Source organism: Carassius carassius, chromosome 13 (assembly GCF_963082965.1).
Source record: "Carassius carassius chromosome 13, fCarCar2.1, whole genome shotgun sequence".
NCBI classification, from domain to species: Eukaryota; Metazoa; Chordata; class Actinopteri; order Cypriniformes; family Cyprinidae; genus Carassius; species Carassius carassius.
The window spans coordinates 26,897,428-27,041,606 of NC_081767.1; the positions used below are offsets into that span (position 1 = coordinate 26,897,428).

The window sequence follows — 144,179 nt, forward strand, 5'->3', positions numbered from 1 at the left end:
ATATATATATATATATAATGACAAAAACACAACAGAATTACTAAAGAATTAACTGAAATTAAAAATGAAATCAGAAATTTTTTTAAATAATATCAAATTCAAAATGTTAAAAAAAACTAGAATAGTATATCAATGATACTAAAATAACACTGGTTTGAATAACTCAAAAATCTCCAAATCTTTGTACTTTACTCATATTTGAAGAACTGACATGCCTCTTTGCAATGAACTCTTATGTAGGAGGCTGTTTGTTTTGAATGTTTTCAGTAGCTGTGTGTGTATGTGTGTTGTTGTGTGTATTTGTGTGGTTATAGGAGGGCAGGTTATTGCCGGCCTCTCCCATTCTCTCCTGTAATAATGGTGTTTAGGAAACATGAGCAGACAGGAAAGGCAGATACAGAGTGGAAGAATGGAGGGATATCCCTTTACCGGGTTCCCTCCTTTTCCCTTTGGACCTGGCTGGATGAAGATCTACTCCTGTCTTATTGCACACACACACAAATGTATATTTGTTGTACAAAAACAGTCTTTGACTACTGCAGAAGTAAATAAGACATACAGTTTGAAACAATATGAAGGTCAATAAATGATGTCAACATTTTCACTTTGACTTTGATCTTGGAGACATCATCTGAGAATGAAAATCATTTGGGAGGTTGAGCAACTCGTTGCATAACTATAACATGCATGGAATAATTGTTCACAATAACATTGAATATGCATTAAGATCTGTGCAATCACATCTTTTGTAAGATTTTAAAAAAAATATTAATATTCAGAATCTTCTTATTATTTGCCAATAAAAATGCATTTCTTTTATCCACATATTAAACAAATCATTGGAGGATCATAACCAAAACCAGAATCATTTAGTTCTTTATGTTTCCAATTCCTATTTATCATAATCAATCAGATGTCCCCTTATTTCCACTGGCCCCTTGAACTCTGTAAGTGGAGACTTTGTCCCATCTAGCCTGTGTAACCTACTGGCCCTCATACTAACAGAGTTCAGTCTCATCAGATCTGGCTGTGAGATTGGGGGAAATCTTGGCTGAGCTGGTTGTGTTGAGGCCCGGGCAGGCAAGGCTTTATAGCTTAAGACCCCACTTTAATTACACTTGGCAGGAGAGGAAAGTTAACACCACTAAGTAATTGTGTTCAAGGTCACCAAGCAAGTGAGCACTTCTTGATGGATCAGAACCATTCCCTTTGGCAAATGTTCAATTTGTCCTATTTGAAGTTTTGTCTCTTGGGAATATGGTGCAATTGTCTTGCATTTATTACTAAGCACATACTTTTTCCCTTTTATGGGCCTGCTTTTGTGTTCCTGATTAGGTTGCCTGCATTTTTATATGTTCGATTTAAATCTATATGTGGACAAGTTTGTCTACTGTTTTCAAAAATATTGTCTCATGCTGTCAATGCTCAAGTTACACTCGGGTTACAAAATGTTCTTTTTTGATATCCACCTCCTCTTTTAACATTGATTTGTCTTGTTGTTAGGTGCCACCAGAGATATCGGCTCAGCTTTGACCCGGATGTGCATGCGACACCGCAGCATCGAGGCCAAACTGCGGTACTTCTCCAAGTGAGTGATCGACCTATCCATGGCATGATTACTTCATGCTTTGCTCCCTGCCAGTCAGACGGCACAGACTGGATTTTATATTGATTTTCCACTGTGGAGATAAGCAAACATTCATAGCTCAATCAGCCTGCTCTAAGGCTTTAATGTTTTGTCTTCAGAGAGACCAAATTATCTCACAGCTCATAGATTTCAAATGCTGACCTTAAAGGAATAGTTTACCAAAAAGTGAATATTTTCTTATATCAAACTCACCCTTATTTCATTCCAAACGACTTTATTTTGTGGAACAAGAAAAGGAGATATCAAGCAAAATCTTCACACTGCTCCTTTTTCTATATTTTTAATTCATACAGGAACCATATAGTTATATAACCATATACTGTTTTTATAGCCATATACTGTTTTTGTTGTACATACTGTATGTGTGTGTGTGTGTGTGTCTGTACACTACTGGTCAAAATTTTAAGTAATTTAAGTTTTTGAAAAAAGTATTTTATGCTAATTAAGTCTGCATTTATTTGATAAACAGTAATACTGCAAAATATTACAATTTAAAAGACCAGCTTTCTATTTTAATATATTTTAAAATGTAATCTGTTTCTGTGATGGCAGAGCTGAATTTTCAGCAGCCATTACTCCAGTCTTCAATGTCATTCATCATTCGAATATGTTGATTTGATGCTTGAGAGATATTTATTTTTATCAGTGTTGAAAACAGTTTTTGCTTCTTACTCTTTTTGTGTAAACCATGATGCACTACCATTTAAATGTTGGGTTAAGTTATGTTTTCAAATAAATTCTGTTCTTTTGATCTTTCAGTCCATCAAAGAATCCAGAAACAAAACGTTTAATGGTTTCTGTTTTCAACATTGATAATAATAAATAACTAAAATTTTTCACCACTGAAAATAAATATGAACCATCATTCTAAATTGTGATATATATATATATATATATATATATATATATATATATATATGTATGTATATAAATATATATACAGTACAGACCAAAAGTTTGGAAACATTACTATTTTTAATGTTTTTGAAAGAAGTTTCTTCTGCTCATCAAGCCTGCATTTATTTGATCAAAAATACAGAAAAAATAATAATATTGTGATATATTATTACAATTTAAAATAATTGTTTTTTAAATGTATTATACTTTAAATTATCATTTATTTCTGTGATGCAAAGCTGAATTTCACTGAATTATCACATGATCCTTTAGAAATCATTCTAATATGATGATTCATTATCAAAGTTGGAAACAGTTCTGCTGCTTAATATTTTTTCAGAACATGTGATACTTTTTTAGGATACTTTGATGAATAAAAAGTAAAATATATATATATATATGTTATTAAAATATAAATATTTTGTAATAACAATATACACTACTGGTCAGTAATTTGGGGTCAGTAATTTTTTTTTCTTTCTTTTCTTTTAAATAAAATCAATACTTTTATTCAGCAAGGATGTGTTAAATTGATAAAAAGTGATAGTAAAGAAAATATATTATTAGAATATATATTATTAGAAAAAAATTTTTTTGAATAAATGCAGTTCTTTTTAACCTTTTATTCATTAAATATATTAGACAGCAGAACTGTTTCCAACACTCATAATAAATCAGAATATTAGAATGATTTCTAAATGATCATGTGATAGACTGGATGTTGCATGTGACACTGAAGGCTGGAGTACTGTATATATATATATATGTGTGTGTGTGTGTGTGTGTGTGTGTGTGTGTGTGTGTACAGGTGCTGGTCATATAACTATAATATCATCAAAAAGTTGATTTATTTCACTAATTCCATTCAAAAAGTGAAACTTGTATATTATATTCATTCATTACACACAGACTGATATGTTTCAAATGTTTATTTCTTTTAATTTTGATGATTATAACTGACAACTAAGGAAAATCCCAAATTCAGTATCTCAGAAAATTAGAATGTTGTGAAAAGGTTCAATATTGAAGACACCTGGTGCCACACTCTAATCAGTTAATTAACTCAAAACACCTGCAAAGACCTTTAAATGGTCTCTCAGTCTAGTTCTGTAGACTACACAATCATGGGGAAGACTGCTGAATTGACAGTTGTCCAAAAGACGACCATTGACACCTTGCACAAGGAGGGCAAGACACAAAAGGTCACAGCAAAAGAAACTGGCTGTTAACAGAGCTCTGTGCCCAAGCACATTAATGCTTGAGGTCCAGTGTAAAGTTTCCACATCAGTGATGGTTTGGGGTGCCATGTCATCTGCTGGTGTTGGTCCACTGTGTTTTCTGAGGTCCAAGGTCAACACAGCCGTATACCAGGAAGTTTTAGAGCACTTCATGCTTCCTGCTGCTGACCAACTTTATGGAGATGCAGATTTAATTTTCCAACAGGACTTGGCCCCAGCACACAGTGACAAAGCTTCCAGTACCTGGTTTAAGGACCATGGTATCCCTGTTCGTAATTGGCCAGCAAACACGCCTGACCTTAACCCCATAGAAAATCTATGGGGTATTGGGAAGAGGAAGATGTGATATGCCAGACCCAACAATGCAGAAGAGCTGAAGTCCACTATCAGAGCAACCTGGGCTCTCATAACACCTGAGCAGAGCCACAGACTGATCGACTCCATGCCACGCCGCATTGCTGCAGTAATTCAGGCAAACGGAGCCCCAACTAAGTATTGAGTGCTGTACATGCTCATACTTTTCATGTTCATACTTTTCAGTTGGCCAATATTTCTAAAAATCCTTTCTTTATATTGGTCTTAAGTTATATTCTAATTTTCTAAGATACTGAATTTGTGATTTTCCTTAATTGTCAGTTATAATCATCAAAATTAAAATAAACATTTGAAATATATCAGTCTGTGTGTAATGAATGAATATAATATACAAGTTACACTTTTTGAATGGAATTAGTGAAATAAATCAACTTTTTGATGATATTCTAATGATATGACCAGCACCTGTATGTATTTATATATGTGTAAATATATGTAATATCACAATATTATGGTTTTTCCTGTATTGTTTTATAAAAAAAATGCTGCCTTGAGCATGAGATTTTTTTCCAAAAACATTGAAACATTTTAATTATTCTAAATTTTGACCAGTAGTATAATCATAATTCATGTATATTTTGCATATAATCATAGAGTTTTGCCTGTTTCATTATTATAATTTTTTTCTTCTTTAAATAATACTGTGATGTTGGATGACCATTTTAAATACTGTATTATTTCTGTTGTTTAATTGCTTGCCATTTTTACATTTACACTCAGTGCTCTAATGGAAAAAATGATTGCCCCACTCCAAGACAAGATAGAAGAGTGGAAGAAAACAGCCGCGCTGCTTGATAAAGACCATGCCAAAGGTGGAACTGACTCATCAGAGTTGTCAATATGCAAACCTGGTTATACTCGCTGTCACTATACTACTAATGTCTGTGAATCTAAACCTTCCTTCTGTTCACCAGAGTACAAGCGCTCTAGGCAGGAAATCAAGAAGAAGTCATCTGACACAATAAAGCTGCAGAAGAAAGCCAGAAAAGGTCAGTCTTTTTGTTCTCTCTGTCAGCACAGTGATTTCTTCTCTTGATCACACTCTCTCTCTGTGTTATTTTCAGAGGATTACTGCATTTGGTATGTTTAATAATTTGTGAAATTGTGTCGTGCTGGGATCTTTTCTTACTCACCCACTTCACTTGCATGCTTACTTTTTCTGATGCCAAGATTAATTAGGTCAAATACAGATGATAAAATTCAAGAGTTGGATCAAAATGTCATGGTAGCCCTATTGAATCAGATGATGGTGAACTCTACTACTATCTAAATGAAGAATACTTCCATAGCGTTTGTTTGATTTTAAAGGAATAGTTCACCCAAAAATGAATATTCTGTCATTATTTACTCACTCTCTGACATTCTTTCTAATGTGGGACATAAAAAGAAGATATTTTGAAGAATGTTGAATGGAAAAGTGTATAATTAGGCAATGTATCATAAATGTTGTGAGGCAACAGACTTGCCTGTGATTACGTTCCTTTGCATTCCCTCACACCTTTGCATTTCTTCAAGGCAATGCTATTTTTCTCTCTGTCTTTCATACTGATTGGCTTGGCTTCTGCTTATAAACTATAGAACTACCAGGTATGTATTCAGGCAGTTCCATCATAGTTCATAACGTTCAGCATGACTAACATAGATTTCATTTCGTCCAAGGCGTTTTGCGTGTGTTTTAATGAGAATGTTTTAGTTTCCTTTTCAAACACAAATTGGGATTGTTTGCAAAGCGTGTTCATCTCATTGTCATTCTTTCCATCAGACATAATAACATCTGTGTTGTGAAATCACAATGTACAATCATGCAATATTTGCAGTGTGTTTAGGTTCGTAGCATCGACTCTGTCATTTATTTTCATTATATGGTCATGAATGTTTCCTTGCATGAAGTCTGACAATGCCTGGTTGCTGTGTTGACATTATCCACCCTAATCTGTCTTTGGTTGTGTTGCCCCATGGGACATCTGTGTTGACATCTACATTAAACATTTCATGTGTTAAAAATGCTACATTGAGCCTTCTCAGATTATCCCATTTTTTATATTGGTCTACACAACTGTTCATAACTTTGGGGAATTTTTTTTATGTTTTTAAAAGAATTATCTTATGTTCACCAAGGCTGCATTTATTTGATCAAAAATCCTGTTAAAAGCAAAATTGCTATTTAAAAATCTTTTTAAATGTTTTAAAAATTTTAAAATGTAATTTATTGCTGATGATGTCATTACTTCAGTCTTCAGTGTCACATGATCCTTCAGAAATCATTCTAACGTGATGATTTGGTGCTCTAGAAACATTATTATTAGCGCTGAAAACAGTTATGTTGTTTAATGTTTAGTCAAAATCATGATATATTTTTTTTCAGGAAGTTAAAAAGAACAGCCTTTATTTGAAACATTTTTGGTAGCATTGTAAAAGTTTCTTTTGTCTTAAATGTCTCTTTTGATCAATTTAATGTATCATTGCTGAATAATTCTTTTTTATTTTTTAATCTTTCTTACCCCAGATTTTGAAAAGTAGTGTAATTTTCCTATAATGAATTGTTCATCCAAACGCTGCTTTATAGCCTCTCACGGTATCTCTCTTTCTCTTCATCTCAGGTCGAGGAGGACTGAAGCCACAGCTGGACATTGCCATGCAGGATGTGAGTGACATGTACCTTCTGATGGAGGAGACTGAGAAGCAGGCTGTGCGCCGAGCCCTCCTGGAGGAAAGGGGGCGCTACTGCACCTTCATCAGCTTCCTGCAGCCTGTAGTGGTGAGAATGAAAGGCTCTGGGTCTGAAGTTACTTCTAGATAATATATTTTAATTTATTTATAAAGAATTTACAATAAAGTGGCATTAACCTCTTTCCTTAGATTGGTGAAATTGCCATGCTGGGAGAGGCCACTCACCTCCAGGCCATTATTGATGACCTCACTGTGTTGACCACTGACCCACATAAACTCCCAGAGGCCAGTGAACAGGTGCTTAAACACATTTATGAAAAGCATTTAACAAACCTGCACGAACAGATGATAATAATGACATATTATTTTGATTTCCACTAGGTGATTTTGGATCTTAAGGGGTCTGACTACAACTGGTCCTACCAGACCCCACCTTCTTCTCCCAGTAGTGTTGGCTCCAGGAAGAGCAGCCTTTGCAGGTGCTTGTCTCATCATTTTTAACAGAATTAAGATTTTGCATTTACTAAAGTTAAAGTTACTACCATTTTATAATGAGATTATTAAGCCATATGTAGTCAACAATTCTCAGTTACATTTGGATATTCTTATTTGGTTATTTGCTAGTTTCAAGAATAAAACTAATGAGTTCTTTGTTTTCCTCTCAGTTTGGTGCATCTGCCACCAGGCAGCAGCCATCGTTTGAGCAGCATCTCTTCTCATGATTCTGGTTTTGTCTCTCAAGATGCCAATGTGCACTCCAAACCTCCCTCCCCCATGCCGTCTGACATCACTAGCCAGGTCTTTGTCAGTTCATCTGGTGTTTTGTTTTTGTCTGTTTCATTTCATGCTTATTTCCACATCCATTTCACTGATCTGTAACTATCTTTGGTAAACAGAAGTCAACCAGTTCTGCATCCTCAGAGGCTTCAGAAACCTGCCAGTCAGTCAGTGAGTGTGGCTCTCCCACAATAGTAAGTATTAATATCAGTCAGGAAATGTCATTAATACATTATTTGATTAATTAATCTCCTTGCCCCCAACATCTTAAACTTTCATGAATGAGCTCAATTGAATGAGTTAAATTGACATAATTCTGCTGTCATTATTTCTTTTTCATAATTTGCACTTAAGTTATCATATTCCTTTGATTTAACACTTTTAAGCAAAATGTCAATATACGATATAGTATCATATATATATATATATATATATATATATATATATATATATGTATGCATAAAAAGGGTACATTTAACCGATTTGTTTTGTATATTATTTTTTGTATGTTATTTGGTGTGGGTATTTACTGAAGCTCATGTAATGATCTCTGAATTTGATTGGGCCATCCTGTCATTCCGTTTCCACAGTTCGGCTCATCCTTTGCTACCTTCCGTCCTGCTCACTGTTTTATTGACTCCATCAGGCCTCACTCTTACATACTTCCTGCGTCTCCTTCTTATAATCAATCCCCAGGATCAAATTCCCCTTCACCCACATCAAAGATTCCTTACTGGAAGGTCTGTTTTTCATTTTGACCATTCGTTCAGCCTTTATTTGCTTTATTATGTTCTGTTATTCTTTACAAAACATGATTAGTTTAAATTTTTTTTAACCTCCCATTTAAATTGTTTATCATCTGCTTTTCACTATTAACCAACATCCTTACATTTGCTGGTTATTTTTGCGGATTAAAAAAAAACATCTACTAAAAAAGCAGGCTGTGTCCTATTCTGATTATATTTCCATAACCTTAAAAAAAAAAACAATTTCCTCTTGCAGCAGGACTGGTCGATGGCAGGTCACTATGAGCAGACAGTTGTGACCGGGCAGCGCAGGACTGAGGCAGCAGAGCCCTCTGCTGGAGTGGGAGGAAATGGAATAATTCACCCTGAGGATCCTTATAGGCTGGCTAGGATGAATTCTAAAGACATCACTGCCAAGGTATTGAGAATTGATTTTTAATATAAAATTGAGAACTTTATGATTTTATTAGTTTCTTTGTTTTATAAATATAATTATATTCACTACCAAAAGGCAAGAAAAATGCAAATTCTGATTTTTCTAACGTGTTTAAAGGATCCTCTTATCTTCACGAAGGCTACAGTTATTTGATAAAAAAAATACAGTAAAAACAGTAATATTGTGAAATATCATTACAATTTTAAAATACCTGTTTTCAATTTTAATATAATTTAAAATGTAATTCATCCCCGTTACGGCAAAGCTGAATTGCCATTACTCCAGTCTTTAGTGTCACATGATCCTTCAGAAATCATTCTAATACACTGATTTGTTGCCAGTTATTATTGGTACTCAATTATTAATAATCATTCCTATGATTATTAGGATTATCAGTGTTGAAAACTGTGCCATTTAATATTTTGGTGGAAATTTTAGGATTTTTGATGAATTAAAGATTCAAAAGAAGAACAATTATTCGAAATTGAAATCTTTTGGAACATTATACTTGTCTTAACTGTCACCTTTGTGATCAATTGAATACATCATTGCTGAATAAAATTATGTTTTTTATCTTAATAATCCCAAACTGTTGAATGGTAGTATATCACGGTCTCCACAAAAATACTTGACTTCTTTCTCTCTTTTTCTCTTAGCATGGTAAGCCAGTGTCATCCGCTGCTAGTGAGCTGGCTATGGTTCTGACTCGTGGGCTTAGTATAGAACAGCAGCAGAAGAGCAGCTGTGACTCTCTGCAGTACTCCAGTGGATACAGCACACAGAACACGACACCATCATGTTCAGAAGATACTATCCCTTCACAGGGTAATATACACACACACAGACAAACACTTTAAATACAGGTGCACATTAGGTACAACATTTACAACACTTGTCCATTTCATTTAGAGAAAAATACATATTTACAAAAGCAAAGATTTCCAACAGGCTCTTGTTCAAAAACTAGTCAGAACTAAACAACAAAAGTGACCAATTTGGATTGCTGTAAAAGGCAACAACTCTATACAGCTTACAAATAATGCCCCTCACTAGATGCAAATGTTGTTAAGCTAACAAAACAATACTGTAATAAACATAAAATGCCATTTAATCTAATCATAAAAATTTAATGAATAATTTTGAATAGATATAACAATTTCTGTTGATATTTTTTAGTATGAAGGAACTATAAGTACACTACTTATCGAAAGTTTGGGATCAGTTATTTTAGTAAAGATGCATTAAATAGTTCAAAAGTGACAGCAAAAAAGTGTATAATATTACAGAAGATTTCCTTTTCAAATAAATGCTTGTTCTTTTGAGGTTCATCCTGAAAATAATCATTGTCCACAATACTGTAAGGCGGCACAACTTTTTTTTTTTTTTTTTTTTACATTGATAATAAGAAATGTGTCTTTCTTGAACACCAACAAATTAGAAAGGTTTCTGAAGGATCATGTGACACTGAAGAATGCAGTAATGACTGCTGAAAATTCACCTTTGCCAGCACAGGAATAAATTACTTTTTCTTTTAATATTTTAAAAATAGAAAACAGGTATTTTAAATTGTAAAATTAGATCAGAATTGTACCATTTTACTGTATGTTTGATAGCAAAAGAGACTTATTTTTTTAAAAAAAACCTACTACATAATTTTTTAAAAACTACGTTTAAAAAAAAAAAAACTAAAAAACGTACTAAACCTATTGGTAGTGTACAATTTCACCAAAACAAGGTATCTTATTTTCTGGAACAGCTGTTGAGTGTTGGAGTGTGCTTATGAGGCTTTAAAATACTGCCCAAATAGGCTGCAAATCTCACTCATGTTTTGAAACAGCCACATTTTTAGCAATTTATTAAACTGTTATCAATTAATTAGAGACCTATAACAGACACAAAAACAATCCACTGCATGAAGACGGTGTTTGTAAGGCAGAGAGAGTTGAGTACTCTTCCCATTTTCTCTTTGCAGGATCGGAATATGATTGTTATTCCGTGAATGGGGATGCTTATAACGATGCCTACACAGAATTTGACAAGTCCTGCACCGTCCCTCGCCATAGCAACCTGGCTCAGAACTACCGCCGTATGATCCAGACCAAGCGGCCCGCCAGCACCGCAGGGCTGCATGGAGCACTGGCTGCCCAGGGAGCCCCAACAACCAATGGGAAAGGAAGAGGAAGTGGTGTCATAGCCTCAGGAACAGCCACCATTCGTAGAACCCCTTCATCTAAAACCAATGTGAGACGCACCCCATCCAGTGTGGGTCCCATCCCTATTCGACCACCTATCGTCCCTGTAGAGACCCCGACTGTCCCAGACTCACCTGGATTCCCCAGCTCTCCTCTTGTGCACAATGGAACTGAGGAAAACCTGTACAGTGACGAATCGTTAGAAATTCTGGACTACAAAGCTTCTCCCAAGCGAATGAGTCTACCAACGTGGGGAGCTGGTGGTGGAAGTGTCTACGCCCAGCAAACTGGAGCTGCGGGATTCACTTCAGAAGAAGAGCAGATGCTTGCCGCCAATCGCCATAGTCTGGTGGAGAAGATTGGAGAGCTGGTCGCTAATGCTCACGCACTCTGTGAGGGCCAGTTCCCATTTCCCACAGATTCTCAGGCCAGCCAGGGCCACCATCATCAAGGGCATGAGCAGGAAGGAGAAGACATGTTGAAGACCATCCGCAGAGGAGTGCGACTCAGGAAAGCAACCTGCAATGACAGATCAGCACCGAGGGTTTTGTGATAGTTTAGTACCACTTACCCTGCTAAGTCTATTGTTACAGACTCTCCAAATAAAGAGTAGCAATATATTATATGGAAATATAAGATGGTGTTTTTTTTATAATTTAGTGTTAAAATCTGCCATCTAACAACTACAACCCGAATTCCGAAAAAGTTGGGACGTTTTTTAAATTTTAATAAAATGAAAACTAAAGGAATTTCAAATCACATGAGCCAATATTTTATTCACAATAGAACATAGATAACGTAGCAAATGTTTAAACTGAGAAATTTTACACTTTTATCCACTTAATTAGCTCATTTAAAATTTAATGCCTGCTACAGGTATCAAAAAAGTTGGCACGGGGGCAACAAATGGCTAAAAAAGCAAGCAGTTTTGAAAAGATTCAGCTGGGAGAACATCTAGTGATTAATTAAGTTAATTGATATCAGGTCTGTAACATGATTAGCTATAAAAGCTTTGTCTTAGAGAAGCAGAGTCTCTCAGAAGTAAAGATGGGCAGAGGCTCTCCAATCTGTGAAAGACTGCGTAAAAAAATTGTGGAAAACTTTAAAAACAATGTTCCTCAACGTCAAATTGCAAAGGCTTTGCAAATCTCATCATCTACAGTGCATAACATCATCAATAGATTCAGAGAAACTGGAGAAATCTCTGTGCGTAAGGGACAAGGCCGGAGACCTTTATTGGATGCCCGTGGTCTTCGGGCTCTCAGACGACACTGCATCACTCATCGGCATGATTGTGTCAATGACATTACTAAATGGGCCCAGGAATACTTTCAGAAACCACTGTCGGTAAACACAATCCGCCGTGCCATCAGCAGATGCCAACTAAAGCTCTATCATGCAAAAAGGAAGCCATATGTGAACATGGTCCAGAAGCACCGCCGTGTCCTGTGGGCCAAGGCTCATTTAAAATGGACTATTTCAAAGTGGAATAGTGTTTTATGGTCAGACGAGTCCAAATTTGACATTCTTGTTGGAAATCACGGACGCCGTGTCCTCCGGGCTAAAGAGGAGGGAGACCTTCCAGCATGTTATCAGCGTTCAGTTCAAAAGCCAGCATCTCTGATGGTATGGGGGTGCATAAGTGCATACGGTATGAGCAGCTTGCATGTTTTGGAAGGCTCTGTGAATGCTGAAAGGTATATAAAGGTTTTAGAGCAACATATGCTTCCCTCCAAACAACGTTTATTTCAGGGAAGGCCTTGTTTATTTCAGCAGGACAATGCAAAACCACATACTGCAGCTATAACAACAGCATGGCTTCGTCGTAGAAGAGTCCGGGTGCTAACCTGGCCTGCCTGCAGTCCAGATCTTTCACCTATAGAGAACATTTGGCGCATCATTAAACGAAAAATACGTCAAAGACGACCACGAACTCTTCAGCAGCTGGAAATCTATATAAGGCAAGAATGGGACCAAATTCCAACAGCAAAGCTCCAGCAACTCATAGCCTCAATGCCCAGACGTCTTCAAACTGTTTTGAAAAGAAAAGGAGATGCTACACCATGGTAAACATGCCCCGTCCCAACTATTTTGAGACCTGTAGCAGAAATCAAAATTGAAATGAGCTCATTTTGTGCATAAAATTGTAAACTTTCTCAGTTTAAACATTTGCTATGTTATCTATGTTCTATTGTGAATAAAATATTGGCTCATGTGATTTGAAAGTCTTTTAGTTTTCATTTTATTAAAATTTAAAAAACGTCCCAACTTTTCCGGAATTCGGTTGTAAAAGGCCAGTGTCAGTGTTACCGGTTTCGTGCGTATGGACACAATACTCATCCGGCCTGTTATTGTGTAATTATATTTACCAGATTTGGACTAATATCTCTTTGACAGACATATTATGATGGACAAATTATGGCCTGAAGGATGAGAATGTAATGTTTAAAATGTGTATTAACATGCTGGTTATGCCGGTTGTTCCTTTTTGGAGTTGCAATTTGTAATGACTATGTTCGTGTTACTTCTATGTAACTGCTATGTTTTTGAGACATTTCTATTCCCACGTGTAACTATTGTAAAAAGCCAAAGTCTTGTTCTCAGCTGAAAAGATGCACAAAACAGCTTATACCGCAGCTCAGTCTCAGATGGACCATGCAATGGAATCACTGCACATGCTGTAAACTGCCAAATAAAGCACATCAGTTGTAGCTACTAGACCAGAATTTTTATTTTTTTCTTGTTGAATAAATACTAGTAAGTGATTTTAAAGGCTTGGGTTCTATTTCAGAATTGTCCAGCAGGTGGTGTAAGTTGCTTAATTTATGTAGCATATGAAAATGTCAGTCATACAATACTATGGTAGTCTATATATCAAAGTACCTTAGTATTGGCATGTTTCTTACATGCAGTATCATGGTAATACTGTGGTTTCCTTTCATCATGTCATGTGATACTATGTAAATACAATTTAATATTACTATGACAATCAGATTTCTTTTGTAGGCTGCTTTAATTGAAATCTACTTTAGATGTAAATTAAGATGTACTTATAGGGTAAGGATTAGGGTTTGGTTTACTGCATCTAATTAGGCTATGCAGGCTATAATAAAATAAAGTGCTCATATGCTGTAGCACTTATCAAAGTAGCATCTGATACATACTTTGACACTTCTGTATTTTGTTGTCAGGGTAGTAAACTTGCTACTAGTGCACTTTTTTATGCACAGAACTGGTATGGTAAAGTGTGCTTACCAATGGCTCTTTTGATCTTTTGTACTTTTGTTCAGCAGGGCCAGAGATTACCCGCATGTAGGGTTTATGTGACCCATCCTTGCGATTAAATCTAATTGATGGGATAAAGAGCCGGACGTGGGCTGAAGGAGGCGTTTGATGTGGCAGCTGGAGATCGTGAGAATGAGGAGAGGCAAAAGCCTCGGCTCCAGTCACTCATTCACTCACTCACTCATCACATCCCCATCTCGGTAATCCTCCCCCTTTCTGACGGACGGGACCCCCACACTCCGCTCTGGGCTACACATACAGGGATGTGACACTGGTGCGCATCCCGCTGTCAGTCGCGCTGCAAAAGTGGCACGCGTGTCATTTTCACTGACAGACGCGCTCGTCTGCCTATCCACCCTCCGCCGCTGCAAATGCGAGACATGACTGTATACTGATGGAGCCACGCTGCAAACAAGACAGCGCAGCAGAAATAAACACATCTTGAGCAATGCGATCTGATCTGGAGGATGGGGGGTGTTTAGAGAGGGACAGAGAGCACTTATGCACAGGGACACTTGAGTAACAGCTTGGTTTTTACCCTTTTCTGCAATACTGGACGTTTGGGATGAGATTTTATCCTGTGCTATATGATTAACTTAATGGGGTAATTGGGGTTTTAGAAAGGTACTGTGATTATCCACGATGCCAATTATGCCATTTTTTTTAAGTGAATGCACATTTTAACAGTCCCGCAATTTCAGTAACTAAAGTTAGATTAAGTTAATCAGTCAAAGTCCCTTTAAAGGTAGGTTAATATATGTGGTCTTTGGTCAGAATGTGCTAAAATAAATTAAACTTAAATAAATAAAAGTATTATCATTTTGGATTATTGAATTACACATAAAAAAATAATAATAAAAGGCAAAAAAGCCTTTTGTCGAAAACAAACAAGTAGGGGTAGAGCTAACTGCTCTAGAGGCGCCAACTTACAATTTTGCGATGAAGGAGACGAACCTCAAGAACGTGGACGTTAAAGGTATAATTCACCCAAGAATAAAAATTCTGTCATTGTTGTTTTTGTTTTATTTTTATTTATTTATTTATGCACACAAAGAGTATAGCTATTATCATAGCTTCGTAAAATTACAGTTGAACTACTGATGTCACATCGACCATTTTGTCTATCTTCTTGGTACCTTTCTGGGCCGTGACTGTGGTAGTTACCTTGCTGTCTATAGCCGCGTTTCCACCGCAGGAACTTTACCCAGGAACTAGGGACTTTGGCCTGGTACTTGGTGTGTTTCCACCACAGGAACCAGGAACTAAATAAAGTTCTGGGTAAAAATTGCCACTCAGAAAGTCCCTGCTGGCAAGGTGGTACTTTTTCAAAGTTCCGGAGCTTTCGGGGGCGGGACTTGGGCGCTAAACATCCTGATTAGTTTAGTTCACGCAGCATTGGTTGAGTTCAACCACCATTTATTCGGATCAACATTTTCAAAATATTACTGTTGTTGTGTCATGAAATGTAATTTTATACTTTTTTATATATACCAGCAATATAGTTTAATGTACTTTATTGACATAGTTTGTGTCTACATTAAAACATGTCACAAAATGAATAATTGCGATCATGCGATCAAGGTAATAATATGAAATATTAAAATTAATTTGGGGGTGAGGATGTCGCTCCCAGTAATATATAGAATTCACGCCAAAATTTGGACACAAATTGGGGTCCCCTGTCGGAAACCACGTCTGTCGGGAGGCCATGTAAACGAAAGACGTGATCTACGACGGTCAACGCTGTCTCCTTGGCTGAGGGTAATTTGGGCAAGGGAATAAAGTGGGCCGCCTTCGAGAACCGGTCCACCACAGTCAAAACTACCGTGTTGCCCTGGGAGGGCGATAATAAAATCTAGTGCGATATGGGACCAGGGTCTCGAAGGGATCGGCAGCGGTTGAAGTAACCCATCAGGGGGTTGATTGGAAGTCTTACCAGTGGCACAAACCAAGCTAGCCAAAACAAAACTGTGAATGTCACGAGCCATAAGTGGCCACCAGAATCGTTGCTTGACCAAAAACTTAGTACGGTTAACTCCTGGATGACAAGCCACATTAGAACAATGCCCCCACTGAATGACGTTGGACCGTAATCCCTCCGGCACAAATAATCAATTCGGTGGGCACCCGGGCGGAGGCGTTACCCCTTCTAAGGCCGTCTTGACCTTTCGATTCGACCTCCCATGTGAGTGTGGAGACCACTAATGTCTCAGGTAAAATACACTCGGGAGTAGATGGGCGTTCGGAACGGTCAAAAATGCGCGACAAAGAATCGGGTTTGATGTTCTTGGAACCCGGGCGGTACGAGAGAGTAAAATCAAAACGTCCGAAAAAAAGTGCCCACCAAGCCTGCCTGGAGTTTTTGGCAGTACTAATGTATTCTAAATTCTTGTGGTCGTTCCATACTATAAAAGGAACCCCCGAGACTTCTAACAAGTGGCGCCATTCTTCCAATGCCATCTTGACTGCCAACAATTCTCGGTTACCAATATCATAATTGCGTTCGGCAGGGGATAATCTATATGAAAAAAAACGTGCACGGGTGCATCTTGTCGTCTGAGGGAGAACGTTGGGATAACACCGCACCTACCCCCACCTCCGACGCGTCGACCTCCACCACAAACTGACGTGATGGATCAGGGGTGATTAAGATAGGGGCCGAAACAAAGCAGCCCTTCAGTTTGGCAAACACAGCCTCGGCTGTGTCTGACCACCTGAACGTAGTTTTGGGGGAGGTCAAGGTGGTCAGAGGTGCGGCTAGTTGACTGAAGTTGCGAATAAAATGCCGGTAGAAGTTGGCGAACCCCAGAAACCTCTGTAGGGCCTTACGGGAATCTGGACTTGGCCACTCTACCACAGCCTTAACTTTCTCGGGATCCATGCGTATTCCCTCAGTCGACACGATATACCCAAGAAACGGACTGTGCATGAAAAGTGCATTTCTCCGCCTTGACAAAAAGCCCATTCTCTAGCAACCTCTGAAGCACTCGTCGAACGTGCTGCACGTGTTCCTGGAGAGAAGAGGAAAAAATCAATATGTCATCCAGCTAGACATATATGAATTGATCGATCATATCTCGCAGCACGTCATTGACGAATGCCTGGAAGACCGCTGGGGAGTTGGACAACCCGAAGGGCATGACCAAGTATTCAAAGTGGTGTTAAAAGAGGTCTTCCATTCATCCCCTTCCCTAATATGGACCAAATGATAAGCATTACGTAAGTCCAATTTCGTGAAGATCGACGCTCCCTGCAACCTCTCGAAGGCTGAAGACGGCAAAGGGTATGTATTCTTTATCGTGATGTTGTTCAGTCCCCGGTAATCAATACAAGGTTGCAGTGACCCGTCTTTCTTCACCACAAAAAAAGAACCACATCCCCGCTGGAGAAGAGGCAGGGCGGATGAACCCCGAAGCTAGAGAATCAGAAATATATTTCTCCATAGCCTCCCTTTCTGGGACAGAAAGTTAATATAATTTGCCTTTAGGCGGAGACTTACCTGACAGTAAATCTATGGCACAGTCATAGGGACGATGCGGAGGGAGAGAAGCAGCACAAGACTTACTGAACACTTCCTTCAGGTGGAGGTACTCCGCGGGCACGTTAGACAAATCCACTGCTTCCTCCTGAAACATAGACATAGAAACAGACGGACAAGCAGACACTAGACAAGACTCATGACATTTGTTACTCCAGGCCAGGATGGAATGCAGTTGCCAGTCCACTTTGGGGTTGTGACGGAGGAGCCAGGGGTGACCAAGAACTATGGGTGCAAGGGGAGAGTCTAGTATGTAGAATGAGATGATTTCTGAGTGGTTGCCTGATGTGATGAGGGTAATGTTTTCAGTGATGAGTGAGATGACCGGCAGTCTTTGTCCATTGAGTGCGTGAACCGTGATCTGGTGAGTGAGGGGAATTTGAAGTTTGCGTGCAAGTGCATGGTCCATGAAATTACCTTCAGCCCCGGAATCCAGAAGTGCTTGACAGTCGTGAAATCATGCTGACCATCTTAGTCTTACCAGGAGGAGCGTAGATGATGACGAGGTCTTCTCGGCGGAGATCCCACCTGATAGTAGCCTCATACTTACTACCGGGCTTGGCCTTTTACCGGACAGATGTTGGCGTGATGACCGATCCCAACGCAGTAGAGGCCCAGGCCCAGGGATCTCTGCCTCTCCTTCTCCTCCCGGGAAAGCGGAGCTCGCCCTACCTGCATGGGCTCGTGATCGTAGGAGGGGCTGGCCGCGTCCCCACCGCTGACCCGGGCATCCGTAGGAGCTCTCGGTGTGGGATTGGGTAGGTTACGTCGTTCCACTCGTGTCAGTCATGCATCAACCCTTAGTGCCAGCTCAATGAGTCCATTGATTGAGGTCCGAAGATCCAGGGCTTAGATCTCCCTCTGGACGCAGTCAGCCAGCCCATGCAGGAACATGTCCCACTGCGCCTCCTCGTTCCATTGACACTCCACCGCCAGGGTGCGGAACTCGATAGAGAAATCCGAAATCTCTCTCCTTGTCGTAATTCGGCTAGCTTCCTAGCCGCCTCTCTCCCGGCAACGGCCCGAACAAAAACACGCTTCATCTCGGCGGCGTCTGGAACGAGGCGCAGCATGGATCTTGATTCTCCCACACTGCCGTTCCCCATAATGCCGCCCTCCCAGTGAGCAGTGTCAACCAGTGTTCGTTGGAGAAGGTCCTGGGTTGAAGAGAGAAGTGCATAGCGTATCGTGTTAGGAAAGCTCTACAGAAATTAGGCTCACCAGAGTAGGTTTCCGGAACTGGAAGGCGTGGTTCCGGCTGGGAGGGGGTCTCCGATGGTGTAGGAGGAACAGACGTTGTGAGCGGAGCAGTGGGGGCTCGCAGAAGCTGTAATTGCTGGGTGAGCTCGGACACCTGCGCCACCTAAGCCTGGACAGCGTGACCAGTGTCGTTAAGATTCCATTCCTGGGAGTCCATCCTTCGAGCACTGACGCTGAGGAACTCTTCCAATGCCGACGATGGGATACTCGCTGCTTCCATGGGTGGTCAGATCGTTCTGTCACGATCACATAAAGGACAGGAAGCAAATGCAAGTAAACAATCCTTTATTAGAGAAGTATGGTCAGGCTGGGTTGATGGTGGGTGACGCAGGGACCTCGATGGCAGCATAGACTGGAGAGTACAGGAACAAGACACAAGGAGTAGCTGAGCAGATGGGACACAGACAAGAATCACGGAGGACCTCAAACAACGGTCTGACAAACAAGAGACGAAAGACAGGGCTCGTGGAATGAGCTGCGTGTGATCATCTGATCAGCGGTAACACCCACATGAAACAATCAACATGACATAACATGAGACAAGCAGGAAACATGCATTCATGAACCGTGACACTTTTGTTGTAATTTTTATCTATTTCTTTAAATCTTTGCTTATTAATAGGATTTTAGAGCAGATCTGTTATAGCAATAGGCAAAGGCTACAATCTCATTCCACAGTTACACAGTTTGACCATTGATTATTAATCTAATTATTTTGTCAATATTGTGATCTTACAGGCCATTAGGTATGTTTTTTTCCTCCATTGCAGTTGGGGATATTTAAAAACAAGTGCTCTACTGATGAGAAATAGTTCTTTTGTTCTTTTAAAAACAGAGCCATTGACATAAGCTTGCTGACGGATGCTGATGCTTTCAATACCTCAGAGACCAATGATGAATTACTGCAGACACACAGCGCTGAGCATGCAAATATGTCCAGCTACTCTGATATTGCAGCAGGGGAGGACAATGCGCTTACATCTTTTAAAAAAGACACCCTGTTTGACTATCTCGCACTGCATTCATTTTGTTCATGATGATTAATAACTTGTCTCATTAATGTTTAATTCACCATACATATAAGCTATATATATTTATATACACATATTATATAATATTAAAAGTAGTAGTTATAATTCTAGTTTATAGGCAGCAGTTTCCTGTATGATCTTATTTTCCTTTTTATCATTATCCTTCTTAACCCATTTGCTTTTGTGTCTCTTGTCCAGAGGTGGAAAGAGTACAAAAATATTCTACTCAAGTAAAAGTACCATTACATTAATGAAATTTTACTTAAGTACAAGTAAAAGTACCAGTCTAAAAATCTACTCAAGTAAAAGTAAAAAGTAGCTCATTTAAAATTTACTCAGAGTAAAAATTACTTAGTTACATTTTAACAGTGGGAGGGAGGCAAAAATGGGACAGGCAAGAGTGTCAAACTCAGTTCCTAGAGGGCCACAGTCCTGCACTGTTTAGTTATAACCCTAGTTAAACAAACCTGATCCAGCTAATCTAATCATTTAGGCTTATTTGAAAACTACATGATATGTGTGCTGGAGCAGGGTTAGAACTAAACTCTGCAGGGCTATGGCCCTCCAGGAACTGAGTTTGACACCCCTGGGATAGGCCTATTAATCTCAAACTAGTAGTTTTTAATTAAAGGAATCAGTTATTTAGAATAATAAGACATTTGGGCTGTTTTCAGGCAAATCAGTATCAACAAACTCATCTTTTAATGCAGAGGAAATGCAAAAGCTTCATTGGACGTGGCATTTAGATGTATTTACACACCGTTTAGTGCAGGACAAGAATGCATTTAACCTGCAGTTACAAATGCATGAATGTTTTGATATGCCAGACATAAAATGTTGAATACTCATTTGAAATTATAAAAACTTAATTATTAAAAAAAATCAAAAGATACTTTAAATGTGAAATTAAAATGGCCAGTATGTGTCAGCAAGTCACTGTTAATAAGTGAGTCATTGCGATTAAACCAAATCATTTAAACGGTTGATTCATTCAGGAACGAAACACTGTAATGTTGCTCAGAGATGCAAAACTGTGCTTTGGTGGCTGTGTTTGAAATAAATTTTTGTTATAGAAATAGAGCAAAAACAGGCAATATGGTGTCTAAAACGCAAGTCTCTTAGTTTACTGTCCTGTTGTAAAAAAATATATATATATATTTTTTTTTTTTCTTACAAAAAAAGAAAAAAAGCATTTCAGGTCAAATTCACTTCATAAAAGACCCAGATTTCTAACTTTCATACATGGGGATACCATGGATAATTTTATAAGGTTTAATGTAAGATTTTTGCCCATTTTTGGGGAAATTCAGTTTAAAAATTGTAATAAATCATTTTAACCACTAGATGACTATAGTGTGTGTGTGTGTGTGTGTGTGTGTGTGTGTGTGTGTGTGTGTGTGTGCGCGCGCACATTTTCAATCTGTCTTAGTTACCAATTTAATTTTGTGGTGGTTCTGCATTTTACAAATATCAAGAAATATTGCCGCAGTTTATCTTTCGAATACACTTGAGAAATCCGCGATCATGGGACTGAGCGTGAAACAGCTTCACTGACTTCTTATGGTGCAGACTGCTTTCAGTCAAAAGGAGATCGACAGATCCTCCAATCATCACACGGAAGCCCGGAGTGCGGGCCAGCCCACTCCTCATTCACCTCTAGAGACGCTGAGCGTCCGTGGGCGGGACATAATCGCAGCATTTATCCAATGACCGTCTAGCTTCGGAGCACTGAAAAAAACTGTTCAAAGCAGCCCCATTGAAGTCAATAAACGCTCGGCTTCAACAGGGAAATGCACTGTGACGCTACGGAACGTATGAGAAGAAAATCGAGTCAGCCTACATGTAGCTGATTAACACAATACATAATACACAATAGTACATCCGTTGTTGTTGTTTTTTTTACATTAAAGGGGAAGCTGAGCTTCCCTTGCAGTCTTAAAGAAATCTCCACTGATCTATAAATATATATATATATATATATATATATATATATATATATATATATATATATATATATATATATATGTGTGTGTGTGTGTGTGTGTGTGTGTGTGTGTGTGTGTGTGTGTGTGATTATGATTTTTAGAGGAAAATACAGCATTCTTTGTGTGATTTTGATTCATTTCATTCTAAATGCATTTCAACAGACTGAATCACACACTGAAAGAACACTCTAAATGCGCGCGTACATCATTAAAACAACAATTATGATATGATCGCAGACGATATATATCGCACACTCCGCACCAGTCTTTTTGGCTAATTTGTGCAAAACCTCTTGCTAAAATGTCAAAGCTTCATTTTAACCACCAATGCAATGACGCAATTATTTAGCTCACCTCTATATGCTTACGAAGGGTTGATGTCTTGTCGAGATTTTATAAACTGCTAGTTTGATCTCCCTAGGCAAGCTAAGCATACACAACATGACAGAGTTATGGGCAGGGGTTCACTTCATTACCTTCGAGTTCAACTTCAGAATATGAGGGGGTTTCGTTTTCAGCGGTGTCTGCACCACTAACGCCTGTTTTCTCCGTCTGCATCTTTCTTGTGATTTTAGCGCCAGTTTGCCCTCCTGACCATTATTTACTGACGTAGCTTCCAGGGAGCGTTTTTTTTTTACTCGGTAATTAATGTGTTTTAAAATGTAGCGAAGTACAATACTTCAAACAAAATATACTTAAGTAAAAGTAAAATTACAGATTAAAAAAATTACTTAAAAAAGTAAAAGTAGAAGTACACAAAAAAGCTACTCAATTACAGTAACGCGAGTAAATAATTCGTTAATTTCCACCTCTGCTCTTGTCAATGAATAAAGTCTAGAATATTGTTTAAAAAGCACTTCATTTGAGAGAAAGATTATCTAATAAAGAGCATTTCCGCTATGTTTTTTTTCATGGCTGTTGCTATAGGGCTATATGCAAAGAAAAACAAATTCACATTTTTCTCGAAAATGATTAATTCCATTTCAAAAGCATTTAGCAACTTTTTTTTTTTGCAACAAAAAAACGTATTAGTCTATTACTTTTAACTTTCAGCTAGAGTTAAAAAGTGGGATGAAGATTTATTTATGTAGTATATTGTGTTTGTGTTTTGCAATAATAGTAAAATAAAGCATCTGTATTTTGTGGTTTGGTACTAGGTTTGTATAGAGGATTTGTTTAAGTCAGATGACAGTGAAAAATAGATCAAAGTAGGTGATGAAACCTCAAGGGATGAAATTGTTGTGGTCTGTGTTTGTGTCTATGTGGCTTCCAGATGGCAGGGAAGAAAACAGACTGTAGCTGTGGTGGATGGAATCCATAATGATGATATGGAGAGCCCTTTACAGGCAGCGACTGTTGTTCAGGTCTTCAATGGCCAGTAGCCGAGTTTAGTGACGCGATGGGCAGATTTGACTACCCGCTGAAGGGCTTTCTCGTCTGAGGATGTGCAGCTGTCAGCAGACTGTGATGCAGCAGGTCAGAAAGCTCTCAGGAAGTTCTCGAGAGCTGGGTGGGTAGATTGAGTTTGAGATGGGTATTATTTGAAGATGTGCAGTATGTGGTAAATGCAGTGTTGGGAAGGTTACTTTGGAAATGTAATAGGTTACAGATTACAAGTTACCCTGTTTAAAATGTAATAGTAGTGTAACTTTTTCAATTACTTTATTAAAGTAATGTAACTAATTACTTTTGAGTACTTTTTGATTACTTTTCTAAATTTGTGAAAATTAAAGAATAATAAATGAAAGCATATACATCAACTTAAATACAGTTATCTAATAAGCATGTGACGTATTCTGTGTAATAAACTCCTGAAACATTGGTGTTTTTTTTAAACTGCTGTCTCTGTATATGATGATAGTTTTCTCAAAATAAGTAAAATGCACATTAAGTGACACAAAGCAGTTCTAGAAATTGTGTTTATGTGCTCGTGTACTCCTATATTGAGGCGGCAGAGGTTGAAAACACTGCGAGCTTCAGTAGGCCTATGTGTAGTAAATGAAACCATGTCTTTGCCATTAATTTACAGGAGGGGCGGACTGGGAAAAAAATTCAGAATGGAAAATTCAAACTCATACAAACAAATTCATGGACAAAACTATTTTTTGTGTGGACCTGACATAAAAAAGGTTTAAATCTTTAATTTGGGGACATGCAAAATAATTAAAAGTTATCTCCTGAACTGCACCTTCACTTCCATTTTTCTCTTCAGTCTCTTTATTTTGCCGTTGTCCATCTCTCTCATGACTTTAATACTCAAGATTGAACAAAACTATACTTTACAATACAATACTCTACAATGCTACAATATATTTATAGAAAAAATCCTAATACTGTACAGGAGTCATGTTTTTCCCTTACAAAAAATTACCATGCTTTTATTAGCCTATTTAAAAGTAAAATAACCTTGTTTTATTTTTTGTTTTTTTTTGCAAATGGATAAATAAATACATTTGTAAAATAATTTTACATTTTTGGTTATCACATTTAAACAATAGTAACCATTTTCTCTGGATTTATAGTTAAAAATTAAAATGTTAAATTTCGTAAGGGTTGTGTTGTTGTCTGTCGTAGCTCCCCCTAAACCTATAAAAAAATCTGTTTTTTTTTTTAGCTAAATTACTACTGTAACATTACAACAGATAATAATGATGTACTTTATATAGTATTTTGAGTGATGACTGATGAGCAACGTGCTGCTGCTTGATTAAATAAATAAAAAAACAAAGACAAAAAGGCATCTTTACAGATGAAACTGACCTGAAACCCTGAACAGTAGTTCAGCTTCTCTGCTCCAGCAATCCCCTCTCTCTCTCTCTCTCTCTCTCTCTCTCTCTCTCTCTCTCTCTCTCTCTCTCTCTCTCTCTCTCTCTCTCTCTCGCTCTCTCTCTCTCTCTCTCATTGATTACTCTGAGTCTGATCCAAACCGTTTGGCGGAGGCGCGGAGAGCGCGCGCGTCATGACTAACAATTCATGATTTATTAGAGATTTAATTATCAAATGGCGGATTCGCAAATGATCGCTTTAGTACATTCGGCAGGCAATTATACAATAATGATATTAAATAGTGGGGCAAAATCGGCTGTCAGGCCACCGGGAATTGTCCTGGTTCTCCCGGTGTCCAGTCCGCGCCTGATTTCCACAGACACGCAGAACGTGCAGGAGTCATATATTGCATTTTTGGGGCTTTATATTAACAGACACTAGTCGATGTCATGTTTTGATTCAAGTGTACTGACCTACTTTTGACTTAGTCATCCAAAATGTGGGATATTCCGTCCGCGTTAGGCATTCCATTTTTATGACTGGATTCTATGAACCAGACTGTATTTCCGCATCCCGGAAATTATTAGCGCGGTATGTTTCAGAATAGTCAGTGCAATTTGGGAAAGAAATCAGTTAAATCTGTATGTGGATGTGTGTAAATATTCAAATGTAATCCCCTTTGTAATCGTAAAAAATTTCATAAGTAACTGTAATTTAATTACTAATTTTTTCTTAGTAACTGTAACTAATTACAGTTACAATAATTTTGTAATTAAATTACGTAACGCCGTTACATGTAACTAGTTACTCCCCAACACTGGGTAAATGGTAGCTTGAATCTTTCCTGTCTTTTATTATTATGCTATATTACACTGACAGACCCAAAAAACAAATATATAATGTATGCTTGTATACATCACACATAAGTATACAATATGAGATACATACATGTCCTAGGATATGTTTGTATATTTACTTAACAGTTTGTGATAAAATTACATTTGTGATGTATTTGTTATTGAAGAATTGATACTCATTTTCTCCTCCTGCCAGTAGCCACAAATCAAGTTAAATTACTCCATCAGCAAGGACAGTTAATTGCAAAAATGCATTTATGTCACTGATGATGGATTTTTGGTATAAATAAATAAATAAATAATAATATATTCCAAATGTTAATAAGTATATCTTTCACCTTAATCAAAACACTTCAGACTGGCTTGAAAGACACAATACCTTTCAGTATGCAAATTTCTAAAGCATAATGCCATAGCTCTTTTAGACTTAAGGAAGAATTAGACACAATACACTTTCTCTCATTTTCTCTTTTCCTGAACTATCACAAAAATCACAAGACAGGCCTACCTGAAGATGGAGTCGATGTGTCTCTGATGTCATGTCTCCTGTCAGACGTTTGAGCTGAGAGACAGGAATGGCATGGCCAGTGAAGCCCCAGTGAGCAGGGGTCATCCTTCAGCTCAAAGACAGGCTGAGAGACAGCCACATGGCACACATCTCCAAATGACAGCCTGTCACTGGCAGGAGATCCACCATACGGCCCTGTCACCTCTCACCTGACTGAACTCGGCCCACTGTATTCTCTCGCTGAGGGGAAACTGTGTCACTGTCAAACTAATGGTGGTTAAAGGTGAAAATTTTCAATTTTTGCCATAAGCTCCATCTGTACATTTATATTTTAAGATCAAGGCTTAATTATCTATTCAGAGCGGCCTATGACCGTGCCTCTGCTGTCATCCTGGAGAGGAAGTTGGATTAGTGGAAATGTGAATGTAGTGTGGTCATATTAATGAAACATTTCTCAGTGATAACTGCATAAATGAAATGTCTTTTAATAGGGGAGACTGGGGCAAGTTGTCACAGTTATATTGAATAATTTATACAGAATATTTAGTGAATATTTTTCAGGCTAGGTTTATTTTATTTCTGTATATGCACCTTAAATGCCCATTCACACCATGGACGAAAACAGTATAGTTTTAAAAATCTTGCTAAATTGATCAGAATTAGAAGGAGCTTTATTACCGGGTATGTTTACACACACAAGGAATTTGACTTGGTAACAAGAGCTTCCAGTGCAGAAGAAAGTACACATATAGAATGCTGTTTTGGCACCGCTTATTGTCTTTCAAAAAGCTCCAAAAGTGCATTTCCATTGTTATTCCCTCCAACAGTTCGCGATGGGAAACTGTGCCGTTCCATGTCAATCCAGCTCAGTGGGCTTTTTCCCAATGAGAATGAGAAATATTGTCTCTACAGTAGCATAGAAATATCCAAGTATTATGCAATAGGTTTATGAACCAGGTGTATGAAACCAACATTTGCGTGTCTCCATACCTTTTAGTAACAAAGATAGAAACCCCAGTCTTACCTGTTGCATAAATTGGCCACTCAATTATGTTCCTAATGATATTCATGTTGCTGTATTGGAGGCAATACTTATTTCATTTTACAGCCTACTGAAAATACACTTCATTTATTTCAGGGTTAAGAGTAAACATCCTGATTGTGTCACTGATTAAGGAGTGATCAAAAATTTCTAGAAATAATGCTTGTAATTTCTCTGCCTGATCAATACTGAGTCAGAATGAATTGCTAAAACCAGTATTTGCAGATTCTTTCTCCAGTTTGATTTAATCAACATCATTGCCTTCCCTCTGTTATTTATTTATTTTCTTTTACATTTAAAATATACCCTGCTGCTGCCATCCCCAACACATTCACCTCACCATAGATCTCTTCAAAACAGATTTGTGAGTCTATCCGAGACAAATAACCGGAGTTGAAGAAGGTGAGCTATGCTGTTTTGACACACTGTTAGAACATGATGTTACAGAGTCAGACACCTGACTTGGGAAAAAGGTCATCTGTTCATCATAGATCAAAGTGGAGGACAGCACCTCTCAAAACAGTGGAGGAGAGCGGGCAGGAGGAGATAAAATGAAATCTTCACAACAGGACTGATGGACATGTGGCTCAAATACACCCTCCTGTGAGCTGTAGGGAGGGTGGGTGTCCTGCTGGCAGATGTCCCTTCTAGTTTCAGATGCTGCTTGACAAGATTGCTCTGAGGCGGGGAAGACCAAAGCAGTCTGGGTAATGAGACAGTTGCTTCCTTAATGTTTGCTCTGACATCGTTGCACAAGCACAAACACGAGAAGACATATTTGACTAGTTAAGGCCTTTTGAGTGCTAAACAGAATGAACTTCCCAAATAACAGACTTATTTACAGAAATCTGAAAACGAGCAATTAAATAACATTTGCTACATTTAAAAATGTAACAACCATTACACTTCATGAAAACTAACCAATATTATACAGTATTTTCTTTTGCTCGTTTGCAACTGTTTTGTGTTTAGTAGTTTGCTCCTGACCTCAATCAACAAACCCTCTCCATCCCATTCCGTGAGGACCAATACAAGGATGTCACTGGCAGACCTCGCCTTGCATTTGATTTATGTTGCTCTAAAAGTAAAAATCAAAGATCCTCTCTAATGCAGCTCTGTGGCAGTGGGATGATATATGATGCAGCCGAGCAGTTAAATGAGAGCACTATGTCTCTGCCTGCGTTTTAATGGCACGGTCAGAACTCTGACCCACATCTGAATGACTTTACAGTACTTAAAAAGACATCCTCAGACAGTGTTGATTTGTAAAGAAAGTCCTCAGGGGAAGCTTGTTTTGGTCATGCAGTTTTGATTACTCAAGAGACTGTTTGCAGAAAATACAACAGAGACACTCACAACAAACTTCTTTTATTGGTTTTCAGTAGAATTCAACATTGAGAAGCTTACAGAACAACAAAACATTGAGAAAGAAATTTACATTTTGAATTTTGTTGCTCACTGTTTGATTTCTACAAATATGTCTAACACATTAAAATATTAAAACGGCAGTAATGAATTAGATTTGTTTTCTATTTTTTTTTCTCAAAACATAAAAGCTCTATTATGTATGGAATAATAAGGATAATCATGCATATTCTTACAGAAGTATGAGTGGCAAATATTTCAACATTTTCTTAAACACAGTAATAACTTTTAGGTTCTAAAATTTTTTTATAGGTCAGTTCATGTACATTTAAATATGAACATCTGATAACATGGCCTAAATCAAAGTTTTTAATAATTTATAAATATAATAATATTTATAATAATAATAATAATAATAATAATAATATTTCGAATATAAAAGAAGCAATATTTTTTACAGCTTTTTTTTTTTTTTTACAGCTTAATCAGGGTATAATCAGGGAAGGTTAATTAACTCTTTAACCACTCTTTGATTTATGAAAAACAATTGAAAAATGTTTGGAACTAAAGGCAAACTGACTGAGACATCTCTTCAAATCGGCTCTGTATGCACAAGTTCACTAGTTTTCAACGCAGCTTTCAAGAATACACTGTTTTCACAAGCATCATTTCAGTATGTAAAGAATACTGAGATCAATCATAGCATGTGGGATCATTTTTGTGTGTGTGGAAATCATACTTTGATGTAATTTAATTTCAGAGGGTTTGCTGGGCTGATCCAATTAACTACACAGCAACAGCATGAGGTTTTCTTTTTAGTAAACTTGCTAAAATATATTTGAGATATCTAGTTAAAGTGCACTTTCAAATCTGTATTAATATGATGCCTATGGCTTTCGAATGATGGATTTTTTTCAAGCATGTATTTAAAAAACATAAATATTTTTGATTACATTGATTTCAAGTTATAGTGTAGCCTAATGATTGTAAAATGAACGTCTAATTTCGATGTAAATAATTTAAGTCAATGGATAATGATGAAAAATACATGTTAACCATTAACCGACATATCAACCATTTGGTATAGCCTATGCTTAAAAACACTAAATACTGCTTGTTGTTAATTTCCCAAAAAAACTATTTTTTTCCCTGCGTGTGTCCATTAAAGAGTTAAGTCACATCCTTCCTGACAGTGTAAGCGGTATTGTTAATGTCCTCTTAAGTGACATATTGGCAGTGTCTCAAAACCGTATGAGCTGCCTACTTAGACTGCATTTTTTGGGCGTTATGTGAGCACCGATAGGAGTGACCGATAGGAGTAGGCTACAGGACGCGTTTCGTCAGTTATTGTTTAGTTTTTTTTTAAATCCACACATGATGTCTTTGGTTGGTTGTGTCTCTCTTATGTCTCATAGCCATTCGCGTTGTCGAGTTTAAAGGCGTGTAATTTCTATTTACTTCTAATTTCGACTTAAAATGCTGTGTTCATCGCCAGTCCGTTTTTACAAAATCTAGCTGTTTTGAACGCAGCCGGACGTGTGAACGCCTCTTCACTTTTTGTGTTTTGAGGGGATCGTTTGTCGCGGACTTTTGAGTGACGTGACAAACTCGTAGCGAGCGAGCGGCTAGGCGTTACTGTCCTGCTGTGCAGTTCCTCATCATTCCAACAGAAGGGCTTTAAACAAAGACAACAGATGAACACGGAGCACCTGGGCATTCCTCTATGTCTAATGCGAAGTGTTGTAGCTTTTGTGACTGCGCCGCACTGTTCTTTAATGGTGATACATCTGGTTGGGAGCTTATAGCTATCGTTGAATATTGTTTCAGGTTGCGTTTTTAGACACAATCTGCGCGCAAGTATGCCGAGGAGAAAACAACAGGCGCCAAAACGAGCGACAGGTAAGTTTATCTGAACTGATTTTATTAAGATGCTCGTTTGCATCTGTCCTCTTGAGTTTATTCTCTTTAAACTGTTATGTAGGCTACATTTGGTTTATAGTGCCTTGCAATTACAAACTACCATAAAGAACATTATCTGGGTAGGTCTAGGTTATATAGGCTCGTAATCGTATTTGCATGGATTTTTATTTTGGTGTATAACTAATTTCCCTTTTTTCCAGTGTTGATGGATACTTTTTCGCCACAAAATTAATTTTCTAAAAAGATACTTGAATACAGCTTTTGAATTATGACCATGCTTTTAATTTCTAATTACAAGTCATTTTGATGGAATTTGTGTGTCTTAGTGGTGTAACTCTGGATACTGTAAAAAAAATAAAAATAAAAAAAACATATGAAAAATATTTACTAGACACTGAGAAAGAAAAGAAAAATATATTTTAAAGAAATTTGCTGATAGAGGTCCTGTTATTAGTTATTTGACATAATATTTTTTTTTATTTTAAGGGGCAAAGCAGTTTTGTTTTAAAATATTAATATTTAAAAAACTTTGTGGCATGACAAACAGCCAGGAAGCCATTTTGTTGTCATGTGACAAGAAAAACATAAACGAGAAAGAACCCATTTAGACTCTCATCTGCATATTAAGGACATTAAGTTGTTGTTGCTTTGGATATTTGTTGTGAAAAGTTTGTTGTTTGTACAGGACAACTGGACTAACCCTAATAAAACTTGACATTTGGAATTCAACATGCATGATAGAAAAGTAAATATAAAATAAATAATAATAATTAAAATAATAATAAAAAATATATTACATTAAAAAGCATGTTTTTTTTAATATAATGATTAAAATTTTGTACATTATATTTAAGGTGCAAGCAAAGTGTTTTAGTAAATATTTGTATATCGGTCTATCTTTCAAAACTTTGTGAAACCACTAGTTAGCATTTTGAACCAGATTTTTTTTAATGTGTCCTTTTTATCAGCTCAGATGTGTGTCTTTATGCATCATCACTGACACATACATACACATAACCATTTCAGACTTTTAACTTCTGTAAAGAGGTGGGAACTACTGAAACTGCATTAATGTTAACTATATTATCTGTCTGCTTAATAGAATAGATCCTATGCTATGTTCTGGGGCATTTTTATATTTATAGCAGAGCTCTTTGAAACAGAGATACAAACCATTATTATATAGCCTTCACTGTTCGTGTGTGTGTGTGTGTGTGTGTGTGTGTGTGTGTTTGAGGCAGAGATGATGTGGAGTTTAATGGAGGGGTATGGCTTGCTCTGTTAGACTGGCCTGTCAGAACAGCTTTGTCTCATGTTGGATTTAATTGTTATCCTTGTGACAGCCTCATCCATCAAAGGCTTTAATGGTCAATCAGAGCAGGGCCATGTGAGTGCTCTCCTTCTTTTTCCCATAAGCTTGCCTGAGCTTTTATTTCATCAGTATGCTCATCCAAACTTCACTCATGGGCACTGTGCAGAGTGGTGACCGTGTGGTTTACAAGTATGAGTTTATGGTTTACAGGTATGACAACACATTTAGTGATGTGGTAACAGACTGAGCCACTTAAATAAGAATGTTACTTTTAACTTATTGATTCTGATGCATTGTTTCTCATAGGTGATGTAAAGCTCAATCGCGATCTTGATCTTTCATTAAGACGTCTTGTAGGTGAAATGTACTCTTTCCCCATCTTCTCTCTTGCCTTAAAGGTTTGCACAGCTCTGTGTAAAAAAAATTGCTTTGGTTAATTTGAGCACACCTAATTAGCTGTAAACTTGATGGATTCCTGACATGTGTAATGATTGGAGTTGACAAGCTATGCGTCTGTCTCCAAGTCATATTAGGTTTGTGCTGTCTTGATGCAAGTAAGTTGATATTAGTCACTCCTGCTGGCCTTTCCTATTGCCGTAACCCAATTTAACAACTTTCCATGACATATGAGCTTTTTGGTGCGTGTCTGGAGTCTAGACAATTCCGAACTGTTATGAGAAGACAAACGTGTGGAGAAGCAGTCCTTCTGAAATTAATATTTTCATCTGTCTTTGAACCATATTTGGAATGACAGAATAGACATCAAATCTATTTTGAGAGTTGTACTTTGCCTCAACTCTGTTAGTTAGATCTCTCTTCATCTGTGTGTGGGTTGATAATGTGAGTTAATTAGACATGCCTCCGCAAATCCCACAGGCCATTCTGGCCAAAAAGCTTCTCGCTTCTCAAACTCTTTTAGGCGCAACTCCAGGTCCTGCCTTCTCCCTCTTTCTAAGGGTAAAATTAGTCGCTGTCAGATCTAAGGTGCGAGGCAGGTCATCCGGACAAGCGGCCATCAGTCATGCATGGATGTGACGCAGGAACGGGGCTTGATGGTGGTGGTGATGAAAGGGCAGGAGGCCCACCATTCCCTAATCCCAATCAGTGTCAACATACCTCTCCAGCCAGGCATGCCTGCAATCACAGCCAACAAAAATCTGCTAGAACACCATTGATTTACACAGCAGCTGAGACAAAAGATCAAAGTAATCAAACACATTCCTTGTGCATTAAATACATTTCAAGTGTCATCTTAATCATCATTTTACATAAAAAAATACAAAAATATATATATTTCAAGGAATGAAGTTCTTGTTAACAAATATTATAAATTATTAATTCATAAATAGTTTCTGATGAGTCACGCCACATTAATTTATATTTCTTTATCATAAATGGTTTTTTTTATTATTATTTGATTTTAAGAGAATTGTTGACCTTGACAGAAGTTCTTTTTTTTTTTAAATAAACAGTGAAGCTAAATATTTTAATTTTATTAGAAATAATAATAAAATATGCCATATATATCTTCTAATTACATGTTTTCTTAATTGTGATATAAGAAAAGTTGTATCACTACATGCCCCCACAAAAACATCACATTGACCTGCTGTCCAAACTCTCATTTGAACTAGCACTCTATTGTGGTTGTAAACTTATATGAATGTTACTTTGTTGTGTTGACAATGAAGAAATCAATCTTCTGTTAAGAAGACAAGAATCCATCTCCTTTCTCATGGGAGGTGACTTTTAGCTGGCAGTCCATTTTAGAAAAATGAGTCAGTCTGGTCCTCAGGGGTCCAGAAACCAAACCCTGGTGGAGAAGATCAGCACAATGCCAAACTGTCAATTACCCTTTCAACAGAGCCGTTAATCACACTGCCACCCTTTACTTCTGGCATCCTGACACATGTCATCTTTCACGCAGGCTTTCCAAGATGCTGAGGGAGGGAAGAAAGAAGAAATATTTTTGAGAATTAGACCGAAAAGGCTGGGGAGAGAGTTGGGAAGTCAGAGATACAGGTCAAATGTATAAAAGCAAAGCGGAGGCGGTGCTGTGTAGTGTTTGTCATTAGACTAAAAGAAAGTGACACAGGCGAGAAAATTGTATAAATTGTCGCACTGCTGAGTTCAGCTGTTGGGTCATTAAGTCATTGAAAGCCCTGTTTGGGTAGAGACCTCAGGAGCCAGTGACAGACAGATATATTGCTTATTGAGCAATTAAAGCAACAATTAAGTTCTAATGTAGCTTAATGCATGATCATTTTTACTTTAAGGTAAAGTAGGAAAGTTGCTTTACACATTTAGAAATTTTCCACATTTTAAATCAATCCATGAATCATTGAATTTATTTGTCAAGAATGCACAGTTGTGCATGTATCCGCCTTTGTGTGTGGGCATTCATGTATGTGGACATTTGTGTGTTCATAAGCGCATTCCCATCCAAGCTTAAAATGACATGCATCACTCAAGCTCAGCTGGCCTGTAAATGAACTCTAGTGTTCTCTCACAAAGCTCTAGCCCTGCTCCATGATGGATGCTCCTTTAAAGAAAGAGATTAATGAGAGGTAGGCGGCTTAGAGGACCATTTATCACAGTGAATATTATTTGGACGGTTGTGTAAGCCTGTAACCTGAGAGTTAGAGAGGCATAGACAGAGCAAAGGGTCTTGGATGTCCTCTCTATGATGGATAGCTTTGCTTTCTCTCTGTGTTTAAGAGACACCATCTGTCCACCGGGTGGTCATTGCCGGAAAGGATTGGGAGTTCAGTATTGCATTCCCAACGAACGCTTCCAGTATTCTCAGTGAACCCAATTCCTAGTTATCGGAAGCTTATTAAAGGAAGGTAACTCGGGGACAAAGCCTTGCTTGAAAGGTTGGGGGTGGGTGGGTTACAGTCTGGGTTTTTTTGATGTTGGTTTTTGCCCCCAACCTCCCCCACCTTGTCCCCGCAGAGTAGAATTATGAGTACCATCCATCTCATGGAGTTCTTTGATGCTGGGCCATCATCTCAGCAGCTGCTGGCTTAGATACACAGAATTGTTGCTAGTCACTCTTGGCAGCTGAGGCACATCAGACACACTGTTGTCAAGGGGGAAAAGGAATCAAAGGCACACGGAGTGATAATTAGAGAGATATCTACCCTAAAGGATGTTTGTGGTCAGTGGAATTCCAGTCAGCAGAGACCGTTTGCCTTACCACATTTACTGTAAATGTTCAGTTTTAAGTTTCTCCAACAGAGAAAGAGAAACAATACAGAAAAGGAAGAACACACTAATATTTGTCATGGGGGGATCTCAACATGTTGCCTGAACGCTGATTTATTTTGGTCAAAGTGTCATGTGTTGCACAAAAGCATGGCCTCAAGCAAGAATAATTCTCACAGTCAACCTCAATCTGTATCTTACTATGAGGTTGTGTGTGAGTCATGTGAGTTCTAAAGATGAAAAGCCACAGTATTTATGGACCGAAAGCTTTTAAGTTGAGAAATCATCTTATTGGTTACTATTGCAAAGTTACCTAACAAGAACAGTGTATAGCATTAAATGCAGTGATGTCAATATGAGCTACCTGATTTTCACTTGATGTAAAAATTTGATGATCGAGATAGTTTAGAGGATCACATTAGATGAGATTTACAAAATATGCCAACTTTGAACTATAATCATGTACAGTCTTAGAGTATGCAATTATGCATGCACATTAAACAAATGCTATTATGTATAGAACTTTGTTTCAATTTAAATGTCATTGGTGCTGTTTTTGTCTATAAGGTGGAGGGGGTTAATGACTGATCATATGGAGACAAATGTTATAGTTACATAAATCACATTAGGCAAGTGCCACTAAAGTCTCCTGGATTTTTGTTCTGCTAGAGCTCATTGCACACATCACATTTTATTAGTTTAATTAATCACCCAGGCTGTCAATCAAGCCTTTTGAGAATAACTGGTTATGGTAGGTGCCTCCTGAGATGGATTATAAATCATTCAAGGTTAAATATTGTGTTCAAATTTAATGGGCTTGGGACTTGGTACACAAATACACAATTGTGAGTGTATATGGTTTCTTCTTGGGTTACATTCTGAAGAGTATCTTTCCACAAAAAAAAAAAAAAAAAACTAATAAAAACTTAAAAAAAAAAAAAAAGTAAACACTCTTGTAGTCTTTGGCATTTGTGCGAAAAAAAGCTATTTGTCATTGTGGACCCTCAGTGTGTCACCATAATTGTCTCAGGGATATGAGAGGGCAGGAAAATGATCGTCTCATTGTAGTTACACCTGGTTCACCCTCTTTACGAGCTGCTTTGGAGTTCATGCCAAATCAGGCCGTTCAAATGACATCTTTTGATCAAGGCTGTCAGGCATGATCAGAGGAGATTGGCAAGTAATGGATACCTAGTGACAATCCAAATCTACAGAGGGGATAAGACTGGCCTGCACCTGCCAGTTATCCTTTAGAGACCCTATCCTGCAGGCCACTTGGCTGACAGCCAGTGAGAGGCTAAATAAGAGAAGCGCAGGTTTGTAAGATTGTGTATTATCATTTGAAATGAGAGCTATTTGTGCTTTAACGCTCTTGTCAAGACTGTGGTGGATCTTGTAAGAGAGAGAAAGGAAGAGAGACCATGCCTCAATGCATTTGAATCACACATGTGGCGGCACTCCATGTTAGCTTGTAATGCAAGGCCTGCTGTATTTTCAAACATCTAACATGTCAAGCGTTTTCCTTTTGACATGAGCAACATAATCACAAATGTGCACACAAACAAGAGTGAATAGAGTGGAACAGAGACTGTGGTGGGGGGGGGGGGGGGGGTATGGCTTTCAAGGGGGCATTTGTTCCACTTACGGAGTCAAGAGTGACAGTGTCAAACTAGCAGGGGACAGGCTGTCAGGAGACGGGATCATCAGTCCCGGAGGACAGTGGTGGGTGGGCTCTTTTGAGGGTGTGAGGGCAGCTGGCAGAGAGAAGGGCGACCGTGTCCCCTTGGATCTGTCATCTGGAGGTGCGCGAGCAGACACCTTTCTCGCAACATGTCACCTGTCCAAGGTGAACAGTCGTCAGGTGGGATTCAAAGTGACAGGTGGCTTATGTGCCGCCATCTTATGCTATTCCCCTTAACCTCTCAATCTATCTGTCCACCTTTTCCCTTTATCTTTTTGTCTCTTCATATGTGCACAGGTGTGTTGAAATGTGGACATGTGGAGAAGTGGGCCAAATGGCAGCAGATGCAGCCTCTTGTAAATAGCCTGATTATGTGTTTAACAGTAAACAAATATATAAAAATCTTTGTTCACTTAACTAGACTATACCAGACTAGTTCCAAATCGTAGTTATGGAACAAATCTAGGTTATTTCTTGGTCCTCTGATATTTGTTTGTGAATTTTCCAGTGCTTATGTGCCATTCAGAATTGAATTAATGCCTTTTAGATTCCAATTCAATTACAGAAATTGATTTGCATTTGAATTGTGGTAGACAACAGGATACATAATTGCAATTCAAATGTGAAAAAACTTTGACTTTTGTTGGCCAGGGTGGAGGAACACTTCATTTCCCAGGATGAATTGCCGGTATTGAACAATTCCAGTTCAACCTCTGGTGGGATGTGGCCCATTCACTTTATTTAGAAGAATATCATTAGGCTAAATTATTGTTTTGTTTGTTTACCTCATTCAGTGCAATTTATGTGGCATTAAATATTTTCTTTTTTTCCCCCTCTAGTTTATGATTCAGAGAATGTTAAGGAAACCACCATACAGACTGAAAGCACTGAAAGTGATTGCGCAGTGACCAAGAAGAAACCACACTGTGAAATTGATTTGGGAGAAGACTTCAATAACCCAGTGGATGAACAAGATTCCCCCACTCCTGAGCTGTCAGGTCATGATGTTGACAGTGAATCTAAAATAAGCGAATCTAGTGACCCCACGTCAGATACAGACAGCACCCTGATCAAAAATGAGAAGGCCACAACAGACTTTCTAAAAGACCATTTGGTGGACTCAGTATGTATTACAGACAGCCTAGAACAGATGAAGGCTGTTTACAAAAGCTTCCTTAATAATCCCTACTGGTCCTTTTTGAGCTTGAATTCCTCTCAAGCACATGCAGACGAACAGCCGGCCAGTAGCAGTGGTAGCAGTAGCAGCAACAGCAGTCCTGGACGCAACAGCTATGACTGGCATCAGTCTGCCATCGCAAAGACACTCCAACAGGTCTCTCAGAAACAACCTGCTGCACTTGAACCAAGTATTTTCAAGTACCGCCAAAGTACTAAACTCTACGGATCCATCTTTACTGGTGCTAGCAAGTTCCAATGCAAAATCTGCAGTGCATCTTATGACACACTGCTTGATCTCACAGTTCACATGAATGAAACAGACCACTACCGTGATGATAACCTTGAAAGTGCTAGTAAGTGTGCCAAGTCATGGTCCAAGCCACGTAAGCGCTCTCTTTTAGAGATGGAGGGAAAGGAAGATGCCGAGAAAGTCCTACGCTGTATGTACTGTGGACACTCTTTTGAATCCTTGCAAGACCTAAGCGTGCACATGATAAAGACTAAGCATTACCAGAAGGTTCCTCTGAGAGAGCCAAGAACAGCAATTTCTGCTAAAATTGTGTCTTCATTCAGGAAGAGGGTTCCAGTGGAGCTGGGTGTTGCAAAATCTTTGCACACCGCAGAACAGACAGAAAGTCCCAACGGAGGCCAGGCCAAAGATATTTTTCAGATGTATTCTGAACAAACCAACAAAGATGACTTGACAGATCAGAAGACAACACGTGATGTACAGTTCAAGTCTGAGAACCTCAAATGTATGGAGTGTGGAATTTCACATGACTCTGTGCAGCAGTTGAGTGCTCATATGATGTTGACCGGCCACTTTGATAAAATCACCCAAACATTGCAAAAGACAGAGAAGCCTCCTCATCACAAAAGTAAGTCTGTGAAGTCTCAGTCTGGTACACCATGTTCTTCCCCTCTCTTGGCCACAGGAATCTTGGAGTCATCGTCCCTCCCATCCGTAAGAACTAGGGGCAAGAACAAGTCACAAGAAATTACTTTTCAGAAAGATAGCAATTGCAAGGAATCTGCAAATATAAATGAAGTTAAGCAGAAATTCAGCATATCATCAAAGTCTGATTACCTAACTGAAGATGATCTAAAAGAGAGCCCTAAAATGGATTTTGATATTCTAAAGTCATTGGAAAATACAGTTACATCAGCCATTAACAAAGCACAGAGGGGTGCCCCGAGCTGGGGCGGTTACCAGAGCATTCATGCAGCTTATCAGTTACAAAACCAACTGAAACCTGCTCTAAACAACTCAGGCTTTATTACTTCTTTAAAACAATCAGCTAGTAGTCAGGAAGGCCAGTCCGTAGACAAAAGTCATTTGATCCCTCCATGCACTCCTTCAAGAGCTTCCACAGTTAATGTCCAGGAGGTGGACAAACTGGAAAATAAAGTAACAGAAGAGTCTTCTGAAGTAGACAGACAATTTAATGACTTGAAGAGGCAGGGATCCCTACACCAGCTGCTGAATTGTAAAGGGATATCGCTAATGTCAAAATCTCCAAGTCATGAGAGCGTGGTTACATCTATGAGCGATGTCTCTGAGTGTTACACAAACAAAAAGGAAATTCAGATGCACACACAAGATTTTAGAACTCGCCTCACCTCCACTTCAGATCTGTATGATGATGGTGGTCTACTCTCTGCTCTCCCTGAGCCAAAACAACCCTCTGTCAGTCCTCTAAGTGCCCTTCAGTCTGTTATGAACCTCCATCTTGGTAAAGCTGCCAAACCAGTAAGATCTGTCCAGGACCCTATGAGTATGCTTCTCAGGATGAGCAACATCATGGCTGAAAGGGCCGCTCTTGCCGGTCCATCTGGAAACTCGGCAAAACTTAGCCAGTTGCATTCTGACTGTCATGAAATTTGTGGAGACCAACCGATAGACTTGTCCAAAGGAAAAAGTGAACAGGGTCTCAGAGCTGCGGCTCTCCCAGGCAAAGCTTTGAGTTCCTATGTTTCTGGTGCATCTGTGAGTGTGAGTGAATCAACTAGTTCCAAAATCGTAACACCAGTGAGTCCTTTGCGTGAAAATGCCCTCTCTGACATATCAGACATGCTGCGCAATCTCTCAGACTCTCAAGTTTTGAAGTCCTCAACACTTCTATGTAGGCCAGAGCAGTCAGAAATTGAGGGTTCTCATACTTCAGATGAGGCAGAGGATACATCCGTGATGCATAAACGTAAGGGAAGGCAGTCGCACTGGAAACCCCAGCACTTGCTGATTTTGCAAGCTCAGTTCGCATCCTGCCTCAGGCAGACAGCTGATGGAAAGTATGTGATATCAGACTTGAGCTCCCAGGAAAGGATGGTCATATCACATATAACAGGTCTATCAATGACAACCATCAGCCACTGGCTGGCCAATGTGAAATATCAGCTCAGACGAACAGGCAGAACAAAGTTCATAAAGAATGTTGACTCAGGACACCCAGTTTTCTATTGTAGTGAATGTGTAACACAGTTCCAAGCTCGTTCTACTTACATATGTCACCTTGAGTCACACCTTGGGTTTAAAATAAAAGACTTGGTTAAACTTACTTCTAAGGATCTAAACCAGAGGATTACAAAGAATTCTAAAAGCCCTCCCATAAAACCCATGATTCCCACTGTACTGCCAGCTAGAGGATATCAGGAGCAATTGCCACCAGTGCCAGTGCTGTAACATACATAAAAACATATATAACAATACATTTAACATGGTATGGCAGGAAATGTATTGTACTCCAAGTTGAGAACAGACAGTAGGATTCATACACCATTACTTATATATTGTTGCATTAACAAACACAATTGGCGTTGTAAGTTAAGCTTTTCTATCATGGATATTGTAATGGTAATTTAACTTTAAAAACTTGTTTAAAGTTAAGGTGGCTATCACCAGCTTTAACAAGTAGATACACAGTATAAGAAATCTATTATATATAAAAATGTCTTAACATTTTGAACATTCTTGAATGCTCATGATGAACAGCTTTTTGGGGGAAGTTTATGTTCTGATTAGAGAAGAATGTACATTGTACATGGATAAACTATGTTATGTTATGCATATCTTCTAAAATATGGCTTAGAAATTATTGCCTGTGCTTAATACGTAGTGTGTTTGTGCATAATCTGATTTATGTATAGATATGTCTAAAGAACTGTATGTATTTTAATCGTCTAAAACATTTTTAAAACAGTTTTGTCAATGTAAATTGCCTTGACTTGTTATTTTTTCCAAATATTTGTATCACCTGTTCATTTTTATTCTAGCCAGATTTGTTCAGGCTATTTAGTCAAACATTTTTGACATTTTTTTATTTTTATTTACATCAATTGTGTTGAATGTTAATACATTGAATGAGGCATGCCATCTATATGTGTGTATGCAAATGAAAAAAAGAAATCTGTCATGGGATCAGAATCAGTAATCTTTTTAAAGAAAAAAATGCAATTAGGAAAAAAAACAAAGCCTCTTTGTCTTTTTTTCAAATACGTGATTTCACATTTAATATTTTTAAACTGCATAATTTCAACCTAATATTAGTATTCTAATAAGACCATTGTTTTTATTAGTCATCCAAAATAATCCAAAAACACTTTTTGTCCCAAGAATACATACTTATGTCTGTATGCACTCTTTGTCATCTTAGCATGTTTCCCATCAAGTACTGGCAGAATTAAATTGACATTGTTGTGTCTTTTTGTTTTGTTCCATTGGTACGGTGAATTCAGTGGGGTAGTCATGCCTCGGTGGTAATAAAATAAGAGAGAGAAAGAGAAAGAAGTGCTCCCTGTCGGAGTCACATCAGCCTATGTCATCGCTCTAATGAATATCATGTAAATTGCTTTGTGTATCTGAACAGTTTGGATGTCAATCTAATTTGAGTGCATGCACTGATGGGAAGGGGCCCAGACTAATGAGAAGAGAGCTTCGTTTGATAGTGCAATAAGCTTCAACCTGATCATACAAGTTTGAACAGAAATTCTGACACATGTGTCAATCCAAAAGGAAAGTTGATGTGAAAACAGTAGCTTGAATTTGAAGAGAAATTCTGTACTGATTGTACTGGCGTCATCCTTATTTCTTGTCTGACAGCTTGTCAGACGTTAAAAACTATAGCATATAGGCCAGAACCTGAAAAAAGTGACATATATCTCAAACGTACATTTTCATAAATATCTCGACATTAAAACTTGTAAAGCTGAGTTCCATTATAGTTTAAATTGTAGTGTTCCTTAGAGTCAATTTTAACTAGAAAATAAATTGTTTACTGAGCTAGCACAATCTTCATCTCATCATGGCCTCTTGGAAGTTATGTTCACCCAGTACTTAAGTGTCAGTTCATATTGTGACCAGCCCTGAGTTGACGTGACAGTGTATGACAGCTCCAGAGCACTCATGGGACAGAATCGAGGTAGCTGCCCACAGAGTCCACAATGATTGAATTATTCTCAGCACAAGAGTACGGGTTAAGGTCATTTTCCTTTTCTTAAAGAATGGGAAAATTGTCATTACTGCTGAAGTACAGTCAGTTTTAAACATGTTGGACAACGTTTATGCTTAAGTGTTTTAAATATTATTTAATTGTGGTATTGCTTTAGTCATGGAAGGTCATCAGTTAAAAATTTAAGCAGTATGAAGAACTATGGTGCATTACATCAATTTCATCCATCTGCCGAATAAACTAACTCAAGAATGTTGTTGCAAGTCCAAAATATTTAACAGCCGGACAGGGAATATTTTGAGCAGCTGAATTTCTATTCACTAACATTTCCCTAAACAGCTGTCAAGAGCATTTTGGCATGATATCACAGATTTGAAAAAGACACTTGTTTCAGGGCATTACACCATACATTGTTAATTTAATGCATGATGACACGACCAATTATAGTTAGCTACACGCTCAAATAGCATGTCAAAAGCTGTGTATCAATCCATTTGATCCTGTTTTCCAATACCTTAAGTGATACCTTAAGCAACATTTCTGACTAGGAGCGAAGTGCTGACCAAACAAAGCTAGCTAGCTACATTTGCAAGAAAAGTAAGGTCTAAAACAAGATCTGTTGGTGTATAAATAAGAGCATATATTTCATTTTTTTACACTAGAGTGTACCAAACAACCCCCAAGAGAACCCAAGTTGGAAATCTTACTGAGCAGTAGTTTTATATTTGTCCAGTTTCTTTTTTTATTATTATTATTTCTTACCTCTCTTGAGGGAATTTAGCAAGAATTTTCTATTCAATATGAGGTTTTGTAGGGTGGCATATGTGACCCTTTAAAACGAAATAAATACAAAATTGTAAAATAGTTAAAACTTTGAAAATGAACAATAAATATTAAAGATTAGAATTTCATGACGTTTAATAGAATAATATTTACTAGTTTTTTACTAGTCTATCTAGTCTAGTCTATTTTTTTCACTTCAATTGACCTAATTTTTGTCAAGATTTTCAGAAAGAAGCCGTGCATTGTAGCATGCTAGCTCTATACCACCGCCAGAGTTTGTCTGACATGGTGGCACGACTTCTGACATTGTGTATTGAGAATGATATGACAAGGCATCCACTCATGTTCTTTCAGGGCTCATTGGAAATGTGGTAATGGTCTCGTCCCTGTCCATCGTCCGTCTCCGCATGTCTCAGCCATATGCATAGGTGGCGTTTAGATGCGACGTCCCAGAAATGCATGAGCTGAGTGCTTCATGCGACCTCCTGGACCGCGGTAGCCATCCAGAGATGGCAGGGGACACGATTCAGTATGACACTCCTGGTTGAAGCTGCCAAACTGCCACTTCCTGTCCTCTTTATTCACACACTGAGGGAGATGAAATACAGTGTTTTGAAAATCACTGATCAGACATCTGTCTGCTTGTCTGGCCTTTCTGTTTGACTGCCATGATGTTTGGGCACCTCTCATTCAACGTCAGTGCCAGATCTGATCTGCATTACAGAGCAGCAGATACCAGCCATGTGCTACTGCATTTAATGGCCAACTCAGCCATTTCTATACTAATTAAGCAATTTTTTATTTTTTTTTAAGAACAAATTAAATAATTTTATTTCCTAGAGTCAATGATTGGTTAATTCTGAGAAACGGATGTAACATCAAGGTCTAGTAGTAAAGTAATTTGAATTATATGGCTTCAAAAATCAGTCTAAACCAGTAGGAACCATGACTTTAGTCAGATTATATGATATACTGAATTTAAAGAGGCTGTGAGGGATAGACTTGGGTCTGTTCACACAGAATGTGATTTTCCATTCCACTACACTTTAAAGGATATTCCACCCCAAAATAAAAATGTTCTCATTAATCACACAATTAACACATTAACACAATTTAAGATATTTTGGATGAAAACCAGGAGGCTTGAGACTGTTCCATTGACTGCCAGGTAAATTATACTATCAAGGTCCAGAAAAGTGTGAAAGACATTGTCAGAATAGTCATCTGCCATCTCATCTGCCATCAGTGGTTCAACCGTAACTTTACGAAGCGAAGAGAATAATCATGTTTGTACGTGCAAAGAACAAAAAAAAAAAATCTTCTCTGTGTCTCTCTGCATCACTGTAGTAGCATTTTGGAGAACATCCGCTGAATGCAAACTATGTACGCTATTCTGTGTCAGCCACGCTGCATGGATGCAGAAAATATATCGTATCTTGTGTCGCAGCTGACACAGAATAGTGTACGCAGTTTGCGACATGGGGGTAAGTGATTAATGACAAAATGTTCATTTAGAGCAGGGGTCGGCAACCTTTTTGATATGAAGTGCCCTTTTCAAAATGTCTTGTCTATTAGTGTGCCATGTTAACATTAAGTTTAATTATGACATCACATCAAAAGTTTAATATCCAGGGAATCTGTAGTTTTATTCCATTGCAACATTTGATAACATTTAGTTCCCATAACCAGGACATTGTAAATATAAACGGAGTATGATACAAGGCTGCCATACTTATAAAAATATCAACATCTGAGTTGAAATCATTAACCTTACCAACATTACACCTTTTTTACACCTTCATTTCTTTTTTAACATCTTAAATTTCACTCAGTTATAATGGCAGTAAATGTCAAAACAGGAGAATTAAAAGTAACAGACATATATACAATAATGCTGTGTATTTTTTTTTTTTTACATGTATATGCAGTTCCCATTTTGCATACTGCTTGCATATTACCTCATTTCAAAAAGGTTGCATGGCAGCAAATGTCACAAAGGGAGAATTAAGTGTAACAAACACTATATACAAGAATGCTGCCATGAAAACATCCACATCTGACATGAAAAAAGAGACTGGGACAGAGCCCTTGTATGTAAAGTCATGTGTGCTACATTAAACAGATGCTTACCAGTCAATGTGAACCTTGGCCCTGCTTTTCTTTGCTGAGCTCCATAATTTGGGGTTCGTATTTAGTCACTTTAAGTTGCACACAAGCTTCGGAGTGGTCAGTTGTCAAACGACTGCGGGAGGGGCTGAGCACGCTCTTAATATGTGAGAATATCTGCTCACAGATATATGTTGATCCGAAGACTGTCAGCAAAGCCAATGCAATCTTCCCGAGACAGCAAAACTTATCTGGTACAGATATCCAGCAGGTGAAGATGCAAGTCCCGTGATCATGCCTTGCGGCTGTTTCCAGCTGTTTCCGTAGCTCTGCAAACTTTGTCACCCACAGTGTTGAAGTCTTCAGCTCAATCAGCTCCATTTCCACGTTCTGTATATCCAGCCAATCCATCAGAGCTAAATCCAGTTCATGTCCATCAAAGCTATCGGGTTTAATCAAGAATGAAAACATGGGCCCATACTTCTGAAATTCCCGAAATCTTGTTGTAAACTCCGACTCAAGCCCGCTGATGTATTTGCATATTTCAGCGGTGCTGATGCTGTGCTCCGTGGACAGCTCCCTTAAGTGTCTGAAGTAGCGGAAAGTGGAGGTGGCAATGTCGCTTGAAAAAATTGTCAGCTTTCCAACAAAAGCAGCCCATGTGTCATACATGTCCAAAACGGTTTGCCCTGCACCTTGCAGGCGGATATTTAGCTCGTTGAGGTGTCCCGTAATGTCCGTGAGAAACATAAGTTTCACAACCCATACCTCGTCCTGCAGTTCGGGATAGTCTTGGCCTTTTTCAGCCAGGAAGGCCTTTATAGCATCAAAGCAGCTGACAAACCGCTCCAAAACTTTCCCGCAGCTTAGCCACCTGACTGCTGTGTGGAGAGGGATATCTTTATATGCGCAGTTCATTTCCTCGAGCAGAGATGTGAACTGTCGGTGTGTTAGAGCAGATCGCTTAACTATGAAGTTAACAACTTTCACCACTGTAGCCATAACCTCATTAAGATCTGAATTTGACATTTTTGCACAAAGATTTTCTTGGTGTATTATGCAGTGAAGTTTCATAATGGGGTGACCAACTTGCTCCTCGATTAATGTGACTGCTCCCCGCTGTTTCCCGACCATGGCGGGGGCGCCATCTGTTGTCACTGCAAAAATCTTGCTAATGTCAATCCCTCGCTCCTCAAAATGATCCAGAAAAACTCTGGCTATGTCCTCACCTTTTGTTGTTTCAGGCATTGGCTTTAAGCAACATAGTTCCTCTCTTACAGTCACATCACCGTATCTTGTCACGACTGCCAAACGTGGTATGTCATTTACATCCACACTCTCATCAAGTGCAACGCTAAATACCACGGCTTCTTTCAAACCGCCTGTCTGCTGTGCTCTTACGTTTTCAGCCATTTCTTCGATGCGTCGTTCAACACTTCTGGCAGATATGGGAATGTCTTTTATTCTTGATTTTATTGTCTCTTTGTTTGGTAAGCCATTGAACAAAACATCTGAGCTACAGATGAAAGCCTCCTTTATATATTCGCCATCAGTGAATGGCTTTCCCCATTTTGCAATGCAATTAGCAATGTGATAGCTTGCTTCGGTAGCATGATCTTTGGCCGTGGCGAAGACTTTAAGTGTGTTAGCTTGCTTCCCATACCTGGACACAGCACGTTGGATCAATTCAGCCTTGTCTGCCACATCCTTGAATGATTTCTCATGTTTGGTCTCAAAGTGGCGTTTAACACTCGATGTTCGGCAAACAACATTTTCGAGACATAATGTGCACACAGCACGGTCCTTCTGAAACACAAATCCCCACTTGTCTGTCCATGAGGGCTGGAATGCCCGAACATTAACTTTAGTTTTCTTAGCTAGCGGGCCTGCCATTGCCGACATACCGCTATCAAGCCCGCTCTGCCAGCAGCGTTACTATAGTAACGCGTCAGCCTACTAGCCAATCAGAGCAGAGACAGAGTAGGGTGGGTCTCATAGATACACAGGTTGCGCAACTGTGAACGTTGTCATTTGGCATTGCGGATGAGAGAGTGCTTCAGCATTTCAACCATGATTTCAACACATCAATAACTCTTGAACACATATTGCCATCGTGCCATTGGTTAAGGTACCACGTGCCCATGGTGGCACGCGTGCCTAAGGTTGCTGACGCCTGATTTAGAGGGTGCAGTAACCCTTTAAATTAAAGTTCAACTTGTAAAAAATACATCTTAAGGCATTTTCACTCATTTCCCATCTCAGGTTTTTCAAGGCAAATCATGTTCCGAGACGCTTTAAAAAAAAAGTAAGTTAAAAGTTGAGTACCACATTTTTAGAACGCCATGTCATGCACAGAACATGGCAAAAGATGATAGCCGCGAACACTCACACGTTCGTCTAGTGCAATTACACAGAAAAACAATGGAAAAGCAGTGCAATGAAATCGTAAAACATTTTGAGTGAATAGATTCTTACAGTCTTTACAATGGCACGCACTATATACTGATCCTAGATCACAATTTTTTTGAAATATGTTTCATCAGCAGAACAATCGATAAGTTGTTTAACAACAGTACAAACCGAATGAACTGACTATACTGTTCCTCACAGTCTTGTTTTCATTCCTGTCAAAAATTAGATATGGCACTATCCTGACAAAGATGTGACTGATCATTACTTCAACCAATCAATCATATAAGTTATATTTTAGTTGTAGCCTTCTAATATCGTTCAGACAGCATAAACATTAACACAAACCCACCCGCAGTCTCTCAAGCTGCTGTCCCATACCTTCAACATGTTAGTTCAGCACAGAAAAATGACAGAGACGTGATAATGTGTTGGAGAACACACACACATACATCTTCGCAGACATACATCAAAGAGGTGCAGAATCTTGTCAAAGCTGTGAACATCAGCCTGTGTGCTCGGCAGACATCGGGAAAACATCTGTAGTTATTTTTTTTATAGACAATGACTCATTGTGCGTTTATAAATGCTGAACAAATTAACCCTCGTGCTGTGCTGAAAATCCTTTATCTAATTAAGTGTTCCCGTTCCTTATGCTACATTATCACCCAATCTTTAGATTAAATCTTTGGGTCAACTTATTTTCTTTCAATTAGAATTTATTTATTTATTTTAACTGATTGGTTGTAGGCCTCATTTATCAGAGCCTATGAACCTCAGTTTATGAATGATCATTTTGGCAATGTTCACTCACCAAACACTATTTTTGGGTAGTTGTTATACCCTGTGTGAACAAAGTCAATAAGGTTTAGTCCATTAAACATTTAAATAAAGATAAAATACCATTTACTTCCACAATAACACAGTATTGCAAATCTGAATAAAATAATTTCCAAGATACAACGTGTGCATGTATCTAAAATGCATATTATATATATATATATATATATATATATATATATATATATATATATTTACCCTTCATAAAAATTCACAAGAAGAATTCCACCTGGTCTTTGTCTTATGGCACAGTAATCTGACAAATCAGCTTATTTCCACTTGAACTTGCCTTAAAAGAGAGTAAATTCTTATTAAAAACTGTGTCATTTATATAATGAAATGACTCATAGAAATAACTAAATGATTAGTCATACCATTTGTATAATATTATCATTATTGTCTATTTTTCATGGAATTCAAACAGCCTTGTAATACTTTGATGTTCGCCTACCAATTTCAAGAATACAAATATTTCAATATTTATATAATAATTTGTCGTTTGATTTGTGACAAAAAAATAAATAGAGAATACAAAAAGGTAGACAGTGAAATAAAGTATCACTATATATATATATATATATATATATATATATATATATATATATATATATAAGAATAACAATTGCAGAAAATTCTGTCTACTGTAGCTGCTGGTGTAAATTATCATGTGCATATAGAAAGTAAGATTAAATGTTGCTATGTAAATGAATAGTAAGATTCCTTTCACCGCTTTACATTTTCTGTTTATTATAAAGTATGTAATATAGTGTAACTATCTGAAAATACCTTTTACTTCATTCATTGTTGCTTTACAAGCCAGCTAGTTACTACAACAAATGTATCCTGAAATAAACAAACCAAAGCAACAAGCGCAGCATGCTTGACTATGCCAATGTGATCTGACTTGACCCTGTGACAGGTGTATTTGTCAAGGACGAGCCTGTCCTTTTCGATTTCATGTCATGTAAATACACAGAGACATGAGTTTCCATTCACTGGACTTTTGCGTGGCAGGAATCAAATCAGACATGTCCAAAGAAAAAAAAGTGTAAACGTTTACTCTTTGGATGATTAGACAACAATTCGACAGCAAATATCATAGATCATGGTTAATAATCCACTGCAGAGGAAACATGAAATGCAGACATCATTAGCACTGACTGTTGCAACTGCTGCAAAACCCATTGTGACACTCTTCTGATTAATGTGAGCTGGCAGACATCAGCGTCAGCTTTAATCTGAAGGCGATGATAGGCTTTGAAATATGGCCAGGATATTGTAAAGTCTTTAAAACCGCGAATGCCTCATCCAGACAGATTTAATAGAACCTTCCTCCCCTCCACTGACCCAATCATGGGATTTCAAATGTGATATATAACAAAATGCAAGACAGTCATTAAATGGCATACTGTATGTCAATTTTGGGAGCATATACTTTAATAGGCTATTTGATTTAATCCTCATGTTCTGTTGAGATCAACTTCATTGTTGTCATGTTTGGAGTATAAGTGTAAGAACAATAAAAGCTAATTTAAATGAATTACATATTTTCTAGTCAAGTTCCTCAGAAAAGCAATTTTTTGAAATGTGATTGGTATCCATTAAAGTAACATTGTTTCTGTTTGGGGTAAATTTAACTGGGAGCATAATCACACTTAAGAACAAGAAAAAAAAAATGAAGCCGGTCAAGCAGCAGTTCTCATCCAAGGGGCCAGGGCCTGTTAGGGGGGCTCAAGATGACTTGAAATTATAAAAAATAAGACAAAACAAGCATTAAAATAAGTTACAACTAACATTTATTTTTCATTGTTTATTTTAATTCATAATTTTACCCACTTACAAAGAAATGAAGGGTCTGTATTTTTATATACATCGATTTGCATTTCAGTGAGTGAAATAAGTATTTGATCCCCTACCAACCAGCAAGAATTCTTGCTCTTACAGATTGGTTATGTGCCCATGTGGAACACAGATTAGTCCTGCCACTTACTCCTAATGTCAGCTCGTAAGGTTTATAAGACACCTGTCCACACAATCTGTATGTTCCATTCCAACCTCTCCCACCACCATGGGCAAGACCTGAGAGCTGTCAAAGGATGTCAGAGACAAGAGTGTAGATCTGCACAAGGTTTGAATGGGCTACAAGACCATCAGCAAGAAACTTGGTGAGAGGGAGACAACTGTTGGTGTGATTATTTGGAAAAAGAAGAAATACAAAACAACCATCACTCAGGCTTGGTCTGGAGCTCTGTGCAAGATCTCGCCTCATGGGGTGAATATGATCATGAGAAGGGTGAGTGATCAGCCCCGAACTACACAGGAGGAGCTTGTTAAGGATCTTAAGCAGTTGGGACCACAGTCACCAAACAAAACATTGGTAACACACGCCACAATGGACTGAAATCATGCAGCGCCTTCAAGGTTGAGCTCTTTGGCATTAACTCAACACGCCGTGTTTGGAGGGAGAGAAATGCTGACTATGACCCCAAGAACGCCATCCCAACAGTCAAGCACAGAGGTGGAAACATTATGCTTTTTGGGTTTTTCTGCTAAGGGTACTGGACGACTTCACCGCATTGACGGGCAAATTGACAGGGCCATGTACTGTAAAATCTTGGATGGGAACCTACTTCACTCAGCCAGAAAGATGGGTCATGGATGGGTCTTCCAACATGACAATGACCCGAAACATACTGCCAAGGCAATAAAGGAGTGGCTCAATAAGAAGCACATTAGTGGCATAGTGGCCTACCCAGTCTCCAGACCTCAATCCAATAGAAAATCTGTGGAGGGAGCTGAAACTTGTAACTTTCAAAATCAGCAGATCAAATAAATATTTCCCCCACTGTATATGAGGAAGTCTAATTTTAAAAGTGTGATTTCCAGAGCTGGAAAAGTCATGTAAATGGATAAAATCTCCAAGGGAATTTCTATAACGAATACACTTTTTCTAATTATACCAAGCTGTAAGTATTTCATTCGTTTAAACTGTGAACAAAATATCTATGTTTTAAAAATGGCCCTGACTATATTAGGATCCACACCAACGCACAATAACATTCTGTTTATTATAAGCATTTGCTGCAGGTTTGTCATTCACCGCTTTGAATGCTCAAGCTCTTCAAAGTAGGATCATTATTGTTGGCTGTCATTGTTTTTATAGTTAATCAGCTGCAAAAAAAGAAAAGAAAAACCATAATTACAACAATATGGTATTATATATATTTTATTCAATATTGCATATTTTCGAGCTATTAAAAACCCCTAACAAAACATTAGGGTTAAGTAGTATGCTGTACGGATACAAATCACCACCTTAAGTTGAAGGTGGAAGTGAATTACAAAAATAACTTTACTATCCTCTGCATTATCAGTACAAAGTGAAAACATAAAAACGCAAGTACTGTTGAATGCACATTTCCCTAGATAACTCTAAATGAAGAAAAGTCCTATAAAAAGTGCATTGTTAACAGAGAGTTCTGAAGTTATGAAACCTGGAGAACATACACCACGTTTCATCTGGAGGTGTGGAGGTGACTGACTGTTAATGTAGACCTAGACCCCAACCCACCACCACTACCCCCTCTCACATCACCATTCACAAGAAGTGTTGCTATGACAATATGATATTGATAGGTATGACAGAACTTTGATTGCAGTGTCAGCCTCCAAGCTGAGGCTTGTCATCTGTCAGGTGTGAGCAAAGCTCTGCTTACCAACATGGACGGAAGAAAGAAGGAATGTTTTAAAATGCACAGATAATGCCTTAAAGGGATAGTTCACCCAAAAATATAAATGATGTCATTAATAACTCACCCTCATGTCGTTCCAAACCCGTGAGACCTCCGTTCATCTTTGGAACACAGTTTAAGGTATTTTAGATTTAGTCCGAGAGCTCTCAGTCCCTCCATTGAAACTGTGTGCACGGTATACTGTCCATGTCCAGAAAGGTAAGAAAAACATCATCAAAGTAGTCCATGTGACATCACAGGGTCAGTTAGAATTTTTTGAAGCATCGAAAATACATTTTGGTCCAAAAATAGCGAAAACTACGACTTTATTCAGCATTGTTTCTCTTCCGTGTCTGTTGTGAGAGAGAGTTCAAAACGAAGCAGTTTGTGATATCCGGTTCGCGAATGAATCATTCGATGTAACCGTATCCTTTTGAACCAGTTCACCAATTTGAACTAAATCGTTTTAAACGGTTCGCGTCTCCAATACGCATTAATCCACAAATGACTTAAGCTGTTAACTTTTTTAATGTTGCTGACACTCCCTCTCAGTTAAAACAAACCAAAATCTCGGAGTAATTCATTTACTCAAACAGTACACTGACTGAACTGCTGTGAAGAGAGAACTGAAGATGAACACAGAGCTGAGCCAGATAACGAACAAAAGACTGACTCATTCTCGAGTCAAGAACCGTTTCTGTCAGACGCGTCCGATTCGAGAACCAAGGAGCTGATGATACTGCGCATGAGTGATTCATTGTGAAGCAGACCGACACACAGAGCGTCTGAACCGAACTGATTCTTTTGGTGATTGATTCTGAACTGATTCTGTGTTAATGTTATGAGCCGAAGGCTTGAATCAAGGGCAATCATCGCCAATGACGCCATTACGTCGATCGCAAAAGAACTGGTGGACTGTTTTCATTAACAGCTTTATTGAATCTAACTGTCCGAAAGAACTACTGATGATCCGAAAACCGATGCAACCGGTTCTTGACTCGAGAATGAGTCAGTCTTTTGTTCGTTATCTGGCTCGGCTCTGTGTTCATCTTCAGTTCTCTCTTCACAGCAGTTCAGTCAGTGTACTGTTTGAGTACATGAATTACTCCGGGATATTGGTTTTGTTTTAACTCAGAGGGAGTGTCAGCCACATTCAAAAAGTTAACAGCTAAAGTCATTTGTGGATTAATGCGTATTGGAGACGCGGAACGTTTAAAACGATTCAGTTCGATTTGGTGAACTGGTTCAAAAAGATCCGGTTACATCGAATGATTCGTTCGCGAACCGGATATGACAAACTGCTTTGTTTTGAACTCTCTAACAAACACGGAAGAGAAGAAAATGCTGAATAAAGTCGTAGTTTTTGCTATTTTTGGACCAAAATGTATTTTCGATGCTTCAAAAAATTCTAACTGACCCTCTGATGTCACATGGACTACTTTGATGATGTTTTTCTTACCTTTCTGGACATGGACAGTATACCGTGCACACAGTTTCAATGGAGGGACTGAGAGCTCTCTGACTTAATCTAAAATATCTTAAACTGTGTTTCCGAAGATAAACGGAGGTCTTACGGGTTTGGAACGACATGAGGGTGAGTTATTAATGACATAATTTAGATTTTTAAGTGAACTATTCCTTTAACTGTTAGTCCTGTATTGACATCATGACATTAAAATGAGCATTCTAACAACACTGACAAGGAAATACAGGTAGCAATAACAAATAATGGAGTCTTATGTTCACCATTCTCACTTGTGTGCCAGGCATATAAATGTGAATGCAAATGTAAACCTAAGAGGATATTGCTCTGACCAAATTTGACTTTTAGGAAAGACAATGTGAATGGAGGAAAAAGATGTCTCCCTGCCACCACAAGTGTTGAAAGCTTTGACGGGCACGTCTCATACAGACTGACAGCTCTGTCAATAGCCCCAGGATGGCAGGTCTGATTGACAGCTAGCAGGTGGTGGCTGAATGGAGTTGTCAGGGCAACTGTCAATCAGCAGCATCGCCATGGAAACAAGGGAGGTAACACAGCTGCCCGTGGTGATCTATTGTTTTACCAGTCAAACACATGCCTCGTGCAACACTTTCTTTGCAAAACTCCATAGTGAATGTAATTGCTTAACAATTTTATTGAGAATTGAAGTTAGACCAATATGTAAAACATGCACAGTAATATAAGGAACAAGGATCCATCGCAAACATGAAAAAAAAAAAAAGCTCATTCTTTTCAGCTTCTTTCATACTACTAATCGCATCAGAGCAAAATCCAGGGCAGGTTTGTAATGCGAGCTTGAGCATCTGGCTCCATTAGATGTGTTAACTACACAACTAATTGGTGTGTAATTGCCTTTAATAACGTTGCTTTGAGATGAGTAACAGATGTTTTAATTATGGGGTGAAATGGCCACTCTGAGGCACTATGGTTAGGAATAGTTGATATGTTGAGTCTAATGATGACACATCCAGACTGAACTCAGCCACTTTGGAAAGACTCTGACCCCTAAAACGATGGATCAGCATGAGAGACCAGTTGGACATTATAGAGCTCATGGGCCCAGAAGCCATTATTAGTGCGATCCTTATCAGTGACAGTTTCAGTCACACAGATGCCCAAAGCTGTTGAGACAGTGGAATAAAATAGAAGGCACCACAGTGCCTCTAGATTTATTATTTACTGACACAGAAAATAATCTGAAAGCACTGACTCACGAGTGAGAATTAAAGTGACAGTTCTTCCAAAAATGAACATTTTGTCATCATTTACTCACTCCAATGTTGATCCAAACTTGTTTGACTGTATTTCTTCAGTGGAACACAAAATGAGACATTTAGTTGAAAGTTCTTGTTTGTCTTTTCAGTAAAATGGATGTGAACAACAGTGAACAGAGGTTGATAAAAATTACCAATGACAAGCAATATCTCTCATGACTTTTATTTTTTTCGCAATAACCCTGCTAAATGACATTAAAAATCAACTCGAAGTCATTTTAACCACGAAGATTGTGCTTGAAAAAAATTTGATTCGAGTTGATCATTCAGTCTTTCTAGACAGAAATGAACTGAACAAACTAAGTTGTGTTCAGCCCAGCTGCTGACTCAGGACCTGTCCACATCCAAATGTCAATGTGCTGATAGATAAGTCTGCAGTCAAACACAAGTGACTGATACTGGTGCAAACAAGGCACTGATGGAGAAAGTCCTCCTCAGAAAAACTCCATCCTTGCCGTTAAATGCCATAAGTAATAATGGAGCACTCTTGAGTCATCTTGTTTTTGGATTATTTTGACACATTTGTTTCCAACAAAGCTGAACTACTTTTCTTGAATTCCACATCGTGAACCTTGCAAAAGACTGTAGAGATGTGCCCATGATTGATTTATTGTGAGATACTGTATAATTCAACACAAATATAGAAATTACCTTCGATTAAGTTAGTAACTTGAAGTCACACTGCCATATATATGTTGGCCCAAAGCTTACATTAAAAATAATGTATTGAATGATTTAATTCTAAATATTTTAAAACCCTATTTTATTAAGTTTCATAACATTTAAAAAGAACGCTTATGTAAAAACACCTAATCTGACAAGCCTAAATATTTTTTGTTGGTAACATTTACTTAATGTTTGGAGGGCTAGATTCAGCTGCTAAACGTCTATAGTTTTTTCCCCTTTCCATAGGCAGCAGCTTGTTTTGGCTTTGAGTTTTAAAGATAATAAAGTACAAGGCTTTATCGCCCTCTAAAGGTTCTGACTGAACAACACCACAATGACAAACGAGTTGCGTCATCAACAGAACCGCGACTCGTTTCATGAACAGAAGTTAATGCACAAATTAACTCCTGTGTAGAACCGACACCAAACGAACAATGTCCTACTGAACAGTTAAAACACTAGTACAGTCAATATCATTTTATTTTTTTCCTTTTCAGTTCAACATTTCGGCATTTTTCCAGCAGTCACAAAAAGGTGATGTACAAAGCCAAAACTCTGTAAACAAGATACAAAACGAGATGAGGGAGGATCAGAGACGAAGTTCATAAATGATACATTTTTTTTTTTATGCAGACAGAAATCGGCAGCTATTCCATGACCAACATATGTCAAAGTTGCACATAAATGTCACGAATTAACAAAATGAGAATTAACTTTGATAAAAGCATTTTCCAAAAACATCCACACAATAGACCACATCACAACAATGACAATAGTCATGATGTCACTAAAACTACTATTTTGTTTGTCTTGAAAAATTTTAGCATTTTTTTCCCATTCTATTTTTAATAATTATTTATTGAAACGTATACAAAAAAGATACTTAAATGTGCAGCTTCTTCATAACGTAAAGAAAAGAAAATTCTGTCCTCACTTAATCTCATGAAGATCCAAACCTGTTTCTTCTGTGAAACAACCATTTCCAACTTCTTTCAAAATAACTTCCTTTGTGTTCCACAGAAGAAAAAACATCACACAGGAAAGAAAAAAAGGTGAGTAAATGACAGTTTTGATTTTCTGGTGAACTATCCTTTTAAATAAACCATCTGGCATTTAAAAAAGCAAACTGTAGGGAAATCATTTGTAATCTCTATTAATTACTCTTATGGAGCAAATAAAATGTCCAGGGTATATATAACAGTATAAAAGTAGTGTGGAGGACAGAAAAAGAGGGCAGATAGTGGGAAAGTAAGACTATGAGAGTTTAGTTTGTACAAAACCGAATTTAAAAGTTGTGTGTTGATGAGATGAACTCATGTCTGATGCAACCGTGTAGCTTTAAACTTGGACATCCTCTTGGGTGGCTCCTGAAGAGCTTCTGGGCCCACCTCCTCCAGCTTTCTCTCGGGGATTGTGGGTAAGGCAGGAGGGACGATGGTCAGGTGCGGGATGGAGCAAGGCAGGGGGTCCTTTTCAATCACTGTGCCTGTAAAAGCCTAAAACACAAGACGACATTTAAATATTTAATGAGAGTATTGTTTCTGAGCAAGACAAATAAAAAACAATGTATTTAATACCAATTCTGGACTGGTAAGGAAATAAAAATATTTTGTCAAGATTTGTTGTAGAAAATTTGACTGCTGCTTTTCCATGTGAAACTTGCTGAGGCTTCCGGTCTATTCTGTGTAGTTTCTAAGGCATTTCTATGGTGTTACTACAGTATTTTGGGTGGGTTTTAAAATCACATTGCACTACAGTGAATAAAATAATTTACAGTAAGATCAATAACATGCAATTAGAATAAAGATTGGGTGAATTTCTATTTCATGCAGAAACAATTCTTCTGTACCTCAAAGCGCCCGTTAGTGCGGGGGCTCGTTCCGGTGGGGCTTTCCTCCTCTGTAATGCCATCGCTGGTATCACTGTGTGTGGCGTCATCATGGCTCCACGAGCGTCCAAAAGCAGCACGGCGCTCTTCGAAGTCAGCTGTGCTGCTCTCGCTGGTGTCACTGCACACGCTGTTCTCACGGCTGCGGGACTTCAAAATGGACTTGCGTGGTATTGGCTCTCCATTCACCAAATCCACAAACACCCTACAAACAAAAACTTGTGTTGAAACTGGACCGATAAAAAACAAAAAAACAAACAAGCAGTGTAATACATCAATAAATATAGACGAATGATGTTTCCCATTAGGCTGTTACCTATAAATGTCTGTTGGGCTTGTGATCTTGTAACTTTCATGAGGAGAATGGCCGTTACTTTTGCCACTTTTCTTTTTTCGCTTGGCTTGTGCCTTTTGTTCATTTCTTTCACTGAATTTTAGAGTGGTGTTCTTTCCTGTATTAATCCTGACCTTCACAGAGAAAAGAGAAAATGGAAAGAAAGAATTATGCAAAACTTTTTCTTTTTAAGACACACAGGAGAAAATAATTCAATGCAAAAAACTTAAATGTTGATATACACTACTGTTAAAAAATTTGGGTCGGTAAGATTTTATTATATATATATATATATATATAATGTTTCTGAAAGAAGCTTCTAAGGTGTACCAAGGCTGATTAAAAAAAAAATTTATCAACAATACAGTAAAAACAGTAAAATGTGAAATATCATTACAATTTAAAATAATTCTGTTCTGCTTTTATATATTTTAAAATGTAATTTATTCCTGTAATAACAAGACTGAATTTTCAGCATCATTACTCATTATAGTCTTCATATGATTCTTCAGATGCTGCTCAAGAAGCATTTCTTATTATTAATATTGAAAACAGCTCTGCTGTTTAATATTTTTTGTGGAAACAAAGGGGCCATTCATATGCTGCATCTAGCTTTTTCCTTCTTTCCAAAGCACTTGGGACCTGCCGTTGTTAAGTAGGTTTTATCATGTAGCACTGTATACACGCTCTATTTGTGTGCGCTTGCCACACATCTACATTTTAAATAATGAACCTGAGTGTGTAAAAATCTTTGATGAATAATAATAAAAAGAAAAGTTCAAAAGAGCAGCATTTATCTTATGTAGGACTATCTAAAAGGGGTTTATGTAGCGCTGTACTAACCTTTTTGAATTCTGCAGTATGAGAAAAATAGATAGTTGGAAGACCACTGCCTGCTTCCTCATCAAAATCTTCCTCCTCCTCAGCCTCAGGGTGTGAGCCATTAGTGCCGTTCATCTGACTTGTGATAGATGACGGTACCCAGCCATTTTCCTTCTGATGGCCATTAACCTGGACACCGCTGCCACCTTCTGCTTCCTTCTCTTCCTCTGAGGAGGAAGTGGTGTCTTCTCCATTAGTGTCTGTGCTGTCCAATCTAGTATAACAGGAGGAAAAAATAGAACAAATCTATAAGCACACTATTAAAAAGTTTGTGCAACAGCTACTTTTTCTTCATGTGTATTGCACTTTCAGTTTACCTAGAGATGTATTCATATGTGGTATGATAAACAGGGTTTCTACGCTTTTAGATAAATACATTTCCCATGACTTTTCTGTAAAGTTTGTGATTACCAGATAAGATTACTGGGATTTTTCTTTTAAAAAATTCATTGGGATATCTGGGGTTGATTTGCATTTTAATGCTATGCACCGATACTTTACACTGGAGAAACACCACCTTGTGTTCCATAGGAAACAATTATTAGCTAGTATCATGTAAAGTTTAATTTTCAGCAACCATTACTCCAGTCTTTAGTGTCACATTATCCTTTAGAAACCACTAATAGGTTGTTTTGGTGCTCAAGGTACATTTCTTATGTTGAAAACAGTTGTGCTGCTTGATATTTTTAGTGGAAATTCAATATCTTACCGGTATCTCTCATCTTGAAGTTCCTCCTCACGCTCTAGTTCATCAAGTCGGGCCCACAGCTCCACCTCTGACAGCAGCTCTGTCGTTCTCTCCTCATCGCCTTCTTTCTTCTCTTTGTTCTCTTCCAGCTCCAATAAATACTCCTGCTTAGGTTTAGAATTGGGTTTGTGGGCCAGACGATGTTTTCCTGTGGAAGCAGATAGTGAGTAAATGATCAACAGAAGATAAAACAACCTGATAACGCAAAAGCTAACCTGAAAAACTAGAATTACCTTTGGAAAATTCCTCCTCATTTATTACCTCTTCTCTAATGTCTAGAAAATCTTCTGTATCCTGTTAAAAAAAAAAGAGCAGACATGATTGTTTCTTCGAGAGAAGAAAACATCAGTATTAGGTTTCCATGTAATGAGGTCATGGTAAGGACACTTACACCAGTCAATTTTTTAAGATCGTCTGTAAAGTCGGCCTTATTCTGAAAGTTCTTCACCACTTTCTGTAAGTCATCAAGCGCATTTTTGACATCTGGAAAAATAACACCTATATCAGGTCAAGCTGTATGGATTTTTCCAAACTGGTCAATGGAAAATATGAATAGAATAGAAACAAACTCACGTTTCTTTCGGTGTTCCACAAGAGTGTCGGCTTGTTTGGCAGAACACTTTGCAAACCAGTTATCCCCGAGGAGCACCGTTAACTCATTAGTGTGAACTAGCTTTCCAGGCATGAAAGCCAAGGGACCAAATGGTACCTATCATGTTGAAAAAACATCCATATAATGAGCAAAACCAGGCCTTAAAGAAATAGAGACAGACCTGTTCACTTCAAGAATGATAACTATCATGATAACTACACATCTACCACACCAAAACATGCACTGAAATTAAGTTGCCTGTCACTTTAAATGGTCGAGGTCTAACTGACTGTTAATGTTTTTATCATTCATCATCTAGAAAAAAAAACAGTGATTCCAACGATATTGTTATTGTTATTCTATGTCACTATTGTTATGGTTGGGGTGTGAACTATGAACTTTACTATTCTCATAGAATAACAAAGATTATTAAAACTTTATGGTTATAGTTATCATACTTCATGTAAACAGGTCTTAAAACAGGCTAAACCTGCGTGAATAATACTCTGATGATAACTTAATATTTTGTTTGCTCAGGCAGAGAAAATGTTTGTGTATCTACGTGTGAAGATTAATTTGGGTGCGTCAGTAATTGAAAAGTGACACCGTACCATAATATCATAAGACAACTTGTCAGGCAAAGTCTTGAGGCGGTCTTGAAGAGATTCATAGTCTTTTTCAACTTTACTCCTGTCAGTCAAAAACAAAAATGAATCTTCTAAAAGAAAATTGTTAGTTTGTTGACACACAAGCTCTATTTTCGTCCTACCTACTGAAAGTCTTTTTAAAATACTGAAAAGGAATAGATCAAAAGCCTGTCAAATCTTGTCATAACCATCAACATCTTTATAGTGATTCATAGTATAAATAGCATTTTCATTCCAAATTTAAACATTCAACAACCAATGACAAGCTATCATGCAACAATGAACGATAATAATGTTATGCATGTCAGAGAGCTGTTAAATTGCACGAGGACACTCACCAGTGCTCAATTTGACTTGTGCAATCTTTCACCACCTGTTGTGGAAACAGAGACAATTTGTCGTTTCATTATCGCTGAGATTCCTAAAATGCCACGACAACCAGTGACAAATCACTGCTAAATGACTGTATTATTCTGGTAATGTGAATTGGTCATTATAGAGAGAGAGAGAGAGAGTGTGTGTGTGTGTGTGAATGACAGTCCTGTAAGTTTCTAATAAGATGTAGAGAGAAGGTATCCTATAACGCATGTTTATGGAGAGAGAGCAAGCGCAAACCTATGTATATGGCAATGTAAAAAAAAAAATAAAAAAATCTGTAGACTCATACATAAACATGTTTTCTTGTATATTAGAGTAATAATAATGAGACTCTTTTAGCATTAGGACAATTAACATTTCAAGGTTAATGTGGTTGAATGTCATGAAAATAATGTAATACTAAATATCATTTAAAAGTTAGATTCTTTTCTACTTTTCAATTGTTGTTTTGCATATTGGTGTGCAATATGACGGAGGTTTGTCTTTAAAGAGATTCACCCACCAATAAAATAATCTAATAGCATGCATTGTTTTGTTTTTCTTATTTTCTCTTTTAAAAAACATGTCACTTAGTGTAGTCCAACACAGAAGTTTCCAGATCTTCTAAAGGAAAATTCACCAGATTTGCTGACTGTAAAGGAAGCAGTAGCTTTCATATCGGGCCAGCCAAGGTTTATCCTCCAATGTCAATACATAGGTAAAAACTGTTTCTTTGCCTTCCAACTAATCACGTCACTAAAAATACAATTCAAATATAAATAGGTCAGTTAACCCTTACCTTCACACAGAGTCATTTCACAGCATGCAATCTTCCTAGTGTAACAGTACAGTAAGCGTTTTGGCAACGTGGAGCACGTGTTAGAATAAAGATTGTTTGCTAGCTACTATACACAAATAATTAACTGTTGACATTGCTGAGATACATTGCATATGAATATGCACATGCTTTTTATTGCAAAGTATCAGAAATACACATGCACCGAAGCAAAATATCTATTTGCAATTAGCTAACGTTAGCCAACAGCAACACGTGATACACAAAGAACTTTCCAGAGAACGAAACGCGTAATACCGCAAACAAAATCAATATATGAAAAATGAATCGATGCTGATAATAAATCACGTGCATGGACATCAAGCTTTAATATCTTCAGTAATGCATTGGTGGTATTTGATGGAAACATTAACGTTACTCCTGACCTTTCTGTGCTCCTCTTTCAACCTCTCGACGCCTTGAGGAAGATCTTTACTCCGTTTGACTTTTCCAATTGCAGCCATTTGGTCATGCAAGTATGCCATCCACAATAAAACAAGGATTTGTTGTTTATATATCCAAAACACTGAATGCTCAGGGGTTTGAAGTCCTATAGAAATGTTTATGAATGCAATTGGATGTGTTGCACTCAATCTGTCGCCTCGTAATCATAAATGAAGCAGAACAAGTGGTCCAGTATATCGACTTTAAGACCATTTCACACGTGCATGGTACGATGCCAGCCTTATCCCAAAATTTCCTCTTGTTTACAGTCCACCGATGGCCTGTTTCCCCTGCGCCATGTTCATCTGATCACGGATGTAGCACGTACTCTGGAAATACAACGACGCAAACACGTGACTACTTACTTCTCTGATTTAATCTCACTTTCATTACTGAATAACAAATACAGATGTTAAGATAATATAAATTTCTTAAACTATAACGTTACATAGACTAAAAACAATTATAAGCATGAAATTGCATATATAAGATAAACGTCTACTTTTATACTCCTCATTATAAAATGGCCATAATGCAGCATAAGTAATTAATTAGAATACATATATATAGTTTTCATAAATTATTCATAAAAGGTTCTGTAAATGGCAAGATTTGTTTGATCGAAAATGTGAATCGTTGAGGAGTGTCCTTTTAACGTACGTGTAAACAATCCTCACGCTGACTATGTCACGTGACATTTTGAATCAGGACGAAACAGGAAGTTGAAAACGTTGTAACTAAAATAAAAGACTTAAATTCAATTTTCTTGCCAGTGTTGTTTCAGTTTGAACCGTTTTAAGATATGACTGATCTAAGCGACTCATCTGAGCTGCTTTATAATAAATCACATTATAATTAAACTATAGTATTATATTATTATATAATACATATTATATTACATTATAATTCCATAAATCCACAATTTTATTTTCACACAGAAACTTTTATTTTGAAGAAAAGACAAAGTGTCGTTGGTGTCAGTAACGTTTTCCGGAATGGTCTCTCCTAAGTCCTCACATTGAAATGTTTCTAATTGCTTAAAGAAATTTGCACCTGAAATTCTAATTATTACCATAAGGAATTATTAGAGTGCTGGTGATTGCTGACACTTGCTCATAAAAGTGACTGAATCCTTTGCTTGTTAAAAATCATTGTTTTGTCATATTACAAAATTGTTCATATCAAATAAATATATAGATCTCACATGTATTTCACTCCTTCAATTTAATACAGCTACTTTTTAATTTATTCGTGCTTATGTAAATTTAAATTGCATTCAGCTTAATAAGCCAAAAAAAAAATTGATGATAATGATTTATTCACTAGTTGGTATGCATGTTTATTGCATTAATAATTATTTTGTATTTGTTGACATGAAGATTTCTTTCTCTTGTGTGTGTGTCCAGGTGACAGTCAGTCAGTCATGTTCAGACACTGCAGGACATTTTCACATTGTGTCTTAAAAAGTCAGACAAATGTACTTTCAAAACCAGTTAGGGTTCTTTTGCCCTGGTCTCCATTCACTTTTGCCCTGGTCTCTATTCACATCCCCACGTACTCATTCTACCAATATCAAGATGCACATGGTTTACCATCTCCTCCATACAATCATGTGTGTCAGGTTGGAGATCCTGGGTTACATTCACATGCTGCGGCTGTGGAACCCGGAGCCATTCAGGGGCCAGAAGTGCAGAAAGTCATAAATACCCTGGTCAAGGTCATGAGTGCACCCCAGATTTGTGTTCCTCTACAAATATTAGCCGCCCTTGGACTATCCAAAGAAAATGCTGGTGGACAATTCAATTGCTTGCAAGCTCAATTTGATCACATTTCAAACCCAGAAATATTAGTTCACATTAAACATTTACAATCAAGCTAGTTTCCACTTTGGCTATGCAGATGGTATACAACTAAATGGAGATTACAACACCTTTATCTCCAATAGTAAGACCTTTTTTTTAATCTTTTAAATAAAAGCAAAAGCAGAATTCTCTCAGTCCCTTTATTTTTATATTAATTCCAATAAACCATCACATCACATGTGTGTTATATTCAATAATTATATGGCAGTATATCTCTCTAAGCATCATAGTGATTGGTTAGATCACTAGCTAAGACCCCAAACCATCATTTTCAACCATCAAAACGAGTTGAACCAGTTACTGAATACATTACAATTATCAAATATTGGACTGGCCATCACACATTCTCACCAATAGACAGTTACAAGCCATGTTACTGTGTGACATTAGTAAGAGATAGTTAACTCTAAAGTGAACTTAATAACTTTCCTTTAATATATGGTTCTTATCATCACATAAAGACACCACTGATATCAAAAATCAAAAGCGTAACAGATTGCATGTTTCTATCTCCCCGAATTTCAGATTCATTGTGGATTTACCAGATTAAAAGCAGTGTATTCAACCAGATATGGTCAACACTGAAACAATTCTCATCAAACAAAGGAAGAGCTGAGGAAAGGCTTTCCACACTTGCATAACAAGGTATTTTCATAGCAACATGGACGGCAATACACAGCCACACAGTACCTGCATAAGGTGCCCAATTCAGAACTGAAGCATTTGATGCAATGTGTTCTGACATGATGTATTTTGTGTTTTTGAAAGCAATGTGGTAGATCAGGACACCCAGTGAAATGAAAGACTTCACAAGTGAAGCATACAGTGTCAGGAAATGTTTGGTTAGCTTTCAAGCAATCACGGTGATATGGTATTGGTGCATTCGGTGTTTCTGAATCCCCCGTTTCCTGGGGGTACTGCATATTATGTGCAGAAGAAAGACATTTGTTTCTCTTTCGAACACTCACTCTTTCTCCTTGAGGGGGCTGCACTGTCCCCGTAGACTGCATATAGTGATTACATCTGCGTTCTTTACAGTTGTGTTCATGGATCAACTGACAGTCATTGCATGCCACAAATTATTCAGAAGAAGAATTCATCATACAAAAATGTGTCTTGAGTGAATCTTTTGATCTTTCCTTTGTCATTCTGAGCTGGTTTTGTGTGGAATAAAGGTCTTCAGTATTAAATTGGCACAGAGCTAAATTATGCCCTTTATTTTTGCACTCCTTATAATAGTCACAAACTGAACTGTGCACGCCTTTGCATGTCTCACATTGGTATATAAATAAAAGGCCTTGCTTCATACAGCTGCATATCACTTTTGCTGCTGCTTGTCTCTGGGCATCACCTTCAGTTTGACCTTCAGCAAAGCTTTCCATCAGACCTGGACTTTTGAGCGGTCCTTCCTGCCTTGTATCCTCATTATTCCCGCTGTTTGACTGTGAGACCTCTTTGTGTAAAAGCTCTTTGGGTTGCATATAAGAAGAGTGAGGTGGTGAACATGATGCAGATTTCACTTGAGAAGCATCTGTCTGCTCTGTGTACAGATCCAGCTCAGTGTCAATGCCAGCTGTCAGGATGGCATCTAAAACACTAGCAGCATCTCTCTTTTTCTTGGTGTTCTCTAGTGCTACCTGAAGACTGTGGCCCACTTGCCTCTCTTTAACTAACTGTAGAACCCACTCCACATCTCTGTCCACCGAGTCCAAGGCCGAAAGTAGCAGCTGGCACTCCATCCGGGCAGTGAAGAAGCCACATGCAAGGCCAAGTAAGAAATCAGTAGGAACTAGTTTGGAGTTCAGCGCCAACTCCTCTTCTTCATTGGGACTTGAGGCCTGGTATCCAAGCAAACCAAACAGCTCCTTAGCCTGCTGAAGGGGTAGTGCAGGTTTGATCGAATAAGTAAAGACACCTGAAAACATCTGGTGAGAAGAAAGAGACTATTTTAAGGTAGTGAAAACAAAGAAAACTTCACTGAGACTGTTAAAAGTCTAGCTCTATAGGTGGAGCACCAGTATTTCCACATACCTTCACCAGTCTGTACTCTCTCCTCCAGGGGTAGACGTAGAGGTTTAATGCAGCAAGCTCCAACACTTCAAAGGCATTGGAAACTTTCTCAAGTCCCATTTGGCCAGTTTTAGAGGGAAATGCATTGAGAGATTTTTCCATCACTGCCAGTGAATCTAATCCATGTAGGTGATGAATCTTCTGGGAATTGCCATTGTGAAGGAGCATCTTGACTTCCTTACAAAGTTGCTCATTCCTGCACACCAAACTTCCATGACCCATTTCAATTTGTCTCTCCAAGTTAGTCTGATACCTATTCATGTGGCCATCTTCTGTCTTTTTATAAGCAGAATTCATCCTAGAAGAAAGAAAATTGGAAGTTTATTTATTTTCAACCAATAATATCATCATTAAACATAACAATGATCACAACAGATGCACAGAAACAATATAGCAAGTTTCTATTTTGCATGACGTCATTAACACCATGGACAGTCGGGTGAGGACAACTTAAAAACTATAAAACTAAAGATAACATTTCATTTCAGTTCAGTTTAATCTGTCAAGTGACTGAATATATGTGGAAATGTAAACTATTAAAAACCATCTATAATACTACTACTGAGAACAGACTAAAGTGAAAGTGAAGATCGAAAGCACAGTTCCATCAACCACCGTTTTACACAATTAATTAAATTCCGATTTTTAAAAGTATATTTAAATGTAAAGCACGTTGTTGAACAATAAATAACATACACTGCGCAAAATGTTTAAAGATTTAGTATCTTGCCTTTCCCAGCCATAACCACAGCCACTGCTATTTTTTTTTTTTTCCAACTGACTCATTAAATTAAACTCAACAAAGGTCTTGGCACATGACTAACGGCGTTGACATTAACGATTCGATTAAACTAAATTCATTACCTGATCGACGTTCAACATCCAACACAAACTGCTTTGAAGAGCGTCGCTGTTTCCCAGAGGATAAACTTTTTTAACATCACTTCCGTATTGGGCTTTTTTTTTTTTTTTTTTTGAAAAAAATATAACATACAACATGTTATCAAGAAACAAAAAAGTTAAAAAAAGAAACAGAAAAATATGGAAATACAAATTACAACAAACAAAACAATTGCCAGGGGGAGGAAAGAATTATACACGCATATATAAAATCAAATAAACAAATTGTAAAATTTACAATTTTTCAAAGTTCTTACAGCTTTTTTGTTCAGAGTCTCTGATACTGTCAATATAAATACTTTAAAATATAAATATTTCAGTTAACAAAACCATAAAATTGGGTTTTTTATTGCTAAATTTACATTTATGAATGTGAAATTTGGTCAACAGAATAAGTAAATTTTCCGTATTGGGCTCGCATGAAGATTTTTAGGATTGCAGTGACGCAAACCTTACAAACTATACAAGTAAATACAATTAAATTAGTAAATATAAGTGTTTAAAAATAAATAGAATAAAAAGTATATACAACCCGAATTCCGGAAAAGTTGGGACGTTTCTTAAATTTTAATAAAATGAAAACTAAAGGAATTTCAAATCACATGAGCCAATATTTTATTCACAATAGAACATAGATAACGTAGCAAATGTTTAAACTGAGAAATTTTACACTTTTATCCACTTAATTAGCTCATTTAAAATTTAATGCCTGCTACAGGTCTCAAATAAGTTGGCACGGGGGCAACAAATGGCTAAAAAAGCAAGCAGTTTTGAAAAGATTCAGCTGGGAGAACATCTAGTGATTAATTAAGTTAATTGATATCAAGTCTGTAACATGATTAGCTATAAAAGCTTTGTCTTAGAGAAGCAGAGTCTCTCAGAAGTAAAGATGGGCAGAGGTTCTCCAATCTGTGAAAGACTGCGTAAAAGAATTGTGGAAAACTTTAAAAACAATGTTCCTCAACGTCAAATTGCAAAGGCTTTGCAAATCTCATCATCTACAGTGCATAACATCATCAAAAGATTGTTAAGAGAAACTGGAGAAATCTCTGTGCGTAAGGGACAAGGCCGGAGACCTTTATTGGATGCCCGTGGTCTTCGGGCTCTCAGACGACACTGCATCACTCATCGGCATGATTGTGTCAATGACATTACTAAATGGGCCCAGGAATACTTTCAGAAACCACTGTCGGTAAACACAATCCGCAGTGCCATCAGCAGATGCCAACTAAAGCTCTATCATATAAAAAGGAAGCCATATGTGAACATGGTCCAGAAGCGCCGTCGTGTCCTGTGGGCCAAGGCTCATTTAAAATGGACTATTTCAAAGTGGAATAGTGTTTTATGGTCAGACAAGTCCAAATTTGACATTCTTGTTGGAAATCACGGACGCCGTGTCCTCCGGGCTAAAGAGGAGGGAGACCTTCCAGCATGTTATCAGCGTTCAGTTCAAAAGCCAGCATCTCTGATGGTATGGGGGTGCATAAGTGCATACGGTATGGGCAGCTTGCATGTTTTGGAAGGCTCTGTGAATGCTGAAAGGTATATAAAGGTTTTAGAGCAACATATGCTTCCCTCCAAACAACGTCTATTTCAGGGAAGGCCTTGTTTATTTCAGCAGGACAATGCAAAACCACATACTGCAGCTATAACAACAGCATGGCTTCGTCGTAGAAGAGTCCGGGTGCTAACCTGGCCTGCCTGCAGTCCAGATCTTTCACCTATAGAGAACATTTGGCGCATCATTAAACAAAAAAATACGTCAAAGACGACCACGAACTCTTCAGCAGCTGGAAATCTATATAAGGCAAGAATGGGACCAAATTCCAACAGCAAAACTCCAGCAACTCATAGCCTCAATGCCCAGACGTCTTCAAACTGTTTTGAAAAGAAAAGGAGATGCTACACCATGGTAAACATGCCCCGTCCCAACTATTTTGAGACCTGTAGCAGAAATCAAAATTGAAATGAGCTCATTTTGTGCATAAAATTGTACACTTTCTCAGTTTAAACATATGCTATGTTATCTATGTTCTATTGTGAATAAAATATTGGCTCATGTGATTTGAAAGTCTTTTAGTTTTCATTTTATTAAAATTTAAAAAACGTCCCAACTTTTCCGGAATTCGGGTTGTACTAAAAGCTGTGTAAATTAGCATTTTATCACATATGATAAGTAGCCTATTCCATATCAATCTTGAGATCCCTGTTCCTTAATTATTCCAAGTCTAAAACATAGCTAAAATAATTTATATTTTGTTTTCGCAGTTTATACAACTTTTAATGTGCAATTTGCATTGATTATTCAACTTAGAGTATCTACCAGTGGTAGTTCACAAGAGGGCGCTATAATATATGAAAGAAACTTGGTAATATTAGTTAATATCAAACTTTATTGTTACAACCATTTCTACTGACATGATGATATTATAGTAATTCACTACATTATAATATGTTATTTTCAGTCGCAACATTAACCATTTTCCTGAAAAATAGTTTCTTTGAAACTGTAATTTAATTTGATATAGCATAAAAGAATGCATAATTAGATGGGAGTGTCATTCTGAAAGGGGCGTGGTATCTCGCTGCGGTTCGATTTAAAGATCCTGAGCAGCAGGAGACATGAAACCCATAAAATAATAATACATCTCGGACGTCTGCACTGCTGCAGCGTTTGTGTGCACGATGTCAAACGGGGACAGGATGGTTTTAGCCCTCGGTGGAGCAGGAACTGTCGGCTCCGGGATAGTGAAAGCTCTCCTGGACAAGGGTAAGAGCATATTAAGCATTTACACTTAATATATAATAGTAAAATATATACATATATTAAATATTATATATAATTATTAATAGCAGCAGTAACTGTTATTAGTATTAGTATTATCAGTACAGTTATGAATAGGAAAACAATTATATATTCACCTCTATTAGATGTTTTTAGGTTAAATTCTGATTCCGTAATTTAATTCTAAATTGATTCAACTCTTTCCTTTATTTTACATTAAATGATAAAAAGAAATGTCTTTGCATAAATGAATTATGATTTTTTTTACGGGTTTTTTTGTTTGTTAGTTTTTTAAAGCATTGTATGTGTGGTAACTATGCAAACACATATTTAGGTTTCAAGGTTGCTGTGATCTCCAGAGACAGCAGCAAGTTGGAGAAACTTAAGGGGTTTGTTTCACCTGGCACAAAAAGTAACCTGACCACTTTAGTGGGGAATGTCGGTAAGTATCTTCTTCTTTTGCAATTTTTTACATTTTGTGTGTGTGTGTTATCTTTGCAATTCTAGACATTTTAAGGTCTCATTGATTTCAGATTGTTGGTGATTGTTCCTCTCCTTATCTATCAGGCTCAGAAGAAGGAGCGGAGGAGGTGAAACAGGCCTTGCTTAAGTCAGTGGGAAAGATCACAGATGTGGTGTCCTCTCTGGGTTTCAGCTGGTGGCAGGGAGGTCCACCACACACTCAAAACCTCAAAGAACTGCACTGGGTAAGAGAGGAACATTTACCCTTGCAGCCCCTCTATATTAAATAAATACTTATTAAACACAATCCTTTCAGTGATTGTTTATATGACAATATTTCACCATCCACGCTTTGCATTCAAACCAAACTTTCATCCTTAGGTCTGCATCTTCACCATCAATTCACCCCCATTTGATTGCTCAAAACTCTTTCCTCTCTGATCAACAGGTTATTGAGACTCTGCTTTTCAGCACCTTTGTGTCTTGGAAGGCGTTCTTTCCCCTGGTGAGAGATGATACTAACTCCACCTACACGTTTATCACAGGTACGTCATTATTTGACCTCCAAAACATATTAAAATAATTGTGAGTTTACTAGTTAATTTTAAAAAGACTATTCTATATTAAAAGATACACAAATGTATTTTCTTGATGGCAAAAACATTTAATTAAAATATAATTTCATGGTCAGCAAATGGTCTCAATCCACTAACCATTATCAGGCAAATGATGCAACAAAAAGTCAATTATTCCCCATGATTATTCAGATGCATTCTGTGTTATCCAGGAGGTGCTGGAGAGAAAGTGCTAATGCCGGGCACAGGGTTCCTGACTGTAGGGGTAGCCAGTGCCCTGTCGTTCTGTCAGGTTCTGCGTGAGGAGTACCCAGAGGTGCCATGCAAAGTCAACCAGGTGTCTCATCAAACTCTCCTAAGCACGACAGACTCATGGGGATATATTCCGGCCATGACATGTTGACTCGCTGTAGATGTGCTTAATTGAATGTCATGAAAGTATTTCCTCATATTTCTTCATCTATGATGCCTGTCTTAATAATCTTCCAACAGGTGAAAATCAATACAGGTGTGGCGGTTCCAGACCGAATGGCCCCCGGGTACCTGAACCACTTGGATTTAGGGGAGGCTGTGGCTACGCTGGTGGAGCGCGGCAACTCGTCCCACACCATCTTCCCTGTGAGCTGTACTGCCGATCTAAAAACTGTGATCTTGGAGGGCAGTCTGTAAGCAAGGCCCATCGGATTTTCCTCTGTATTCACTTTATCCTGTTAGTATGCATGTATTGTATTTAATGTCAACCAAACATTTCTGTACTGTCAAACCCCAGCTTTGTTAGAGTGCAGTCATAACCTTGATATACTCATTGTGCTCAAAACAAATCAATATAATAACCAATGGAATGGTACAGATGCTTTGGAGTGCAGCTGAGTGTAAGCGCAGTCCCAGACTTGTAAGTTTGACATTGAAAAAGAGAGAAAAATATGGCAGATTGTTGGCACACTTGCATCCCCGTAGTGTGACTAACTGCCCTCATTCACTCAAAGCTTATCTGGCTGTTGTTTCCACGGCTCCAATTATTCCTAGCCAATGTTTCCCATAATAAGTGTGTAGGGGGCAAAGGGTTCAGAAATGGCCGGCCTTCAAACTGGAGGACATTGTTGTCCATGTTTCCTGTAATCATGACATATACATTAACGCTTTGGTGACGGGGATTTAAATTTGCCACTGGATTTAGTAAAGTGTCTAATTAAAGGGGGAAGGATGTGAGAAGGCTTTGTCAGTTTGTCACTGTAGTTTTGCATTGAATCAGCTTATTAAAGTGATAATTCACTCAAAACTTAAAACTTTTCATCTTCATTTCAGTTCCAAACCTGTATGACATGCTTTCTTCTGTGGAACAAAAAAGAAAACGTTTATATATATTTTTTTGTTGTTGTTTTTTTTTTGAAGAAAGAAAACCATATAGGTTTGAAATTAGATATTAGATTGAATAGATGATGAGAATGTTCATTTTTGGGTGAACTCTCTCTTTATATCTTAAATACAGACCAAAAAGTGTGCCATTCTGTTTATACAGCCAAAACATAGTTTCTGTTACTCAGTTTAGTACTTGTCTGAGTGAAAACAATTAATGGGGCATTTATATTGTGTGTCTGAGAAAATTAAAATAATAAAAAAAGAGAAAATCTCCCAGACTCCTAATTTCTTTTAAGTAACCAACATGACATGTGCCTCAAAGCTGAGGGTGCGATATGACTGGAATTGCCTGGATTTCATTAAAAAACAAGCTTTGAGTTCTTATTTCAAAAATAGTTTGGTAATTGAAGACAACGGAAAACAAAGTATCCACGGTACACTTCGAATGCCAAAATGACATTGTTTCTCATCAATATTTTCCAACTCAAAACTCATACTTGAAGGGATAGCTCACCACAAAATGAAAACATTGTCATTATTTATTCACCCGTATGTTGTTCCAAATGGGTGGAAGGACATGAGGGTGTTAAAAATAGGAACCATCAGGGATGCAAAATCTCAGACCAATACTAGTGCAATCAGAAATCACAAAAAGTGAGTCTCAGTAAGTTTTACTTATATGTAATCTTACAAAATTGAATCACATCTCTCGCCATCTTTGGTGAATAACAGGAAGCATCCATCTTGTCACATCATCCATATATATATACATATCTCTCTCAAATGAAACACATAAAGATCAGGGTTTGGAAACTTTCCCTAACCACTCTTGCTGTGTTTTGGTGTTTAACCCCAAGGCTTGTCACTGGTTATTTTGGGTACCAGCTCTAAAACACAGAGAGGGATTGGTTCAGTTTGTAGAGGGACAAGACAAGTGGACTGGAAGGGATTTAAATGGCCGCCCATAGACAAGGTCACACAGTGAAGCCATTAGAGTAATCATCTTTCATAGAGGGTATTCTAGGACGGAGGTTAAGCCTTCTGATTCAGAGTGGCATGTTTTCTCCTTTGGCCCTGAAACTTTCTGAACAATCCAGCCATCTGCCCATCAGGCGACTCAGCCACCCTCTGAGCAAAAGCTTCTCCCAGTTCTCTCCTTGCCCTTCGAATTTTAACTAATCGATTAAAAGGTGGTCAAAAGCATGGAGGAATTAGGAAAAGAAAAGAAAAACACCACCAAAAGAACACTAAACAGGGTTACATATGTCTTTATTGTTCGAAAATTCACATGCCACGCACTTTCAAACCATGCCCATGTGCATTATCCAATCCAAAGATCAGGTATGGAGAACCTGGGAAGGTTTTGTAAAAAACATGGCCACTGTCTCTCAGGCAAAGAGATTGAGGCTACATCCAACTCACATTACATTACATATGTTCAGCAACAAACATTCTGCTCAGACAAAATATATAAATGTATACATTTATGCATTTGCATGCACATTTTATTATGCCTATTTTCCATTCAATCCATTCAACGTCAGACTGAAGACATAGTTCAGCAGCATTAATCTTTCTTGCACATCCAATCTTTTTTTTTTCACATTGATTTTACTTCTTTGACTATTAGAGTGAAAAGCATTTAAATAAGTTAAGCTATTTAAAAAGAGACAGATAAAACATACTGCTTAACACCATGATAGCTGCCAAGTGGTATATTTATTTGCCAAAGTAATGCACAGCTTATAGTTTATGTATATATGATCGTTTCCAACAATTTCTCTCCATTTTCTCCTAACCATTTAAGCTCAAAATTGATAAAATGATGAGCTAAAATAATACAAAAACTTTGAATTAGTGTCACTTTTTATATGGTTTAATAAATAGGGTGTTACAGGATGACAAGTGCTAGTAGTGCTTTAGTCTTTCATTTCCATAGTAAAATTCTCTGGGAAGTTCATTTGGACAAGAGGAGAAAAAAAATAAAAATCAATGGGATTAGAATATATACACATTAAAAAAAAAATTAACTAAACTTTTAAGTCCTTTCCTAACATCTTGCTAATTTCATCCCATTCAGTCTCATATATATATATTATATATATATATATATATATATATATATATATATATATATATTTTTTTTTTTTTTTTTTTTTTTAAACCACTTTCAGATGAACCTGCCCTGTGGCGCCCACATGAATAACCTTCTCCAGTCCCTTCATAGCAGTAGGTGTAGAAGATTTGAACATAACTGATGTCTGGCCTGATTTGGGACTAAACAGTACCGAGCAGAGGAGATATACCAACTCCTGAGGACGGTCAAAACACCATGAGATCGTTCCGTAGGCTAAGGCCCCTAGAACCAAAGCACAAACAGCTCCAATTAAACAAGATGAACACAAACTATGCAAGCGAGCCAGCCAGCTACTTTAAGAGCAGAGACTGGTACAGAAGCAAAAGCTAAGAAAGTTTTGTCTATGATTCTAGCTAAGGCTGGAAGTTTGTTTGACGTTTTGGCACGCTTAACGGTCCCCATTGGGTAATCTAATTAGAACTTAAGCCACCGTAGACTATCATTATTTCAGTAACACTACCTTAAATAGAGACTTCACCCTGTGGTCAGAAACAAACAGCAAAAATTCACTTTAAGAAGTGAAGTTCAAAGTTCAGCAAGGTCGATGTAATCCATCCATCAAGGTGATAGCAGCACATCTGGCTGTGATCCAGGGGAATAGCCCAGTCCCTCCTTTTCTATTGGTTTCATTTAATCTGTTCAGAGATGGATGACGAAAGAGGAGTGCATTTCAAAACGGTACGCCGTAGCATAATTGACAGCGGTACAGACATCGCGCTCTGCAAAGTTAAACCTTTGGATAAAATGGGATAACTTCTGATGAGGCGGAACAATGACATTTGAAGAGCACAAACCCATCGAGGTTAACACCAATAATAATAATATATACACAATCATTCAAAAGTTTGGAGTGGGTAAGATTTTTAAAATGTTTTTGAAAGAAGTCTCTTATGTTAGCAAAGTCTCCATTTATTTGATCACAGTTTAAAGTATTAGTTTTCTATTTTAATATATTTTAAATGTAAATTTCTGTTACTTTTACAAAGAAAGAAAAATAACAAATGAATGAAAGAACAAATGAAAGAAAGAAAAAGAAAGAACGACCTTGGATTGGGATGGTAATCTAACAATATAGCCTACATGCAGGTAGCTCACTAGGTTGAGTCAGTGTGTATCAGAGAGGATGAACCTGAAATGATATGACTGGCTTTACCTACGTCAGGTGGGTTTTTCAGTCAGGGGCGGAGCACCACCCAAGGGCAATGACTCAATGTAGGTCAGTGTGCTCTGCAGTGACGTCAGGCAGTACCCTTCCTCTCCGATCAGATACCTGTTGACATAAATAAACACTTCATTGGCGCTTCTGCTCACAAGGGAAAACAAGATCTCTTCCACCGAGGGTCAACTTCAAGTGAACCCATCTGCTAATGAGACTAAGACACGAGAGAAAGCTGAAGCCAAGAGTCAGTTTGTAATAAGTTGGATGTTGTGATGACAGAAAATAAAGGAGAAAAGAAAGGCAGTATGAGACAGATCATTCTATTCATTAAAAGAAGTTTGCTCAAGTATATATATATATATAAAAAAAATTGTGACTTGCTGGAGGTGCAGATTACCAATAAAAGTTTGTATGATGAACAAAAATTGCTGACAATGTACTCAAACAACAGAGGCCATCCAAGAAGTAGCGGAGTTGATAAAAACATCACAATAATCCACAAGTAATCCACACGACTACATCAGTAAACATCTTGGGAAGTGAAAAGCCACGTTTGAAAGAAAAACACAGTACATCAAGGTGTTTTAACTTTGAAATGTTGACTCTGCTGTGTGCTTGATCTGTGCTTATTTCTCTCCTGATTCGGATGAGATTACTTTTTTACTGGAGAAAACAATATTATGGACAGATGACTCATATTTTAGCTGGAAGTAATGGTTTGAAAATGTCTTGATGGACAAACAGCTTTACATTTCACAAGAAGTTAACTGAACGGCCTGGAGTCATTTGGATTACTGTGATGTTTTATCAGCTGTTTGGACTAATTCTAACAGCACCAATTCACGGTTGAGGATCCATTGGGGAGCAAGATGTAATGCTAAATCTCTGTTTCAGATGCACACAAGACAGGTACTACTTTTAGATCCTTTGAGCTTGATGGACACTTGAAGAAAAAAAAAAGGTAAATTTTGTGTTCCATGTCAAAAATATAATCAAACAAGTTTGGAATGACATGACAAAAATATATATTTTTTTGTAAAACTATCACTTTAAATCAGTCTTCGATGCATGCATATAGTTCTAATTAAAGAAACCGTGCCTGAGAAGGAGTACACTTCCTATCACAATCTTCCTCACACGCTGCAGAGTTCCACCCTTCGTTCCAAGCCACCAAGAAGCATAAACATCTAAAGAGATTTTATTTGTATTTTTATAGGGAGAGAAAAACCCAAACCAGAATATCCCCAACATTCCATGTTAAGTGCCAATCTAACCAGCCTGTAAAAATGTCCAGTTTTTCACTGATAAACAGAGCTCAGGGCTGTGGTCGGAGTAGACACGCAAGAGTACAGCACAGGAGGGGTGACATGAATACCCACAACGCCGCTCAGGAAACAGGTCAAACGGTCACCTAAATGAACGGAGATCTCACGGTTGTGATATCCTCCGCTCCAAAAACGTATCTAAACATGAAATATGGCATCAAAGGTTGACTCATATTACCGAGAAGAACTGTAATATTTGTTTTCTGGGTTTATTTCAACATGTTTAGACTGGAAGGTATTTTTCCAGCTGAAATATTCATGAACAAATTCTGAGGCAATACATGACATTTCGATTATTGGTAGCAAGTGAGGTCATGTTCTGTTGATACTTAACACATGCCCAAATGACAGGAGGACTGGCACTTAAAAGGATATGACAAGCCAAATTTCCAAAAATCAACATCTGATGCCACAAATTTGACAGACTGTCAATCAAGAGCCTGTCTGATTATCTGAATATAGTCAGCCTGTAAATGTAACATTTAAACCATTATAATAACATTTAACTCAGCCATATGGGTATCAACCGGACAATATTTTACAATTTTTTTGCTTATTTATTTGACAGTTTCATGCTAATCCGTTTCCATGGCAAGAACTGTATATACACACACACTACATCCAAAAGCAGCACCGTTTTCAACACTGATGATATTTTTGGAACTCCAAATTAATATACAAGAATGATTTCTGAAGGATTGGAATACTGGAATAACTACACTAAATAACATTTCATTATTATTTCACAATATTACTGTTTAACTGTATGTTTGATTAAATAAATGCAGCCTTGAAGAGCTTAAGAGACTTTTTTCAAAGTGGGAGGCAGGTGCATAGAAGAGTGTGGGCCTTCTCTCTCTATTCTACACAATTTCCTTTGGTACAGCAGGCTTAGTTCATCTTTAGTTCATAAATAACTGTGGAGAATAGAAAAATGACACAGCATTTTATATTGAATACACACCCCTCATGAATGAATTCTTCCAACGCAGCACATTCAGACACCAACTGAGGCATTGCACTGCGTAAAGCCACGAACGCCAAGATGGGCAACAGGTCATCAGCACCTCTGAGGATGACAAAATGGGAGAAATTAAGAAATGATTTGATGAAGTCAATCAATCAATTTAAATTACATTTATTTGCAGATCAAGCTATTCTGAGAAAGAACACATAAACCCCTTGATTTGTACGGTGGAGGGACGTTTGCGTGAGAAAATAGCTGGGTGTCCCCTTTCCTGCTGGACAACAGGACACCTGACATGTTTCATGCAGGTGAGAATAGCTCTGCTCCATAACCATTTCTGCTGCTATCAAAATAACGCTCATGCACAGCAAAGGTGTGCTGGGATTACGCGGCTGTTAGCTTGTTCAAGCCTGTTTGTCAAATTACGGCAAAAACAGCTTTTTTTTTCAGTGAGGGCCAAATTCGATAATTCGAGTTAAGCAATGTGAACGTGAAGGGCTATGATGGTAATGAAATTTGCTGAAGCAAATAAAAAAAAAAGAAAAAGAAAAAAAGACAAAGAACAAGTGCAAGAACTGTGCATGAAATGAAAAAAAGATGTGTTATAGACCAATATGCCCCCTCTAGAGAACAGACAAAAGAGCAATACAAAGATGGACAGACAGAGGAAATGACTGCTGTGCAGAAGGAACAACAATGTAAATTTAAGTGTGTGTGAAGGAAATCCATAAAGAAGAAGAAAGTGAACAAGTTTTAAAAGAGAAGAGACAAGGAAACCAAAAAAAAAAAAAAAAAAAAAAAAAAGAAAAGAGTGAGAATTGCTAAATTGTTCAAGTTCATGCATGCATGAGGACATTCATTCTCCCTCACAACCAAACACAAACTTAAATGCAAAACAAAGGCAGAATGCGCCTTGGCTGTGCTACCAGGGCAAAATCAGGACAAGTCTCGCAATGACACATTTCGTTTTGGTTCGCTGATGCCTTTATAACATAATCATTTTTAAACCAAAGTTTAAGCACGGAATTGAAAACACCCTAATAATGCTAATGAACCAAAACCGTTGGATTTGGAAAGCAACAGTACACTGTTCTGGTAAGAATCAACAAACATAAGAAATAGGGATGGGCAGTATGACCAAACCATCTTATTGCAAAATCATAATTATATAATACGGCTTTCCAAAAAAAAAAAAAAAAGCTTTAACTACACTATTAAACAATTAAATAATTGTATACTATTTAAATGATTAAAAACGATGTAAATTAATAAAATAAAATCACTGTTGAACTGCTGAAATTAAGTAATTATAAAACAGCAAAAAAATTACTATTATTCAATTAATATATTTAAACAAAAATTTAGGGCAATGAGATTCATCGATTTTTATTTTTGTTTTGAAATTTGGCTTCCAACAAATCCAAATCAGTAATTGTTGTAAAAATGTAGACTCATTGTCCTCAGTAATTAATTGAGAACTCTTTACTTGCATTAATTAACCAAGATTTTGCTGAAGTACTGAAATTTGTACCGATAACTACGAAATTTCACTGAAATTAAAAATGACTCATACTGATGAAAAGATGATTTGCCAATACGCTGAGCATATGCATCACCAGCGACCCACCGCTCTGCAAACTGTGATGCAAAAAGACATGTAGATATGACGCAAGTGTTTAATCTACCCTTGTTTCCTAGAGTGAAGCAAGAAATCAAGAGAGAAATATGAACAGGCAGCTTGTTTTGATGGGTGTGGCAGGGCCAAAAGGTTATGGACATCATAACAGCCCACATAATCTCCCAGCACAGTTTTTCCCTTTTCAGGACGCTAGCGTGAGCTTGCACTTTAACAATCAGCTGAGGCAGGAGGAAATTTAAGATGTATTCCAAAATTCCAAGTACACTCACTCCGATAAACCTAAATAAACCCACATATTTAAGAAAATGTGTGTCATCAGGATATTACTCTGGAGGAACACACTCGTTCATGCTGTAAATAGAGAATTCAAGAGTTTCACAAATTAGAAGATCTGACATTTTAATCTGGGCAGTGCAAATTCATTGGCCAAAAGCTGTGTGAACATCTTATGAACAAGAACATAAGCAGAGCCGTTATTTACAATAGATAAGGCTGCCATTTGGTTAGCATTACTGGATCAATTTGTCTTGAGCCAAGGAGCTCTCTCAAAGTGCATCAAGGCCAAAGTCTGCTCCAGACAGGGCGACCCACTTAGAGAGGAAGTCAGCTCTGAGCGCCCCGTGGGGGCCAAAGGTTCAAGACGGAACCCCTGCTGAGCTTTGGCCTCTGTGAGGTCTGATGAAGACTGACACAAGGCCAGTGGACAAACAAGAGGTCCATCACATCTCTTTCTACATTTTTTTTAAAGGAGAGCATAAAGGATGGAGCTTCCCAGAAACAACAGCTTTTATAAAACTTGTGTATACTCACATTGCTGCTGATTTGGGTAAAGGATCGTTTTCTTGCAGTAGGCGGTACTCTTCAGCACAGCCACAGATGATTCGCAGAGTTCTCACTGCAATGAAAAACAACTGCAGTCATAAAAAACTATAAAAAATTTAATAAAATGAAGAGAAAAAAAAAAGTGACAGGACATTACTGGTAAGATTTGGATTCAATCAAGATGCTCAATCAGGTTTTAGGCATTGTAAACTTTTAGACATGCTAAAACTGTTAGAGTACATATCACAAAGGGTATATAATATGTACCCTTTAGTGGTAGAATGTAATTTCTTACACATAAGAGAGAGAGAGAGAGAGAAAGAAAACAATATTTAACAAAGCATGATTTTATTAATTAATAATCATGACATAAGTCAAATTTACAAGATCATGTCAATAACATTTTCTCTCATAAGTATGACTTAGTATATTAATTTCAGGTCTCATAATTACAAGTTGAATTATGATGCAAGTCTATAAATAGGACTAGAAATGTGTCAAATATTTGACTTCTGATTTTTACTTAATTTTGTCTTATTAGTCATTTATTGCTTTTAAAGGGTTCGTTCACCTGAGAATGAAAATCCGTCCATCATCTACTCACCTCATCCTAGGTGTATGTGCCTTTCCTCATTCACAATAATCCAATCGAAGTTCAAATTAAAAATGGTCCTTGCTCTTCCACGCCTTTCAATGGGGGGTAAGCGGATGTTTGTTGTGAACGGTCCAGAAGATGTGAAATAAAGTCTGCGCATCTGTAATAAAACATCGCTCACATGGCTCCGGGGGGTGTGGGGGGTAAATAAAGCACCCCTGTAGCGAATCCATGCATTTTTGTAAGATAAATATCCAGATTTCAAACATAATTAACACTTTTTTCTTTACTTCTGCTGACTGTGGGATGCAGAAGACGTGCAGGCGGAAGATGGAAGATGCATGCATCACACGCGAGCCTCTGGGAAATGTAGAAGCAAAGGAACCACGTTTCCTTCCTTTAGCAAAGGAAAACCTATCTCCTCTTGGCTTATTTCGAAATCCTCTGATGTTTTTCTCTACAAATCCTCATTTCGTGCTTTTAATTGGTGACCAGCATTTTGTTTTGTTCTCTCTCTGTGCTCATCACTAACCGTGCAGCACTGACGAACTACAACATCCGCCTGCATGTCTTCCGGTTCCCCACAGTCAGCAGAAGTGAGAAAAAAAGTGTTTATTACGTTTGAAATCTGGATATTTATCTTACAAAAACGCATGGAATAGCTACAGGAGGGCTTTATTAACGTTTTATTACAGATGCACACACTTTATTTCATGTCTTCTGAACGGATGACAACAAACACCCGCTTACCCCCATTGAAAGGCTTGGAAGAGCAAGGACAGTTTTTTATAACTTCGATTGGATTATTCTAAAAGAGGAAAGTCACATACACATAAGATGCTTTGAGGACGAGTAGAAGATGGACGAATTTTTATTCTCGGGTGAACTAACCCTTTAAAGTCTGTGTAAAGGCAATTCAGAGAATTGTTTCTAAACACATTATAAATGTTAGAAATGTAGTGCTGAAAACATTACAAAGACTGTGATTTATGTAGTATTGTAGAGTTAGACTGTTAAACAGTTTTTCACCATTCTTTGTGTCCGGGATTTTTTGGACGGGCCTGAAATCATGTCTCGATGATGCACTGAATCGACTGAACTTGGCCCCTCCCCTAACCATATAAAACCTAATACGGCATAGAATTTTTAAAATACGTCCGAGAGTTTTACAACCGGTCTGTTATTGTGGCGACATATCCACACCTTGAAACTCGATGAACGAAAAGAACTGTGATTGGTTGTTTGACATGTCGGTCAAACGTCTTCATGGGTGGGCCTTGGCCAATGAAAGCTGCCATGAATTTCACTGACCTTCAGTCATTCAAGTGGTGGCAGCTTTCCTGTGAGTGGGCGTGGTTTCAGTGCTGCGAGTGGACACGCTCCCAGCATTTGAGAGCAGAGAATACTGCTTATTTTTATCAAGATTGTGGTAACCTATTTTATTTACTTGGTTTTTTATGATTCAAATTTGGCTGAGTTGTTAACTAGGGCTGTAGCTATCGAATATTTTAGTAATCGAGTATTCTACCAAAAATTCCATCGATTAATCGAGTAATCGGATAAAATGTTTTTGCTTAATTAAAGTGCAATATTAATTATGCAAGAGAAAATAAGACTCCTGGGTCTTGTGACGTCACGGAGGGACCGCACGTTCAACATGGACGTTAATACGCACACATACGCACAAACACACACAGAGACTTTTTGGGGATAGAAGAGTTTATTGTAATTATTGATCAGAGAGTGAATTAAATACCTGTAAACTATGTGTATTGTTCCCGTGTAGCGTTTGTCCCGTTTTTTTTAGAGTCCTGGTAAGAAATAATGGCAGGAATTATTGGTTCCGCGTAGGGTGGGAATCTACCATGTATTAATTGAGCGTGGGGGTTTCAGGGTCAACGTGGCCGAGTTGTTGCTGTTATTTCCTGTTTAATGTGAACAAATTAATAACATAAAAGTAGATTTATTACGTACAACCCGAATTCCGGAAAAGTTGGGACGTTTTTTAAATTTTAATAAAATGAAAACTAAAAGACAGCGATAGCTACAGCCCTCAGCCTCCCTGGGAAAGTCTATGCCAGGGCACTGGAGAGGAGAATCCGGCCGATAGTAGAACCTCGGATTCAGGAGGAACAGTGTGGTTTTCGTCCAGGCCGTGGAACACTGGACCAGCTCTATACCCTCTACAGGGTGCTGGAGGGTTCATGGGAGTATGCCCAACCAGTCCACATGTGCTTTGTGGATTTGGAGAAGGCATTCGACTGTGTCCCTCGCGGCGGCCTGTGGAGGGTTCTCCGGGAGTATGGGGTCCGGGGCCCTTTGATAAGGGCTATCCGGTCCCTGTACGAACGGAGCAGGAGCTTGGTTCGTATTGCCAGCTGTAAGTCAGACTTGTTCCCGGTGCGTGTTGGACTCCGGCAGGGCTGCCCTTTGTCGCCGGTTCTGTTCATGATTTTTATGGACAGAATTTCTAGGCGCAGCCAGGGGCCGGAGGGGGTCAGGTTTGGTGACAACACGATTTCGTTTCTGCTCTTTGCGGATGATGTTGTCGTGTTGGCCTCATCAGGCCAGGACCTTCAGCATGCACTGGGACGGTTTGCAGCCGAGTGTGAAGCGGCTGGGATGAGAATCAGCACCTCCAAATCCGAGGCCATGGTCCTCAGTCGGAAAAGGGTGGCTTGCCCACTTCAGGTTGGTGGAGAGTTCCTGCCTCAAGTGGAGGAGTTTAAGTATCTTGGGGTCTTGTTCACGAGTGAGGGAAGGATGGAACGGGAGATTGACAGACGGATCGGTGCAGCTTCTGCAGTAATGCGGTCGATGTACCGGTCTGTCGTGGTGAAGAAAGAGCTGAGCCGCAAGGCGAAGCTCTCGATTTACCGGTCAATCTACGTTCCTACTCTCACCTATGGTCATGAGCTTTGGGTCATGACCGAAAGGACAAGATCCCGGATACAGGCGGCCGAAATGTGCTTTCTCCGCAGGGTGGCTGGGCGATCCCTTAGAGATAGGGTGAGTCACCCGGGAGGAGCTCAGAGTAGAGCCGCTGCTCCTCCACATCGAGAGGGGTCAGCTGAGGTGGCTCGGGCATCTGTTCCGGATGCCTCCTGGACGCCTTCCCGGGAAGGTGTTCCGGGCACATCCCACTGGGAGGAGACCCCGGGGGAGACCTAGGACACGCTGGAGAGACTATGTCTCCCGGCTGGCCTGGGAACGCCTCGGTGTCCCCCCAGAAGAGCTGGAGGAAGTGTCTAGGGAGAGGGAAGTCTGGGGTTCTCTGCTTAGACTGCTGCCCCCGCGACCCGGCCCCGGATAAGTGGTAGAAGATGGATGGATGGATGGATGAAAACTAAAAGACTTTCAAATCACATGAGCCAATATTTTATTCACAATAGAACATAGATAACATAGCAAATGTTTAAACTGAGAAAGTTTACAATTTTATGCACAAAATGAGCTCATTTCAATTTTGATTTCTGCTTCAGGTCTCAAAATAGTTGGGACGGGGCATGTTTACCATGGTGTAGCATCTCCTTTTCTTTTCAAAACAGTTTGAAGACGTCTGGGCATTGAGGCTATGAGTTGCTGGAGTTTTGCTGTTGGAATTTGGTCCCATTCTTGCCTTATATAGATTTCCAGCTGCTGAAGAGTTCGTGGTTGTCTTTGACGTATTTTTCGTTTAATGATGCGCCAAATGTTCTCTATAGGTGAAAGATCTGGACTGCAGGCAGGCCAGGTTAGCACCCGGACTCTTCTACGACGAAGCCAGGCTGTTGTTATAGCTGCAGTATGTGGTTTTGCATTGTCCTGCTGAAATAAACAAGGCCTTCCCTGAAATAGACGTTGTTTGGAGGGAAGCATATGTTGCTCTAAAACCTTTACATACCTTTCAGCATTCACAGAGCCTTCCAAAACATGCAAGCTGCCCATACCGTATGCACTTATGCACCCCCATACCATCAGAGATGCTGGCTTTTGAACTGAACGCTGATAACATGCTGGAAGGTCTCCATCCTCTTTAGCTCGGAGGACACGGCGTCCGTGATTTCCAACAAGAATGTCAAATTTGGCCTCGTCTGACCATAAAACACTATTCCACTTTGAAATTGTCCATTTTAAATGAGCCTTGGCCCACAGGACACGACGGCGCTTCTGGACCATGTTCACATATGGCTTCCTTTTTGCATGATAGAGCTTTAGTTGGCATCTGCTGATGGCACGGCGGATTGTGTTTACCGACAGTGGTTTCTGAAAGTATTCCTGGGCCCATTTAGTAATGTAATTGACACAATCATGCCGATGAGTGATGCAGTGTCGTATGAGAGCCCGAAGACCACGGGCATCCAATAAAGGTCTCCGGCCTTGTCCCTTACGCACAGAGATTTCTCCAGTTTCTCTGAATCTTTTGATGATGTTATGCACTGTAGATGATGAGATTTGCAAAGCCTTTGCAATTTGACGTTGAGGAACATTGTTTTTAAAGTTTTCCACAATTTTTTTATGCAGTCTTTCACAGATTGGAGAGGCTCTGCCCATCTTTACTTCTGAGAGACTCTGCTTCTCTAAGACAAAGCTTTTATAGCTAATCATGTTACAGACCTGATATCAATTAACTTAATTAATCACTAGATGTTCTCCCAGCTGAATCTTTTCAAAACTGCTTGCTTTTTTAGCCATTTGTTGCCCCCGTGCCAACTTTTTTGAGACCTGTAGCAGGCATTAAATTTTAAATGAGCTAATTAAGTGGATAAAAGTGTAAAATTTCTCAGTTTAAACATTTGCTACGTTATCTATGTTCTATTGTGAATAAAATATTGGCTCATGTGATTTGAAATTCCTTTAATTTTCATTTTATCAAAATTTAAAAATGTCCCAACCTTTCCAGGAATTCGGGTTGTAGAACACCATGCCAATATGTTTCTTTCAGACACTGTATATTTAAGGGAACATGTGTAAAGTGTTTTCTGTGATTTTGTCCCCTCCACATGTGGTAATGGTGCTGGCCACCAGTATAAATGTGAATGTCTTTGTAATGGAAGGTAGTCTATGTTTGTTTCTGCAGTGGAGAGTGTGGCCTGGGGGTTGCAGGTATTTTATTCACTCTCTGATCAATAATTACAATAAACTCTTGTATCACCAAACAGTCTCTGTGCGTGTTTGTTGAACGTCCATGTTGAACATGCGGTCCCTCCGTGACCGTCACAGGCCTCTTAAAATGAACAACTAAGTTACCTTTTTTAGAAAAAAAATATTTTTATTATGCATGGAATGCAATGCATACATCAAAAATAAACATTTAATTTTACCCATTGTTTTTGTCTACTTGTACTGTGAACAATGACAAGAAAGTTGACAGATGAATTAAGTGCTATTCCGTTGGGGTTTTAAATAAAGCATTTTCTGAGATGCACATTAAACACATAAAACATTAATTTAATTTATCTTTTAATTATTGAAAATTAACTTAACTTTTTGGTAAACAAAGGGGATTTACTATTAAAAATAAAACATGGAAGAAATGTTGTGTGATTAAACCTTTAAAAAAATAATAATGTCATTTTAATTGTTTGGTCGACAGTTTGTATATTATATATATTCACATTCATAAATCGGGGATTAAACGTGGAGTTGCAAAATATCAAAACAAGCGTATGTGCACAGTACCTATAACTGCGCTTTGCATTTTCCGAGATTGAGATGCTAAATGGCAGACTAACCCGGTTTACTCTAATTCATTTCGTTCACGAACAAGATAAGCTATGTACCAGTTCATTTCATTCACGAATGACGTGTATCCGTTCATTCAGCTCGTTTACTAATGACATGTGTATCAGTTCAGTCATTTCATTCATGAATGGGATGTACTAAATCATTCAACTTGTGCACGAACGACATGGGTACCAGTTCAGTCATTTCGTTCACGAACGATAAGATCTCTAGATCTAGATCAGACTCATATGAAACTCGTTCATTGAAGGGCGTATTCATTCACTACATTCAACAAATCACATACTCACATCTCATACTCGAAGGCTATTGGCTCGAGGTTGAGTAATTCTTTGACAGGATGAAATGGTTGTTACCAGGTTCATTGAGCTGCGCATGCGCTGTTTATAGCGCCGCGCTGATGTGAAGGGAGGAACTTTGATGAACGAGAAATATGAGTCAGTGGATTATGTGAACGAGAACGATTCGTTCACCTAAAAGATTCGTTCAAAAAGAAAGATTCGTTCACGAACGACACATCACTAGGTCAAATGCTCATGAAGTGACTGTCAGAGCAGTTCTGGAGATGTTGTTCATGTGTTCACGTCTTATTTAGTGAGAAAGCAGACGCTGAAATCCCCACGAGCGTCACGCGCACTTCCGTGTGTTTAATGAATGAAGACGCGCTTCTGCTCCATTCATTAACACAGACACGCAGGACATGCAGGATTCATATTTAAATAGTTTGTTCCGGCTTAATATTTACAGATATTAGTCCATATCGTGATTTGATGTAAGTGCAATGACCTATTTTTGATTAATACATTCAAAATTTGGCAAATTCCGTGCCATTCCGCGGTTAACTGTAAATTCAGTTTTTATGACTGGATTCCGTGATTCCCTCCGCGTTTTCTGCATCGCGGAAATCACAGGACCCTAGTTGTGGTATGCGAGCTCTATCTTGCAATGGACACACACCACGACCTTCTCTTTACGTTTGCCCGCTAGTGATGGGTCATGCGCAAAAGATGCGGCTCTGAGAGCCGATGCTTCGTAGTGAATCAGAAAAGCCGGCTCGCATCGAGTGAGAGCCGGCTCCCAGTTTTTTTTTCCTTTGCCTGCTTACCTCAAGGCAGAACTTTGTTTTGATTGGTCAGCAATCGCATCGCGGCCAATCCGATGTGAGTATATGGGATCATACCATGAAGCGGCACTCCACTGAAGTTAACGATTCGTGACAACGTTAATGGAGGGGAGACTGTGTATTGTGGCAACATCGGTTCCTTCAGAGAGAATCTTCTCAAAAACAGTGCAGATAATCACAGAAAGAAGAAATAGGATCAGTCCATCAAAGCTGAGGCATCTGATTTTTTTGAATGCCAATCTTCACTGAGGACATTAAGACTGTTTGCTTGAGTTTGGTTCTAGTTCTGTGGATTTATTTGCTGTTTTGTTGTTAATTTGTGCAATAAAATGTTTGATTAAAATATTAAACAAAAGAATGGTTTTGTAACCAAATAAATGCACAAAATTAGGCAATTATAAGGATTCTCATAAAAACACTGCAAAAATTAATGGTTTGTGTGTTGAAAACCCTTTCAGTGTTTTTTTGTGCAAAGTTATGGTAAAATAAAGGCCTACAAAAAAATCCTAAATTAAGAGCCGTTCAGGAGTCGAAAGAGCTGGCTCTTCTTTGGGAGCTGAGCCAAAAGAGCCGGCTCTCTGAAAATAGCCGAACTTCCCATCACTATTGCCCGCGCCCTCAAATCAAAACACTGCTGACTCCTTGCAGTATGTGATGTCGGACACAGCGCTTGTGTCTCCTTCGGCTTTGTGGGTGACGTAAACGCATTGTCACATTTAAAAAATCATTGCGAAAGAACCTGACGTGAGATTTAAAATAAATTAAAAGAGGATTCGAGGCAGAGGAATTTGCCTCTATCATTTTTTGTAATCGATTTACTCGAGGAATCGTTTCAGCCCTATTGTTAACATATTTTTCTGTGGTGTGAAACTTGGAACACATTTAATATTGCTTTACACAGACTTTTTAGTTCATAATTTTGATTACGGTTCTCCTATCCCAACTTAATATACAGAAATAGCTAGAGGTGAGCAATTTGTAGGTTAATTTCACCCCAAAAAAAAAAAAAAAGGCAACGACTATCAGTGTGTCAGATTTGATGGGGAGGGTGTTTGTTAAACCTGCTTGAAAACATTTTATTTTTGCAATTAGACACTAAAGCAACACATTGAAAGGGTCTGTGGTTTCAATTTACAGTGAGATCTTACCTATACACTCCAGTTTCTTTTGAGGACAATAGTCTCTACACAGAAGCTTCAGCTCCTGCACTGCTGACTCGTATGGGTAGGAACCGTGCAGCAAAGCTGGGTCTCTGGGGAACAGTTTGGATGGTACACCAACATCACCAGGTGAAACATTATGATGAAGACGCATGCGGCTCTCAACAGCCAGCTCCCGTTCTCGATATACCTTCCTAAAGCATCACAAAGAACAAATAAGTTATTTCTATGCAATTATCTAAACCATACAGCTTGTATGAAAATGCTTTGATGACTAAGAGCTTTTTGGGAGCATTTGTAATTGAAGATGGTAATTTCAGCCATACTTGGACTAGTGAATATTAGACGAATAGTGCCATCTACTGCTCAGTGTCTAGACAATTCGTATGTGTTGGTAATCTCTGCCATTCAAAGTATTAATTTGAATATTTTAGATTTTGAATAAGGATTTGTTTTTTTTTATTAAAATAAAGTATTTACTTAACATAAGTACAATTAAAAGTTTTATTAATACTTTTATTAAGAAAGGATTAATTAAATTGATCAAAAGTAACAGTAAAAACATTTTTAATGACATTAAACAACTGCTATTCATCTATTCATTAAAGAATTCCCAGAAAAGCAGTTTCCACAAAAATATTAAGCAGGAAAACTGTTTTCAAAGTTGAAAAAAGTTTGAGTAGCAAATTAGCATATTAGAATGATTTCTGAAGGATCGTGTGACATTGAAGACTGGATTAATGGCTTTTGAAAATTCTGCTTTGCCATCACTGAAATAAATGACATTTGAAAATATACATTTTAAATTGTTATAAGACTAACAGTACTGTTGTATATAAATCAAGTTAATCAGATTTGGTAAAAAAAAAAAAAAAACTCATTGACCTCAAACTTTTCAAAGGTGGTATATGTTTTTAAAAAAAATCTATTTTGGCGACCTACCTAAAAAGTGCAGACAGAGGGCACCAAATAGGGGTGAAGAAGACTTCCTCTATACTTGCCACGCATTGGTCCTTAGAAATTGCAGTGTTGAGACATTCAAAGGACAGAAGACACAGAGACAGCAGGCGATCTGTTTTACACAAAGATAAATCCATTTGTCATAGACAATCAGCCAACTAGTCCATTTCATGAAAGGACCTTTTTACAAACATGTTTATGGTGGATTATGATGCTCAGGCATTGGTTACACCCTGACACAGCATAAACACATGATACAACAATACAGATCCCACTGGCTATAAAAGGGGATTTCTAAAAATGCTGAACTCACATGTTGCACATATCTAGAGTCCCAACTAAGGTCTCAATCATACAAGAACAGACATGTATTTACCAATAGCAATGTGGATGTCTTTGATAATGGCCTTCAACTGTCCCTTCAAAACACGATCCTCAAGATGATGAACATGAGACTCTAGGTCTATGTGTGTTGTGTCAAAGGTCACATCAGAGTCTGTATCATCACCGCATTGAGAAGGAACCCAGTCCAGCTGAGTAAGAAACTTCTCTAGATCCTCAAAAGAGTTCTCCCTATCTGTAGAGACCAGAGATGAGGACTCGTCCGGGTCTATCTCAGACATTGTGTTGTTGGCATTGAGGTCGTGGGATGGGGAAAAAGAGATGGAGGCGTCAGATAAGCTGTGTGTCATAGAAGATTTGAGCGGGCTCTGCTGCTGCTGTGGAGAGATAGGACTGTCTGACAGGAACAAGCTTTGGGCACTGCAGGAAGGCTTTAAGGGTAGTAGTGAGTGACATGGTGCTGTGCTCAGAGGAACACACTGGCTCACTATAGGATAGAGTCTGTTATACACCCGATACTGAAGTCTCTTCAGCAACTTCATGACTGGGTGGTCTGGGTAGCTGGGATCGGGAAAGAAAAGAAACCGATGACATAAGATACATAGAAACACTTCTGCTTACAGATGATCTGACAACATTAACCTACCTGAGAAGACATGAGATAAGACCGGAAACCAACGTTGGATCATTTGGATTCTTTTTCAGATTAATTTTCCAAATTTTTGGCCATTCCTATGTTTAAACAAATAAATCATTATTTATACACTACACTAAGTCAGTACGATTAAAAAAAAGAAAAGAAATTAACACTCTTATATAGCAAGCCAAGGATGCATTACACTGATCAAAAGTGACAGTAAAGTCATTTGTAGTTTTACAAATAAATGTTGTTCTATTCATCAAAGCATATTGAAAAAAAAGATAGTTTCTTCAAAAATATTAGGCAGCTGAACCTTTTACTACAATGGTGATAATAAGAAATGTTTCTTAAGCACCAAATCAGAATATAGAATAATTTCTGAAGGATCATGTGAAACTGAAGAGTGGAGTTATGATGCTGAGAAATCACATAACAGGTTTTGCATAACAGGAAATAAAATGTTTTAAAATATTAAAATAGGAGTCATTTTAAAATTGTAGTAATATTTTACAATATGACTTTTATTACAGTGTTTATCAAATAAACGCAGCCTCACTGAGACCCCCCCCCTCAAATTTGTTTTTTTTATACATTACCAAAAAATATGTCTTTATTTATTACCTAACTGTTTGAATTGAAATTATTATTAAACGTACATGATCTTGCTCATATTCAAGTACACTTGCATACAGAACCCGCTGCTCTTGTTCCTCAGCTGTCATGGTCCCACAGGTCACAAACCTCCTGCAAAAATGCACCCATTTCATGCACCCAAATTAACACATTGTATAATTAAGAAAAAAAACTGTTGGGCATCAAACAGATTAAACGTGTTTACATAATTATTTTGCTATTACAAGGTATTGTGTCATGCACAGCACTGCAAACAACAGATAGGAAACTCTTAATACTACATTTGCAAATAAATAGCTAGCTAAACGTCTTTATATGGCCTATGGGCCAAGAAGGCTCACCTGTTGGCTTCTTCCTGCAGCCTGAGTCTCCTTTCTTCCATTTTTCTTTGAAGCTGAAAGAGCTCAGGAAAACTCCCAAACATTTAAAAAATTACCACACTCAGAAAAAGATATCAGCAGAAGGCAAACCTTGCACACAGCATATTGATTAAACATTCACCCAACATGCTTAAAGTTTAGTTTGTGTTTTTTCATATCAACGTTCTAGTATCAATGAGACATTGCTTTAAGCGTTAAAATATATATATATAAAATGGGAGATTTGGAAAATTATTAATTAGATTTCACTTAAGATACATTAAATACTTTTTTTTATTAAATAAAATGCAAATATTATGATTCAATGAAACTTGCAAATAAAACTTAAACTTAGCATTGAATTTTGAACAATAGACGACTCTGGTTTGAAAAGAAAGTACGAAGTAAACTTTTCTTCCCAAACACTCGTGACGCATCAAACACAGTGCATCTCAAAGGTCAAACACTGATACACTTAAAATAAACATCAAAACCCTTTGATAATCTTATGTAATAACCTCTACAACAGCATAAGTGATCGACAGAAATTATTGATGGAAAGAAAATAGACTTAACAAATACGACAGCAAGACCAATCCAATTACAGCCACCGTTCACTAAATTTGAACACCTGTCCAATTCAAGGCTGATTTTACAACAGAATCGCACTGCTATGCATTTAGGCGGAAAATCTGAAACCAGATCTTAACCAAAGCCACAGCTCAAGAAATGGTTAAGGATACTGCATCTTGCCTGGCTCTGGCTATTATCAGATTCTCCATCATCTGCCTCTGGAGTGAGAGGGTCTATAACAAGAAAAAGAAAAAGACCCGTGTTATACAAGTAATTATTTCAGTTTCAACTATATACACATTTACTCATTTGAAGAAGAAGAAAAAATTTAAAAAATGTACATGACAAAGTGCATATACTTTTAAACATAACACTGCAGCTTTAAAGGAGGGAATTAAACAAACTCACAGCACACTAAATATTCAGTTTGAAAACATTTCCACTCACAAAAACTAAATTACTTTAACTGGTCACTAGTTGTTTCCTATTTGTTAATCATACTTTTGCCTAATTCATATAATCCTGAAGTGTCAAATGAGCTTTCAGAAATACAAAAAGTAGTGTATCGATCAAAATTAAGTAAAAATCCTGCATGCATAATGCAGAATTAGTAAAATACAGATTATTTTAGATGGGCCATGTCACAGTATGACATGCCAACTTTCAAACTTTAAATATTTTCATTTTGTCATTGTCATGTCATTTTACGCACTGGATTTTCCTATGGCAAAGATCGATTCACTGTAAACATTTCAGCATACGTAGTATACCAAGTACGTAATTTGCATTTCAATTTACACGATTTTCCTCCAAACCATAAAATAATATGTAAATCGTTTGAGAAGCATCCGTTATATTACTTTATCGCCACGCAAATATAAAATAATACCATCTAAGTCAAAACTAACCTTCCAGAATGCCTTGATTTTTTTCCAGTATAAACGGATATCCATTGGTGTTTCTCTGCGTCTCCGGATCATTCTTGAGAACTGAACAGCACACACTGTTTGTGTCCCGCCGAACAACAGTAAGTTTGACCAGCCACCAAAACTTAAAAGAAAGAACTTACCGTGTAAGTGAATGCGAGGTTGCTCATTAAAACTACGATAGTATAGCCATGCTGCAATCTATCGCTCTGATCCCCTGACCGGATCCCAAAACAACAGCAGGCGTGACAAGCGAGTTTAGTGAATCGCACAAAGCCATTTAAAATTGAAGGAGACGGAGTGGCGTCACATGTGTTCAACGCACGCAATAAAGTAACAGATCATGTGCGTAAACAAATGCAGTCGGGTCAAAGAATAAGTTCTTTGTTTATCGATTTTCCACACATATATGCAATTTTATATATATTATGAACGCTTTGAATCATAAGGTGGATATAATCGCAAAGTGAAATATTTGCATTGCCTTTCTTGTTCTATTTAAAAAAAAATTCCTCTTCCTTTCTATTTATTTTTATAGATATTTTTTTTTTACCAAATACTTTTTTTGATTCATAATTTGTTTACAAATAAAAAATGAGGAAAAATAAATAAAAATACAAATAAAAAATATGGACATAAATATAAAAACTGGAAAAGAGAGACCTGTAAAATAGTACAGCAGAATGCTAATAAAACAATCAAAACAAACGAGAGCCATTATATGGATGCATACTTTTATTAATTTATTAATTTCCTAGACACACACATTACTTTCTTCCCAGACTTACCAGTGAGGTTTTTTGTGTGGCTTGACCAGGTGTAAGTCTTGCCAGCCGAGCCTCATAATTAGCCTTAAGTTTCTGGTTGAGACGTGATGCTTCTTCAATAGGCGTTAATTCCCTGCCATGCACATACAAAACATATGACTGTGTACATACAGTACTGTACATTTAGGGACAGTGAGACTAGAAGAATATGATGTCCTATTAACTTCCTTCATATGGAGGCAGAATAGATTTGTTCTCTATCACAGAGCTGATAACCTTGAAAGATCAATTGTCAGGGTCAGTGGGAGAGCACGTAATTGTGTGAAATGTGGGGCATCATGTGAACCATTATAAAAAAATATATAATAATACAGTGGTGAACAATCAAATGTTAAAGGTTCTGTACAGCAGCTAACAAAATAGAGATTTTTTAAATAATAAATTATTTATAATAGTTATTTGAATTTTGAGAAAAAGCTTGCAGTCTCTTTTTCTTCCAGAGGCATCGTCCAGATGAAAAACAAACTTGTTGACATTATTGCTTTTTTAAATCACTTTTTTTGGAATGACATCTATTAAAAATGAACCATCATATACTGTTTTCAAATATCTGACAGAGGCTATTTTGTCTCTTGTAAAATAAAGCATAATGTCTTTGGAGAATCGAATTTAAAACTGGGGCATTCCTTATGGAGAAAGTTACAGTGAATTACAACACTTTTATTTCATGTAGAGCTCTGAGATGGTGAACCATAATTTACGAAACCATATTTATTAGCCTTTAGAATTTTATAATAGTAATGTAGTTTTCAGTGTTATTTAATCTTGTTTTTGTTTGTTATCTTGTATTTCTTTGTATATCATACTATATCTTTGGGAACCAGATGTGAATGATCAATGAATATTGGGACTTTGTACATCATTATGAAACTTACTTTCGGTTGTCTTGTGATTCCACTGACTGAAGCTTCTGGAAGACTTCAGGGGGCAGGAAGGGGGAGTTGGTCTCCCCTCCCTCAGAGAGGACTCTGCGATGTCTGGTGGGCTGCTCTCTACTTTTATTCTCAGAAACCAATGCAGCTACATTAGGTTTTTCTACAGAAAGAGGACAAGGTTTCACAGACAAGGCTTAAGCCTATCTCAGACTAAAATGCATGTTTGTTCTGTTTTAACTGTAAGAAACGTCATAAACACCCTGACTGAAACCCAAAGAAAATAAAGGCTCACCTGTTATTTTGGGACGAGCTGTCACATTAATAGCTGGAATGGTGGTCTGCTGGGAAGCGGACAGAGGAGTGGAGGAGATGACAGATGTTGGGGACTCTTGCTTTCTTATGATGCAAGATTTAATCCTCTCTAAACATTGCTCAACTAGTTTCACCATTTTCTCCAATTCCACCGTCTCCATCTCTATTAGAAAAAGTGCGTAAAATACATATGTCTCATTTAACCCATGAAAAAAGGACTTCAAAGGTACGATCTGACAGTGGATCTACTCCTGCCTAATCAACCAGGCAAAATTTAAATCAGCCTGAAAAGTTAATTATGATAAAAGTGAGATCTAACCTCATCTTATTAGAGCATCATTTAATGCAATCTACAGAAGTTAAGATAAGTTTGAACCTTGTATGTCTTATCATCAACACAAATTTGTGCATTAGCAGTGTTGTCGAGTAACTTCTTACATGTAACACAGTTAAGTAATTTAATCACAAAATAAATGTAACTGCAATCAGTTACAGTTACTGAGAATTAAAAAAAAATTTGAATTACAGTTACTTAAGAAAATGTTAAAGATTCCAAAGGGGGTTACCTCTGAATATTTTCTCACACTCACACACACACACAGATTTTTTTCCCCCAAAGTGCATTGACTGCTCTAAAATATGAAACACCAAATGTTTCAGGAGTTTAGGACACAGAATATTTATTTCCTATGTGGGTTTATGTATGTTTTTTTTTTTTCAAGATGAACTGTTAGATGCCTGTGTTTCCTTTCATAGCTATGCAAAGACTTGATTTCAAAAACAGTATCATAGCTATTTAACTATATCTTATGATTTTAAATCTGTATTTAACCTCAGAATGATCTGAAACTAAAAAGTTGTGCAAATCAGTTTTTGTGGCGGCTGTGCTCTAAAATTAACTGATTTATAATCTTAATTCAAGTGATGAAGGATTTTGAAAGTCTGACAGTAATCAGTGTTGAGTCCTACTGTAAGATTAACCCTGCCTGCTTTAAATGTTTCAAAATAATTTATAGTTAAAAACATTCAGAAATGTAGTTAATCAAATGTAATCAAGTTACATTACTTTAATAAAGTAATTGAAAGTTAAACTATTTATTACATTTTAAATAGTAACTTATAAGCAACCTTCCCAACACTGCACATTAGCAAATACAATATCTTCCTTTAAATGTTCCTTCTTGAAATAGGAAGCCAGTTTACACCACATGACAGAGTAATGCAGAGGAAATAGAATGCATTGTGAAATAACCTTTGAGGCCTGAAAGCACACATCACATTTGAATAGAAAGTTTGAAGAATGTCTAATTAGAAAACAAACTCATTTCTTAATTAATTATGAATAACTTACGTTTAGATGTGGCATCTTCAAGCAAAGCATGAGAGATGTAGCTGATACTTCTCAAGTATTCACAGTAGGCCTCCTATAAAGTGATATAAATATTCATAGTGGGTGGCAGGAAGATTTTATTGGATGTGTTGTGCAACACAGTGCCTTATGTTAAAGTCTTTGCTAGATGTCCTGTTCCGGTGTCTCTTACATTGCCACAACCATTAAAAAAATAATAATAATAATAATTCAAAGACACTTCACTACATATACCACAAAATTCTGGATAAGAAACCAAGCTTTTTTTTTTTTATCATTGTCCAATACTACGAAAACACAGATTATTTAGTTGGGAAAACTACAAATGTTCAAACCTATGTCTTGTTCATAAAATATGAATGGTTTATCATCTCCTCCTCTCCATCAGTTTGTCAACCTCCGAACAGCTGATCATAGCAGAATCATTCCCTTTAGGAAAAGTGTATTTGGCAAAACCGCTTTTTCTTTTCGAGCTGCTACTGAGTGGAACCTCACCCCCATCAACATCAGAAATAGTACATTTAAGATCCAGTTAAAGAAATGGCTCGTTGATAATCAGGGCTGTCAACATTAGTTTACAACTAGCCCTACTCTCACTGCCCCTTTTGGTTTCTTGCTTAGTTATGTGTATATGTTCATGTATTTGTCTGATTTTTGTTTGATTGTTGGTCTGTTGAGTTTCTAATGTACATCATAGCTTAATAGTATTTTTTATTAAATGTATTGCTTTATTGTTATGTAAATATGTAATTTTACTTTCTTTTAGGGTGACTATTACCATCTGTCTAGGGATTGCATGTGAAAAATAGCCTTCTGGCTAACTCTTGCATATTGACAGAAATGTTTATGCATCGTCCCTGAAATAAATGAATAAATAAATAAATAATCATACGATTAGGAAACTGGCATTTATGGTTAGTTAAAATAAAAAGGTAAACACTCCATATCACTAGACCCGCAGTTTAAAAATCATTGGGGTTCTCATGATCATCGGCTTCTAACAGTGTTTACGCTGATGAATTACGTCACACTCACATGCATTTATTGGATAAATATGACCATATCTGGACCAAACAGGACCGGCTTAAAGATTTAAACATCTGTACCTTGTGTCTGTTGCCGGTATCCAGCTGAATGGCCACTTTTACAAGTCTCATGGCGTTCTGCAGCGGTCTCTGACTGCTGTCACTTTCAGGGGAAGCCATCCTGCCAAAACAGTCGCGTGAGTGCGCAACAACTGGTGACGCAATCACTACGTTTTCAAAATAAAAGGAGATGTAAACAGCTGTTAACTGGCATACGTTAAATAAACAAAGAAAATACATCCTATATACTATAAAAGCGAAAAGAAAAAAATAATAATGATAACCAAAGACCTTAATAATGAACTATAATATAATAAATATAACAAGGCAAACGTTCAGATCAATAGTAAAAGAGATCAATAATAAAATGAATAAAATGTGCACATCTTGGCATACATATTAAATAACTTCCAACGGAAATAAAAAGTGGCTATATAGCTTATAGCTATTTTTGTTCTCCTGCCACTGAATTATTTGAACCTTATATTTTGTATTGTTACAATGCAATAAATACAATGATATATAAATAAAGTAATAATTTTAAACGTATGCAGTGTTATTTCAGTGTTAATTATACTTCATTACAGTATTTAGAAACATTTGCATTTGCTTTTCATTTGTATTTTCATCTTACGTTTATAAATTTTTATCACGTGCTTTGTCATTTTCAAGTTTTAATTTTTTTTTATTTCTATATAACTTTAATGTTTATTGGTTTTAAGTAAGTACTTTCGCTTAAACTTCTTTAATTTAGTTGCAAAGGTAACATTTCTAATTTTCAAGTTGAGCTTAAGTTTTTCTTTTCCTTTAATAATGTTCATATAATTTCAGCTTTATTTTAGTTACTTCAGACTTCTTATTGTTAACAATAACAATATTTGAAAATACCTGAAGATATCAAACTTAATTCTAGACAAAAGACCAACACAGCAGATACAGTAAATATTTCTTTTTAATACCGTTGCAGCAGTTTTTACATTGGGGGAAACAGGGAACAATCTGCAGTCTCTTAATAAAACACACTTCCTCAATGAGGTTACACACATACAAATGGAGAGGGGAAATTTCTTTTGTTTGATGGGTGCAGGCAACTGAGTGGCGATGTCCTCTAGAGGGCGCTCAACCACCACCAGAGACTGACCCGGCATCAGCTCAACACACAGGATATCCTAAAAGACAGAAAGAGAGGAAGGTTATACACTTTCCTTCCAAAATTTCAGCAAAAAAAAAAACCCCAAAAAACGATAACTTTCCCTTGAATGTGGCTCCCACACACCTTGAAGGTCTTGCAGACTTTAAATGCATGGCTGTGAGATTTCCCTTGTTTTTCAAAAAGCTCAGTGATTACCTTTTGATCTGCATGCACCATGAACAGATAGTTGGTTGCTGGGTGAATCTCCATGGCGGTGACAGCAGAACTGTATACAGGAACTCTGCAATGAGCCTGAAACACAGGTCCTGGTTAATCATCTTCTGTCAAAATCTTCTGTAATAATCTTCTGTCAAATGTATCTACAAGTGTATACAAACACTGGTCATAAAATGCACCTTCCATGTCTGAAGGTTGTAGATGTGAACCTCGTGGTCACTGTTTGCGGAGGCCAACCATTTGCCATCCTCACTGGCTGCTAATAAGTGAATGGCCTGATGAGAACCTGGAGGAGGACAAACTTGTTACATCCATATGCTTGTGTTAGGAAAGATTTTGGAACTCTCTTATAACTGAGATTGCATTTATTTGATCAAAATACAGTAAAATAATAATAAATAACTGTTTTCTATTTTAATATTATTACTCCAGTATTTGAAAACAGTTGTTTCTTATTATTTTTGGAAATTTTGATAATTTTTTTTTCCAGGATGAGTGGATGAATAAAAGTTCAAAAGAACAGCATTTATTTGAAATAGAAATCTTTTGCAACATTATAAATGCCTTTACTGTCATTTTCAATCAACTTGGAAAATAAAGTATTAGTTATAGAACTAACATTTTCACACCAGCCTAGGGAAGAAACCCTATAGTCCTCTCACCTGACTTAGGTTTAAGGGTGCCCACAAACTTGCATCCTGATTGGCTGAGAGAAGATAAAATTAATTTGACATGAAAAAAGAGAAATGAACTAAGAGAAATGAACCAATAGAAAACATTACCGTCTACAGCCGCGAGAGGGCGCTCTATGCTGCTCAGTGCTCCTGTAGTCTACACTGAAGACATAGAGCGCCCTCTCGCGGCTGTAGACGGTAATGTTTTCTCTTGGTTCTTGGTTCTAAATAAATGCGACTTATATATGCTTTTTTCCTCATCATGACATATTTTTGGACAGATGCGACTTATACTCAGGTGCGACTTATAGAAAAATACGGTAAACTACTTCAAATCAAAAATACTTCAGTCATATGATGAACTGTGTGATAGAGGCAGCTCTGTTGGAATCTAAGAATAAACTCACCTCCTGACACCCCGTGATCTCTGCCACAGCTCTGATCATGCATGTGGTTCTTAAATGTTCTGGTTCTGACCCATTCTTTGTCATCCTTTCCCAAAACAATAGAGACAAACTGGAACTGTACCACAATTCCTTCTGATGTCCCGGCAACAAGGCTGTCCTCATTCTGGAATTCAAGAGGGTAAAATAAGATGTTATCCTGTTCGCATTCTTATAGTACGTCATGTATTCTTTTAAGAGGAAGATTAAAGGTTTGGAAAAGACATGTACACTACCATTCAAATTTTTTTTTTTAAATGCTTTTATTCAGAAAGGATGAATTAATCAAAGATTGCAGTAAAGTTTTTTAATGTTATAAAACATTAATATTTCAAATAAATGCTGTTAATAAAACATTCTATTAATCAAATAATCTTGAAAACAATGCATCAAGACCCAGGATCATATTTGTCAATTTAAATTGTAATAATACAACCCGAATTCCGGTAAAGTTGGGATGTTTTTTAAATTTTAATAAAATGAAAACTAAAGGAATTTCAAATCACATGAGCCAATATTTTATTCACAATAGAACATAGATAACGTAGCAAATGTTTAAACTGAGAAATTTTACACTTTTATCCACTTAATTAGCTCATTTAAAATTTAATGCCTGCTGCAGGTCTCAAAAAAGTTGGCACGGGGGCAACAAATGGCTAAAAAAGCAAGCAGTTTTGAAAAGATTCAGCTGGGAGAACATCTAGTGATTAATTAAGTTAATTGATATCAGGTCTGTAACATGATTAGCTATAAAAGCTTTGTCTTAGAGAAGCAGAGTCTCTCAGAAGTAAAGATGGGCAGAGGCTCTCCAATCTGTGAAAGACTGCGTAAAAAAATTGTGGAAAACTTTAAAAACAATGTTCCTCAACGTCAAATTGCAAAGGCTTTGCAAATCTCATCATCTACAGTGCATAACATCATCAAAAGATTCAGAGAAACTGGAGAAATCTCTGTGCGTAAGGGACAAGGCCGGAGACCTTTATTGGATGCCCGTGGTCTTCGGGCTCTCAGACGACACTGCATCACTCATCGGCATGATTGTGTCAATGACATTACTAAATGGGCCCAGGAATACTTTCAGAAACCACTGTCGGTAAACACAATCCGCCGTGCCATCAGCAGATGCCAACTAAAGCTCTATCATGCAAAAAGGAAGCCATATGTGAACATGGTCCAGAAGCGCCGTCGTGTCCTGTGGGCCAAGGCTCATTTAAAATGGACTATTTCAAAGTGGAATAGTGTTTTATGGTCAGACGAGTCCAAATTTGACATGCTTGTTGGAAATCACGGACGCCGTGTCCTCCGGGCTAAAGAGGAGGGAGACCTTCCAGCATGTTATCAGCGTTCAGTTCAAAAGCCAGCATCTCTGATGGTATGGGGGTGCATAAGTGCATACGGTATGGGCAGCTTGCATGTTTTGGAAGGCTCTGTGAATGCTGAAAGGTATATAAAGGTTTTAGAGCAACATATGCTTCCCTCCAAACAACGTCTATTTCAGGGAAGGCCTTGTTTATTTCAGCAGGACAATGCAAAACCACATACTGCAGCTATAACAACAGCATGGCTTCGTCGTAGAAGAGTCCGGGTGCTAACCTGGCTTGCCTGCAGTCCAGATCTTTCACCTATAGAGAACATTTGGCGCATCATTAAACGAAAAATACGTCAAAGACGACCACGAACTCTTCAGCAGCTGGAAATCTATATAAGGCAAGAATGGGACCAAATTCCAACAGCAAAACTCCAGCAACTCATAGCCTCAATGCCCAGACGTCTTCAAACTGTTTTGAAAAGAAAAGGAGATGCTACACCATGGTAAACATGCCCCATCCCAACTATTTTGAGACCTGTAGCAGAAATCAAAATTGAAATGAGCTCATTTTGTGCATAAAATTGTAAACTTTCTCAGTTTAAACATTTGCTATGTTATCTATGTTCTATTGTGAATAAAATATTGGCTCATGTGATTTGAAAGTCTTTTAGTTTTCATTTTATTAAAATTTAAAAAACGTCCCAACTTTTCAGTAATTTGCGTTGTATTCCACATTATTACTGGTTTTTCTTATTTTGAACACACACACACACACACCCTTGTTGAGAATTTAAAAAACATTTGTACAAAATTAAAACAAATTTGTTCCTGACCCCAAAGTTTTGAGCAATAGAGAATAAAGTCATAAAGGTGAAACTATAACATTTGCTCACAAACCTGCAGCAAACTTCTCACCTGAGAGACTGATAATGCCAACACATCACATTTTGTGACATTATGGCTTTTGATTAGTGTACCAGTTTGATCATCCCATAATTTGACCATTCCCATAGAGTCTCCAGTGATGATTGTCCCATCTGAGAGGTAGACCACACTCCACACCACACACTCCTTACTGCGGGATGTCCCGTGCCCTCTGTCAACCAGCAACCTGTGTACAGAGTGGCCTGAAAAACATATTAAATACTTGATTACGTTCATATATCCCATTTATGTACTAATTTTATATCACTGTCTACAATATTACATTCTGGAAGAAAGACGCTGTTTACCTGTCTCTACATTAAAAACCTGGATCATATCCATCATTCCAGCTGCAATTTTGGAGCCTGATGGATGCCAAGACAGAGAGATGATGCGGCCTATGGAACAGGGAATCAGATTTTCAGATTTTCTTTTTATACAATAACAATAATGACATTCATATGAAAGTTTCAAATATGACCACAATCTCACTTTTTTGCCTGTCCAGATTTCTCTTAAACTGTATTTTGTCTTCATTCACCTCAAACTGTCAGGACCCTGCCCTGACAACCTTGTTTGTACTGTGTTTGTTCAATGTGTCTTTGATTATTTTGTGCCTGAGCACATGGTTGTGTCTCTTGTGTCTGCCACGTGCTCCTCTTGTCCCTCCTCCTTGTTTTCCCGGTTCACGCCCCCTTGTTTAGTCCTCATTAGTCAGAGTGTTGTCACCTGTTCCTCATGTCGCTGTATGCTTCTTATTGTGCTCCCTTTCCTCTTGTAGTTGCCGGTTCGTTTTTGGCTGCATGTTTGCCTAACGTGTGTTTTGCAGTTTCAAGTTTTTCTTGTCAAAATCTAGTTTTTGCTTTTTGGACTTTCCTGTTGAGCCTCCAAGTTGAGTTCTCCAAGAGCTATTTTTTCCCCTAGGTCTTCTCTTTTAGTTCCTTTTTAGTTTAAGCTTATTTTCACCTATTATCCATGAGTATCCTTTTAGTCTTTTGCTAGATTCAAGTCTCTAGTTTAGTTTGTTTCCCTCAGCATTTACCTGTAAGGGCCTAACCTTTTTATTTATTTGTGTTTTCCCCTAGTTTCTTGGTATTTATTTATTTTCTTTATTTTATATTTATTTATTTACTTATTTACTTATTTACTTTTTCCCTGTTTTTGGGAAGGAATTTCTTGTTCCCTGTATTGTTTGTGTTGTCTAATGTGCTGGTTTTGTCCGGTCTTGTGTTGTCTCTATCTGTTGTGTTCTCCCCCTCCAGCCCTGCCTGGCCGTCTGTGGTTCCCTGACAACTGGTTCCCTCACCCTTGCAGCTGTATCGGTTCTGGCAAGTGATCTTCAAGCTGCAATTCTCTGCTCCTTTGTGTCCCACCTGGTCATCTACATTCTGTCCGGTCTTGCCAACTCCCAGCAGCGGTCCTAGCCGCTGCCTCCCTATGTTGGTTCCAGTGGTCACCCTCAGCTATCCAGTCATTGCCCCAGTATCCCCTCCTGTTGGACTTTCACTGTTGTATGCCCTACCCTACTGTCTGGACTGTTCAAGCCACTCCCTCCTATTGTGCTCTGTCTATTTTGTCAATAAACATCCCTTGTTCATTCTGCATCTGGGTCCTCTCCCTCCGTAACCCTGACAGAACGAACCGGCCAAGTCAGGACCCAGCAGAATGAGTCTCAAGATCCTACCCCCTGCAAATGCTCAGGAGAGACTGGCCCGCCAGCAAGGCCTGGGGGCACTTCGGCAGCAGGGGCAAGAGGTGAGGGCCTTTGCCCAATTCTTTTGGACTATGTCCAGGGGCCTTGATTACCAGGATGCAGCCCTTAAGGATGTCTTCAACCTCTGTTTGGATGATCCACTGCCTCAGTGGGAGATGGAGCAATTAAGGATCTTGGACATTTGGAACTTTTCAAATTATTTGCACCACCGCAAGGTTTGGCAGATACTTACACCACCAGAGTCCCCCTACAGTGACAGTGATCACCCCACTCTCCCTCATCCATCGAGTCAAGTCCCTGATCGTCTTCTGACTCCCACTGAGAAGAGGAGAGACCGAAGAATGAGGGCGGCCAAAGCTGCTGCATCTGCCATGGAGGCCTCTGTGCTGGTTCCAGCCTCCGACTCTGCTGAACCCCTCACAGTCACATCGGAATCAACCAAGTGCTCTGAAGCAGTCAAGCTCAAGAAAGCTGTGAGGGAGGTTCCCCTGTTAGCCCGTGTTCCTGTGCCAGTCAAACCTGTTCTAGTTCATTCAAAGCCAGTCGAGTCCAGTTTTGAAAATTCTGTGTCGACATCTGTTCAAGTAAGTCAAGATGTAGGTGATGTGAACTCTTGCAGGCCCGGGAGACGAAGGGGTAGGAGGGCCCGCGCCAGGAGAGCTAGAGACCTTAGTCTGGGGATCCCTCCTGCAGTTTCCCTGGAAGATACCAAGTGGTCTGCTGCTTCAGTCATGACCCTGGAGTCCAGTGGCGAGCAGCCAGCCCCAGAGCTCGCTCCAGTGTCGGCTCCAGCCCCTGTGTCTAGCCCAGAGAGGACTCTAATCTCAGTGGCCCCAGTGGGCAATTCCACAGCCCCTGAGGGCGGTCAAGAACTAACTCTCACCCCGGTGGGCAGTTCCACAGCCCCCGAGGGCGGTCAAGAGTCCACTCCCGAGTCTGTTCCAGTAGCCCCGGAGGGCAGCTCTGCAGCCCCTGAGGGGCGGTCAAGAATCCACTCCCGAGTCTGTTCCAGTAGCCCTGGAGGGCAGCTCAGCAGCCCCTGAGGGCGGTCAAGAATCCACTCACGAGTCTGTTTCAGTAGCCCCGGAGGGTAGTCCAGAACCAATTCCATAGTCCATTCCAGTAGCCCCGGAGGGCAGTCCAGAACCTATTCCGGAGTCCATTCCAGAGGTCCTGGAGGGCAGTTTATCAGCCTCTGAGGTCGTTCAAGAGTCAGCTTCTGAGTCTCTTCCTTTGGCCCAGGAGGGCATTTCGACAGTCCCCACAAACCTTCCACAGTCGCCGTTGGAGCCTGGTCCAGAGAACCCTAATCTCTTTGAGGCCATTCCAGAACCCCATGCTAGTCATGTCTTGCCAACCAAGAATACCCGGAAATCCACCCAGAATGCCCAGTCCAGTTGGCAACCCTTGCCTGTGAGAGGTGTTCCTGTTAGGAGAGGTACCACCAGCTATGCCCCCACCTTTGCAGAGTGGGATAGACAAGGTTTCCCCAAGCCGGCAGCACCCTGGCCTTTCACTAACCATTTCCCTGGAACATTTTCCACCCCTCCCAGCCCACCCCCTGTCTTCCCTGACAGGCCTGGATTTCCAAGGTTTTCATCCCACCCAGCCCCCCAGTCAGTACCGTCTTGGCCCCCTACCATGCCTGTGCCCCCTTTCACTCCTCCACCCAGGGTGGACGCCTGGAGGCAACTTTGGAGGGGGGGGGGGTACTGTCAGGATCCTGCCCTGACAACCTTGTTTGTACTGTCTTTGTTCAATGTGTCTTTGTTTATTTTGTGCCTGAGCACATGGTTGTGTCTCTTGTGTCTGCCACGTGCTCCTCTTTTCCCTCCTCCTTGTTTTCCCAGTTCACGCCCCCTTGTTTAGTCCTCATTAGTCAGAGTGTTGTCACCTGTTCCTCATGTCGCTGTATGCCTCTTATTGTGCTCCCTTTCCTCTTGTAGTTGCCGGTTCGTTTTTGGCTGCATGTTTGCCTAACGTGTGTTTTGCAGTTTCAAGTTTTTCTTGTCAAAATCTAGTTTTTGCTTTTTGGACTTTCCTGTTGAGCCTCCAAGTTGAGTTCTGCAAGAGCAATTTTTTCCCCTAGGTCTTCTCTTTTAGTTTAAGCTTATTTTCACCTTTTATCCATGAGTATCCTTCTAGTTTAGTTTGTTTCCCTCAGCATTTACCTGTAAGGGCCTAACCTTTTATTTGTGTTTTCCCCTAGTTTCTTGGTATTTATTTATTTACTTATTTACTTTTTCCCTGTTTTTGGGAAGGAATTTCTTATTCCCTGTATTGTTTGTGTTGTCTAGTGTGCTGGTTGTTTTGTCCGGTCTTGTGTTGTCCCTATCTGTTGTGTTCTCCCCCTCCAGCCCTGCCTGGCCGTCTGTGGTTCCCTGACAACTGGTTCCCTCACCCTTGCAGCTGTATCGGTTCTGGCAAGTGATCTTGAAGCTTCAATTCTCTGCTCCTTTGTGTCTCGCCTGGTCATCTACATTCTGTTTGGTCTTGCCAACTCCCAGCAGCGTTCCTAGCTGCTGCCTCCCTATGCTGGTTCCAGTGGTCACCCTCAGCTATCCAGTCATTGCCCCAGTATCCCCTCCTGTTGGACTTTCACTGTTGTATGCCCTACCCTACTGTCTGGACTGTTCAAGCCACTCCCTCCTATTGTGCTCTGTCTATTTTGTCAATAAACATCCCTTGTTCATTCTGCATCTGGGTCCTCTCCCTCCGTAACCCTGACACAAACAGTTTCACAGTTCCATCTTCACAACCAACCTACAAATGTTAATAACACAAACTAAACAAAGTTATTTTTATGAAGTACATTTTAACACATTTTTCAAACAGCACGCACTTACAGGAATTATAGAATTAACAAGAATGTACTTGCGTGTGAACTGAATGTAATATTTATTTACAATTAAATGAAAATGTCATAGTTTAAATGCATTTTAAATGCAAACAGTTGAACTTGAAGAGTGATAATCAAGAGTGATTAATAAGAGAAACAGTCATGTACTTTCTTTAATTACCATTAAGTGTCATTTTATTTCATATTATATAATATGCAAGTAAAGCTTTTTTTAATATATTTTTTGGATATGAGGTACACTACAAGTGCACGTTCAATACAATTATGCATACTACTTCACAAGTGTTTGCTTGCATTATCTTACCTTAAAATAAATGTCATTTGTTTAATTTCATTATCTAATACAATGACGATCATACATAAAGCGTGGTTGATTTTTGTTACTGTACACCTAGTATTATTGCAAACCAACCTACAGCTAAGTGTGTTCCTTGTTGATTGCCTGTAATGGTCCAAATTGGCCCTCCATATGCATCTATGGTGTATTTCACTTTCTGGTTTGTCAGATCATATTCAGTTATTCCACCGTTTAGTCCCGCACTGAACAGACGCTCTCCAACCCAGGACAGGCCCACACTGCTCTCTACCAGGGATGATCTTGGGACATGGGAAACATAAATAAGCATCTTCAGAAACTGTATGCTGATCAAAAAACATTTTATCAACATATATCTGGTCCCCAATATTAACAGACAGAGGTGTCTTATAAGGATCCATTTGTCAAGTATGACTGAACGTACCTTTTCTTGTAAAAATCTGTCTGAACATTGGAAGACCTCCACTGATCCGTCCATCCTCGCCACTGCCATCCTTTCAGCATCCTGGTTGAAAGCCAAGGCTCTGATTCCCGGCGGCATACTCAAAGAACCGAAGCCGGTGAACTTTAAACTCCCCCATCGCTGATCTGAGATCTGTAGACATCATAAGAACATTGTTTTAGTCCAAAGAAAAGTCTGCTATTTTGATCAAGTAATTAAGTTGAATCAGCGCCGACTGGTCAGTACAGAGATCCTGAGCGACAAGAGGAGCATACATGTTTATATAACTGCAAATATAACTATTTAAAAAAATAATTGCTCGTTTATTGACTAAGCGCATCATGATTTGGCTTGTCCATGAAAAAGTCTTTCTGAAGTAAGTTAGGTTAACTACAGATTTAGGTTGCAATTTTTTGAAGAACTGAATGCAAGTTCAAAATGACAATATCATTCCTTACCTTCTTTTCTTATATATTACTCTCTACAGATGTTTTACCACTCAGATACAGTGCATATGTTGAGCAGCAAGACAGACCCCTGTCCGGAAAAAAAATAAATTTCAAAACAAAGGTCCCGACACAAAATAAAACAAAAATTATAATAATATGTAGATGCAATGTGCCAGTTAAAGCAATAATAACAATGTATCTACAATTTAATTACATACATCAAATTTTGAATCAAAATTACACGTGTGTGTGTGTGTGTGTGTAAAGGTATTGAAACGTTAACTTTATGTAGGCTAATTATTGCTTAAGTTGTAAATATTACACATTATACGTATGCATAAGGCATTTAAACCATTTACAAAACTGTAAAAATAAGGGTGGAAAAAAATAGCTACGAGGAAAATTAAAGCATAAGGGGAGCAAATACATCTCAAATACACCTCGACATTAAAGGTCTTTAATGCTCCTTCAAATAATTTAAAGACTTTAAAAAAGGATTTAACTTAAGTCAACAAAACCATAAATTCTTTAACAAATTTGCTTTTATGAATGTGAACTTTGATTAGAAAAAGAAGTAAATTAATTAAAACCTTCATGATAATCAGTGAAGTAGCCTATACGTAATTTATAAATGTATGGCAACAAAATAACTGAATAAAGGTGGTTTCATAAGATTTATTAGAAGATCTGGTTTATATTTTTTACCTTTTTAAATTTCTGTAAATAATGATTTGCTGGATAAAATCTGTTAATCTGTTAAAGGAGATGTCTTTCTTTAGCTGAGATCAAACCCCACAGTACCATGTCTTAAACATGTTAATATAGGCTACACATAAACATGACACATAGATATATTTTGTCAACTGTTTTATTTGGAATTACAAGGCAGTAAATGAAGCACCAGTTTAAAATGTTTTGCTTTATTGAAAGCTTTATTGTGGTTTGTCCCACTTGTCATGAGAGTAAAACACAGACCTGCACAATGACTAAAAACAACAACAAAAACCACAGTTATTGAATGGAGCACCATACAAAAAACACATTTCTTGTAGTGTTAGAGCACATCTGGATTTTAACTGTTGCTTGGTAAAGGTGAACTAGTTGAAGCAACACATGAACACATGATTTTTGAAAAAATAAAAAACTTCAAAGGAGAAACATAATTGGGTGGTATCTTCCTTTAACACAACTCACATAGTTAATTCTGCTTTTTAATATGCATATGTATAAGACATGTCTTTCTGTGGTCTGTTTTTGGCTTTTATGAGAGGTAGGAAATTTTAGCTTTGCATTTCTGTCACTCCACATTTAGCACCTAAGAAAAAGAGCACCAGATATGAACCGATCTCTGGTTTGCGATGAAGAGAAAGGCCTTTGGCACTTTTGTTGGATTTGATGGTTGGGCTTCAAGTATAAGGGTCAGCGGTTACTGGTTACTTCAGTCCTCTAAAATGGAACCAACTTTCAGTCACCTAAATGAGATAAAGTAAAACATTAGATCACAAAAAAAAAAAAACAGGATTCAAAAGTTGGGATTCAGTGGGGAAACTCAACTCACCTGTCTCAGCCCACATGCTTGTGCTGATGTTTCTCATAGCTCACTGCATTGTTGGAGTTACTTGCTGAAGAATAAAGATTCAATCATTATCATTCTATTAATAATGGCTGCTTTTATTCTTCCCTTCCCTACAGCTGAAACACAAAATAAATTGGTGGTCGTACTAACCTAAATAATCCTTGTAATCTTTGAAGGACTTGTGTCTCAGGCTACGTCCATCTAGAGGGAGAACAGTTAAATGTTTATTGTATTAATATATACTTATTATAAAGTCTGCTGTTGAATGTGTGAATGTAATCTTGTTATAAACAATGGTTATAACCACCATACTACTGTATATAACCTACACATCACATAACGTGTGAATGGCGTGATGAATGTATGAAAGAAAGCTTGGATAAAGGAGCCCCTCCAGACCTGAGTTTCCACGCTGTTTGATGCACTGGCCTCGGTTTGGGATCCCAGCTGAGGGGTTTCCCAGGTTGATGATGTGGCACTCGTAACCAGTTGGGCAGAGCAAAGGCTCATCTCCATCCTCTGTGGTGCTGCAGGCCTCAGCTATACACATTAAGACAGTCAAGCAAGTTACTGGTTTGTTCCACAGTGTGCATATCTGTATTCAAACAAGATACCAGTGCGTTCTGACACAAAATATAATTTATTGGTTTGAGCACCAGAATGTTTTATTGCAGGCAAAGTGTATATATATATATATATATATATATATATATATATATATATATATATATATATACACTTTATACACTCTCATGGACTTGCTAATATACATATATATATATATATATATATATATATATATATATATATATATATATATATATATATATATATTAGCAAGTCCATGAGAAGTAACAAAGGAGTCAGCTGATACTGACTGAAAGACTATCCCTCAAAGCCTTATTTTCATTCATGGAAAATTGAATATGGCATCTACCATAACTAAGGCCTATTAAGATGTTTTCAATATTGCTCCAAACAACATTTAATGGTGCGTCATGATTCAATCACTGATTAATCGATACCTACCCTGCAGAACCTCTTCTGGTCCATCTAATAGCCAGCCATTCCCTCCTAACCACCGTGGCTTGGGCTGCACCAACCAGTCCAGCACTGACCAATAAGAAATCAATACACAATATCAGCATGGTTAAATGTAGTCAGGCTTCACCATATACACATCCAGCTCACTACTTCATGAGAGGATCAATTCATTTTATAAATCCATTAGCACTATGCCTTGTAGAAATGTTAAAGTGGATATTTGTATCTATTGCTTATATTGATTTTTGAGCAGATCATGGTGTTTTCTCACCAGGTGGAGGTTGCACTGACTCCAGGCAGGCGTAGATGCAGCCGTTGTAACAGCACCGCTTGTGTCTCTCACACTCAGAATCGGACCGGCAGCCCGGCACCTCACAGGCTCGCTCAGGCAGCATCTGCGGTGGAGGAGGACAGCGGTCGTTCTTTTGGTGCTGAGGATGGTTGGGGTACTCATAGTCCTGAGAGATAGAAAGAACATATGTAAGGGATATTATTAATTAGGATTTTTCAAAATGTTTTGTATGTTTTTTGAAAGAAGAGTAATATTAAGACACATTATTACAATTTTACTTTTTCTCTGACTATATATTTAAAATTTAATTTATTCCTGTGATGCAAAAGAATTTTTAGCAGCCATTACTCCAGTGTTCAGTGTCACATGATCCTTCAGAAATTACATATGCTGATTTGGTGCTTTTAAAGAAGCATTCCTTTTCTGAAAACATTTTTCCTGTTTAATATGTTTATGGAACCCATGAAACACAACGATTTAAAAGTTTGGGGTATGATTCCAAACTTTTTTCTGCTAGTGTTTGTATTATGTATATTATTTTTAAAGATTAAAAAACGGAAAAAAAAAAACCTTGCACATTAATTATACAAAACAATTGGCCTTGGAAGACCTGTCTGATAAACATATTCCATGGATGACATTTTGAGTCTACAATAGCCTGTGACTTTCTCTGATTTAGCACTGATAATATAACGGGTTCACTGCTCAGGAACATAATACCTCTCATAGAGATGGTATAGAGAAAAAAGGCTTTTCATCTAGGCCTGGGCCTTTCTGCTCTACTTTTCTTCCTCCCCTGGGTTCTTCAGAGGTACTGTTTAGGGGTGCATTTTATTCTGAGAGTCCTCCATTCTCTTATTCTTGATTTTCTTTTTACAGTTCAACAATACTTAAGCTCATCAATTTTCTTGCTAATCTGGCCAAGTATATATATACGATAGTAAACTGCTGCTGAAACTTCAGACAAGAGCTTTAGAATACAGACTAACATGAGCTGGTATTCAGCACTTTTATTATAGGCCCCAAGTTGAAATGTGGCTGTGATTTTGTTTACTAATTAAATTATGGGTTTGTGAACTGCATGCATCTAAAAAACTCAGCATGTTCAATTGGCAAGTTTGGAGGTATGCTTTAGCACAAACTGTTAAAATAACAGCAAATATCTGGCAATAAGCCCATTGTTTTTGTGTTTGCAATTAGCATAGATTCTATTTTATTGTCTTTTTAAAGAGTACATTAAAATTTAATTCCATATATACACTTCCACTCAAAACTAAAAAATTTGTTTTGAGTTTGTAAGATTTCTAATGCTTTTGAAAGACGTTTCTTACGTTCAGAAAGGCAGTATTTATTTAATAAAAAATACAGAAAAACAGCAACATTGTGAAATATTATTACAATTCAAAATAAGTGTTTTTTATTTTAATATGTTATAAAATGTAATTTATTCATGTGATGGAAAAGCTTAATTTTAGCAGCCATTACTCAAGTCTTCAGTGTAACATGATCCTTCAGAAAACAATTCTAAATGATCATGTGTTTCAGCTTTCTGTACTGGAAGCTCCAAGATGAATTCCTTGTGTGTGTATTGATGTAATAAAGCTCTTTCTGATTCTGATGTGCTGAGTTGCTGCTTTAGAAATTATTATCAATGTTAAAAACAGTTGTGCTTAGATTTGCATTAATGCTTTTATCAGTTAACATGTTTATTAGATTTTCTAATAGTCTTTAATCTAAAAAAAAGACTTGATCAAAGTGCATGCACTTGGCCTGGAAGACCGCGAGTTCCCGCCTAGAGCAAGAGTGTGCAAATTGCATTTTACGCGGGATTGCTTCTCCAACGCAATGGAGGTGGAAATGGGCTTCTCCACACAGCTCGCGCTGAAAAGGGACTTAAGACCACAGTTTGAGCCAGCGGCTCGAATTGATATGGCTCAGGCCACAGACACCTCGATATCATCCACTTCAGGTGAAGGTGGGGGAGAAAAGTCCTCTACTTCAAATGAATGCTCTGTTGCAAAGCTACTTGTGTCACTACAGTCACTCTCCATTTTAGCGACTCTGACAGCAGCTGTCAATCAACCCGTCACTGCGGGTCTCATGTTCACACCCCACCCGCTCAGCCCCGGCCTCGGTTCATCCCCTCTATCTCCGCTGTGCTCTGCCCACTTTTCAGCATTTTTTCAAATATTGCCAGTGGGTGGAGTCAGGCTCTGACCAGGGGTTTAGTTACCCTTTAACATACAGATTGTAAGTGTCTCAGGATGAGGTAGAGAGGAAGTGGTAGTGTGCACTTCCTGTCTGGAATAGGTCCCCTGATGGTCTGCTGTATATGTCTTTCTGCTTATATCTCACAGATTCAATTCAATTCACAGATCCTCTGTTCCTGCTTAGAAGATATCAGTACCTTATATAACAGTTTGTTCCAGTCCTCTGATTTAATCACACAACAATGTTGATACTGTTATTAACAGCACAGGAACTTTCTACTGTTTGATGCTGCTTTTACAGAGTTTTACACAGTGAATAACTTCACAGTTAACTAAGAGCAGCCTATTATTTTAATGTCACCAATGCAGGGTTAAGCCCTGCAAAATTACACTCCCTCACCCTCCAAAGAGCCACAAAATATCCTTAAATTCCCATTTAAATGCTCCACCCTGTTACTGCTCTACACACTTCAGGTTCACTGACTTGAGGCCCCTATTAGTATGGACAATACGATTTGAACTAAATACATGTTGATATACTTAGCACTCTGTAGTGTGGTCTTTCAAGCAATCATTAAGATAATTACAAGAGGAAACCTAAATAGCCCCCTTTCCTCTCTCTCTCTCTCTCTCTCTCTCTCTCTCCAAGTTCCACCAGTGAGCTGTGATTTAAGTCTAGACGTCTGCACGTTCATTTCCTGCCGAGTTCTGGGTATTTTACAGCGTCTTAGGTGCTTCGGTGGCTTGGCTCAGTCTAAACTGAGTGGAGTTAGTAGGACAGGACCTGTAGATGACTGGCAGATCTGCAGATGGGAACAGAAAGCTTGATGAGGGGCAGGGCGAAGGTCACTTGTTTCAGTGTTTCACCGCTTTTCCTGATAAGCCCTGATAAATTATGGTAATCCCTAAACTCTTTGAAGAAATGTAGCAGGTCCTTTGTTTTGTACTACCTCAATATTGACATGCTATAAGGTTAATTGCCATGTACTTGTTTGAAACAATATTTTCCTTCCCTAAATTAATTGTAATATGCATTGTTTAAATTGAATGGTAATGTGCATCTTCTAGTGTCAGCCGGGTGTAGATGGGTCTTGAACATACCACACTCCAAACATCAGTGCAATAGGACACTGTTGCAACCACACAGTTCACTCTACTAACTGCATAGTATCACCCTAGGAACCACCCAGATCACCCTTGCAACCACATAGCAACACCTTAACAATGACCCAGAATACCCAGCAAACACACTGCAAATCCAATGTGTGGGTAGACTTAATAAATAAGCCCTTTAATGAAACATTCATGTGAACTTTACAAATAAATATATTCTTATTGTTCTATGTGTATTTAAACATGGCCTCCTCAGATGACTGAGATTACTGTTGAACTCTCTCTTCAACAGAACACATGACTGCTGTTCAACTGCTTTAGGCTGAACCCATGCTGGATAGAATTGAAACACCACAATAATCAAGCTTCTTTAAGAACTTTTGGTTTTAAGGTTTACAGATGACCTGTGTCACGGTTGGTAAACCGTGATCTCTGGGTTTTGCACTTTGTGGGTGAAGTCTGTGTGTTACCACTTACCTTCGGCTCGCTTCCCCGCAGTTCCTGTGTCACCCTCTCCTGCTGCCAACTCACCTCCGGCCTTCCGGATTCATCATTCATCACCACCATCTTGGACTGTGCATTCCTCCCAGCGTTATTTGTGTCTCAGTATTGTATTGTTTCATTGTCTTCATTAAATCTCATTAAACTCGCACTTGCTTCCTGCCACTCCTTCACCCAGTCATTACAGAACGCTCTCACCAAACATGGAAGCAGCGAGCACCACTTATCTGTCTGAATTCATTCACCACAGCATCTACCGCATGGATCAGCAGCAGGAGAGCATCGTGAACACCGGACGCGCGATCCAAGCGCTGGTGACACAGGTGTCCGAGCTCACCCAGCGGATTCATCAACTCACCTCTCCCACTGTGCCCACCGCACCGCCTGCGCCGCCCGTCCCCCAAGAGACCTCCCAGGACCACTTCCGGCCAGAGCCGCGACTTCCGGTGCCAGAGAGTTACCCCGGTGAGCCAAACTTTTGCAAGACTTTCCTTAACAAATGTTTCATGCATTTTGCTTTGCAGCCCCGCACCTTCGCGACAGAGGAGTCCAAGGTTGCGTTTGCTCTTACCCTACTCTCTGGCAGAGCCGCCTTATGGGGGATGGCGGTGTGGGAGAATCAACATCTGTGTTGCGCCTCATTCCACTCCCTCTCCGAGGAGATGAAACGGGTCTTCGATCGAACCGTGGCCAGCAGGGAGGCCGCTCACCAGCTCTCGGACCTTAAACAAGGAAAATCATCAGTGGTGGACTATTCCATTCAGTTCCTTACCCTGGCGGCCGCGTGCCAGTGGAACGAGGCAGCGCAGTGGGATCGATTCCTGCATGAGCTGGCCGACTGTGTTCAGAAGGAAATCTACCTCCTCGAGCTGCCCATAACGCTCAATGGCCTAATCGACCTGGCACTCCGGGTGGACGCTCGGATTAACCGCCTGGGTAGACAAGTCAGTCCTACACGCCATTATGTCTCTCCGGAAAGGGGCCGATCGAGTCGAGAGAACATGGTCAGTCCCGTTTACGATCACGAACCCATGCAGGTGGGTGGAGCTCGGCTTTCCCGGAGGGAGAGAGAGCGGCGGAGGTCCCAAGGACTATGCTTAAATTGCGGTGGCTCGGAGCATTCCATCCATTCCTGCTCGGTAAAAAGAGCCAGCCTGGTAGTAAGTTTGAGGCTACTATCGGGTGGGATCTCCGCCGGGAAGTCCTCAACCACATCATCGACTCTCCTTCCGGTGAAACTGCAGTGGGAGAACCACACTCACGACTGTCATGCCCTTCTGGACTCTGGGGCCGAGGGTAATTTCATTGACTCTCTCCTTGCACGTCACCTGAACCTTCCAGTCCTTCCTGTGTCTCATCCCATCCGTGTCACCGCACTCAATGGCCAGGAACTGCCACACGTCACCCACTACACTAAACCCATAACTCTGCTCACCTCAGGCAACCACAGTGGATTGGGGTTTCCAACACAGTCACCTTGTGGAGTGAAAGTTGTCATGAGTCTTGTCTGGTTTCTGCTTGTCCTGTTGAGCCTGTTTCTGTCTTTCAGAAAGAGACCATGGTGTTATCAAACGTGCCCGCAGAGTACTTGGACCTGAAGGAAGTGTTCAGTAAGTCCCGTGCTGCTTCTCTTCCTCCGCATCGTCCCTACGACTGTGCTATACATTTAGTACCAGGTAAGTCTCCGCCTAAAGGCAAGCTTTACTCTCTTTCTATTCCGGAGAGGGAGGCCATGGAGAATGATTCCTTGGCATCGAGGTTCATCCGCCCTTCCTCTTCTCCAGCGGGGGCGGGATTCTTTTTTGTGGGTAAGAAGGATGGTTCTTTGCGACCTTGTAGTGACTACCGAGAGCTGAACAACATCACGATAAAGAACACCTATCCGTTACCATTGATGTCTTCAGCTTTCGAGAGGTTACAGGGAGCATCCGTATTCACAAAATTGGATTTACATAACGCTTATCATTTGGTCCGCATCAGGAAGGGGGATGAATGGAAAAACGCCTTTAACACCCCTAGAGGGCACTTTGAATATTTGGTGATGCCGTTCGGGCTCTCCAACTCGCCAGGGGTTTTCCAAGCACTCGTTAATGACATGTTGAGAGACATGGTAGATCAGTTTATATATGTTTACCTGGATGACATACTGATTTTTTCTTCATCTCTCCAGGAACATGTTCAACACGTCAGACGAGTGCTCCAGAGATTACTCGAGAATGGGCTTTTTGTCAAGGCGGAGAAATGCGTATTCCATGCACAGTCTGTCCCCTTCCTAGGGTATATTGTCTCGTCCGAGGGAATACGTATGGATCCTGACAAAGTTAAGGCTGTGATAGATTGGCCATCTCCAGATTCCCGTAAGGGCCTACAGCGGTTTCTGGGGTTTGCCAATTTTTATCGACGTTTCATTCGTAATTTCAGCCAACTAGTCTCACCTCTGATGGCCTTGACCTCCCCCAGTACTCCGTTCAGGTGGTCGGAGGCAGCCGAGACTGCATTTACCAACCTCAAGAGCCACTTCGTTTCGGCTCCCATCCTTGTAGCCCCTGATCCCACACGGCAGTTCGTGGTGGAGGTCGACGCACCAGAGTTGGGGGTAGGAGCAGTTCTTTCCCAATGTGCTGCCACGGACGATAAGATGCATCCCTGCGCATTTTTCTCTCATTGTTTATCTCCTGCTGAATGCAATTATGACATTGGTAACAGAGAATTGTTGGCCATCAAATTAGCTTTAGAGGAGTGGCATCACTGGTTGGAAGGGTCAGGGGTACCTTTCTTTGTTTGGACCGATCACAAGAATTTAGAGTACATTAGAACTGCCAAAAGACTCAATTCCAGGCAGGCTCGGTGGGCACTTTTTTTCGTCGTTTTGATTTTACTCTGTCGTACCGCCCGGGTTCCAAGAATGTCAAACCCGATTCTTTGTCACGTCTTTTTGATCCCTCCGCCCGCCCGGTGACTCCCGAGTGTATTTTATCTGAGAAAATAGTCGTCTCAGCACTCGTATGGGAGGTCGAATCGAAAGTCAAGACGGCCTTACAAGGGGTAACGCCTCTGCCCAGTCGCCCACCGAATCGTTTATTTATGCCGGAAGAGTTACGGTCCGAAGTTATTCAGTGGGGTCACTGCTCTAACGTTGCTTGTCATCCAGGGATAAGCCGAACCAAGGGGTTAGTTAAACAACGATTCTGGTGGCCACTTATGGCTCGTGACATCCACGATTTTGTTTTGGCTTGCTCAGTTTGCGCCAGTGGTAAGTCGTCTAACTGGCCTCCTGATGGGCTTCTTCAACCGCTGTCTGTCCCTTCGAGACCCTGGTCACATATCGCACTAGATTTTGTTACCGCCCTCCCGCCCTCTAATGGCATGACAGTCGTTTTGACCGTAGTGGACCAGTTCTCGAAGGTGGCACATTTCATTCCCTTGCCCAAATTACCTACAGCCAAGGAGACAGCGGTCACTGTCCTAGATCACGTCTTTCGGCTTCATGGCCTCCCGGTAGACGTGTTTTCTGACAGGGGATCCCAATTCATATCCGAATTTTGTAAATTGCTAGGAGCGACGGTTAGTCTGTCTTCGGGTTATCATCCCCAGAGTAACGGGCAGTCTGAGCGAGCCAACCAAGATTTAGAGAGAACGTTGCGATGTTTGGTCTCCAAGAATCCTTCTTCCTGGAGCCAACAACTCTCTATGGTGGAGTACGCTCACAATTCGTTACCAGTGTCCGCCATGGGCCTCTCTCCGTTTCAGTGCAGCTTAGGTTACCAGCCACCAGCTTTTCCTAGTCGGGAATCGGAAGTCGCGGTCCCCTCCGCTCACGCATTTGTCCAGAGGTGCCACCGCACCTGGACCAGAGCCCGCGAGACTCTGCTCCGGATGCGGGAGCGCACTAAGGCCAAGGCCGATCGCCACCGGTCAAAGCCTCCCGTTTACGTCGTGGGTCAAAAGGTGTGGCTTTCTATGAACAATATTCCTCTCCGTGCCGTTTCTAACAAATTAGCACGGTTAGTAAACCGTGATCTCTGGGTTTTTGCACTTTGTGGGTGAAGTCTGTGTGTTACGCGTCAGCACTGATTAGTTTGTGGGCGTCTCCGTTAATTGTCATCAGCAACAGCTGTCACTCATTACTCATCCCTATATATTGGCTTGTCTAGCATCTTGTGTTCTTGAGAGCGTTGTTTCATGTTTGTGACCTATGCTTTGCTTTCTTGTGTGTTTCTGCGTTGGATGTTCGTGTCTCCCCGGAACCCCGTCCACTCTACTCAACCCACCACCAAGCAACATCACTTACCTTCGGCTCGCTTCCCCGCAGTTCCTGTGTCACCCTCTCCTTTTAAACTTTTAAACGGTAATGTATTTATTGAATAAATATGGTATATTATTATCTATTCTATTTATGCTAAACATATTATGCATTTTTGTTCTATTTAATATCACCCAATTACAATTTAGATTGTTCTTCTGCCACATAAATATTTATCTGAATAATATATTTAATATCATATGATACTAATACACTTATTAAGATATTAACTCCCTATAGCTTCCATGTAGATTATTTTTGTTAGCAGCTTGTAACTTGGTAAACAACAGTTTTAACAGTTTTTGACCAAACACAAATGCTTTGAAAGGATAAACAATCTATAGTTCGCTGTAAGTAGTGAGCTGGGAGCCAGTTGGACTTTTGGACTGCTTCAGGTCCACCCAGAAAATCCATCTCTAAACCCACTCTCTCTCTCCACCTACAATACCATATTACAAAACCCTGAAAGTGAGGCACAGCTCACCTTATTGCTGTTTTTCTTAGGTCACATCAGTGAAATGATCTCAGTTATCCTCAATGTGATCCTAATTATGGTTTATTGTTATAACAGCACTGTACTGTGTGTCTGTCCATGCTTCATCAGTTCACACCACTGACTCTGCAGAAAGAGAGAGTGAGAAAGAGAGGACAGCTAAGGAAGGAAGCAGATGTTGCTTGACATAATGTCAAATGAAAGATAAATTAATCAAATGAAAAATAATATGAAATGATTTTAAACGACAAATTTAGAAAGAAGATGTTCGTATGATAATGTAACAGGCACGGTCCATTTCCTGTGGCATGTGAGTGGATCCATCTTGAATTCCACAGAGGAGCCGTAATCAGAATGACGCTGGAATTCAGTTTGTTGGGAAGGGATATCCATCCCATGTAAATTCCATCTTGCCATCCCTTGTTAATTGTTATCAGTCAGACCTACACTTATGCAGGACTAATGAAACTTCCCGCCTGAAATCCCTCTTCTGTTGCACACACACACTACATACATCTGAGTATTCAACCGTAACCACAGCAACTCCACTGGAGTCTCAGAGACACAGTGTATTCATTAGTTTTTTTTTTTGTTTTTTTTTTACTGTATAATGGACCTAAAACACTCTTAAAGACTCACAGATGCAAACCTCTGGCAACACTGCCGTCACTAACACCAAAGGTGCCATGGTATTTACCATTTTCCTGCTCAAGTGTACATCAATATCATATTAGAGTGCATGTCTGCATAATACTTTTTATAGCATATTTGCAGTCTATGGTATTCCGAAAATAACATCTTGAAAATCAAGATAAAAAAAAAACCATATGATGCAGTGGTATTCTTTGAAGTACCATGATCAACATATTGTGGTACATGAATATGGCATGACATGGTTCCATGAGTTTTTGGATGTACCATGGTGCTACAATTAAAATATTATTATGAACATGGACGGTATCATTCATAACCAAAATACTTTGATACAGGAATTATAATACAAGACTGCATATTAGCACATGTATTTAAAAAAAAAAGTAATTCAAACTTTTATTCAACAAACATGCATTCAATTATATATGATTAACTATATGCAGCTTTGCTGAACCTAAGAGGCCTCTAGTGTCCAACACACGCACACACGAACATGCATTGAATCCTTACCTTCTGGTTGAGTCCCCTCTTCCCGATCATGCGTGCATTCCCTGAACCAGATGCCAACAGCAGAAAGAAACAGACCAGCAGAACTGGCACGAACCCAGTCCGGATCTGACCGCCTGGCATGGTCCCGCTCTTTCAGGCTGGTTGCCCTTCTTCTCTCCCAGGAATCCTCAGACTTTTGAAGTTGGCCCCGTTGGAGCTGCTTATGTTGTGGCTTCCTCAAGCATGTATATGTTGCTTAAGTTGTCTCTGTCCTTTTGTAGTTCCAATAATTCCTTTACAGGAGAGTTTCCAGAGCCATAAAGTGGAAAAAAGGTGCATAAAAAACACATAAAGAACGCTACAAAAGGAGAAGTGAGAGGAGGAGACGTCAAAAGAAAAAGAAAGAGAAAAAGAGAAAGCTGTCTGTGCATCGGTTATTCTGAGGAGAGGGTTAAATATGTCTACTGACACGAAAAGCACATGGTTACTGTGAGAGAGGGAGGGAGGGAATGAGAAGAGAGGGAGGGAAAAAGGAGGATGAAAAGTTTGGGGAATGAGATTTTCTTACACTTTCTTTGGCTGGGCATAATTTTATGACAAACTTGTATCTGAAAAAATACATCTATGAAGTATGCAATAAAGCAAAAAAGAACAGTAGAAAATCTCATATTTCACATATTTGCTTTTGTCATAAGAAAAAAAAAGTTATTCCTAGCATCATTATCCTGAGGTTTCCCTGCAGTCTGTGAGTGTTTGTGTGTGCTCATTTTCATAAGATAAAACAGACTGGGTGAACAAGCAGAAAGAATGAAAGCTCAGTCAGTGAATTCTGAGGAAGGGGCCGCTAGTCTTTGAAAATTCACATTGCCTCTTAAAGTAGGACATCCCGCCTCCAGCCCCACTCTCTCTGTACCCTTCTGTACCCCTGCTGCAGGGATAAAAAAAAAAAAAAAACACGGAAAGAATGCCAAGTCCTTTTTAACCTTTAACACCACTGCTTTTACTGGAAGAAGACACCTGTGAATATTTCAGAGTTTTGAAAAAACTGGCTACATGTTTACTGGAAAGAAATGTCATTATATCCCAGGTAATAGGCAAAGATCTCAGTTAAATAAATAAAGGAATAGTATCAGAACACATTCTATTTGTGATATATGTGTTTAATTTTAATCTTAGGTTTCTTTTTTAAGAACTGGCCAGGGACAATTGCTGAAAATTTTGCTTATAGGGCTAAATCTGGCTCACTTACAGTCTTGTTTTTATTGATTAATGAGTGCTTCCCCGTTCATATAAAATAAAATAAAAAAATAAAATAAAAATGATCTCATGTAATCAAAAGCATGCAAAAAAAATTTATTGATATATGTGTTTCGAAATATTGCAATCACTATTATTCTCTAGTACACAGTCCTGTTTTTTTTTTTTTTTTTTTTACTTAAATTCATCAAACTTAAAGTATAATTTAATAACAAACGTAAAAAAGAATGGCTAGTGAAAAAAATCTGCATTTAGATGATGTGGGCTTGAGTTTGTGTTTTGTCAGGAATTTGTCAAGGACTCAAATGTTACTCAATTGTCTGTAACTTCCAACCAAAACTAGCACAATTAACTAGCACAAGTAAATATTTATCTGCAAGAAAAATACACCAAAAATGTATTTTGTGTATTGGAATTGATTTCCAATTTGTTGTCATTTCTGTCCAATTTCTCATGTAGTTTTCCTTTTGTCTTTATTGTTAGATTCAGTCTAATCAATCTAACCTGACTACACAAAGGTCAAAGTTTAGAGGCCTGGTTTTGCAGGATGAGGGAGAAACGGATCTGGGATCTGTTATTCCACTTAACTCCATCAACTGTTTCCAATTACAGACTTCAAAGGACTCATCACCTCAACAGTGTTTATAAGACAGGATGGCTCAGGTCACAGGAAAGGTCACTCACATTTTAAAGTAACAGAAAACAAGTTAAATATAACAAAATAATGTAATATAAGGGAAAGTCAAAACTGTGCATGTGAACAGACTAAAATGTGAAGAATTTTTCATTTGTATGCCATTGAAGACCCTATTTGTCTCGCATATTGATTTTTATTTCTGTTATTTTTTTTTTTAGTTTGGAAAGCCATTAATCTGTGATAGACACAGACCAGCATGAATAAAACACATCAAAGTGCAGATGTTGGGAACAGATTATTGTTAAAATACGAGAGATGAGAAATTTGCTTTGATATCTTATAAAGAGTTTGGCTTTGAACGGTTACTGTTTCATCACACTGTATAAACAGGCAAGATACAGACACTACTGTCTCGTGTGGTTTTCTTCAGCAGTATGTGCTTGTGTTTTCAGTCTATGCGTTCTGAAACACATTTATCTCCCACAGATCCAAGCTCAACCTTTTTCTAAATTTAACTAAATGCTCTTTAATATGTTTTCTTGTTTTATGCTCTTTTAAAAGTGCACTCAGTATCTCTTATGTTGCACTTACTGATGTGACAGATGCTCCATGTAAAATAAACAGCATCTATTAGGCTGCTTTAATTTAATATGATTTTAAGCATTTGTAAAAAAAATATATGTATATGTAAAAATTAAAAAGGGGGGGGGGGGCTTGCAGCCATTTATACTGCATTTCCCTTTTCTCACCTGCAGAGGGCGATAAATGAGAATGTTTTCTGAACTGTAGGATTTGTGTGACATCCAGTCATCCAGACCTGCAGATTGCACTTTGAAAAAAGAAAAGAAAAAACCTTTCAAACCCAAATTTCAATTAGTGTAATTTTGGACAGACTGAATAAAATACATACATAATGTCATACAAGAAATTGCAGCATATATTGTTTTTGACAGCATGTGATCATCTTTGGCTGTAGCTAAACTAAGTCAGCTTGCATTAGTCTATTAAGGCAGAGCCCATTTTCCAGAGCAATAGATCTGATGAATCTGCTTGCAATGGTATCATTATAGGACTACACTAAGAAGACTTCCCAGAATCCATCAATTACTTCATTTAGGTGGGAAATGTCTGTTCACTCAGCATCATTAAGAGTGATTTTTTCTTCAGGAATGAACAGAAAGTGCATGTCAGCAGCATTAGCCATGATGTCAGTTTCACCACTTTTGACAGTCATCTCTAATTATAATCTCTGCTTACATGGGTGCATGTGAAACATAACAAATTATGCTGTTTTTCATATCCCTGTGTCCTCATGTCCTTTCCCGTTCTCCAAGTTGATGTCTTTTCCCTTTTCTGTCCCATTTTTGTTCATCTGCTGTAATACAAGCAGAAAGAGGGCAGAGACTAGAAGAGCCACACCTGCCATCAGAAAACCAGCACCATAGTCACTCATTTTGTCTATGAAGATTCCTGTAGAAACAGTAGAAAATAGGATTATTTCACTGAAAGCAGTAGTTCAGCATAGTTTTAGGTGAACTATTCAATGACAAGGACTGAATTAATGCAGAAAAATAAGGCTTAAACTAAAAAAAAAAAGGAAATTACACGTAAAGGTCATTCATATATGCAAACAAATCGTTAAAATAGAACCACAATCTAAGAAAAAACCTCTTATCTGGTCACATTTTCTATTCAGTCATAAAAAGAAAAAAATGTAAGTAATATTGAATATGCCGTTGTTATTAGCCCGCAATTAAAATTCAAATGTTTACATCATCTGAGCAAAATGTGAGGGTGCTGCTTGCATGCAAAACTCGCCGCAACATTTCTAGCATGTTGTAGGTGGTTGCAAGGGCATTTGTATGTGGTTCCAATAGGATGTTCTGGGTGGTAGTTTGTGCATAATAGTGACGCTTGCTCAAGCACCACTAATTTGCCCGCAGTTGTTCGTGCATGATCCCACCTCACGTTTTCAGGCCAAGCTGCTTTTCTGAATGCACATTTGCCTGTACATTTAAATGATCAATCAATTAAAGCACCAAGGAATAGAGCGCCTGTGAAGTCAGTGACGCGGTGATCATTTGAGTCATCTTTTATAATGCCACAGTAAAGCAGTTTTCCAACCCGATTAAAACTCACCGAAAAAAACTGCCACAGAGTTAATTTATGGTGTAATTACACAGCCGGTTATGGAGCCCAGCAGACTACACTCTTAACCTGTAGTGCCTAAAATAAAGGCGCTCCTCTCTTCCTAAACATTAATCTGTGCTCTACTATTTAATGGACTAAAAACCCAAGAGATTCATTTGAAGTACATTAGTCAGAATACAGATATAGACATAGTTTTGGCAGTCAATGCCTTTAAATAGACAGATGAGTTTTTTCTGGATGATTTAGTGTTGAACTGCCTCTGGTGTGGGAAAGGTTTTTGGCTGCTTGTGGTGCTATATTTTGGCAGATGATCTTGAGAGAAAAACTGCTGGGTAAGAGCAAAATGTCATTATCTCAACATTACAAAACTATCTATTTGAAGTTTCCCTATCAGAGCTTATCGTCAAGTAATCAATTAAGGCTACAGTATTATATACAATGTTGTTCAGGGCTGGTTGTTTGTTTGTTGATTTATTGGCCACTTTTGTAGAGCTACGCTGATGTATTATCACACTAGCGTTTGTGATGCGTTCTACATTCTGAGCAGCGGGCACAGAAAAATTACAGCCAATGAAACCAAATAAATGGTTTGAATTTGGTGAGGACAGTCAAAGTGTGGCCTGCTGTTGAAACAGGAAAAGCCATTTATGCAGTGACCAATAATCCATGAAATTAACACAATAGCCAAATACATTTATCTGACAGGCAATGCTTTATGGACAGATACAGTAATATAATATTACTGTAAATTGAGTACTGTCAGGCATTAATGAGAAACCTCATCAAAGAATTATGTTTAGGAAAGTGTGTGCATTAGGATGACTGATAAAGAGCTTTCAACATACTGTACAGTAATGTAACAGGACATCTTGTGACTGTACACTATCAGATTATAGAGTATCTTCAGCAAGTAATTTGTAACAATATTACTTCATAATTACACACAAACAAATAAATAAAGCAACACAAAACAACAACAACAACACAAATATAAAATAGTATAACTTTTCACTGCTTAGGATAGTCACTAGTGACCATATTTCTTTTAAACATCTCACCTGCCAAAGGTGGTCCAAGGAGGCCACTGCTGCTGCGGATGAGCATGAAGAATCCCAGTGCGCTCCCAAGCCTCTCCACCCCCACCACTTCCGCTAGTACCGTGATGTGAATTGCCACAGTGGCACCTAACACCAGTCCGTAAGCCGAACTGAACAACGCTAGCTGGGTGAATGTGGTTGCTAATGGGCAAAGCAACAGAACAATGCCCAAAAGAATCACTGTGACAATCAGTTGATGGACTGTCTTCACCAGCTGCAGATTAGCCACCCACCCGAAAAACACCCGTCCTAACAAATCTAGCACCGCAGAGATGGACATGAGAGTAGCCGCCTGGTACTCTTCCACTCCTTGACTGTGGGCGTACGGCACCAGAAAGAGAGATGGAGCAAAGAAGCCGAGAGCAGCGAAGACACCAAACACTGCGTAGACCATGAAGCGAGCATTAGCGATAAGCGTGTAGTCCATGAAGCGTATTATTTTGACCTTCAGTGGATCAGATTTTTTCGAGTCTGACTTGTTATTTAAACTTTTAGAGTCTGTGTTAGTTTGCTCCATCTCATTTTCATTGTCCTCTATGAGCTCTTTAGGAGGAATGTGTCTGTTGAGGGGTCTCAGAAGAGCTCCGCACAAACACAAGTTGAGCTGCAGAGCTCCCAGGATCAGCATCGCTCCCCTCCAGGAATACTGTTCCACCATGAACTGAAAGGATGGGGTGAGGATGAAGGTAAGGATGCACTCTCCTGCGCTGACCAGAGCGTTGGCCACAGGCCGTCACTTTTCAAAGTACCAGCCCAGCATGGTGACAGTAGGGGTCCAGGTCAGGGCGTAGCCAAATCCTGCAGAGGACGAAACAAAAAAGACTTTCAGAGAGCAAAGTTGGTGGATATAGATGAGCAAGCATTTATTCTTCTGACAAGTCATTAATTTTATAGGATAAAACATTGTTGAAATGTACAACAGTATTACAAGATTATATTTATTATGACCATCTAGTAACCAGTTTTGGGGGTAACGTAGTTTGGGGAGTTACGTAATCAGATTACTTTTTTCAAGTAACTAGTAAAGTTACGGATTACTTTTTAATTTACAAATTCAGGAGATTTAATTTAATTTACAAAAATCAGGAGTAAAATGTCACTATAGTTCTAGAATAAGCGAAAATGCATTAACTAATGAGATTAATGCATTAATCTCACTAACAAAACAACAACAACAACAGATTAAGTATTTGTAATGATAAAAGACTTCCTAGTCATCGGGAAGAAGGAGGCGGGAACCGGCGGACAATCAAAGGACATTTTAATAACAAAATAAACACAAAACAGCGCACCAGCCCCTCACGGACGACTGATGCACACAAAATAAAAATCAACACACAACTAAAAGCCCAGGCCTGGTCCTCTCTCGTCCTTCACTGTCGTCGCTCCAGTTTTATATCCTTCCATCTCCTACGTGGGACTCGAGACCGGCGGTGGGCCGCAGGTGCCACTGATTTGCCCAATCACTGCCGGCCTCACTCGTGTTCCCACGTCCCTCGGCCCCGCCCCACTCGCCACAGTATTGCTCAGAATGAATAAAAACAGCGAAATGCAACTCAGAATGTGATGCAAACCAGCAATAATTAAATGTTAAACAGCACAAATATCTTTTATGTATTTAATCCCATTTTATCAACCAATGTCTTTGGTGCTGACCTTCAATGACACAGTTCAGCCATACTAATAAGCAACAATTACTCTAGATAAACATCTGTGCTTCTTTTTTTTTATTGCTGAACTATGTTAAACTTTCTTTGTAAAAGGGCTTTTACGTTTTCCAAAAAACATACCTTTTTCTATTAAAAACAAACAAGCAAGCCCTGCCCAGATTGAAAAAGTAATGCAAAAGTAACTTAACTTATTACTTTCCATAGAAAGTAACTAAGTAACGTAATTAATTACTTTTTTAGGGAGTAACGCAATTTTGTAATGGATTACTTTTAAAAGTAACCTTCCTCAACACTGCTAGTAACACTGAAAGACTGAATACACATTCATTTTGAAACATTGTATTGCCACTGGCTTCACTAGGTTTTCCCCATATAGAAATCATGGGGGCCTTCACCAAAGAGATTGTTATGAGCCTCCCAATGCCTCTGGGCCCCTTGTACTTAGTTCCCCTTTCCCCAACTAGCGACGCCTCAGCCATGCAAAACTGCTATCATTAAACTTAACCGGTAACTTGTGGTACTGCTGTAACTGCAGATTAAACACTAGACTTTTAGCATGACACTGAGCCAGTGCTGCGATTCAAAAGTTTGGGGTCATTATGTTTTAACAATTTTTTTAGGCTGCATTTATTTGATCAAAAATACAGTAAAAACAGCAATATTGTGAAATATTATTACAATTTAAAATATCTGTTATCTATTTGGACATATTTTAAAATGTAATTTATTTATGTGATGCAAAGTTGAATTTTCAGCATCATTACTCCAGTCTTCAGTGTCACGTGATCCTTCAGAAATCATACTAATATGCTGATTTAGTGCTTAAAAAACATTTCTTATCATTTTAAATGTTGAAAAAGTTGTGCAGCATAATATATTTCTTTCTTTCCTGCTTTATTGGTCAGACAAAATCAGTAAAGTTTTTGTGGCTTAGATTTTGTGCAAAATAACATTAGTGTAAAAAGATTAAACAAGTAACACTAAATGCACCAGTAGTTAAAAGTTATATTTTATCTCTTGGATAAAATCTTTCTCTCTCTCCTTCTCTTTCCCCCTAGCATTTTGCTGTTTCATCATATGGTCTGCAGTGTTCCTAAATCTGAATAAGATCCAATACAGCTGCTATAAATGGCTAATGACCTTTTCAAGTTGTGAATCCAAATTGAAACATTGGAAGCGTGAATGTATGTGTGCAGGAGCAAGTGGGGACAGTCATATGCTCCACTGCTGGTTGTGCTCCTACCTGTAAGGAACCCCACAGTGATGTACAGCTGTAGCAGATCCTGGGAATATGACCCTGCCACCATCCCAATGCTGCTCAGCAGGCCCCCCACCATGACCACTGGCCGATGGCCGAAGTACGCGCTCAATGCAGAGCCTACGGGGGCTGAATCACAGACAAACAGGAAGTACACAGTCATGACATACTGTACCAGCAGGAGCCAAGTGCTCTGTCAGCCCCAGTAATGCTATCGTACTGGGAGACAGAGAAATGTAGGGTAGAACACAAACTCGTATTTGATTTCTAGTCCTTTGCTCTGTTAGATTTATTTCAGCCACAGAATATTTAAAGTCTGATGGTTCAGAGAACATGAGCGTGTCTCTAACAAATGTTACAAGATTAAAGCGAGCTTGTGTGTTGGCATGCATCTAAATCACAAATAAGATTAGACAACGAGTTTTTCACAAATCACATCTTCATTGTTTGCAGCTTAGATTTTGTGTAAACATTTTGCAAAATAACTTCGGATTCAACTATTAATATTAAATAATAATATTTAAATAATCATAAATAATTTGAATAAAAATTATTAATAAAAAAAGGATAAGTGAACGTATGTTTATATGTGTTGAGATGCAGCGAATAAAATCAATTTTTACAAAATCACATCTTCATTTATAGCCAAAGTTTGCAGCTTAGGTTTTGTATTGCGCAAAATAACATTAGTGCAAATAGATTAAAAAGGGGATATTAACAAATAATACTTAAATTATAATATATTTTAAAAATAAAAACTGATTAATAAATAAGAAAATAAAAGAAATATTTAACAAATATTAAAAGATTACAATGATCGTGTGTCAGTATGCATCTTAATTATAAATATCATAATGAATAACATAACCATGATCAAGTGTTTACCAATTGACATCTTAATTATTTTGTTTTAAGTGTTTACAGCTTAGATTTTGTGAAAACACTGCGCAAAATATCATGAGTGCAAATGATTCTTATAGTGCAAATAATACTTTTTGAAAATGTTTTATATTAAATAAAACATAATATTAATATTGAATACTTTTATATTTTTAATTATTAATAAATAAGAAACTATATTTTATAAGAGAAACACAAGTTTATATTAAAAGGTTACAAGCTTGTATTATCAAGTGTGACAATGAGTTTTTACAAAGTCACATTTTCATTTTGATATTCACAAACAAATCAGTCTCAGTCAGCATATGTCCATGTATGACATTAAAAGGCAAAGGTGAACGTAGAGGGAGCTCCCTGCTGGTTGGAACTTTAAATGGCACATACCCCCAAAATGTACAGCTGCCACAGAGATGGATGTGATCCATGAGCTTGCAGTTGCTGTGGTTGCGAAGTAGTGGTGGATTTCAACGAAGAACACGCCAAAGGACTTGATTACACCGAATGTCAGACCAAAGACAAGGAAGGTGGAAAGCACTATGAACCAGCCATAGCCTCCATCCAAGGGACCTGCAGGCTGAACTGTTCGTCTCTTCCTTTGTAGGTCCATTGGAAGCTCAGGAGAGAAGTTCAAAGCATTATCAGCAATCTAAAAAAGAGATACAGCATACATCAGACTATTTTATATCAATGGAAATGCAGAAATCCACACTGCTTTGTCAGCACTGATGTTTTCCGAGCCCAGTAATGAACCAGTTGAACATACAGTTGGAATTGATGGTGGTCTCTTTTGTTATCCACATAGGGGTGTTTCCTAGAGCAGCTGACATGTTGGTCTGTCCTGTTTTATAGCCCATGTGTTTATGTAGTGTTTTGCAGAGATATTAGCATGTCATGCAGGACAGTGGTTATTAGTTAGGACAGGTAACATGACATGAGACTACAGAATACAATGTAGAGCAACACAAACACTCATTTCAATAACCATCACATATATGAAATATTTAACAATAACTGTTAAAGAGGGGCATTCTGACCTCCAGTATTCATGTTAATTTTAAAGTGTAAGCATAAGCCATTAACAGATTTGCTTAATATTACATTTAAATATTGCTCTGTAAATATTCCCTTCTTTTTCAACAAATGCAGGCTGTTTAATCAAGATCTATTTTCAGAGTGAAATGTAGTTTTTCAAAAAATATTAAAACATTATTTCACATAATACTTTTATCATGTAGCAACCATTTAAAACACAAAAAGGCACCTTATTTTGAATCTAATCACAGCTGAAGGGGGTGCAGGGTCATTATACAAACATGATCTTACTTCTCATGCTGTCTGTCAGCTGAAAAGACTCCTCATTTCCACTTCCATGTTCTGCCTGGCTTATCTTCAGTGACACTGCATATCCATACTACTTTACACAGAAATACAAAGGTCAACACAGGGAACAAGTAGGAAGGGGGAGGTAACTGGTTGGCTATAAACTATTTCATATAAGAGGGAGAGATCTGGGAAAAGAAAGAAGAAATTGTATTATTATTATTAAATATTAAGTAACAAATGTTATTTTTTAATTACTATATTATATTATATTATATTATATTATATTATATTATATTATATTATATTATATTATATTATATTATATTATATTATATTATATTATATTATATTATATTATATTATATTATATAATATAATATACCTGGTACAAAATAATGCAATATGGATTGGCTCACAGTGTTATTAAAATTCTTTGTTCCATAATAACTGTGATAAATTATTGTTTCCTCTTGTTCCTCTATTTTAGAGCATGTAAAGAGAGTTTATCTTGTTATGCTGCTCGAACGATTGAATGATCACTGGATCTGAGCATAATTAAGCTGTTCTGTAAATGATTTACTGTGTACAGTAATGTCCATAGTACATCATTCTCCAGAGCATAATAACAAGATGTGTTGAAATTAATAATTACATATAAGCTAAGTCATCTTTATATCCCACCCTGCTAGCTTACATTTCAACAATGGAAGCTAGAAGTGTGCATCGTGTGATAAGTCAAACATGTAATTTATAACTGAATAAACCTGAATACATTAGTCAATACTAATGAAAACAATTTCTAAGGATCAGATAGAATAGAAATATGTTTTGTAACAATTGCACAAGAACTGAAAAAAAAAGTTGACTTTTTTTTTTTTTTTTTTTAATAAACTCCAATATGGAACGTAATTCCTTTTCATTTCATTCTAATTCCTTTTTATCCACTAGCTCACAAAATGACTAGTATGGTAATAGTAGGTTTGTGAAGATGAGATGGGGGGTTTTGGGGTAACCATTTGACCTCCAAAGAATCTGATATGCTGTTTGCGACTTCAGGACTCAACAAATGCGTTTCAAATTAGCATCTTTTTTTTTTTTTTTTTATCGGGGTGCAAACCTGTAATCTTGGACTTGAACTACTAAAAATATTTCAACTAAAAATTGAGGCATAAACAGTACTTTACCCTGAGAACCATAAGCAGTTCAGTTATAGCCTGAATCTCATCTCTGAGTTCACTGATTGATGCTTGATCTACACTGCTCAGAGCAGAAAACCAAAGTGTTTTGAAAAACAAATTAAAAGGAAGCTAAATTAAATAAGCTCGAGGGCCAATAAAAAACTTGTTTCATTGATGTTCTCCCTCTCTCTCTTTATGCATGTAAAGTGGGAAGTGTTTCCTAAAAGGAATGTTTAATTGTCAAATGTGCATAAAAATGGCCAGCTTCAGATTCATTCTGCTGTAATTTTTGGCTTCTGGACAGACACTTAATCACTATTCATTATAAAATAGATAAGTAATATTACAGGTGAGAAATATTACAGAAACACGTGTTGAGCTTCCAAGCAGAAGAACCAAAAGAACATTGTTGGTGCAACATTACTGTTTGTAGAGTGGCAGTACGTTGGACAAAAATATGAGAAGTCAGTTAGCATACATTAACAAGGTATGATAAATAAAGCCAACATGAGTCCAGGCCAAGGATCATGGGGAATGTAGTCATTAATAGATGGCCAAGGACAAGAGGGGAGCAACCTCTGGAGGAGCTTGTGGGAACTTTGACATAAGCAGTCACATTCTCAAAACAAAACTGTTCCTGAGTGCAATAAATATAAACTACCATTCAATTTGTGGTCAGTAAGAGATTTTAATATTCTTTTTTTTAATGTTTTTAAGTAGTATTTTATGCTCACCAAAGCTGCATTTATTTGATTAAAAATACATTAAAATATTTTTACAATTTTAAATAAAAAAATTCTATTTAAAAATTTAAAATTTAAAAAAATATTAAAATGTAATTTATTCCTATAGGCAAAGCTGAATTTCAGCAGATATTACATTAGTAATCACTGACTACCTCATACTGAACAAAACCGGTTTTGGCTTGTGGTTGAAACAGCAACAACGACCACAAGGTTATAGTCTCCCCACATCTTCAGCAACAACTTCAGTACTTTCTATTCAGCAACCCTGCTCCTGTGTGATGTCTGGGTTTTATGTAAAGACTTTTATGTTCATCGTTCACCAGTGTTTCATGTTCAAGACTGTGAAATGGATCCAACTCCTTTCTTTCCCACTGTAATGTGGCCCAGGTTAACAAGTGGAAATTGTTGCCATTCAAACTCAGCACATTGACCAGCTGGTACGTAAACCTCTTTCCAGAGACCATTGGCATTATTGTGTATTGTCAGTAGGGGCATCGCGATATACCGGTATTGACAATAACCGTGATATTCAAAGCAACAATTATCGATATGTTTATTTAGTCTGTGACGATATACTGGTATTAACGATAACAGCAATACTCCATCGCCAATACCTGGTTGAGCTTCCAGGTGGCAATACTGGTGGGAAACATTATATTAACCTGCGGTTTTCTTTGTTCATATATATAAGTAAAAGGTGATTATTTTAATAAGTTTTCTTTACTGGTCGTATTTATGTATTTGTAATCAATACAGCCTGTGCATATACACTTTATTTCTTTGTTCAAATCTATTAACAGTTACACGATTAAAACTGATCTTGAAAAACTGAGCGACCACATTGCTACATTAAATTCTGTAAAATGTTAAGTTGGTCGCAGTGCCATGCACTTAATGGCTCATCTGAGGTCATTTTTCAATAAGGTTCATTAGTTAACATTATTTAATTACATTAGTTAACATATATAAACAAAACAAATAATAATGAACAATATTTCCACAGCATTTATTAATCTTAGTTCATGTTAATTTCAGCATTTACTTTTGTTAAAATCACAAGTTGTGTTTGTAAACATTAATGCACTGTGAATTAACATGAACAATGAATGACTATATTTATTAACATTAACAAAGATTAATAAATTGTGTGTATTGTTCATTGATCATTCATGTTATTTAATATATTAATGTTAACAAATTACATCTTACTGTAAAGTGTTACCATTATTATTTATTCATCATAATGTTGAACTTGACAATATTTTCTCTCTTGATATTTCATAGGAACTGCAAAGAAGACGGAGAAAGCCAGAGTCTTGTGCCCTGCATTTATCAGTATCCTTATGCTCATTGGGTGAAAAAGAAAAACTCAATAAACAAAGTAAAAAATTATTTGATTGATATCTCCCCCCCCCAACCAAGGTTTCTATAGATATCAAATATATTGATATCGTGAATTCTTATGACGACAATAACCATGATGTGAAAAATCGAATATCGTGACAGCCCTAATCGTCAGTTTATGATTATATAAATTGCATTAGATTTTATACCGCTGATATCAGTTAATAACAAATAATCTGTCAATTTATTTGTTGAATGTAGAATAAGGTTTTCCAGGAAACTTAATTTTAATCTTTCCATAAAATAACTTACATAGTAACATCTAAATCAGTCACTTGCATCTATAATTCTTTGCACTTTATCCATTCATTGTACCCATTTAGTAGTTGTTAGTTACTCTTGTCTATCATTTTGTTAATTAAACCCCTTTTCCTATATCTGTGTCTTCTTTGTGTTGATAATTCAGTAAGAGGCTCTACAAATTAACAATATCTCTAAAATCCAGACCAATATCTGTCCAATCCAGATTGGTCAGACTGCAACTTCCTCCAATTTATGTAATTCTTATTTATTCAACAATATTCCATGATTATCAAGGTGAAATTCCTGACTGGTGCCCAATAAAATAGTATGACCAAAACTAAATATTAATAGTAATTTTTAAGCCCAAAGCCATTACACTGTTGGTGCTACTTAAATCTAAAATCACTACATTTAGTGGTGCCCTGTTCAATATGCTGATTTGATTCTTAAGAAACCTTTATAATTATGTTTAATGTTGAAAATGTTGGAACCATTGGAAATGTTTTAGAACTATTTCATAAATAGAAAGTTCATAAAAACAACATTTATTTAAAATAGAAATCTTCTGTAACATTATAAATGTCTCTCACTTTTGATCAATTTAATGCATCCATGCTGAAAAGAGGTATTCATTTCTTAATAATAATAATAAAAAAAATCTTACTGACCCCAAACTTTTTAATGGTATTTCTTAAAATATAAGCAGAAGGATAACTATAACAATAACTATAGAGAATAATTATTTTGGTTAAACAGCACTAGGTTAAATAACATACGTTATACTCACGTGATCAGCTGTAACGTAAAATGTTGCATGTCATGTTTAGAGCTTCATAGGTTGGAAGTTCTCTGACTAATTGCTGATCCAGTCTGGGATGAAATCCAGTTAAAAAGATCTTTAATATCCAATCACCAGCTAGCTAGTTATCAATGCAGTGCCTGATTTTTTACACTCTGGACATGCATCAGACCACCCTTGCTCAGCAGACCTTGGCATCTTGATTAATGATTTCATATTTTAGATATGAATTTCGACCAGGCTCTTAAGGTAAAAACTGACAGTAACTTAATCAGACTAATTTTCAAGTTACTGGCTATCACAGCTGGGATGAAACAGCTTTCAGATTAAGCTCTCAATCTCTGGGTGCTGTGACCTGCAAGGTGTTAAACAGAAGGTTAGCATTAGCCGAGCTGAGGATCATTCATCATAATAAGGTCTTTTTAACCATTATCATTCTCTGGTAGGATGAGAATGTGAAGACACACAACATGAAACTAATTAGATGACATGGATGGACAGGGTACGTTAAGTATTAATAATGGTTCAGAGCGATAAGATGCATAATGTGGGGTGGAATGACATGTTGTGAAGTTGAAATTTATGTTTTTACATTGTCATTGCTAGAAGGGCATTCCCTTCTGGCAGTGCTTCCATTTCAGTGGCTTTCACCCAAAAAGCACAGGTGTCCCTGCACTTACACAGATGGTTTTGTTATTGATTACAAAACCTGGGTATCACAAAAAGATGAGAAGCCAGCCATAAAGGAACTCACTGGAACATAAAGATCATCTAAATGACAATTCCACTGAAATCGATTTGTTAGATGACTATCTCTGAAGCTTGTGATACGATACAAAGCATATTCTTCCAGAACAAAGACAGAATGTACATTATTTCTTTCTTGAATACAAAATTGCAGGACAATTTTTGGAGATATATCAATGTAAATGAAAATGAGGTGTTGCTCTTTCAAGTAATACATTTCTCTCTTTTTTTGGATTAGCTGTCCCTCTAGAGAGAAGCAAGCTTATCATAAAATGAGACTTGAGACTGGTTTAGACAGACATGGATTCTCATTTTTGTGAATTTAAACCATATTGGCATTTTCAAAATCATTTCTATATAGTTAGTATGTCAGGTTGGTGCGCTTTCAAAATGAATTGAGAAATTTAATTCGGTTCCAAACTTGAATTAAATGTAAACAGAAGTAACAAACAGGAAGCACAATTTTAAGGACATTTTTAATTGAATGAAATGCATGTATCTACTGTAAATGAAAGCTCTGTTGAGCATGTTCCCTATTTAAATTCACATGAATTTGAAGGGAGGTAGTTCTTAAATGTAAGGTTTTTTTCACATCTTCAAAAAAAAAAAAAAAAGGTTGAATTTGAAGAGAAATCTGAGGACTGTTGAATATTTGCTAATAATTACTATGCATATGTGTTTATGCCACTAACACTGATTCTATTTTGTTGCTTGCATCTTTAAAAGGTGTGACTTTTATAGATACAGGTGCCCCTTTTATTGTCATGATTATGTTTTGGTGTCCATGGTGACCATCTGTGCTCCTGAAGAGGATTTGGTGTTACAGCACTAAAAACATCCCTTCCCCCCTTATCTTTACACAGCTTAGCATCACACTCTGATGGAAAAAATAACAGACTTAAAGACTGAACTAACATATTCTGTCCTAACATGTATATTCAGTAGAAAAAGCAAGAAGTCTTACCTGTAGCCATCAGGTGTGTTGTAGCACTGAGCCTCTGGTCTGCTGTGATGATGTCAAAACTCCACAGGTTAAGTAGGACGATGAGGAAAAGGAGCTTATGTAAATGAGACAGAAGACAGAAGGGTTATTATATCTGAGGGTTACTATGGCTGTATATTCAGAATACTGAGTAATGTAAGAGTTTGATTTGCATGTGTTGCTTACCATCCAGTTCAAGCAGTGTAATTCCAGGCCTGAATTTGGGTGGAACATTTTCACTGTACTTTATAAACAGCAACTAGAAGATTTCTGCACATCTCAAAGGTTTAGTTTAATATAGAAGAAAGTAGGTTTAACAATGCTATTCTGTATGTATTTTGGATGATCAAACCCATAAACATAATAACAGAAGAAAGTATTTTGAAATAAAATATGATGATAAAATAAAAATGAAAAAAGTAATACATTATTAAAGATATTAATAATGGAGTAATTTGATTTTAAAAAAGTTGTTTAAAAAATTACCAATGGCTTTGTCCGGATTTTATGTGACACTATTTCAAGGAGAATTTTGAGAAGGCACAGAGCAGCCTTGATTCAGCTGTGTCACTTCCGAACTTAGTATCAAAGTTTTATTACTGTGTAATGCACTTCTGCACTTCTGAGCAGCAGTAAACAGTTTGTGCAGAGACACTTAAATGCCACTTCAGAAGTGTTTTTTTTTGTGTGAAGAAAAGGTGTGTTATTTATTTATTTGTTTCTTTGTTTATTCATGCAAACAATTTGTTTAAATCTAAATAGTCCATAAATGGTTGATATTTTAAATGTGAATTTTACATTTGTTTAAGCACGAATCTAGAGATTATTTTAAGGGTGCTCTTTTTTTTTTAACCATTGATTCATCACTCTGGAGTTCAGTCTCACCATCTGCCCTGCATCACAGATAGCACTCAAAGCCCAAGGCATTTCAATTTACAAGAGCACAGAGAGATTTAGTCAACAAAAAATTACTATATGGCCAATCAAAATCTGTGGACGTGTGCACACGCACATGCATATTTGCATGCACTGGTAAACTAACTGAAGATGGTGGTTTTCTGTGCATTTCCGACCAAGCGAAATGAAGGGCTCATCAGGGGCTTATTCACAGTCTGTGCTGATAGTATGGATGATTAAGATTCAATCCAGCCTTGCCACACCTGAGAGGACACAGTCTTCTTCTACTGCTTTTCCATAGCTCTGGATTGATCACAAATTACACTGAATATCTAATATAAGAAGGAAGGAGGACGGGGGTACAATTACAGTCCAACTGGACTACTTTCTTTTCTCCAACCATCGTTATGTTTGAAGAAAAATAGGGCAGTCAAACTAGTGGTTCGACAAATTCAGTGGCATATGGAGATCCATATGGACAAGTTTTTTTTAATGTTTTTGTGGCATTCGATTTCTTGGTTTTAGGCAAGCTAACATCTGGCACAGATCCAGAGTGAGACTTGAAGATACAGTGATGATATCTCTGCTGGAGCTGTGCAGGAGAGATGAGAGAAAGGAAATGAAAACCAGTTCTACAAGTATGATATAAGACTAGTGACTGAAATCAAATGGAAGGACAAGACAACAGTAAAAAAAAATTTGTTTCTGTGATGTATTGTAGTTTATTTATGTAGTTATGTTGAATAGACATTACATAGACATTATGAAGACAAAACTCAAAATTCAACTTTTGAATATAGAAAGACCTAAATTGCTATAAATATATATATATATACTGTATAATTGCAAAAGATGCAAAAGCCTCTAAGTGCCATTTGAAATTTTCTTCTAAAATTAGCATGTTTATCAGTATCCTATGTTTAGGATACTGAACATACTGATACTGAATATATATATATATATATTCTTACTTTAAATCACAATAAATAAATAAGTATTGATTGTCATTTTTTAATAGCACAAACCATGCTCAAATCAATATTTCACAGTTTGCTTCTATCAAACGAGTGATTACTTTTTTTAACTTAAATGGAAAAATGAAGGTAGTAATAAAAGGTAGTTTTATCAAATTTGTGTAAAGAAGAGTGTAAGAAACCAGACCTGGGGAAAGGTGATTATAAATCATAAATGAAATCATCAGTCCATTTGTCTTTGGACATTTAATGGATTCATCACCATCCTTCATGAGGTCTGATAAAGCTCATTAATACATTACAGTCAGAGTCACATAACTGATGCAGGGACATTTCTACATTCCTGGACTTGACATCACCCTGGTCATCGCGAATAACTCATTCCTGTCTGTGGGCTATTTAGAGTGTGCCGTGATCGATTGGTTTTAGGATGTTAGAAGTTGGAACTAATTACCCATGGTGATGAGATGATAAATGTTGCCCTTTAATCTGCCCTTAAAGACAGTAATCATCAGTGTCCCGTATCTGCCTTCTTATCTCTAGATACCAGGTTCATCTCGGCCCTCCACCTGTCTCTCTGATCTCTCTTGTTCATGCATGATTCCACCATCATCAGCCTCTGTGGAACATCAGAACAAGTTTGTATCATTAAAGCAATTACAGCCCCTCCAACAACCAGAACAGCTACTAAAGGCATAATTTACGACTCTTAAAACTTTGCAGTGTGCATATAGAATACACCTGTATGAAATGAATAAATGTATGAACTACTACTTTTGCTAAAATGTGCAGTTTACAACAGAACACACTGCAAGGAATATATTTATGGAATACAGTGTATCCCACAATACAATGGACTCCACCTAACCTTCTATTTCCAAAATAACAAATTACCTAAAAGTAAAAATATTTTTCCACAAAAGTTAGGTTAAAACTGCAAAACACCTGAATTAAACATGCAAATTGTGACAACAGTATAGTGTACTGTACTATTGTACTATTGTACTGTACTATTTAACATTATATAATGCATTTCACATATTTTAAAAAAAGCTTTGAGTATGAATAGCGCAGTACGCAGTAAGCTATTACTTCACTCCGAACATAGCCTTTGACATCCAATCTGTTTATAGGATGATATACAGATAATCAATATAAGTTTATGCATTTCAAGCACCAGAGATGAAATGCAAAGCTTGCTAATAATGTTGCAATGCAGTGAAATTATGACTTAACAGTAATTATATAGTCAGTATTTTCTGTTTGTTACATTTACTTGATCACATTAGTATTTACTAGCATTATTTATTGACTCTCTCAATCTATTTCTGTCTCAAATGTTAACTACACCACTTTCCTGTTAAAGAGTAATAAAGAAGAACAAATTCTGCTGTAATCACCTAAAAGCAGACATATAAACTGTATTAGCAGTAAGTTTCTTTAGTCTAATAGACAAAGCATCATTTTTCACCACAAAATATTAAGAAAGTCAAGTATATCGGTTTGTCTGTAAAATGGAAAGCTTGTTACGATTCGGACTCTGACACAGTTTGATGTTGGTGTCTGAGGGACACAAAAATACACTTTATACCTGAGCAGAACATCAAGCAGACCTCAGTAGAACACCCGCTACACAAGTGGTACATCTGATGGCAGGAATAAGAGCCATCATGCACAAACACCTGCTTAACAGCCTGAGAAGCCTGAATAAGAAAGAAAATTTAAAAAGCATCATCACCCTCTTTATAAATAGTAAATATATAAATAGTACATTGCATGGAGTACATTGCAGCTATAGGCTTTTTTGTGTGTACAGTGAAGAGTAGAAGGCCCATTGACTTCCATAGTAAGTACATTACTGTAAACATAACATTTGCTTTTATAAACTGATGGATGAGCAGAATTTATATTCTATGGAAATCGAACCTTCATTTAATATTTATTGTTTTACTCCACCTTGTTCTAGGTTCTCCGGATGATGAACAATGTTCCAACAAAACACATTTACAGTAGTAGTCTCTCTTTGATGAGAGAATGAGACTCATGCTAGAACATAGGGATGTTTATGGATGGATTTTATGATCACATCATGAAATCCAGCGAGTTCATTAGCTGATAGCACATCTCATGGCATCCTTTAAATGAATCTGACTTAATCTGTATATGAATGAGTGCTCTAATTGTCCCTTCTTCTCTTTCGCTCTGCTTTGTGTGGGGTATAAATAATACATGGATACTCACTCTGAAAACCCTGAAAACATCTCCTCCTAGAGCCTTTGATTCATTTTTAAAACTTTGCCTTTAAAAAACTACGAGGAATGGCTCCAATCGCAGCTGTCTGTCAAAGACACTGAGGTTTCTAATGTTCAATAAACCTCAGTCTACACTAGAACTACTGCAATGATGACATTCATGTGATACAGAGAAGAGGAATGCTTTAACTTTCTAAGCGAGACCTTTTCCAGGATTTCATCGCCACGCTGCAGTACGTCTATGGTCAAGCTGTCATCTAAGATTAATGGGTAGCTTACTGCTCCATTGAGGCTCTTACCATCATGACAGATAGAGGAAAAAAGAATGACACTGTGTCGTAGCTAGGAGCAATGCAATACATTTATAGCATCAAGCTTTTTGTCTGTCCACAGGGAAAGGAAAAAAGCTGCAGTATGTGACAAGTCAAGCAAAACACATTTGATACTTGATATACAGCAGGATTTTTGACCACTTTGAGACAGATTTTACTTAATCTCATCATGCCTGGTTAGAGATGTTTGAGGTCATGAGGTTATGTCAAGTTCCATCACAAGGCACTCTTTCTTTAATCTATACTATACCACCTGAAAAAAGCAGTGCTTTTGTTAAAACTGCTTAAAATGAGATTAGGCAGTGCATTCTGGGTATTTCAGTTTATGCTGTATATCAAGATCACTATAATGTCAGCCAAAGTTCACAAAATCAAATCCATTTACAAACAAGTCAAACAGACTGACTGACAATGCCTAATTATGACTGTCATATAAAAAAATAAACTAAACATGGAGAACTCAATCATCTGTTTCCTTTATCTTTTAAGAAAAAAGCATTAAAATGACATTTTTGACGCTTCATAGAATCTTGAGTCATGGTCAAGTAATGAGAAAATTGTGAGAAACATAAAAAGATATAATTCTGAACACCATAATAACTAATGATATCAGTAAAATCACAGTTTCTGCACTACATTTCAGTGTAAATGAAGTTTTGTGAAATATCATCAAGTTGCTGTTATTGAAATATATAAGAACATACAATATATATATATATATATATATATATATATATATATATATATATATATATATATATACAGTACAGACCAAAAGTTTGGACACACCTTCTTATTCAAAGAGTTTTCTTTATTTTCATGACTATGAAAATTGTAGATTCACACTAAAGGCATCAAAACTATGAATTAACACATTCATTATATATGGAATTATATACATAACAAAAAAGTGTGAAACAACTGAAAATATGTCATATTCTAGGTTCTTCAAAGTAACCACCTTTTGCTTTGATTACTGCTTTGCACACTCTTGGCATTCTCTTGATGAGCTTCAAGAGGTAGTCGCCTGAAATGGTCTTCCAACAGTCTTGAAGGAGTTCCCCGAGAGATGCTTAGCACTTGTTGGCCCTTTTGTCTTCAGTCTGTGGTCCAGCTCACCCCTAAACCATCTCGATTGGGTTCAGGTATGGTGACTGTGGAGGCCAGGTCATCTGGCGCAGCACCCCATCACTCTCCTTCTTGGTCAAATAGCCCTTGATGCCTTCAGTGTGAATCTACAATTTTCATAGTCATGAAAATAAAGAAAACTCTTTGAATGAGAAGGTGTGTCCAAACTTTTGGTCTGTACTGTATATATATATATATATATACATGTGGACATCTGTGGACTACTTTATACCTGTCAGAAAAACATGACACAATCATAACAATAAACCACACCTATACACTCTGAAATGTTAAAATTCTCTCTCTCTCTCTCTCTCACACACACACACACACACACACACACCACACACACACACACACACACACACACACACACACACACACACACACACACACACAATCATTGACCTGTTGCTTAGACTGCACTGTAAATTGATTGACTTGAATACTTAAGAACTATAATTTAGGTTAACTACACTAGGAAAACTAAAAAAACTACTTACCCATTGAAGTTACCATCAAGCATATCTGACAGATTGCCTCTTAAACCCTCTTTGATGCTTTCACTGATGCCAGAAGAAGACACGTGCCATATAGATATGACCTGTCTTGATAAATAAAGGCATATGATACATAATTTAAGCCTTCCTCAACAAGATTTCTCAGTAAGCACTGTGGTAAAAAGCATCTTTATAGGAGCTTCCCCCCATTTAATGCTGTTAAAGGGTGCAGATTATTGCAGGTTATTAAGTTCAAATGAATTTTTACTGCAATAGAATTTGTTTTATCAAAATGGTTAAGAATATGGTTTTCTCTTTCCGGTTGTATTACATAACAGTTTAGGATCAGTGTTATGTGAACATGAATTTAAGCACTAAACATTGGGACACCAATTACTCAATGACCTGCAATACAGTTTCAGTTGTGCATTAAATGTTGTGCATTTATCAACAACATCACAGTAGAGAATTACATGGTATCATTTGTTCATTGTAGCAGTACCATTATTAAATATTCTTATCCTCCTTTTTTGAAAAATACGGAGATCACATGATGACATTTCT

General features: G+C 38.0%; 7 protein-coding genes and 2 pseudogenes across 20 annotated transcripts in view; 3 read left to right on the plus strand and 6 right to left on the minus strand.

Annotated features, from left to right (window-relative positions):
• Positions 1-11,666, plus strand: part of LOC132156254 (protein MTSS 2-like) — a 26,467-nt gene extending 14,801 nt beyond the window's left edge. For 2 of the 5 annotated variants that reach the window (XM_059565174.1, XM_059565178.1), the window contains 12 exons: positions 1,504-1,588; positions 4,879-4,970; positions 5,073-5,147; positions 6,759-6,916; positions 7,018-7,125; positions 7,210-7,307; positions 7,494-7,626; positions 7,725-7,799; positions 8,196-8,345; positions 8,608-8,769; positions 9,444-9,612; positions 10,760-11,666. In XM_059565174.1, the coding sequence (XP_059421157.1) occupies positions 1,504-1,588; positions 4,879-4,970; positions 5,073-5,147; positions 6,759-6,916; positions 7,018-7,125; positions 7,210-7,307; positions 7,494-7,626; positions 7,725-7,799; positions 8,196-8,345; positions 8,608-8,769; positions 9,444-9,612; positions 10,760-11,532 (2,078 nt within the window). In that variant the 3' untranslated portion in view covers positions 11,533-11,666. The remainder of the gene's footprint in view (positions 1-1,503; positions 1,589-4,878; positions 4,971-5,072; positions 5,148-6,758; positions 6,917-7,017; positions 7,126-7,209; positions 7,308-7,493; positions 7,627-7,724; positions 7,800-8,195; positions 8,346-8,607; positions 8,770-9,443; positions 9,613-10,759) is intronic. The other 3 variants (XM_059565175.1, XM_059565176.1, XM_059565177.1) reach the window with 3 other exon arrangements.
• An 18,237-nt stretch (positions 11,667-29,903) lies between these two features.
• On the plus strand, positions 29,904-41,533 carry LOC132156255 (teashirt homolog 3-like). The gene is made up of 2 exons (XM_059565179.1): positions 29,904-30,515; positions 37,576-41,533. The coding sequence occupies exons 1-2, from the start codon at positions 30,476-30,478 to the stop codon at positions 40,593-40,595; spliced, it is 3,060 nt and encodes a 1,019-aa protein (XP_059421162.1). The 5' UTR covers positions 29,904-30,475; the 3' UTR covers positions 40,596-41,533.
• A 15,072-nt stretch (positions 41,534-56,605) lies between these two features.
• Positions 56,606-63,090, minus strand: LOC132156256 (unconventional prefoldin RPB5 interactor 1-like). Its single transcript, XM_059565180.1, has 12 exons — positions 63,061-63,090; positions 62,343-62,729; positions 61,103-61,137; positions 60,729-60,807; positions 60,099-60,234; positions 59,917-60,008; positions 59,759-59,819; positions 59,487-59,673; positions 58,739-58,991; positions 57,878-58,029; positions 57,523-57,766; positions 56,606-57,169 (listed from the first exon to the last, which is right to left on the minus strand). The coding sequence occupies exons 2-12, from the start codon at positions 62,439-62,441 to the stop codon at positions 56,987-56,989; spliced, it is 1,521 nt and encodes a 506-aa protein (XP_059421163.1). The 5' UTR covers positions 62,442-62,729; positions 63,061-63,090; the 3' UTR covers positions 56,606-56,986.
• A 1,298-nt stretch (positions 63,091-64,388) lies between these two features.
• On the minus strand, positions 64,389-67,688 carry LOC132156259 (spermatogenesis-associated protein 2-like protein; annotated as a pseudogene).
• LOC132156258 (VPS9 domain-containing protein 1-like) lies at positions 67,668-98,122 on the minus strand. Of its 9 annotated transcripts, XR_009437395.1 has the most exons (17): positions 97,987-98,122; positions 96,863-96,935; positions 95,492-95,674; positions 95,200-95,359; positions 94,286-94,397; positions 92,742-92,804; positions 91,981-92,033; positions 91,663-91,750; positions 91,013-91,098; positions 90,401-90,927; positions 90,007-90,136; positions 89,053-89,258; positions 80,451-80,535; positions 77,999-78,103; positions 75,704-75,820; positions 75,011-75,185; positions 74,268-74,772 (listed from the first exon to the last, which is right to left on the minus strand). XR_009437395.1 is itself a non-coding variant. In XM_059565186.1 (16 exons), the coding sequence occupies exons 1-15, from the start codon at positions 98,083-98,085 to the stop codon at positions 75,709-75,711; spliced, it is 2,082 nt and encodes a 693-aa protein (XP_059421169.1). In that variant the 5' UTR covers positions 98,086-98,122; the 3' UTR covers positions 67,668-67,691; positions 75,704-75,708. The 9 variants fall into 9 exon arrangements, 7 of the variants coding, with proteins under 7 accessions (XP_059421169.1, XP_059421167.1, XP_059421166.1 ...); XM_059565186.1 differs by lacking the exons at positions 74,268-74,772; positions 75,011-75,185 and adding an exon at positions 67,668-67,691; XM_059565184.1 differs by lacking the exons at positions 74,268-74,772; positions 75,011-75,185 and adding an exon at positions 70,583-70,715.
• Positions 69,878-72,684, plus strand: LOC132156261 (uncharacterized). 2 transcript variants are annotated; one of them, XR_009437397.1, is made up of 7 exons: positions 69,878-70,002; positions 70,352-70,459; positions 70,585-70,724; positions 70,928-71,024; positions 71,267-71,391; positions 71,547-71,926; positions 72,012-72,684. XR_009437397.1 is itself a non-coding variant. In XM_059565188.1 (6 exons), the coding sequence occupies exons 1-6, from the start codon at positions 69,918-69,920 to the stop codon at positions 71,721-71,723; spliced, it is 732 nt and encodes a 243-aa protein (XP_059421171.1). In that variant the 5' UTR covers positions 69,878-69,917; the 3' UTR covers positions 71,724-72,684. The 2 variants fall into 2 exon arrangements, 1 of the variants encoding a protein (XP_059421171.1); XM_059565188.1 differs by having other exon boundaries at positions 71,547-72,684.
• A 1,179-nt stretch (positions 98,123-99,301) lies between the features above and the next one.
• Positions 99,302-108,155, minus strand: LOC132155770 (U3 small nucleolar RNA-associated protein 4 homolog; annotated as a pseudogene).
• A 1,553-nt stretch (positions 108,156-109,708) lies between these two features.
• LOC132155705 (WAP four-disulfide core domain protein 1-like) lies at positions 109,709-121,508 on the minus strand. Its single transcript, XM_059564420.1, has 7 exons — positions 121,162-121,508; positions 111,357-111,543; positions 111,071-111,154; positions 110,441-110,581; positions 110,192-110,242; positions 110,024-110,087; positions 109,709-109,937 (listed from the first exon to the last, which is right to left on the minus strand). The coding sequence occupies exons 1-6, from the start codon at positions 121,279-121,281 to the stop codon at positions 110,029-110,031; spliced, it is 642 nt and encodes a 213-aa protein (XP_059420403.1). The 5' UTR covers positions 121,282-121,508; the 3' UTR covers positions 109,709-109,937; positions 110,024-110,028.
• Positions 121,509-123,897: 2,389 nt separating this feature from the next.
• On the minus strand, positions 123,898-130,850 carry LOC132155706 (monocarboxylate transporter 2-like). The gene is made up of 4 exons (XM_059564421.1): positions 130,495-130,850; positions 129,196-129,339; positions 126,244-127,080; positions 123,898-124,504 (listed from the first exon to the last, which is right to left on the minus strand). Exons 3-4 carry the CDS (start codon positions 126,938-126,940, stop codon positions 124,329-124,331), a joined length of 873 nt encoding a protein of 290 aa, XP_059420404.1. The 5' UTR covers positions 126,941-127,080; positions 129,196-129,339; positions 130,495-130,850; the 3' UTR covers positions 123,898-124,328.
• Between the last annotated feature and the right edge of the window lie 13,329 nt (positions 130,851-144,179).

Bases quoted from the DNA above. Each gene is read 5' to 3' on its own strand.
- LOC132156255 (XM_059565179.1), top strand. From the start codon at position 30,476: ATGCCGAGGAGAAAACAACAGGCGCCAAAACGAGCGACAG. The intron at 30,516-37,575 runs GTAAGTTTATCT...TTCCCCCTCTAG, and splicing joins GGCGCCAAAACGAGCGACAG to TTTATGATTCAGAGAATGTT.
- LOC132156256 (XM_059565180.1), bottom strand. From the start codon at position 62,441: ATGGCATACTTGCATGACCAAATGGCTGCAATTGGAAAAGTCAAACGG. The intron at 58,030-58,738 runs GTTAGTACAGCG...TTCTCTGTGAAG, and splicing joins ATACTGCAGAATTCAAAAAG to GTCAGGATTAATACAGGAAA. The intron at 57,767-57,877 runs GTAACAGCCTAA...TTTTGTTTGTAG, and splicing joins AGCCCAACAGACATTTATAG to GGTGTTTGTGGATTTGGTGA.
- LOC132156261 (XM_059565188.1), top strand. From the start codon at position 69,918: ATGTCAAACGGGGACAGGATGGTTTTAGCCCTCGGTGGAGCAGGAACT. The intron at 71,025-71,266 runs GTACGTCATTAT...TGTGTTATCCAG, and splicing joins CACCTACACGTTTATCACAG to GAGGTGCTGGAGAGAAAGTG. The intron at 71,392-71,546 runs GTGTCTCATCAA...ATCTTCCAACAG, and splicing joins TGCCATGCAAAGTCAACCAG to GTGAAAATCAATACAGGTGT.
- LOC132156258 (XM_059565186.1), bottom strand. From the start codon at position 98,085: ATGGCTTCCCCTGAAAGTGACAGCAGTCAGAGACCGCTGCAGAACGCC. The intron at 96,936-97,986 runs GTACAGATGTTT...ATCACTTTATAG, and splicing joins ATACCGGCAACAGACACAAG to GAGGCCTACTGTGAATACTT. The intron at 75,821-77,998 runs GTGTGTATTCAA...TTATGTCAACAG, and splicing joins GAAGAATTCATTCATGAGGG to GTATCTGATCGGAGAGGAAG.
- LOC132155705 (XM_059564420.1), bottom strand. From the start codon at position 121,281: ATGCCAGGCGGTCAGATCCGGACTGGGTTCGTGCCAGTTCTGCTGGTC. The intron at 111,155-111,356 runs GTGAGAAAACAC...CTTATTGGTCAG, and splicing joins GTCAGTGCAACCTCCACCTG to TGCTGGACTGGTTGGTGCAG. The intron at 110,243-110,440 runs GTCTGGAGGGGC...TTCTCCCTCTAG, and splicing joins CAAACAGCGTGGAAACTCAG to ATGGACGTAGCCTGAGACAC.
- LOC132155706 (XM_059564421.1), bottom strand. From the start codon at position 126,940: ATGGTGGAACAGTATTCCTGGAGGGGAGCGATGCTGATCCTGGGAGCT. The intron at 124,505-126,243 runs GTGAGATGTTTA...CTGTTTCTACAG, and splicing joins CCTTGGACCACCTTTGGCAG to GAATCTTCATAGACAAAATG.